This window comes from Leuresthes tenuis, unplaced genomic scaffold (genome assembly GCF_036924035.1).
Source record: "Leuresthes tenuis unplaced genomic scaffold, fLeuTen1.0.hap1 SCAF_5, whole genome shotgun sequence".
NCBI classification, from domain to species: domain Eukaryota; kingdom Metazoa; phylum Chordata; class Actinopteri; order Atheriniformes; family Atherinopsidae; genus Leuresthes; species Leuresthes tenuis.
Window position 1 is genome coordinate 28,123,496 of NW_027325359.1, and position 144,179 is coordinate 28,267,674.

At 41.1% G+C, this 144,179-nt stretch overlaps 4 protein-coding genes across 5 annotated transcripts in view; 2 read left to right on the forward strand and 2 right to left on the reverse strand.

Annotated features, from left to right (window-relative positions):
* bcar1 (BCAR1 scaffold protein, Cas family member) overlaps nt 1-12,631 on the forward strand; it is a 66,279-nt gene extending 53,648 nt beyond the window's left edge. For both annotated transcript variants that reach the window (XM_072386551.1, XM_072386550.1), the window contains exons 4-8: nt 3,555-3,650; nt 7,170-7,559; nt 8,308-9,180; nt 9,822-9,911; nt 11,069-12,631. In XM_072386551.1, coding sequence (XP_072242652.1) covers nt 3,555-3,650; nt 7,170-7,559; nt 8,308-9,180; nt 9,822-9,911; nt 11,069-11,614 — 1,995 coding nt within the window. In that variant the 3' untranslated portion in view covers nt 11,615-12,631. The remainder of the gene's footprint in view (nt 1-3,554; nt 3,651-7,169; nt 7,560-8,307; nt 9,181-9,821; nt 9,912-11,068) is intronic.
* Nucleotides 12,632-13,587: 956 nt separating this feature from the next.
* Nucleotides 13,588-31,318, reverse strand: LOC140307601 (C-signal-like). Its single transcript, XM_072386560.1, has 7 exons — nt 31,079-31,318; nt 26,526-26,580; nt 23,499-23,695; nt 19,291-19,348; nt 16,085-16,203; nt 15,481-15,591; nt 13,588-13,817 (listed from the first exon to the last, which is right to left on the reverse strand). Exons 1-7 carry the CDS (start codon nt 31,223-31,225, stop codon nt 13,704-13,706), a joined length of 801 nt encoding a protein of 266 aa, XP_072242661.1. The 5' UTR covers nt 31,226-31,318; the 3' UTR covers nt 13,588-13,703.
* An 8,236-nt stretch (nt 31,319-39,554) lies between these two features.
* Nucleotides 39,555-102,308, reverse strand: lrp5 (low density lipoprotein receptor-related protein 5). Its single transcript, XM_072386549.1, has 29 exons — nt 102,004-102,308; nt 92,695-92,895; nt 92,332-92,548; nt 91,129-91,197; nt 89,935-90,063; nt 88,112-88,308; nt 87,840-87,971; nt 83,157-83,245; nt 82,844-83,062; nt 82,549-82,637; nt 81,986-82,157; nt 64,508-64,724; nt 64,228-64,381; nt 62,029-62,164; nt 61,537-61,781; nt 58,397-58,581; nt 57,905-58,053; nt 57,529-57,706; nt 54,515-54,711; nt 54,197-54,402; nt 51,777-51,967; nt 50,366-50,575; nt 50,153-50,278; nt 49,588-49,824; nt 48,690-48,800; nt 48,342-48,581; nt 44,523-44,665; nt 44,341-44,438; nt 39,555-42,077 (listed from the first exon to the last, which is right to left on the reverse strand). The coding sequence occupies exons 1-29, from the start codon at nt 102,089-102,091 to the stop codon at nt 41,753-41,755; spliced, it is 4,950 nt and encodes a 1,649-aa protein (XP_072242650.1). The 5' UTR covers nt 102,092-102,308; the 3' UTR covers nt 39,555-41,752.
* Nucleotides 102,309-122,536: 20,228 nt separating this feature from the next.
* Nucleotides 122,537-134,202, forward strand: cunh11orf24 (chromosome unknown C11orf24 homolog). The gene is made up of 3 exons (XM_072386558.1): nt 122,537-122,730; nt 130,293-130,467; nt 131,968-134,202. Exons 2-3 carry the CDS (start codon nt 130,299-130,301, stop codon nt 132,915-132,917), a joined length of 1,119 nt encoding a protein of 372 aa, XP_072242659.1. The 5' UTR covers nt 122,537-122,730; nt 130,293-130,298; the 3' UTR covers nt 132,918-134,202.
* Nucleotides 134,203-144,179: the final 9,977 nt, after the last annotated feature.

Sequence of the window (144,179 nt, forward strand, 5' to 3'; positions counted from 1 at the left end):
CAGATTTACTTATAAAGCGCCAAATCCCAACAATGTCATCTCAAGGCACTTCAAATATGCAGTCCAATTGAAGCCAATACATTACTACCATTCTTAGTAGTAAAGTATTGTATAGAGCAGCGAAAGCTGCATTACCTGTAGATGCACGTGTTCTGTTGTGTGTACTAAAATACAGTCCAGAGACCATGAGATTAAACTCCAAAACTCCGTTTCTCCATTACTAAAAAGTTATTGTTGTTATGTACTATCATCATTGTTTTGTCTGTTGGGACATCAACCTTACTTCATGCAGACTTGGTTTTAAGGGTCAAACTGAGAAGAAAGTTGCGATTTATGTTTAGGCGGTCATTCATAAATATGTACTCCACATACATTATGCATTGCTTTTCTCTGCAGTCGCTCACGGGTGAACTTATCAGGAACAGTGTGGGATTCAGTGTCTTGTTCAAAGACACTTTGGCATGTGAACACACTGGGGATTAAACCACCAACCTTCCAGTTGGAAGACAACTACTCTACCAGCTGGGTCAAAGCCACCCCTCATCACATGTACAACACATCTGGGTATCATTCATTCAGTCTATTTTCAAAATTAAATAAAATATTTAAAAAAAACACTTGAAAGATCAGAATCCCCGCTATCAAAACATATTTTCATCATCATCAAAAGTTCGATGTTTCCATGGCAATGCAACGAACAGCATTCAGTTTGTGCTTCTGTAATAGCAAATACATGACTCGACAGGTTTTATATTAAAGCCTGTTAATAATTCAAATGGATGAAGCAGATTAAAAGAGAGACATCTTTGTGACACTGAGTTTATAGGCATCTCTAACACATTCATCTTGCTACGTGGCCTGCAACCCTCAGGTTCGTGCACGCTGAATCAATGAAATTCCAGACTTCACCTGGATTGTGCATGTTTTCATCATGCTGATCCAGCATAACTTCCGGGTCATGGTAATTGTCTCGGATGAGAAAACTAAAATAGAAACCGAGCTTTCGTTATCTGTTTTTTTTTTCCATTTTGGACAAGAATATGATTATTGAAAAAAAAAACTTAAATCAGGTTATCATTCGTTCTTTCCATTTTCAATTGCCAATCAAAAATCAATTAATGAAAAATTTACTGGTTATTTTGTTTTTCATTATAACACCAAATACGAAAAAAAAAGCCTGTTTTTTAATATTTCACTTTTAGGCTCAGATCAAAAATACGAAATGGAAAAACAGGCACCAGGACAGAATCTTATTTTAATATTTAATTGGTCGGGTTTACGTGACCCGGAAGTTTGGTCAGGCTGCTCAGCGTCGGAGGCTGCACAAGCGCCCAACAACAACCAATCAGATCGCGAGCTACAGCACAATCAATCTGCTCACGCAGCATTCATCGAGCACGATGACTATACAGTATTTTTGTAAATAAAGTGGTTAGTTGAGCTGCTTGAAATTTTTAATTGCAAGTTACTGCTAACGTTAGCTTAGCTAGTTTGTTGATACAAAAGGCATATTTTTTCAGTATTCCGTTAGCTACTTTCAAGAGTGACTGGAGAAATTAGTGCCTTGCAGGCTAATTATTGGGATAATGATGATTTCATATTGCATGTCATTATTCAATCAGCTACCTTCAAGGCTGACTGCAGAGATTAGTGCCTTGCAGGCTTATTATTATTATTCCGCATTTCTTTCTTTCTATAGAAGTCTATGGGAGTGTCGCCACTCTCTTTTTACACCACTCTGGACATATATACATAAACGCCGCACTGACTGCTGCTGCTCACTAGAGGGGCGTGCCTACAGGGCGGTCATCTTGGAACAGTGCCACTTGCTCCTACATTACATCTATAGCGGAATGATGTTTCTACACAATAAAAATGATCATAAATCACTCAGTTGTAAAGCTGTAAAACTTCCGCGTGGTTTGTTTGTTAAACGTCAGACAGACAGACAGACATAGATAAAACGAAAAGAACCCAGAAAAGATCAGGTGTATTCAGATCTTTATTTAAAGAACTTATATAAAATATTCAACTTAGTATTTCCATTTTACCCAAGTAGCATTCAAGCCTGTCTTTCAGCTCTTCATTTATGAGGTTTTTCCTCCCTCAGATCCTCGGGAAGAGCGTGCACATTTTCTTCGCCCTTCGCTCCCGGAGCATGCTTTTCCCCTTCTCCCACTCCAGACCCTCCACTCTAACAAGACCTTCTCTAAGACTGGCCTTTAGAACAGTGGGGGAAGTAGGCAAAGCATAATTGTGGTCCTAGTGGAAAGAGGCATGGAAATATGTAAGGGATAATGCCCAACGAGATGTCCATTATTAGACTTCCAGACTTCAACGTTATCAAATTCACCAAATAAGTTAAAATGAATGATATCACTCATGTTTTTGTCTGTCTTGCCTGTTGAGATAAATAAACTGTGAAATAACTTTGAGTCTCTGTTGCCATGGTTACCAACTAGCATTTGAGCCAGCGCAATAATTTAGATCTGTCATCAGGCAATTTGACTGAAATGTCTTTCCTTGGTATCCATTATCACTTTTTAACCTACACCCTCCAGCTCTCATGATGCTCTCATGTCTTTGAAAAATATTACATGCAAATACAAAAACATTAGAATGAGGTTCAGCTTCAGGGAAATGCTGAGACAAGTCCACTGGAAGAAATTTAAATGATGATAAAACTGAATGTATTGTGTTCGAGGATACTGTGACAGCTGACTTAAGCACCTTGTCTTCAAAGCTCAGTTCAACCGTCAGAAATCTGGGAGTGACCTTTGACAGTCATCTGAGGTTTGACAAACAAATTAACAATGTTGTCAGGACTAGTTTTTTCCAGTTGTGTCTCCTGGCTAAAGTTAAATGTTTTCAAGCCGTCACGATCCTGAGAAAGCCATCCATGCCCTGATAAGTTCAAGGTTAGACTACTGCAATGCACTTTATGTCGGCATCTCCCAGACTTCTCTCAGTCACCTTCAACTTGTGCAAAATGCTGCTGCCCGTCTTTTAACCAACACTAACAGACGTATGCATATCCCTCCTGTTCTTAACTCCCTTCATTGGCTTCCTGTCCTTTATAGAATTGATTTTAAACTTTTAATGATTGTTCTTAAAGCTCTTAACCCTCGCCCCATCGTATTTATCTGAGCTTTTAACTATCCGTAATCCTGGTAGAGCTCTGAGGTCAACAAATACAAAATACAAGCACTGAGGTGACCGAGCCTTTTGATGACACTTTTATCTTATCTTATTCAATTTTGTTGTATTTTATTGCTTTTACATTTCTTTTATTGTTTTTTTACTTATTGTTTTCTTTATTTATTATCTGCTGTAAAGCACTTTGGTACACCGAAATGGATTGTTGTAAAGGGCTGTATAAATAAAGTACATTTACATTTTATTTACATTTACTCTCTTCTGGTCTCTTATCTTTTTCTGTGGTTACCTTCCTTTGCTCCCTCTTATAGCTTATTTTGTCCTCTTCCCAGTTTTGTGTAGGTTGAGTCTGTTGTGAGTAAAAACACATTTTCATGTCTGTCTTCCTCTATGTTTAGGTGTACGACACTCCTCCCATGGTGGTGAAGGGCCCCTCAGGTGGTCAAGATATATATGACACCCCCACAAGCTCAGACAAGAACCCACAGCAGACTGTAAGGCTTTGGATTTGTTATAAAACATTGTTTTTGCAACTGCTTCATTGTTGAAAGTTATGTTTTATGTATATATTTAATAAATGCATTGCATATTATACGTCCTAGGTTATCCATAAGTAGAGCAGGGTAAGATGAGCATTCTTTTTTACTAATGTGGTCCTCAGCATAAGAGAAAAATAGGCAGAAGTGAAACAAAGCCTCTTATCAATTTGAATAATAATAATTCGAGTTTTTAAGATATGGCCAAGTTAGGGACAAGTTGACCTCGGTCAGTGGATAAGTTGCAGTGATTGGGGGTAAACTGACCATCGAACGGAGTCTTAGTCAAACCCATGAGAAAAATGCATGAGATAACTTGCCCCTTTGTAAAACAAAAACAGATTATTAAATCAGTTTCACAGATAGTTAAACAAAAGTAGACAGACGATAGTCATAAAACTGAAAGATTGTTGAATAAAACTGGATAAATACTAGGTTGAATGAAAAGACAATATAACTGAAACTAACACATGTTGTCAGGTAATGAGTCTAAGACTAAATCAAAAACTGATGCACAGATTAACATTGATCGTCATGATATAAAACTTTTATTCACCTTGACCGTAACAGCAACCACAGCTTTAATAACAGTGCAAGTGACAGTTCAACGTTCCATTCATCAAGGCTGCAGTGAAATGGGAATTATTACTTCTTTCTTGCAGTCTGTTCAAATGATTTCTTTCTTTGTCAGTTTTTAAAGAAATTATACATGTATACAGTCTGATAGAAATGATGGGTGCTTCCAAAATAAACAGTAAAACGTGCATGGTTGTCAATTTAGAGGGAATAGGTCAACTTATCCATTGGCTTATTTTACCCCACTTTCCCTAGAATGTGAATTGTTGCAAATATGCACTTACCAGAAAATACAGGAGCCTCCAAAAGTGGGTCATGAATGTCTGAATGGCATTTCATGACCACTTGTCATCACACAGTAAGATATCTTTCTCTGCACGACAAATGTCTGCTTGCTGGCGGCTGCATGTCTGCCACATATAAAAATGGAATTCAGTTGATCCAGTAGTTATTCAGATATTCACTCTTGATCAAAGTATTTTTGTTAGTTTGTCTGCTAACTTAAAATGAAATGTACAAAATATATATGCAAAGGTTGGACAGAATAATTGAAACATCATGTTCATTTATAATTTTATCATTTAATGGGTTGCCAGCAATACACATTTCAGTATTTCAAGGGGTAGAGTCAAAGAAGTTGTGGACAGTGGTTAGAAGAATTTAAATCCATTCTTCAAGCAGAATCTGATTAAACTCTTTCAGAAAATATGAAGAGGGGAAGCTATTCCTTATCTGCTGCTCCAAAACACACTGGAGATGATTTTAAGATCTAGTGACTGAGAGGCCAGTCCAAGTGTTTGACATCACTTCTCTGCTCTTCATGCCACTTCTGTGAATCTGTGCATTGGTGATTATTATCGTAGAATATAGCACCACCCCGGGGAAACAGTTGATCTCCCAAAATTGACAAATGCTTAAAAGTGACCCCATCATGCAATGTAAAGCACTGAGGGACTTCTATAATATAGCTACTGAAACCATCATAGAAGCACCTGACAGTTGGCTTCAGGCAACCGAGATTAAAGGCTGATTTTGGCATCCCACTTACTTCAAGCATTAACATGATTTGTCAGAGAAGATTACACTCTTCCACTGGTCCATTGTCCACCTCTCATGGTTTTTGCACCATTTTATGTGTTACACTGTTCAGTAATATTGAAAAGAAGAGGTATGGCATTTTTATAAGTTCTTGATATACTATTTTGGAGGAAAGTGGGTTGCAAGATGTTTGTTTAACTGTGCAGTCACTTTAGTAGCTGTCGCTCTGTGGTCACCATTCAGAGTTATACTTCCCAGAGCTATTTATTTCCTCTTGCAGACATACTAGTTTGTCAGTGTTTGTTACCAAGGGCCAGTCCATTCATACCCCAACACTCTGTTCTCTATAGAAGTCAGAAAGGTCACAAATCTTTATTTCTACTGATGCACAGAGTGGTAAAACCGGTTTTAGATACTGCATAAAGTAAAGTATAGGCTGTCTGCTGCACACACACACACACACACACACACACATATATATATATATATATATATATACACTATATTGCCAAAAGTATTTGCTCATGTTCTTTACACGCATATGAACTTCAGTGACATCCCATTCTTAATCCATAGGGTTTAATATGACGTCGGCCCACCCTTTGCAGCTATAACAGCTTCGACTCTTCTGGACAAGCTTTCCACAAGGTTTAGGAGTGTGTTTATGGGAATCTTTGATCATTCTTCCAGAAGCTCATTTGTGAGGTCAGACACTGATGTTGGACAGAAGGCCTGGCTCACAGTCTCTGCTCTAATTCATCCCAAAGGTGTTCTATCAGGTTGAGGTCAGGACTCTGTGCAGGCCAGTCAAGTTCTTCCTCACCAAACTGGCTCAACCGTGTCTTTATGGATCTTGTTTTGTGCACTGGTGCACAGTCATGTTGGAGCAAGAAGGGACCGTCCCCAAACTGTTTCCACAAAGTTGGGAGCATGAAATGGTCCAAAATCTCTTGGTATGCTAAAGCATTTGGAGTTCCTTTCACCGGAACTAAGGTGCCCTGCCCAGCTCCTGAAGAACAACCCCACACCATAATCCCCCCTCCACCAAACTTTACACTTGGCACAATGCAGTCAGACAAGTACCGTTCCCTTGGAAACCGCCAAACCCAGACTCCTCCATCAGATTGCCAGATGGAGAAGCGTGATTTCTCACTCCAGAGAACGCGTCTCCACTGCTCTAGAGTTCAGTGGCGGCGTGCTTTACACCTCTGCACCCGACGCTTTGCATCGCACTTGGTGATGTATGGCTTGGATGCAGCTGCTCGGCCATGGAAACCCATTCTATGAAGCTCTCTACGCACTGTTCTTGAGCTAATCTGAAGGCCACATGAAGTTTGGAGGTCTGTAGCGATTGACTCTGCAGAAAGTTGGTGACCTCTGCCCACTCTGCGCCTCAGCATCCACTGACCCCACTCTGTCATTTTACGTGGCCAACCACTTTGTGGCTGAGTTGCTGTCGTTCCCAATCGCTTCCACTTTGTTATAACACCACTGACAGCTGACTGTGGAATATTTAGTAGTGAGGAAATTTCACGGTACCACGCTGGAATTTACTGAGCTCCTGAGAGCGACCCATTCTTTCACAGATATGTGTAGAAGCAGTCTGCATGCTGAGGTTCTTGAATTTATACACCTGCGCCCATGAATGTGACTGGAAAACCTGCATTTAATTATTTGGATGGTTGAGTGAATACGTTTGGTAATATAGTGTATATATAAAATGTATGTACCACCGTATATAAATCTTTCCATGAGTTTATCATCTTGAGCCTAGCTAAAACGTGATTGAAAAGCCTACTGAAAATAAGCCACCATCCCACATTCACCATTTGTGAAAATATGTCTCTCCCTCTCTCTCTTAAGGTTTATGACTTCCCCCCATCTGTCAGCAAAGATGTTCCTGATGCTTACCCAGTCAGAGAGGAGACCTATGATGTACCACCTCACTTTGCCAAAATAAAACCCCAAGTCCCTGTCCCTTCTGGCCAGTACCTGCACAACAATGTCAGTGATGATGACGATGAGCCACCAATTCCAGAAGATGTATATGATGTCCCGCCCCCTATCCTGACTGACAAGCATCATCAAGGAGATGGAGGTGCAGTCAGCCAGGCCCTCCAGGAGATCTATGACATCCCAGCCAACCTGCGTCCAGGGGGTCACCCCACCCAGGATGTCTACGACTTCCCACGAGAAAGAGAGGAGAGAGGAGGAGAGAGGGGAGAACAGTACATCTACGATGTCCCACCACAGGTAAGACAGCCAGGGGGCTGCTGTCACGTTTTTAGTACCAAGTTCGTTAATCATATAACCAGCCAGGATGTGTGAGATCAGTTTCATCTCTGTGCCCCCATTATAGAGAAAAGTCTAGTTTTATTAAAGTAAGGCTAATGATCTTTGTGCATTTGTTTTATTCTGTTTCCTGACAAGTCTTAAACTGTAACAATCACCATCTTTATGGTGCACAGTCACCATGGTTACAAATATTGTTTCAGTAATAAGATTGAAATACTTTTACCTGCTTAAAAAAGAATCCAGTGGTTCAAAAACAATATGCACGACACTCTGCCCTGTGGTAACATGCCTCATCTCATCCATCTCCTTCAGCTGATCCAGCTGTCATTACCAAGTCCACCGTTTGAATCAGTAACTCCGTGTCATATAGAAATAGAATAGAATAGAAAAATACTTTATTTATATGTCATATAGCTCTCAGCATTACGGCATATGTGTCTGACATAATTTCTTGAATGATTGCTGTGTGGGTCGGTTTGTTCTCAGTGGGACCATAGACGAGTCTCAAGTTTATTCCTCCAGCATTAATCTGCAGTTTGCTGTGAAACAAGAAGGCTGCAGTAATGTTAATGTTCCACCTTCTGTCCTTTAGAGTTTTACTGCCTGTTTCTTCATCATGATCCTGATGAACACGTTATCTTCGGCCTGTTTGCTGTTTGCTCTGCCTGAGTCTCTGCATTATTTCATGCATTAATGTGTTTTGCAGGTTGTACGGGATGCTCAGTCTACCAGTGAGGAGCTCGCCATGTCTTTCAAGCGGCTGTCTGCTTCAAGCACAGGAAGCACACGGAGTAACCACTCTTCTTCATCACTAGACATGGTCCCTGTCCGTGACACTTGCTCGGTTTCTGGTCCTGGCTCCATTCCCGGGAAACCCCTCATCTTGGACCTTGATCAGGCCATGGAGCGCCTGTCTCGCCTCCAGCAAGCTGTGGAGTCCAGCGTTTCCCTTATGATGTCATTCATCACAGGCAACTGGAGAGGCCCTGCTCAGCTGGAGGGGAATCTGCCTGCCATTCATCAGGCTGCTGACCGGGTGCGTGCCACTGTTCGAGACTTTCTAGAATTCGCTCGGGGTGCTGTTGCGAATGCTGCGCAGGCCACGGACCGTTCACTGCAAACCAAACTGGGCCGTCAGGTGGGAAAGATGGAGGAAGTCTTTCAGAGTTTGATTCGACACAGTCAGGGATTAGACAGCATTTCTTGGTCACACACAGCACTCTCAACTCCACCACCAGGAGGGGATGACTTAGATCGACTAATTATGACTGCGAGAGGCATCCCTGATGATGCCAAGCAACTTGCCTCTTTTCTCCATGGTAACGCTTCGCTGCTTTTCAAAAGGACCAACCGGCAGCAACAACAGCTGCCTCTTCCTCCAATCCCAGGGGAGCTCAGCAGTCAAGTAACAGGATCAGGAAGTGGAAGCTACCAGGGTGGGGAAAAAGTGCATATTCAGTCCCGGCCCCTCCCCTCTCCCCCAAAGTTCACAGCTGCAGAGGAAGAGGAAGGTGTGGACAGGCCGTATGAGACCACAGAGGAAGGCTGGATGGAAGACTATGACTACGTACATTTACAGGTACACACACAATCACACAACATGTAAACGCTCACTGCAACACAAATGACTGTGTTACATGAAGCCAGTGAACAGTGAATGTGGACTGCAAAGACTGACTGTTCACTTTCTCTGTGATATGTCAAAGTCATTGACATGTGACCAGTGTTATTCCTTTGATCTCTTAAGTTTTGGGCTCATCAATGTCAACGAGACATGTACCTGGACCGATTTTGATTTACTCTTAAGTAGAACTTATTTATATAGGAGATCTTATTGAGTCATTTTATTAATTGGTATGATATTGTATGTCTGTGTGTACGTATTCAAGTCTGAAAAACAGCATGTATGGTGTATTACAAAAAACAAGATGAACTGCGGATGAGGATGGCCCTTAGACAGTCACTCTTTCTCACACACACACCTGTCCTAGTCATGCAAACTGAGTCGATCTGCTTTAAAATCTCTCAAGTCTGTATGTCTGTCAGCACAGCCAGGGAAGGTATGAAAGGAAACAGGAAGAGGTCCTATTTATCACCACTACTATGAGACCATAGCTGTGAATTACTCATGTTACCACAAATGATGCACAAACAGACTTGTTTTACATAAGTTATGAAGGTGTGTGCTGGAAGTGTAACTACTGTGTGTTGATCTGTCAGGGAAAGGAAGAGTTTGAGAAGAACCAAAGACAGCTGCTGGAGAAAGGCAACATTATCAGACACAACAAGACACAACTGGAACAGCAACAGGTATCTGTGTGTGTGTGTGTGTGTGTTCTCTAGGCTTCCCTGTTTTGTTCTGCTTGTTATTTGTTCTTCTCTCAGTTTGACTGAAAGAAAAATGACATGGTCACTTAAGCCTAGAGGAAGAATAATACATACACAAGAAAATATTCAGCAGAGATGATAAACACCAGTTATTGCTGGTGTTCTTTGTAAAGTGATTATACAGTGTTGTTATGTAATTATCCTCACTGTTCTTTTTTCTTAAATAGATTGTGCCGCATTGATAAACCCTATTGGAGCACATTATACACACCAGTCACTGTTCAGAGAATCTTGACAGCTATGCATGTTCACTTCCGTGTGTTTGCACGTATACTTTTCTCTTTGTACCAGTACATTAGCTTTTTCCCTGGTTGTCCTGTTGTCAAATGCTTCATTGGTTGGTGATAAGTAGGTCACTCACGTGTTAATTTAATTTCTGATGTTAATTATTAACAAGGACACAATTCACCTGAAAAAGACAAAAAAAAAAACATCATGACATTACTGTTAATGATGAGAAGAAAAATAGAAAGTCTTCTTTCTCTGTTGCCTTTTCTTTGGTTAATAGTCTGGACTTTGGAAGCTTAACTTCCAGAGGACACTTAAGTGATAGCAGAGGGTTAAACAAAGATTTTTAAACAGTGGGGTGGACACACGCTTCCATCTCCTCGAGAAATTACACTCTTGCCTTTATTCAGTACTTATTATCAAGAGCTGTTAGACATTACAAATTATATTGTAGTAACTGCCTGACCAAAACAACCAGGAGTGTTTTATTAATGTGTCTCAGAATTTAAGTTTGATTTGTGAACTATATGAATACCAACTCCATTGATTTTTCAGGAATTGCTTAATTATTTACTCAGTAAATCGTTAATAACAGTGGAAAATGTGCGTATCCCAGCCCACTGCTCCCTCTCCTGTTTAGTCTGCCCCAAAGTCTTTCAGTATAGGGTTGTAGAAAGTTGTAAATGTTAGCATCTAAAAAGATGGAACTGGAGAACATTTTGTTTGGTAAATAAAAACACATAATTGATTGTCTTAATTTGTACCTATTTTTTAAATGATGGACTAATTGGCTAATGATTTATATGTATTGGTTGATTTTGATTGTCCTCTGAATTCTCTTCCTTGTCAAGATTAAACAGTTTGAACGGCTCGAGCAGGAAGTCAGCCAGCCAATCAACAATGACATGACAGGCTGGGTCCCTTCTCCAAACCACCCTCTGGCCAACCAGCTGGCCAAGAACAGTGCTGGAGATCCTGCTTCCTCCAAGCTGTGCCATGGTGACCGACAACTCCTTCTTTTCTACCACGAGCAATGCGAGCAGAACATCACCACGGTAACCAATGCCATCGATGCCTTCTTTACTGCTGTAAACTCCAACCAGCCACCAAAGATATTTGTGGCACACAGCAAATTTGTCATCCTTAGCGCACACAAGCTGGTGTTCATAGGCGACACGCTGTCACGCCAGGCCAAGTGTCCTGACGTGAGGGCCCGGGTGGCCCAGAACAGCAACAACCTGTGTGAAAAACTCAAAGACATTGTAATCTGTACGAAGACAGCAGCACTTCAGTATCCTTCCCCTGGAGCAGCCAGAGAGATGACTGAGAGGGTGAGGGAGCTGGCTGGGTGCACACAGCAGTTCAGGATGGTGCTGGGACAGCTGCTAGTTATGTAGGGGTCAGGGGGAAAGGAGGGAAGCAAACCAAACAGAGACACACACTTCAATGTCCCAGAAACAGGGGACAGTATATCCTCCCAGTAACATGTGACGGACAGCACGCGAGTACGCCCCGGCAGCACAGGGCAGGGGAATCAGTGCACATTTCCCCGGCTCGAGGTTGGAGAACCTGCAGGCCTCAACAGAGTGAGGTTTTCCATCTCTTTACTCCTGACATATTGCATGAAACCCTCCTGAAACCTGGCAGTCTGAGCCCCTCTCTGGGACCAGGGGCATCTACATCCTACTCCCACCTCCTTTCACTGGGATCATTCCTCTTGCATCCCTCCCTCCTCTGATACTCCAAAACAACTAAAAGGAGCATTATATCTTTGATGGGCTGGGCCAATGGCTGTAAAGTAATCATTGTAAATATTTAAGTTACCTGTTTAATGAAATAAACAGAAAAACAGACTAAAGAAATTTCCCTATATGAATAAAACAGAATGGGTTTTTTTTAAGAGAGAAAAGTAAAAACATTAAATGTAGCTTTTAGACTATATCAATAAGTGTTATTAATATTGCTATTGCGTATAATTATGGCTCTGACTCTTGATCCTTGTATCATTATTATGGATGTCTAAACTCCAGATGATATGTAAGATATGTATGAATCTATATTGTAGTAAGTCTGAGCTCCATCCCCAATAAAGGCACACTTTCCAAAAAACACACTGGAGCACACAAACACCTTCAAAGATCACCTGACGTTTTTACAACGACTGTGTTCTTACAGTATATTCCTCAAGTTGCCCACAGTGATTTCATCCAAGCAGGCAACACTACTGCCAAAAATGTCCCCACATCTGTCCAGCTGCAGCACTGCAGGTGCAGTTTGACATGATAACAGTGCCATCTCAGATGCATTTTTGGAAAACTGTATCTATGTTGTTTTGAAAGAGGCATGTATTACAGAAAACTGTAAAAGGTTAAAGAAACAATTGCAATTAAAGCTGTGTTTCTGTTTGTCCCTGACATGATGACATTGTGCTGTCTTTTATAGATAAAGTTGTGTGTTGCAGGCAGTCTCCACGGGAGTCTGCTGCTGTGTTTCCGTTGTTTGAGGAGTCAGAAGGTGGAGCCGGGAATAAAGTCTGAATTGACCACATTTAGGTGCAATTCCAAAAACCAGTTTGATTGGCTGAGCAGGGCATTTTCCTTTTTTATGTGCATATAAATACCTTGTTTGCTGACAGAGGTCGGACAGTGCAATGTGGAGATAATGTACAAGAAAAACTGGTGCTCAAATGATCTGACAGGATGGTTACAAACCAACAGGTTAGTCACTTTTCTGTTGTAGAGAAAAAATAACTAAGAAATGTATTCCCAAAACTGTCATCATCTGACACAGTCTGCGAGGATGTCTTGAATGCAAGAGAAGAGGAGCTCATAGTCCTGCTGTGACAATAAAGCACGCAGAACACACAGCCCAGCTTCAGCAAGGATTAGTGAACAAATATAAAAACAATGACTTTCTTCCCTCAACAGTGAACTTGCACTGTGCTTACTGGCTGAAATCAGGTTTGGAAATGTTTTCACTTCACAGTATCAACCTTAAATGAACAGTGTCTTTTCTTTTCAGTCATAGCTGACATGTTAGTACTGAAATATTAGTATATATTTGGCTGGCATTTGTTTGCCTGATGCATAGTTGATTTTCTAACTGCAACATGTTGTAGCTGCTGATGGAAAATGAGGTTGAAGACAATCACATAATCAAACCAATGAGCTGAGGGACTCTGGTTGCATCTTTGTTGGGCCAACAATTACTTTCACACTCAGGAGCTGCCTCCAGTGGCTACTAATTACCACAGAAGTTTCATGACCTAAAATTCCAGAGCTAACCTTGGAACTTCTGAAAATGACTAATGATGACAGATTTTAGTTTAGCTAGATTTCTAACAGAATGATGCTGGACCACTGGCTGTGATATTGTTCGCTTTATTTCAGATGAACAAGAAAGATAAAACTGACTCAAAAACATCTAATTTCTGGTTTTATGTTGATATCATTTGTCCGTTGCCTGGTGTGGTTTTCATGGTGACTGCTACCAGGGAATCATGTTGCCCTGCAAGTCCAGAAGCATCCCACTGTCTTTGTTGCTAAGTGACGAGATCACATTGAGTATGCCCACCACACTGTCCTGGGTGCTCAGAGGAGCCTGTGAAGAAAACACACCAAAGAAAGAAGATGTTTTATTTACTTGGTTAAGAATTCTGTAAACCAGCTGAACAAACTGTCGTGGCCACCGACATGATGAAAGCCAAGAAACTTAAAATGAGATGGAAAATGTGCCACTGTATGTGTGAGCCAATTCAGTTTATTTACATTGTGCCAATCTACAACACAGGTAATCTCAGGCCACTGTAAACAGACAGAAAACATGTTCAGTTCCAGCCCAAATCAGTTCCGCCCTAATAAATTCTATTTAATTCAATCCAGGTCTATACACAGATTCAGTACAACCGTTTTTCTAGAATATCAGTTCATAAAAAGTAGCCAAGCTGAGGAAACCAACAGATTATATGGAATCTTCACTTTGATCCAACTCCCAGTCCTAAGCATGTGAGGAGGATAACTTTCTTTTGACAGAAGAAGGACTCCAGCTGAACCAGAAGACTGAATCTAGCTTAGAGGTTGGGGTTGAGATGACAGGACACTGTCATGGAGAAAGTGTGCATGTGATGAGCATTTAAGTAACAGGGGCTGCACAGTGGTGTGGTGGTTAGCACCGTTGCCTCACAGCAAAGGGCTCCAGGTTCAACTGCCGGCTGGGGCCTTTCTGTGTGGAGTTTGCATGTTCTCCCTGTGTATGCGTGGGTTCTCTCAGGGTACTCTGGCCTCTCCCACCATCCAAAAAGACTAAAAGTTAGATTAACAGGTGTCTCTAAAATTATCCTTAGGAGTGAGTGTGAGCGTGTGTGGTTGTTTGTCTCTGTGTGGCCCTACGATGGACAGGCTGTCCAGGTGTATCCCGCCTCTCGCCCGATGAGCCCTGGAATAGGCTCCAGCCCCCCCGCGACCCAACAGATGGATTAAATGGGTATAGAAAATGGATGGAAATTTAAGTAACACTTTTCAATCAAATCACTGAAACGATTGATAAAATACATTTTCATAAAAATACATTTAATACCATAACGTCTCATAACAGTACACTAACAGAGTATAGATATGTAGCAACTCCATTTGTGATGTTCCACAGAGTTCTCCTCCTCCGTAAAATAAAGATTTTATGTTTTTCAAAGTTATTTTTCATTTTGAATTCTGTTGTTTTATGATTAATTTGATTAAACTAGACTGATGAGCATGATAATCAAACACAAGAGTTGCAACAGCTGAAACAGGAACCTAAAGTGAACTTGAGACAAAGTTTTTATTGAAATGAAAGAGAAAACAAGAGCACAGAAAGCCAGAGATCAAGGCAAAAGTAAATTAGAAAAACAAAGTTAATGTAACAAATGTAAGAGAAACCAGTTAGTCTCCTGTGAGTGATACATGGTATATTGTTGGACTGTCATTTCTGTGCTGGAGCATTCAAATGTCACTGGAGCCAACCTCGCCTACTTTATAAAAAGGTAAGTGGAGTACTGAACACGAATACATCACATTTTATAAACTGATTATAACTCAATTCAAACAAAAAACTTGTACCTCTAAATGTGCATACCTCTAATTTCTGCATTTTAGTACTTGTGCTCGGTAGTTCTGAGCTGCTACTGCATGGAAACTTGCATTTGTTCAACTGAAAAAGCATATTAGGTCATCTCGAACTCTCAGTGAATGAACTCATTTAAAGCACTCTAAACTCCACATCTCCTCACCTGTTCTCCTCCCATCTCAGTGCGGACCCAGCCTGGGTGGATGGCTGTCACCAGTATGTTGTTGATCTTGAAGTCCTCAGATTGGCAACGAGTCAGCATGTTCAGTGCTGCCTGGTGACAATAGGAATGCCGCATTTAAAATATTAAACTGAATTTTTTGTGATGTAGCATGATTTTATGCTCTGAGATAATTTGCAAAAGCAGTATTTGAAGATTATACCTGCATACCAAACTCAAAGCTCACAAACCCTAAAAGCCTCATAGCTGCCCAACTACGGTTAGGATGTTTTGAGTTCAGTTTGAATCAGATAAAATGACACATACCAACAGACCTAAAGTTAAACTTTTCATATGAAGTGAAAACGTTTAGAGCTGGATAATTTGTCTGTCATATCATGGTAATTCAGTAACGTCAGAGACTTCCATCGTGAACTATATTTTTATTTGGAGAACATGTTATTTAACAATCATCTTTCAGACTTTAAAGGATTAGCCTCAGTGGTAATTTACACTGTAAACCATGCCATAAACAGACAACTTGAAGTAAAGTGCAAGTCCTCCCTAAACACTATACTCAAGCAGATCTTGGTTAAGTCAGCAGTACCTTACTGGTCCGATAAGGGTACATCTGTGCAACTGAAAAGGTTTCAGGACACTTCTCCATGGATGAAAAGACAGTGGAGATGTTGATGATGGCTGACCTCCTGCAGGACATTTCATCACCTGATACACACACAAAAAGAGAGACTTGCATCAAGAAGTAGATATTACAAAAACTATCATATGACTATAGCACTATTCAACTACATGTTGGGATTTGCAACATTTAGCACTGTATAAGGATGTGTAAAGTTAAACAACTAAACTTGTGAATTCAAATTGCTGAGCTTAATGAAGTCGCAAGTCCACCAGGTGGACAGGTGACGTAATGAGTTACACACTATCTACCAGACCTCTGCTCTCAGTTTTCTCATATGAGCATGAAGTTTAGGCAAGGCCAAGTTTATTTGTAGAGCACAATTCTTGTACAAGGCTATTCAAAGTTCTTTAGAGCCACATAAAATCACAAGAAGGCAAATAAAATCATTCCAAAAACATAAAAAATAATAATTAATTAATTAAATTAAAAGCGAAGAGTGCAGATAAAAGACTTTCAGTTGTCATATGCACAGCTAAATAGAACTGTTTTCAGCCTGGATTTAAACATTGTCAGCATTGAGGTCTGTCTCACATCTTCTGGGAGACTGTTCCAGATTTTAGGAGCATAAACTTGAAACGCAGCCTCACCTTGTTTAGTCCTGACTCTGGGCACCAGCAGGAGAACCCTCCCTGAGGTTCTCAGAGTCTGAGTTGGTTCATATGGCTCTAATATGTCAGACATGTACTTTGGCGCTAGACCATTAGGAGACTTGTACACAAGCAGAGCTGTTTTAAAGTCTATTCTCTGGGCGAAAGGAAGCCAGTGCAGAGACCTGAGCACTGGACAAATATGGTCGTATTTTCTGGTTCTAGTCAGGACTCGAGCTGCAGCGTTCTGGATGTACTGCAGCTGTCTTACAGCCCATTTAGAGTCCAGTGAGCAGGCCGTTACAGTAGTCTAACCTGCTGGAGAGAAATGCATGAATTAGTCTTTCTAAGTCTGGTTTAGACACTATTCTTTTGATTCTGGCAATGTTTTTTAGATGGTAAAAAGCTGCTGATGTTATTGATTTAATGTGGCTGTTAAAGTTCAGGTCTGAGTCCAATATGATCCCTAGATTTCTAACCTGATTATTAGGTTTTAGAGAGAGAGTCTCAAGGTGACTGATAACACTTTCTCTTTGTTTCTGTGAGCCATAGACGATGATTTCAGATTTGTCTGAGTTTAGCTGGAGAAAATTGTTTTGCATCCACACACTGATCTGTTCGATGCAGTGACATAATGTATTTACTGGCCCGTGTTCTCCTGCTGTCAGTGACACATCTGAGTGTCATCTGCATAGTTGTGGTGGGACACATTATAGCTAATGGAAGCATGTACAGAATGAACAATAGGGGTCCCAAGATAGATCCATGGGGAACGCCACAGGTCATAGCTATTTGGTGAGTTCTAAAGGCAGTGAAGCTGTTTTTTTTACTTTTTTACTTTTTGTCCAGGGCACTTTACCAACTAAATCAATTATGTTGCACCTCAGAGCTGTGACAGTGGACAAGCATTATGTGAAGTGGGCTTTTACAGCACATGATTACATGTATGCTCTCTGTGTAGCAAGTGTTGAAGAGGAACAAGCTTTTACCCCCACGGTGACTTTAAAATAGGAATCATGTCACATGTTCTGAGTTCTTGATATCTAGTTTGCAGTATGTATGTGATAAATCACAGAGCGTTGTCTAACATATCTTTAAAGTCTGGACTCATTTTTTGCAAGCTGGAAAAACGTGTTTTTGCTACTTCCACAAAACATTTTAACGGGATTGCCACCCTTCACCAGACAAATTGATGAAAGAGTGTCAGGATACAACAGTTTATACCCACTGAGACCAGTTCAGGGTTGCAAGGGCCTGGAGCCTATCCCAGCTGTCACAGGTCGCCAGTCCATCACAGGGCCACACAGAGACAAACGAGACACACAACCATGCACACTCATATTCAAACCTAGAGAAAATTCAGAATCAATCAATTGACCTGACATGCATGTTTTTGGATGATGGGAGGGAGCTGGAGAAGCCCTAAAAAACCCACACATGCACAGAGTGAACATGAAAACTTTACACAGATAGAGCCAAGTCAAGATTAGAACCAGGAACCTTCTTACTGTGAGTCATGTTAATAATTATAAAAAAAGAAATTTGCTTTGAGCCTAAATTATGAGTTAGCATAAATACAGAGCACTTCCCCATTAATTCACAGAATCTTGTCTCTTACGTTGGAGTGAATGGAATACAGTGAGTTGACGCAGTAAGTCGGTAACACAAGTTTTCGTATAATGGAAATTAGATTGTTGCAGCACTTGTCAGAACAGATAGTTATCATATTATATGAACTGTTTGTGTTTAAAATGAGGTGATAATCCCACACCATACCACAAAGTGGACAACCAGTTCCTTGTACTCAGCCTCTTGTCCATCACCCAACAACTGCAGAGTCATCTGAGTATTTCTGAAGATGACAGGACTCTGAGTTGTACTGGACCTGCACCTCTGGTGCTCCTGTGCAGCTGACCACCTTCTTAGACTCGCAACTCTTCAGTCTCACACAAACTGTGTTCTGTTTGTCAGGTAGTCAATAATCCTGGTGATTGTGGAGGCATCCACTTAAATTTTCTGGAGCTTTTGGCTGCTTCATTCAAAGATTAAGCAGAAAGTTGATGGCACCTTCAACTCCAACCTCGGTACTAATTATGTAACCACTACATGCTGGACTTCTATCTCAGCAGAATCACATTCAAACTGAGTGAACTTTTCTCTAGATATACTGGTATATAATCTTTAGGTGAGTCATTATGTCCCTGAGAACACACTCTGTTTCCGTCTTTTGGAGATTTCACTAAATTGTGATTTTTCTCCTGACATGCTGTTCTTCTGTGTTAGCAGTTACATTAATAATACACTAAGATTTTAGCACATTGGCCTCCCTGTGATTCTTTTATCACTGGTCCATAACAAAAATACCAATAAAAAAAACAATAAAAAAATGTCGACCAAATGTCCTATGTAGAATAGTAGATCAGAATTAGGTACAAGGCTCTGACTTTCTATTCCTTCCATTTCCTCCCTTATGACTATCTGATATACAAATTCTGGTATAACACAAATATAAAAGGTATTTACCATTTTCCTTGTCAGTAGAATACCTTTCTGCTGCTCTCTGCAGGAGTGGAAGAAACATCTGAAAAGTTGGACAAGACCGTTTATTAGTAATGCTTTATATAACTGTGTGAGTGTGTTATTACATAGTTGATACTGTTTATGAAGTGCTGTGTGTATGCATGTTGTCTTGATTTACCAACTGCACCAAAATGACATACCACATATCCAGGATGTTAATGTACCCTATATATGTAGAGTAATGGATTTATTTGTTATTACCATATACTACAATGTTAAATTAGAAGAAGATATCATGAAATTATACAAACGAAATAATGTGGGGGCTGCACGGTGGTATGGTGGTTAGCACCATCGCCTCACAGAAAGAGGGTTCCAAGTTCAACTCCCGCCTGTGGCCTTTCTGTGTGGAGTCTGCATGTTCTCCCCGTATATGCGTGGGTTCTCTCAGGGTACTCCAGCCTCTTCCACCGTCCAAAAACATGTTAGCTTAATTGGTGTCTCTAAAATTGTCCTTAGGGGTGTGTGTGGTTGTTTGTCTCTGTGTGGCCCTGTGATGGATTGGCGACCTGTCCAGGGTGTACCCCGCCTCTCGCCCAATGACCGCTGGGATAAGCTCCAGCCCCCCTGCGACCCGACCGATGGATTAAGCGGGTATAGAAAATGGATGGATGGATGGATGGAATAATGTGGTGTACAAATAGGTGTAGACTGAGAAAAATATGTTGCTTATTTTAAGATTATACAATGAGCCCTCTATTTGTAAGCTATTCACAGTATTGGCTGGATGTTAACAAGTTTCATAAGATCAAAGAAACGTGAACATGTTAAGCTTTGTCAGCAGTTACCTGCTAGAATTTCTTACCTCCTTAATTGCAAGTTGGAAGCGATTCAGATGGATACAACTGACTTTTTCAAAGGATATTTTGTGTGTTTTAAAGTGGGATTGTTTGAAGTAATAATGAGGAGTCAGTGTCTTAACTTGACAATGCTCGACGAGGTCTCAAGTGGGAGAATCGGAATGAATACTGACAGGCCAAGCTAACCGCAGCAAGTATGGAAAAAGGATGCTGTGGTTGACAGCGTCAAATGCAGCGCACTTCTACTCTGCCAACATCGAGTCCATCCTCACCTCTTCCATCACCGTCCTCCCATGGCCAGGGACAAGGCCAGACTGCAGCGTATTATTCACTCTGCTGAGAAGGTGCTTGGCTGCAACTTCCCAAGTCTCCAAGATCTGAACTCCTCCAGGACCCTGACGTGTGTAGGCAAGATTGCAACTGATCCCTTCCATCCCCGACACAAACTCTTTGACCCACTCCCCTTTGGCAGGAGGCTGTGGTCCATCAAGACCAAAACCTCCCACCACAAGATCAGTTTCTTCCCCTCTGCAGCGGGTCTCATAAACAAGGCCAGAATGTGTGCTATCTCCTATAGTGGAGAGTGCAATCTGCTTTACAGCATCTGTTGGGGTTGATCAACATAATGGACAACATCACGCAACTTGTTGATTAAACTGTAGGTTGTCCTCAGTCAGAGACTTCTTCAGTTCAATTTCAAAAAGTACCGATAAGTTTTATGGATTTATTGAGACTTTATTAAAGTTTTAGAAAGCATCAGTAGCACCGATACTCTCAAGAAGATTTAAAAGATATTGCTACAGTCCACATATCTGTAAACATAAGTGATGGATACCCTGTTAGTGCACAGGATGTTGAGGACTTCACATTAATATCTGAGAAACATGCTTTGTCTCCATTAGGGCAGGGGGTGTCAGTGGGTAAATGAGAAATTGAAAGAGCACGATGATGTTGCCAAATTTAGAACAGGTGATCAGTGGTTCAAATACCAATTCAGACAAGCCAGGAGCTACCTCAGTTCTTACATGTGTGAAAGACATGAGCTAAAGCCAGATGCAGTATATGCACAGGATGTGGAAACTTTGAAATCTAAAGTCTAAACAAACAAAGAAACAATATTTAACTCAGTGTTCTACTGTATTAACAACAATTTCAGATTGCTGAGCTATGACAAGAGGGAACCATGTTGACAGGTCTGGCGACATACATCATCATTCCCACCATCCAAGAATGGAAAGCAAGCCCTAATAACCTGAAGTGTAGAAACCATCAGCCACCTCCTCTACATGAACGGCATCGGGCTGTATGCCAGGACTGAGTGAGACTTTGACTCACCAATCCACTTCACCAGTATATACAACAAGGACAACAGAATGTCATTTGGACAGGGTCACTGTGGTTGAATGGTATCAAGGAATGCACGAATGCATCATAAGCCGAGCCTTTTCAAAAGAAGTGAATAGTCTGATACTGTAAACATAGGTTTACTGTACTTATTTCATAATAATGAAGCATACTATTGTGCTGTAGTCAATTCTTTTTCAAAGTGTCTCTGAACATGCACGGTCTGACCTTGGGGTGAACTTGCTGGGACGTCCACTCCTGGGAAGATTGACAGCTGACCTGAATGTTTTCCACTTGTGAATAATCTTTCTCTCTGTAGAATGATGGACTCCAAATAGTTTGGAAATGGCCTTATAACCCTTCCCAGATTGATGGGCAGCAACAATTGCTTCTCTAAGATCATTGCTGATGTCCTTGGCATTGGGTTAACACACACCTGAATGCTGCAGAGCAGCAAACTGACAGAACTTAATTTCTTCGCTTTTATAGATGTGCTCACACTCCTGTGGTGGAAGCAGTAAATGTTCACTTGTTTTTTCATATACTGTTTTTTTATTTTGTCTTACTTTTTGTTGTCTAAATAATGACATAGATACTTAATCTCTCAATCGAAATGCCTCTTTATTTCTGAATGGTGGGAATTTTCAGATCATTGATGTCATAATGTCATTAATGTCATGTTTTCGTGTTTTAGTTTATGTGTTTAGCCATTAGTTTTTACCATGTTTCCCCTCAGTCACTCTTGGTCATCAACTTCACTCACTTCACCTGTGCTTTCCCCCTCAGTTGCACTCCATCACCAATCACCTCCCTTCAGTATTTAGTTTCCAGATTCCCCATACACTCAGATCCTCACCGTCATTCCTGTGTTAAGGTTGGTCATCTCAAGTTTGCTCCCATATCTTAGTCATAGTTCATGTCAGGTTTTGTTTTTGACAGATGTTTTGAAATTCTGGCTCAGCTGTGACTTTTGTTTCTGTTTAAATATAAATCAAGTTTTTCTGAGATATCTGCATCTGGGTCCTACCTCCACGCCAAGCCACACCACAGCTAACAAACTGTTGACAATTAAACTTCTTTAACTCACCTCTTAAGCTGTCCAATCTGTACAGAATGTGGACATGACTGCCCTCAAAAAAGTGTCACTTCTCCTTGAAATGTAAATAAATGGAATATAAATATATAATATATATTATGTGGCACTTTTCTAATCTAGTACCATTTAAACATGTGGTCCAGGGAAGCCAGGGATTGGTCTTCCTCCTAAGCTACAGCAGCACTCTGTCTTGATCTGAGGAGCTGGATCTTCAGTACTTGGGGGCTATTTTACACAAATTTCAATATATGTGCCTTGGCATTTTAACTTGCCCTGTGATGTACTCTGGGAACAAAGTTTAATAGCAATTGTTTTAGATCATATCTAAGCAATATCATGATTTTCATTTAAGGACATCTTGGACTATTATTTACCAAGAAGCACAGTGGAACTAAAGCAAAGCAAGCTGAGACAGCTTGGGATGAGTTGGACTGCAGAGTGAAAGAAAAACAACCAGCAAAAAACTACTGTAAAAGGAAACTCCTTCCAAAATTCTAGATACACTTAGACTTTTTGTACTTATTTTCATTATATAAACCTAAATCTGTTATTTATGTCTATAAGAAAGATGCAAAAAAATATATTTTTAATTTTGTACATTTAGTTGGTTTAGTCTTCCATTCCTTTAGAAAGTTTATGCTTTGCTATCATTCATTTCCGTTATTATCTCATTAAAAGTACCTCATCTGTCATATAAACCCCTGATCGTTACATACAACAGCTGTAGCTGTAGGTTCTTTTCAGCAGTAGAAAGGTTATGCCTTTGAGAAAAATAGAAAGAAATGGACAATGGTAAGAATATGTTGGGTTTCTTAATGTAGAGTCCCCTGAGATGCCTTTTTGCAGTGAATTGCCTCCATGTCAATCAAAAAACTTGGACCAAACTGGACCAAAAAAAAAGACAAACGCACCTTTGAAAGAATAAATGGTCCAACGACATTAGTTTCGTACACATCCATCATGTCCTTTTTTCCGGTGGCCAATAATGGTGCTGGCGGAGCTGGTTTGTTGATGGCAGCGTTGTTGATTAGAAGGTTCAAACCACCAGCACCAATGTGCTGCCTCACAGCCTGCACTGCAGCTGAGATACTGTCCTCATCTGCCATGTCTGCAGGGGAACATGCAGATATTTAGCTGTACGCACACATTATCACACAGTAAAGTACAACAATAAGTTAAGACACAAATAAATTAGATAAATTGTAATGATAGAGTTCTTGGATATTCATGTTTGTATTTTCAGGCATATGGCATATTTTGTCCTTATCCAACTTTGATATTATGTCTAAAAAAATCCTAGGATTGCTTAAACACCACTTTGCATATTCAATAAGTCAGATTAACATAGATCACATTAACAATCACATGCAACAAATCGCTGACACACATTTTGAGGAAAACTGCAGCAAAGATTTAAACATCTGAGACTGCATTAACAGAGGGATTAAATCCAACTGTGTCAGTGGTGGTTGAGATCTAAAATATAGCAACAATTGAAATGGAATAGATGAAAGATATACATACAAAGAGCAGAGACTGCCTGCTGAGAATGTTTTCAAATTTTGTTGTGAGACATTTCATGTACGCCTATATATAACCTGACAAGGATGTGGGCTCATTCATTTTACGCCATGCACCCACTCTGCATGTGAACTGACGCTAAATGTAACACTGCAGGGTTACATTGGCCTTGTTTGTTTGGACAAAAAAATTGCAAAATAAGTTTTCAGCGCTCTGGGTTCTTTGTCTTAATATCTATGAGCATTTACTTCTCTTAATAAAGAAATAGTTCTGTATTTGTCCACAACATGTACTCTGTACTGATGTTTTTGTTACAGTGCTTAACTAATAATAATGTCTGATAGAGTCCAGTAACAACATGTCAGCTGAATTTTCGGCATTTCCCCAATGCAACTCTTGTTCCTAAACTGGTATGTTGATGTTGGCAAAGGTGAACCTGTCTATCATGTTCAAACTACATCTGGATGGCTGGCAGTATTGTTGAAACTAATGAGCTTACACATTAGTATCTGCACTTTTTGGAATTTATGATTGTGAACAACAGTTTTTTTATTGTTTTTAATGGTTCCATTTATTCTTGCTCATTTTGTTTAATTATTTCATGAAAATTATACGAAGCTGATGATTGATGCCAAATAGAATTTCTTTGTGTAGAAATATGCAATAAAGTATCTTATCTTAAGATATGAATTCAGATAACAACAGACCAAGTCTAGATAGAAAAGCAGAGAGAAAAGAAGAAACAATTTATCATAAATAAAGTTCATGGATAAACAATTTGTGTTAAAACTGTCACTGTTCATCTTGTCAGAATTTGATTTGTCTATGTTATTCTGTCACTCATTCCAAACAGACACCTGCTTTGTCACAAGGACACAAATCACAACTCTACATATCCAGTTGATTATGTCCAGACCAATCTCTACCTTGCCTTTTGCCTTTTTTTTAATAAAAGATTTAGGAGAAAGTGGCCTTCCAGCAATTTATGTGTGTGTGAATGGGTGGATGTGGCTTGTAGTGGTCAGCTTGACTAGAATAACACAATATAAATACAATCCATTTACCGTTTGATGTTTTATACTGTTTTTGTTTTCTAGAGAGTGTCTTCATCCACAAAAATTAAAACTTGCCCATGTAGCTTATGTGCAGGCAGGCAGATAGGGACTATAAATATGTTCAAAGAATATGCTACATCTAGTGGTTGATAAAGCAATTGCATGTGAAGGGTAAAACTGGCATCTAATCTATTTCACTATGTAAAAAATTATGGCTTTTGGTCATAACCATGTTCCATTTCTAATCCTAACCAAGTGATGTTAATGCCCTAAGGTAATCAGGAAATGACATAGTTTCATCATAACATGTTGCATTGACATCCAGATGCCAAAACCTGTAAAATGGCAACCATGGCAGTTTTTTTAAAAAGAGTATATTGTAACTCAAACCATGATTTTTTTTTAAATTGTACCGAAGTAATGTTATTGCTTAAACCCAAACCGGGAAGTGAGAAAAGTGTTGTGCCACTGACAGAGCATGTCTTGGTTACATCGCACTTATGCCCATAACAGAAAGCACAGCAGTTAACTGCTCAAAATTTGACACTACTGATCTTGACATGTGCAGTCTTACTGGGTCAAACTGAATTTGCTTTCAAGGGCCCTTGGGTGCTCAGCTTTCTCTGAGTGCTCAGGCCCTGGTGTATCCATCTAATCAGGGCCTTTGCCTGGCTGTGGCAACCTCATTTAAAAGCAGAACTTCCCTGGGTTTACTTGAGTTCAGATCTAGATTATCATTATATAATTATATTATTATTATACCCATAAAACATAAAACTTTAAGTAAATTGATGAAATGGTAGCATTAATGATAGTAGCCTACACAAGTTTGCTGATATTGTAAAGCACAAATCATCCATGTTTCAACCCACTAAGACATGTTTTGATGTGTCAGACTCTCAAGACTTGCCCAAGAAATGGACTGAGACATCCTCATGTGGACAAGACATATTTAGCAAGAATGTATTGATATGTTAAACCAGTAGACCACAGCCAAGAACACTAACCCTTGCCCTGAGTAAAGTTGTCAATGTATTCTCTTGCATTTGCTTTAGAACTCCAGTGATGGGTTCTGGCTTTAAAGGGATTTTGGCCATGTACTTAACACACCATATGCAGCTGAGAAGCTATTCTAAAATACTTTGTTAGTCAAATTGTTTGATTAAGATTAATTCGATTGAATTGGACTGTACTGAACCTGATACTTTCCTCTTAAAGTGCCTATAAAGGATTTATCTGGTGAATTGATGTGATAAAATGTGCTTAAAATTGAATTTTTGGTTAATTAATTCAAATGGTGTAAGTGTGTATTCAAGTATCCACAGGGTTACTGTGTACTGTATGAAGGTGTTCTGTGTTTACCTAGTTTGATTACGATGATCTTTCCAGGATATTGAGAGGTGAGGTCCTTCAGTGCCTGAGGGGAACACAGACGAAGGAGACATGAGTTGAAAAGACAGATAGATGATATGGAGAAGAGACAGAGAAGGTCATGCACTTCTAAATGTTGCAGCATTCAGGGCTCTGTACGGAAGCCCAAGGAGGCAAGTTAAAAAAACAAAAAAAAATTGCATTAATTTTCTAAGTCTGACCTTAGAACCTTAACTTAATCTTCTCACTTTAAGAGCCCTGAGAGGCAAGCAGTGAAAAAAAAAATTCTGATCTGTTTTTTAGGTTCAATTTGATTTATAAATGGACTGTACTTGTATGGTGCTTTTCTAGTCTAGCTGACCACTCAAAGTGCTTCTAACACTACATGCCACATTCTGCCATTCACACAGAATGTCTTAAGTCTATACATAACTACGTGCTTTCTAACCATTCATACACTGATGGATGCATCGGTAGGAAACGTGGGGTTCAGTGTCTTGCCTAAGGATATTTTGACATGTAGCCCGGGGATACTGGAGTCAAACCACCAACCTTCCAATTGGTGGGCAAATGCTTTTCCTTCCGGGAATCTAATAAAGCGCCAAATCACAACAAATGTCATCTCAAGGGCCTTCAATGATGCGGTCTAATTCATTAATTAATTACATTCAAAATTAGTCCAATTCATACATACAGAGCCAATTCAAAAACAATCTCCTAGCTAAGGAAACCAACAGATTGCACCAAAACTTATCTTCAATCCAATCTCTCGTCCTGAGGGAATGATTCAACTTGCCCAATGCTACGGCTGCATTGTATTCATCTCCAGGGGGCCTGGAGCCTGGTTCTTTTACAAAGTACCATGGGAATCAAACCGGAGTTTTTGCCCAAGGAAAGGTGCTTAAGTAAGAGTGAGTTTTCCAGGACAGGGGCTCTGGAGCCTGGCTCTTTTACAAAGTACCAGGGGTCTCAAACGGGAGTTTTTGCCCAAGGAAAGGTGCTTAAGTAAGGGTGAGTTTTCCTGGACAGGGGGCCTGGAGCCTGGTTCTTTTACAAAATACCAGGGGAATCAAATGGGAATTTTTTCCCAAGGAAAGGTGCTTAAGTAAGGGTGAGTTTTCCAGGACAGGGGGCCTGGAGCCTGGTTCCTTTACAAAGTACCAGAGGTCTAAGTCTATAGCAGCTTAACTATGGGATGTTTCAGGATTACCTGAGCCATCCCTAACTATAAGCTTTATCAAAAAGGAAAGTTTTAAGCCTAATCTTAAAAGTGGAAAGGGTGTCTGCTTCCCGGACATTTACTGGCAGCTTATTCCACAATAGAGGGGCCTGATAACTGAAGGCTCTACCTCCCATTCTACTTTTTGAAACTCTGGGAACAACAAGTGAACCTGCAATTTGGGAGCAAAGTGCTCTTTTAGGAAAATATCTTACAATGAGATCTTTAAGATATGATGGAGCTCGGTCATTAAGAGCTTTATATGTGAGGAGAAGAATCTTACATTCTATTCTGAATTTAACAGGGAGCCAATGAAGAGAAGCTAAAACTGGAGAAACATGATCTCTCCTGTTAGTTCTCATCAGAACTCTGGCTGCAGCATTTTGGATCAGCTGGAGGCTTTTCAGAGAATATGTGGGACAGCCCAATAATAAAGAATTACAGTAGTACAATCTTGAAGTAACAAATGCAACTAGTTTCTCTGCATCACCCTGAGACAGGATGTTCCTGATTTTAGCAATATTACAAAGGTGAAAGTCCTAGAAAGTTTTATATGTTTATATGATAAATTCTGGTCAAAAATAGCTCCAAGGTTCCTCACTGTAGAACTAGAAGCCAAGGAAATACCATCTAGAGTAACTATATAACTAGACAATTTCTCCCTGAAGTGTTCAGGTCCAAAGAGAACAACGTCAGTTTTATCTGAATTTAAAAGCAGACAGTTCTGGGTCATCCAGGTCTTTATGTCTTTAAGACAGGCTTGTAGTCTGACCAACCTATTGGTTTCATCTGGTTTCATAGATAAGTACAGCTGAGTATCATCAGCATAACAATGGAAATTTATGCCATGCTGTCTAATAATGTTAACTAATGGAAGCATGTACAAAGTAAAAAGAATTGGTCCAAGCACAGAACCCTGAGGAACTCCATGACTTACTCCAATGTGTGAGGAAGATTCTTCATTTACAAGAACAAACTGGAATCTATCAGATAAATATGACTTAAACCAGCCTAATGCAGTTCCTTTAATCCCAATAAAATGTTCAAGTCTCTGTAACAGAATGCTGTGATCGATCGTATCAAATGCAGCACTGAGATCCAACAGGCCAAGCACAGAAACAAGTCCGCTATCAGAGGCTAAGAGGAGATCATTGGTAACTTTCACCAGTGCTGTTTCTCTGCTATGATGCACTCTGAATCCTGACTGAAACTCTTCAAACAGATTATTTCTATGTAAATGATCACAAAGTTGAACTGCAACTATTTTTTCAAGAACTTTAGACAAAAAAGGGAGATTGGATATAGGTCGATAATTAGCCAACACAACACAGTTTTATTTTGAAATCACTAACTTCCCTCTCGTTTCAGGTACCTTGTCCTTCCTCTTGTGTCAAGTGTCTGATTGTCTTCCCTGATTCCCAAAGTGTTTCCACCTGTTCCCCTTAACTCCTCTTGTGCTCTCAAATAGTCCCTTGTCTTGTGGCAGTGTGTTGTGTTTCTTCCATGAGCCGCACCCTCACGTCTCCACAGCCATATTCCTTGAGCCTGCAGTCGAGCGATTCTCCTGCAGAGCGTATCCTTTGTTGTAATTCATTCTTTATCCATAGCTTTAGTTTTATCACGGTAAGTTTCATAGCCTGGTTTTTTTCCTCCGTTTTCTTTGGAGTGATCTTGTAATCTTTTATGGTCATCTCCGTTAGCGGAGCTTTTGGGTTTTAATGTTATTTTATAGTTTCTCCTCCAGTGGCACGATTACTGTTTTATTCGTAATAGGTGTGCTTATTGGTAATTGTTTATCAATTTGGTTTATCAAACTCTGTTTTTGTTCAAGTCCGCCTCAGTAGGAGAGCGTGAGTTTATTTTGTTATCTTTAATAGGCTTTTGTTTTCCTCCTAGAGTGGAGAGGTTTTGCTTGTTAATTTTCATAGCCGCACTCTCCTCAAGCGTAGTTATTGAGGAGAGCGCGTCAGGAGTTTCACAGCCCTTTCATTTGCTCTGTGTGGAGATCCTCAACCTGCTGTTAATATTAAACACTCTGAACTCGACCCTGCATCTGTGTCCTGAGTCCCTGACAGAAAATGCATGTTATTTGTCATGGCACCTAACTTCCGATTTGTTTTTGTTTTTTTAAGTTTTACTTAGTACTGTCAATGAGTTTCTCCAAAACCCACCAACCTTTCTGTCACAGGGACAGTGAAGATGGAATGAATAGATGGCTGTTAAGGTAGAACAAATTTTTCTTCAGAACTTAATGTAATTTGATCTGGTATTTCTCTCTTACATAAAACTAGTTTATGTAACACACCTCAACTGTGGAGCTGTTTTGAACTTGTCTGGTAAGCTGATAACAGATGTTTCTCATCCACACAGCTTTTTGTTATATACACCATTTATTTACAGCATTGGCACTTTTTTCTTCTACAATCACAAATGAACATATTAAGGACAATGCGTGGTCCAGTGTCTTACCCAAGGACGCTTTGACATGTGGACATACTTAGGAACAAACCATTAACCTTCTGGAAGTAGACCAAGTCTAACAGCTGAACCATGGCCACCCTTCAGTGGTAGTTTATCACCCCCACTACCTCAACTGATATTGATACTGTACACATCATGAGCAAAAGCTACACACATGTAATCCTGACCCCTCCATAATAACAAATTAAAATTTAACCCATGTGTAGTGTACAACTAACCTCCAATAGCAAATATATCCTACCAAAAAGTTGTAAAAGTCCAAAAGGGTAATTCTGGTCTGCCACCATGCTATGTTTCATGAATAACAACAGGATCATTTCAGCAAGAATTTAACTAGAACTATGGTCTTCATTACACATTAGCAGGTTAGTTGATGACAAACAAAATTTTTAAATGTATACAATCATATGTTGATGATGAAAGTTGAAGTCATGAGACATTGTTTTGAAATGTACTTAAACAAGATCAACATTTTATTCAGAGTTGTAGAGTACTTCAGAACATCAGAGTAGATCAAATCCCATAATACAGCTTTTCATAAAATGCAGGATTTACTGTTTGTAGAGATAGGATTTAGGACTTTCTGATAAATTTAAAGAATATTTGGGCTAAAGCATACGAAAAGATCTCTGAGCTTGAATCACTGTTGCAGCATGATAGTCCCCTTCAGCCCTGCGTGAATAACTTATGTCAGTGAGTGTGTGTGTGTAAATAACCAGGGTAAAGATTATATTCCACAGTGAGAAACCATAAACAGCCCCCAGGCTCCTGCTTGAACAGCAGTAATGGTATACGTTAGCTGTGGATTTGAAAACTATGACAAGAATTTCTGGAACTTCCTTACCTCAGCTCTGGCTCCTTCAGGCTCTCTGCAGCAGGCGTAGACGTGAACCTCTTTTGCTGTCTTCTCAGCAAGCTGTTTGACCAGCTCCAAACCAATACCTCTGTTGGCCCCAGTCACTAAAATGTTGCCTTCCAGTTTCACTGACATGTTCACAGTTCAAGCTCAGGCTGGTGTCTGACAGTAAGTGAACACATGAGAGCACACAAAGTCCAGTGTGTGTCATGCTCCTGACATAAATGTATGTTGTAAAGGAGGCCCGAGCCAGCCTTTTGACACTTTGTGTCGACATGCATATTGTCTCAAGTTTCAGGCTGCTTTTCTCACACCTTCATTTCTCCTTTATTTACTTTGACACTGCACAGTTAGACTATTATTGATTTGTGGTGAGTCAGGGTGCACAACACCTTATTCGTCAACAAAGAATGCAGTTTTATTATTAGTAAGTCTCTCATGAAGTCAAAGTCCAGAACATGTGGAAAGTGTGTGGTTAACCACAGCTCCAGAAAGGGGAAGTTTCCACGTTATCATTAACTGAAGAAAAGCTCATCTTGTGTTCAGGGTTGGTATTTTGAATGTGGACATGCAACCAGAATTTAAAGAAGTGCTGTAGTACTTAACACAGATTTCAAAAGAAATTATTCCCTCATAAGTCATGATTTTGTCATTTATTTTGTTTTCTTTTTCTAGAATGAGCTACTCGTGCTATTCATTTCCCATAAAGCGCCTCCGCACCCATCCACCTGCTGGCACTGCCACTTCCTGTGCATATGTAAGTTATACATTTGTAGAGGCATGGAGCCATTACAGGTCATAAAGTTTGTTCATTTGAAACATTTATTTGAAATTGAAAAAATATGTTTTGAAACTAAAAGCCTGGTTTTGGACTTGAAATTTGAAAATAAAAAAATGTATATTCAAAATAGAAACCAGTGCAGCAAAAGTTCAGTTTTCACTTTCATATGATTTTTCAATTGTAGGTTTTTTTTTTTTCTTTGGTCTCAAGTTTAGACTCAGATATTTTGTTTTTTTCTGATACTTTTTCAGTATCAGATTTTTTTTATATATTTTTTTTTTTTATATTAGTGTATAAGTGAACAGAGCCACAATCCACCCGCCCCTCCCCCCCAGCAATCAGAAGCAGGCAGAGAGAGCCACAAGACCCAGGCCACCAGCAGCCCCCACGGAGCACAGAACCCAGGAAGCCCACCGCAGGGACAACCACGCATCCACCCAGACGACTGCAGAGGAAGCCCCCGGACAGAGCCCCCATAAGCATAGGGCAGAGGCCCCCCGGGAACCAGGGGCAACAGCCCACCGGCCCCACCAGGCCCCCGCCACCCAGACATGGGCCGTGTGCCAGACCCAGGCCCCAAGAGCCCGAGCGCCCCCCAAACCCCCCGGGAGTGGCCCCACCCAATACCCGAGAGGGCCAAGCGCCCCAGGCAGCCAAACACAGTGGGCCAGCGCATGCCCCAGTGCCCCTGGCCAAGTGCCCCGGGAGTCAAGACGTGCCCACAGGTGGGTCAAAAAATTCTTGCTGACACTGCCAGATCAGCAGTTTGAGAGTTCCAAAACAAAGTAGATGTAGAAAGTTTTCCAAAAGGAGTGTGAACCCACCTCCGCTCATAATCGTTATCAGGCCCAGTGAGACGTGTGACCTGCAGTGCAGATCAGCAGGCTGCATGAAATCAGAAGAGGGTGAAACCCTCCAGCCTCTTCTACAAGCTGCTGCGAGAAAGGGCAAGTTTCCACTCATAAGCATACGTAAGAGCTGATGAGGCAAGTCAAACTGCACTGCTGAAAGAACAGGGTCAGGCAGTGATGGGACCTTAACACCCTCTGGTGTGGAAGTGACAATGCCTAACTTGCACACTACGTCATGACCCATAAGATTTATGGGACACAGTTCTGACGGCAAAAATGAATGTTTGAAGGAGAACCCATCAGGTGTGACGCACGCAGTGGGTGTGGTAATGTTCTCCTTCACCTCTTGGCCTGATGCAGACATGGAGTAGACATGATTTTCACTTAATTTGGAAAGAGTCCAAAATTCTTCTGCTTTTACAACAGATGATGTGGCCCCTGAATCTACCATAAAAGTAACTTGTTTTCCCAGAACAGGTAACTGAAAGTTAGGAAATGCTTTATCAGCCTCTGATGTCAAATGAGCATAAGTGCCTGTTACCTCAGGTGGGAACTTCCCCCCCTCGGTTTTTCACATTGAGTCCAAAGTACACAGTAGGCAGTAGGTATATCCATTTCTATATGTATCACAGGAAGTGTTTGTTTAAGGAATAAAAAGCGCTACTCACTGCATTAGTTAAAGTTCAATAACTTGTTGCCTGCTGAACCATATTATTCACTGGAATACTTGCCTAATGGGTGGCTGTGAATGATAGACGCTGATTAGGATCAACTTTAAATCTCAGCACAGAGTATATTATCAGAAGATGACAGTAAACATCTGCAATACATAGATTGTTGAAAAGCAGGACAGTTCAACATCTGGCTCTTTTTTTTAGCATTTGCCACAAACATTTTTTACATCTATGTGCACTTGCTAGCTTTTACAGGAAGTTATTCCTGTAATACTTAGCAAAGGGAATCTATTGAAATAAGTTCAGTAGTGAGCTTAGTATGGTGCTTCCATCATACCAATGGGAGGAACCACCTCAGTCAAACTTTCATTGTCTGTGAGTTTTTTGTATTCTCCTTTCTGTTTATTTTTGATTTGCTTCCCTGTGGGCGTGACACTGGTGATGATCCCGGTCCCGATTGATTCTACTCACCTGCAGCTCGTTCCTTGTGTGGATCAATAATTCAGAAGACTAGATCCGCTATAGGAGAAAGGGGTATATGCAGTCTGTGTTAAGTTGAAGAGTAAAGAACTCACACAACCAACAGGTATGTATTTACCCATGTTAAGTTGTATCGTAAGAGGTATAAAAAATAAAATGTCACTAAGCACATGCCATATCCACAACAATTTACAAAACTTACAGTTCGGTTTTGGGTGGCTCGCCACAACCACTGAGGTTCCCCTCTACCTCACAAACAGGGAGAACCCCAACAGAAATGTGGGTCAAGCCACATTTGAACTGTGTGTGTGTATGAGAGACCGGCGGTACTCTTTTCTTGGATTCTTTTGTTTGTCAGTTTGTTATATTCCTTATTTTTGATTCTGTAGAGTTCTGGTTTAGCCATTTATCAGTGTTTTATTATTATAGTTTTTGCTTAAATTTAATTATTTGATTTCTTTATTAGTTTTGGTTTAGTTTTCTATTTTTAACCTGCTGCCCTCATCTCTCCTCGTTCAGGTGCTGAGTCTACGGTGGTGGATTGGTGTCCTGGGTGGCAGTGTCCCTCTTCTTTTGTGTTTTGCACGTCGTTTGAGTTTGCTTCACTTTTAGTTGTTTCACGTATGGTGCTCCTTGGGTCCCCTTTTCTTTGGACGGTCCATCATCGTAAGTCTCAGCCCTGAGGTTTTTGCCCTTTTTAAGGTAAATTGTAACCAATAAAATTATATTTTGTATTCTAAACTGCGTCTCTGCCTCATTTGCAACAAAGCTGAGTGCCTCCCTTTCTTTCTTTTTTTTTTGGTGGAGAAGATTTCAAATATTTCCCTGGGTGAAACTCCCAGGGTGGTGTTGTCTGGCTACATTAGAATCTTTAAACTGTCCGCACCCATACATCATGCCTCATGTCCCGAGTCACGTTCAGTTCACTCACGTCACCTGTCTCATTGTTCACAGCTGCACCTCATTCACTGATCACTCCCTCCACAGTATTTAACTTCCTGGTTTACTTTCAGTCACCGCAGAATCCTCACTATCCCTCCATGCTTTGCACACAGATAAGTCTGGTTTCATGCCTCATAGTATTCATAGCCATAGTGTTGTTTTGTCATAGTCCTGTTTATTCATAGTCTTGTTTTCGTAGTTAATCATAGTCTTGTCTTATTTCTTTCATAGCCTTGGTTTTTGCTAACATTAAGTATTTTTGAATCCGGCTCGGCCGCGCTTTTTGTTCGTGCCTTTTGCTCCCTATTTTGGAATAAACCTTGTTTGTGAATCGAAAGAGCTGCATCTGGGTCCTACCTCACCATCGTTCCTGACATATGGACTGTTGGTTGTGGTGGTTTAATCCCACCAGGCAGGGAGTGTTCTGTTATTGTATTTTAGTTAGTATGTTTTTGCACGTTCAATTTGTTGTTTTATTTGTTAGCAATGGCCCTTTAAGAGAAATAGGAAGTGGAGGCACATAATAGTAAAACCACAGTTGCCTACATCTCATGCCATATGAAGCATCATCTTTAAGTAATCTTATCATATGTTCTTCCGTTGACTTATTTGTTTTAAGAGTTGTTTGTGGATTTAAGGACAATGTTATTTCTGTGAATGTTTGTACGTAAAATGGCTACTTAGCTAATTCAGAGATTCATTTACAGTTTATATTATGTTTATAAGACTAAAAAAAATAGTATGAGTAAGAACACATTTAATTGTATCAAACACACTTAAGTGTGATTGTGTGAATTCTTGCAGCACCGCTGACTGCTGTTAGAATAATGTTTATATGTGGCTGAATACTCAGGGACCTGTGCTTGAGCTCCCCACCTTTTTCCCAGTATCAGCTGAATAGGCTCCAGAGGCCCTTTGCCCTCTAAAGCTAAAGTGGATACAGCTAACTGACTATCAAAATAACTGAGTAAACAATAGCTTTTTGTTAACCCTTCAACTTTGAGCAGAGGGTAAACAGTAAGTTTACCCTCTGCTCAACTCCTCCTGAGCTAAACATGTTACATCCATTCACAGTCAGGCTAATGTAATGCCTTATGATTATGCGCTAATATGACTCTTTCTATTGCAATTGTTTGTAATATGCTTGTTTCTCAGCAAGAAACAATTGAAAATGATCGTTGTAATATAGTTTTTTAAAAACTAATTTCAAAGTATTATGTGCAAACGCAGAACTGCAGGTGGTTAGCCTAACTGATCACACAGTAAAGATATCACATTCAAATCAAGATGTAGTCTTTGTAGGCCAATAGATGTGATCATTTGGCAGGTGGATCACTTTTTGTGAGGAAACATAAGAAGATTCTCAGAGGAGTGGGAGTTAAAACAGGTGAAAGTGGAGCTAGAAAGGTGGAGACAACCCACAAATAGCTGGCGTAATTACAGTGCTGAGCACACAGAGTAAAGTTGTACCCCCCTCACCTTCTCTGTTCAGCCCTCAGCACCTGTGTGCCAGCTGGAACTGGAGAGAATACCACTTCATTTAACAAGTTTGCCTCCTCTCACCTTCTTCGAAAATGTCTTAGTTTGCAGCTTTGTCCTCAGTATTCTATCCAAACAGTCCATGTGCTTATATTTGATGTGCATGTTTAGATAAATAGACAGAGTAGACTGCATATCACTAAAGATAAATTGTTGTATTGCAGAAAGATCTGCATCTGAAGACTCTTCTTTGACCAGTTTTTTTTATTCCTACAGTGTTCTTGTTGAGTATTCTTCTTTTAACAGTCTGCTCCGGATCAGTCCCCAGTACAGAGCCAGCCTTCCTTATCAGTTTGTTCATTTTATGCGTCTCTGGCTCTGATGCTGCCGCCCCCAAGATATCGTACACTCCACCACAGACTTATGAAACATCTTGGTGCAGACATGCCTTGATTTGATCCATCATGAATTTCAAATCTTCATTAAAAAATCAGTCCTTTTAATCTGAACCCAGTTTTGAATGAACGATTCCAATGTAGATTTTTTTTGCAGCAGGCCTCCCAACTGAATTGCAGCAACCATTATTTTTTTACATTTTCTGTACTTTACAACCTGCTCTCTTTATGATGTGAAACAGCCCTCAGTCTGAATGAACAGAGATCAGACTCACCATCATAGTGCTTTTTATCTCTGAGAGGAGTCTCAGCGCACACAAAGAAAGTCTGGCAGTGTTGAGCTTGCTTCAGCCTACATCCCTCAGATCAACAAATGAAAAAGCACCACCTCCAGACCAATCAGTCCACATAGAAAATAAAAAAACAGACATAAGTGCTTTGACGAGAGTCTCTAACTATCTTAGGTTCGAAGGCTGTGTAAGTCTCCTAAGAAGAACTCTCACCTTCATCCTCTTCAAATAACGGTCTGTTGCTTAAAATCTCTGAACTCTTGCAGATTTCTTGTTTTCTCAGACAGTGTTAGTGTCGGTGTATCAAACTCACCAAACTGCATCGAATGATGTCTGTACGTTTAATGTTCATCATCTTAGAAAATGTTTTGATGAAACGTGAACAACTAAAACCCTTTTCTGGAATATTTTAGAGGCTGGATGACAGAAGATGAACTCAGACATTTCCAATCAGCCCGCTCACTGGTGTGAATGCTTTTTCTGTTTGTTCTGTATTTGCTCCAAAGAGCATTTAAAACAGTTATTTCTGCATCTGGCAGAATAACACTGAACTTTCAACACTGAAACTGTCTCACAATAATCACTCGCAGCACATTCATTTGAGTCGTATGTCATCAGATCTGCTTCTGCTGTCATGAAGCCACTCTGATACTGATTTTTTTTCCCCTTTTGTCAGCTTTTCCTCTTGTTTTTTCTGCAGTAGCTGTGTTGCAGCTCTATCTGTTTTACATGAACGTGCACATTTCCATCTGGAACACAGAGATGCTTTGCAAAACACAATGACATTTAAAGCAGACGTATTTCTTGTAAAACCCTAAATCTGATGCTACTATATTATTATTATTATGTTGTGGTTGCATACATAATTCCTGTTCATGAATCATAGAATCAATCACATCCATCAGTTGTCACAGTTACTGTATTCCACCAATAGGTGTCACCCTCTCACAATAAAGACCTGCAAACGGATACTTGTGTGACTTGGAAAATGTCCTTGCACCAGATGAAGTTTCTGGAAGAGTGGGTGGCCCAACAAGGAAACAAAGAGTCTAAAATCTCCTTTCAGATGGACAAAGCAGCACAATATGCTGTCCCTTTGAAATAAAATCTGTTCAATCATTTGATTCCATCTCAGAGACCTGAGGCGGTGTCTCGTCAACATGCGCACTAACCGGGAGTCAAACCGAAAAGTGTTTAATGTTTTCAGTTCTGTTACCCTCTGCTCAACTCCTCCTGAGCTAAACATGTTAAATCCATTCACAATCAGGCTAATGTAATGCCTTATGATTATGCGCTAATATGACTCTTTCTATTGCAATTGTTTGTAATATGCTTGTTTCTCAGCAAGAAACAATTGAAAATGATCGTTGTAATATAGTTTTTTTAAAAACTAATTTCAAAGTATTATGTGCAAACGCAGAACTGCAGGTGGTTAGCCTAACTGATCACACAGTAAAGATATCACATTCAAATCAAGATGTAGTCTTTGTAGGCCAATAGATGTGATCATTTGGCAGGTGGATCACTTTTTGTGAGGAAACATAAGAAGATTCTCAGAGGAGAGGGAGTTAAAACAGGTGAAAGTGGAGCTAGAAAGGTGGAGACAACCCACAAACAGCTGGCGTAATTACAGTGCTGAGCACACAGAGTAAAGTTGTACCCCCCTCACCTTCTCTGTTCAGCCCTCAGCACCTGTGTGCCAGCTGGAACTGGAGAGAATACCACTTCATTTAACAAGTTTTCCTCCTCTCACCTTCTTCGAAAATGTCTTAGTTTGCAGCTTTGTCCTCAGTATTCTATCCAAACAGTCCATGTGCTTATAATTGGTGTGCATGTTTAAATAAATAGACAGAGTAGACTGCATATCACTAAAGATAAATTGTTGTGTTGCAGAAAGATCTGCATCTGAAGACTCTTCTTTGACCAGTTTTTTATTCCTACACTGTTTGCATTTATGTGTTTCAGCTGTGCTTATGTGCATACAGTATTTCATCCATGGTTTACTATCCTTTAGCAGGTCTTTTTGACATGTAGCACTCACTGACCTGACCATAGTTACAGACCACACATACTAAACCCCAACCCTCCCAATCAGCCTTTGAGTCGATTTGAACGTTTTACTGACTATATTTTTCATTTCAGTTTCACTGCCCCACCGGTCAGAGCCTCCACCCACAGTGGAGGTCCCTGCCCCACAGGTCGGAGTCCTCCACCCACAGTGGAGGTCCTGCCCCACAGGTCGGAGTCCTCCACCCACAGTGGAGGTCCCTGCCCCACCGGTCGGAGTCCTCCTACCACAGTGGAGGTCCTGCCCCACCGGTCAGAACCTCCACCCACAGTGGAGGTCCCTGCCTCACCTGTCAAAGCCTCCACCCACAGTGGAGGTCCTGCCCCACAGGTCGGAGCTGTTAATGACTGATACTGTGCAGTACTGTGACTACAGCCGTGACCACTGAATGTCTCTGTGAGCTCAACTCATTGATGTCCTGCTTTGTACATCAATGGACCTCAGCATTCCCTGGTTTCAGCAATAACTTAGTGATGAAAAAATATAGGCCAACAGATGACAATATTCCTTAAAATAAAACCTTTATTATATAAAAATGCTTTTGATACAAAAAGTGTAAATTACACAAAGCATTCTTAGCTGAGATAGCAATTACAAGGTTTAGTGGTTTGACACGGGGCTTAAAGCCCTTCATATAAATGTTGCTCAGAGTACCCACCGACACACTGTGCACGTGCTACTTTAGCTACCTAACCTGGAAGTCGATCTGGGGCCAGTTTCCAGGCATGAGCTCTGTCTCCCAATGGGACATGAAGGGATCAGCTGACAGCAACAAGCTTACTTTAAGTTCATAAGTTCCTCTCCTTTAAAAAGTGCTGGAAAAAACATCGATGAGGAAACAACATGTTCTGGCCTATCCAACCTCTTACAATAAGGAGTCAGTCTCTTCTGAAGGAGATCAGCTTTAGCACTGTGGTGCTTCACCAGAAGATGTCAGAGAAGACATCCTGCATGTTCTCAAGCATTCCCAGCACTGCGTTATTAAAATGCTGGTTCTGGTCCCGGTATGAACTTTGTATGGTTATTGAGCTTAATATTCTTCCAAAAAAATGAAATAAATCAGTGTGTCCTCAGGTTGGACAGTGGGTGTGTACGGTGTTGGTCTTTAAAATAGCGAGAGGCCTTCTTATTATACAAAGTCACATAACAAAAGAGCAAAAGTCGGGGGGGGGGGGCAACGTTGTCCTGATGACTGAATAAATGTGGCAAAGTCAATATAAAAGTTACTAATAATGTGAGGCAAACTTCTGGCTTTGGTTTTACAGTGTCTGCAGGAGGGTTGGGGGGGGTCAAAGTCCTCAGCAGGGTTCACTGTATCGGAGGCAAACAACTCAAGGCCTCAAAATGGAACAAACCATGTGCTTGTTGGAAAAACTAACAGCCCTTTTCATGCCCCCTGTACTCAGGATGACAGTTATTGCATCAAGACTACAGAAACGTACAAAAGACACAAAATTGTTAGTGTGAGTCCAATTCATGAGAAAAAATATATACGGAGACCTGATTCTGGAAAAGTTCAGAATCAAACGTCTCAGCTGGAACTCCAACACGACTTCTTCAAATCAAACATGGCTGACAGAAACATACACAATGGTGTACACACAAAGAACACAAGATGCTATAAGAATACATTGTTAGGAACTGTATAATAGCTTCATAACTGTCAGAATGAAAGTGGTCATTTTGGCCTTTCTGTGTAATTAATGTCATAGTATCTGATAGATTATGTACACAATAGCAGCAAACATACTTTTGGTAAACAGGACTATGAGAGTAAAGAAAGGGTGATGGAAGAGGTTCAGATTCACAATGTAATTTACTTCTTACAACTCAGTCATGATCATTATGTACAATAGCTTTACATATAGATGTGGGTTTGGTATGTGGTCGGCTGAGGGAAGCTCTCTCTCTTCAAAAGGCCCCAATCAGCTGTAGAAAAATCACGATTTGAGATGTGGCGAGACACAACTTCAAAACAATGTCCATCACCCCTCACAATTTGTTCATGGACCTTTTCCATCTATCTACTCAGTCAGTCATTCAGTCATTAACTCTGTCCTGCTTGTACATCCCGCAGTCCTTCACAGCTGTCTATCATTCATCCATCAGTTAGTTCCTCATTCACACTCATCCAACTGTTCTTTGTTTGCAGCCAGTACAAATATTCTAATACTATATACAGTCCTGCTGCCGTGTCCTCGAAAACACTGTAAGATTGGAGGAGACAAGTGGTGTGAAACAGGGGGTCGGTGAGGGTCGGCTTGGCTTCGTCTCAGTCGTAGATCTGAGGTTTTCTCGCTACATCTACTGGAAACTTTACATGGATGACTTCAGTCCTCACACTGAACAGTTAAGGATTTAGGAGCTTGTTCAGACAGACGGAAATCTTGAAATTTTGTAATGAAGTAAAAGGTGTCCCAGCAATCTGACGGAATGGAAGTTAAAGAAGGAGCTGCTACAGTTATTCATCATCCCCTCTCTGAACTTTGAGGTGGCCTCACAACAACCTGCCAGGAGTTAGAAAATGTTCCAGCAGGACACATCTCACCAGATAGTGGTCACCCTGAGATCTCAGAGATGACAGGAACGATGAAATGACCGAAGGCTGAAAGTCGGTACGTGTTCTTTCCCTGGTGCTGTGGGTGTGAGCAGGTTGGACTTCATCCCTTTCTTCCTCATTGGGCTCCCGGGTTGCTGGAGGGTCACGAGGAGTCAGTACAGGGAGAGGGAGGAGGGGGGCACAGGTGGAAGTAAGATCGTTCAGTGGAAGGGGAAGGGGGGCAGCTTTCCTCAGCTGACATGTACTGAGAGCGGGGGGTGGGGGGTGGAGGGTACGGGTCAGAGTCTGAGTTAAGGTCCATGTAATACTTGTTGTGTTTGCCGTGGCTGTTGTGGCCCGTCGCCTTCCAGCGGCTCGCTGATGACTGGAGCCCAGCGGGTGGATGGTGGGGGGTGTAGTCGCTGTCGCAGACGTCAGTGCTGCAGGGTGTAGTGGGTGGAGCAGCACCACGGATAGGGTGGTACGGCCTGATGGGACACAAGAGACAGAGTTCATTTATGTCATTATTCACGTTGTCTTACATTTAACCCTGCTTTGAGTGTGTCCCACAGCTGGGAGATGCCTTTCATTCCCGGGGAAACGGAACCATCGCGCAGGCAGAACATGTCAGCTCCAGATGAGCTTTCAGGGAATACACAAGCACGCTTCCACAATAGAAACAGCACAGCACGTGTAACTGCATGCACACACTGACATACTTTATTTCATCAAGCAAAGCCTATAGAAGCAAAATAAATAAATATAATAAATAAATATAAAACGCATCCCTCATCTGAAGATCTTTCTCATCTTCAGACAGTAAAACCACACAGAGGACGGGTCTGCTGAAGATAGATTCTCATCTGTGGACCCTGTGGTCCAAAAGCTCACACTGCGCCTCACTGCATGTCTGCAAAGAATCTGGACATAAATGTTCAGCTTATCAAAACACTTTGTTTCATCTCAATATGTTATCAGACTCACTGTATTCTCTGTACTCACACTGTATAATCTGCACTAACGTCGACCAGCTCTTAACTGTAACTTTATGTTTTTTCCAGCACTAGTCCCCTCAACTGTAACATTTTCTTTATTTGCAATTCTTCATATTTCTAGCCTGCTGTGTTTGAAAGATCTACCACCGCTTCCAGAATTTAAAATGAAGATATGAGAAGAATGAGAAGTTTGATTTATCAGCACAAGTTATGACCGCTGACAAAATATCTAGAATCTCCAAACTTTGGATGCTCATTCAGCTTTTTTTATAAAATCACAGATAAAACAAAACTATCTTAATTCATGTGTGAATGTTTGAGTGAAACATATCTAAACAAGCAATGCATTTGTTGTATTTTGTACTGTGGCTTGTACTTTGCATTTCAAAAACCAAAAAGAGTCTGCAGTGAAAAGTGAAAACAAGCCGCTGCTGATTAAGAGGAAACATGGCCTTCAAGAACATGACCTTCCAGTGATGGGACTGGATAGTATAGTGGTAATGAAAGGTACTACTTGCAGTAGGGGCAAGACCCCCTTACCCTAACTGCCTACCACTGTAAGTCGCTTTGGATAAAAGCGTCTGCTGAATGCATAAACATTAACAAGAAGGTCATTTAACTCAGAATGTGGATGTTCCCAGTCAGCTGTGTCTGAACAAAATGGGAAGGTTGTAAAAGGGAAACATACAGGTCGACCAAGGAAGACGTCAAAGGGCCAGGAGAGAAAACACAAAGCAAGATGTCTGAAAATAAAAAATGTCCAACAAAAGAAATGTAAAACAAATGGACAGAAACACGAGTCGATGTTTGGGAGAGAACTGTAAGAAAGCAGCCGAATGAAATGGGATTTCCATCCGGAGAAGCCAAAGTAAAGCATCAGTGACACCTAAAGAGAATAAAAGCAGCTCACAGTGGCTGAAGAGAAGCAGCCATGGACTATGGTTGGATGGATGGAAGTGAGACTCAGAGATGAATCACCAAGGAGACGATGCTGGAACTTTAGTTTGGTCCAGTGAAACATAGAAAGATGACACAGCACGTTTCCACCATCACTGATGATATGGGCTGATGTCAGCTAAAGGACCAGAGGAGATGGCAGCCATTACCTCTGCAGCAGATGTTCAGGTGGACACATTCATTCGTTTTCAGGATGATGATGCATCTCTCCACAGAGCAAAGAGGGTTCAAACTTTTCTTCAGGAAAGACACATCAGCTCAATGACCAGCAAATAGTCCAGAGCTGAACTTTATGGTGCAAAGTGAAAAAAAGGCTCAATCCTGACAGAGCTGATCTGTCAGCTGATGTACAACAAAGATGGAACCTGGCAGATGAAGAAGGTTGTTTTTCATGAAAGCCTCAAAGAATTCAAGCTGGCAGAAACGGCAAAGGAGCTGCAGCCGAGGACTGACTGAGATTGTGTGTGTGTGTGTGTGTGTGTTACTACATCTGAAAAAAAAGCAACAAATAAACCCCAGTAAAATCTTACACATTTTAAGTTATGTTTTAAAAATCCAGAATATCCAGATATTTAAATAAAGCAAAAAAATAAGTCATATTTGTGTTTTTTTATAAAAAGCTGAATGAAAATCCTCCAGTTGTGGGGATTCCATCCCTTTTCCAGGGCTTGTAGAAACTGAACCAAACTGAGTGTGAAACAAGTTAATCAAAAGTTCATAAAGGCAGCAGTCCTCCCAAAGGTGAACTGTTGTCCAGGCAACGCAGTGGAAGACAACAAGGAGATTGTGAGAGTGGGACCTGTATGATCTGGTGGTGGAGGGACTGTTGGAGGAGTAGAAGATCTCTGTATTGTAGAGAGAGCGATCAGTGGCTGGAGAAGGAGGAGGGTTCAGGATCTACAAACAAAAAATATCTGTGTTATTTAACAGAATACAAGTATCAACCTGTGTGTGTGTGTGCGTGTGTGTGTGTGTGTGCACCTGAGGGTAGAAGACTCCTTTGGTGGATGATGAGCTGCTGGATGAAGCTCCAGTCACATGGTTCCTGTCATAGAGAGGAGCTCCACTGCTGCTGCTGCCCATCAAGCTGACTGAACTCATGATGGACTTCCCACAGGAAATACCTGCACACATTTATATTTTATTAGTAAGGCAAGGCAAGGCAAGTTTATTTGTATAGCACAATTCAACAACAAGGTGATTCAAAGTGCTTCACAGAGACATTAAAACAGAAGAAATAAAAAGCATGATTTAAAATTTAAACAAAAGAAGGAAATAAGAACTATAGATAAAATCAGAAAAAATTATATATATGAAAGATAAAATCAATAGTTAAAACATGATTCCGTTTTGAAACTCAAGCTTATTCAAATGCAGCTGAAAATAGGTGTGTCTTCAACCTGGACTTAAATACACTGAGTGTTTCAGCTGATCTGAGGCTTTCTGGGAGTTTGTTCCAGACATGTGGAGCATAGAAGCTGAATGCAGCTTCTCCATGTCTGGTTTTGACTCTGGGAACTGATAAAAAACCGGATCCAGATGACCTGAGGGGTCTGGAAGGTTCATAGTGGGTCAGGAGGTCACTGATGTATTTTGGTCCTTGACCATTCAGAGCTTTATAGACCAGCATCAGAACTTTAAAGTCTATCCTCTGATGGACAGGCAGCCAGTGTAAAGACTTCAGAGCTGGACTGATGTGCTCCACTTTTTTGGTCTTAGTGAGGACTCGAGCAGCTGAGTTCTGGATGAGCTGCAGTTGTCTAACTGACTTTTTAGGCAGACCTGTAAAGATGCTATTACAATAATCAAGCCTACTAAAGATGAATGCATGGACTAGTTTTTCCAGGTCCTGCTGAGACATCAGATCTTTAAGCCTTGATATATTCTTAAGGTGATAGTAGGCTGACTTTGTTATTGCCTTAATGTGTTTGTCCAAATTTAGGTCTGAGTCCATCACTACACCCAGATTTCTGGCCTGGTTGGTCGTTTTTAGATTTATAGATTGAAGCTCTGTGGTGACTTTCAATCATTTATCTTTGGCTCCAAAGACAATTACCTCAGTTTTGTTTTTGTTTAGCTGGAGGAAGTTGTGGCACATCCAGTCATTAATCTCCTCAATGCATTTTCCAAGGGCCTGTGCAGGCCCTCTGTCTCCTGGTGACATTGTTATATACATCTGTGTGTCATCTGCATAGCTATGGTAGTTTATTTGGTTGTTTTTTATAATCTGTGCCAGTGGGAGCATGTAGATGTTAAACAGAAGAGGTCCCAGGATGGAACCTTGGGGAACTCCACATTCTTGTCTGTGTGTGTGATTCTTGTCTGCTCAGATGTAAAGTTACCTATTGACACAAAGTACTTCCTGTTCTCTAAGTATGTTTTGTACCAGTTTAGTACAGTTCCGGAAAGACCAGCCCAGTTCTCCAGTTGTTTGAGTAATATATTGTGGTCAACTGTATCAAAGGCAGCACTGAGATCCAGTAAAACTAAGACTGACATTTTTCCACTGTCTGTATTCAGACATATGTCATTAAACACTTTGGTCAGAGCAGTCTCAGTGCTGTGGTGCTGTCTAAAGCCTGACTGGAAGGTATCATAGCAGTTATTTTGTGTTAAAAAGTAATTAAGCTGTTGAAAAACCGCTTTTTCAATGATCTTACTTATAAATGGAAGATTTGAGATGGGCCTGTAGTTGTTCATTTGCGTCTTGTCAAGATTGTCCTTTTTCAGCAGAGGTTTAATTACAGCTGTTTTTAGTGGCTCTGGAAACACACCTGACGTTAAGGACAAGTTCACAATCAGTAACAGGTCTGACTCCAAAGTCTTTGAGACCCCTTTGAAAAAACCTGTTGGTAGGATGTCTAAACAGCAAGAGGAGGACTTCAGGTGACGTAAGATGTCCTCCAGGTCTTTACTGTTAATGGGTTGAAATAGTGTCATGGTGTTTAAACCGGTTTTCGGTGGACACAGTACATATGCTGAACCTGCTGCTGATGTACCAACTGCTTGTCTGATATTTTGGACTTTGTCTATGAAGAATTTGGCAAAGTCATTGCAGGCCATGGTGGAATGGAGTTCATTTGCCACTGACACAGGAGGGTTTGTTAGCCTGTCAACTGTAGCAAATAAAGCCCGAGCATTATGACTGTTTTTGGTGATGATGTCAGAGAAGTAGGATTTCCTTGCATTCCTCAGTTGTAAATTATAAGAGTGAAGTTTCTCTTTATAGATGTCATAATGAACCTGGAGATTTGTTTTTCTCCATCTGCGCTCAGCTTTCCGACACTCTCTTTTCCCATTTTTCACCAGTGTGGAATTTCGCCATGGAGACTTCTTCCTTCCAGAGATAACCTTCACCTTAATGGGAGCAATAGTATCCATAACATTTAACATTTTAGTATTAAAGCTACTGACGAGCTCACTGACTGAACCCCCGGACAGGGCAGGTGTTAAAGAGAAAACCTGGTTAAAGATCTTACTACTGTTTTCAGTTATACACCGTTTTGAGATCACTGCTGTTGAGACATTTGTGTGCACTGAAATCGTACTCTCAAAGAAAACACAGGACTGGTCAGACAGGCCCACATCAGACACAGTAATCTTTGAAATGCTTAGACCCTTGGAGATCACTAAGTCTAGAGTGTGCCCCCTATTGTGCGTGGGCTCTGTTATATGCTGAGTCAGCCCAAAGTTGTCCAGAGTGTTACTCAGGTCTTTAGTCCCTCTGTCCTGAGGATTGTCCATATGGATGTTAAAATCACCAACAATAATTATACAGTCAAAATCAACACAGATCATAGACAGCAGTTCACTGAGGTCTTCAGAAAAATCTGCACAGTATTTAGGGGGCCTGTAAATATTCAGAAACAGGACTCTGGGTGAGGCCTTCAGCTGTATAGCCATATATTCAAAGTACTGAAAACTTCCAGGAGATAACTGCTTACATTGAAATGATTCATTGAATAAGACTGCGACCCCTCCTCCTCTCCTGCTCACTCTGGCCTCGCTGATAAAACTGTAACCAGGAGGGGTTGACTCAATAAGAACAGCAGCACTGTTATTTTGGTCTAACCAAGTTTCAGTTAAAAACATAAAATCCAGTGTGTGCTCAGTGATAAAATCATTAATTAAGAATGTTTTCCCAGCTAAAGACCTAATATTTAATAAAGCCAACTTAAGTGTTTTAGAGGTATTATTTGCCCCCTTGTGTTTGGGTGCAGTCTGTGGCACACAAGGTATGTTTACTTTATTTAAAGATCTTTTTGAGTGCAACTCTCTGTGTTTTGACTGGGTCACATTTCTCCTTCTGTCACCTAAAAGTACAGAAATTTTAAAATCTTCTAATAAACAGGGTCCCAGCTTGTCCTGAGAAAAGTCACGACTGTCAGAATCCACACAGCCTGGACCCCTCACACATCACACATCAGACTGCGGAGACAGTACATGGTGGCAGCGTGAAGGGACAGAAGGGGGTGGGGCTGGGCTCCGTCGCTTCGGCTGCTCTAGTAGGGGCGGGGCTCGGCGGGGAACCTTTGGCCGCTTTGGTGGGGGGTTTATGGGGGATAAAAAGGGATTGGGCTGGGAGTAGATCTAAGCCCAGCATTGACCCGTTCCATCATCTCCTCAGTGAATTTCAGGTGAGGGGAGGAGGAGGGAGAAAGGGAGGGTGAGGAGCACAATGACCTGTCAGGGGTTTGGGGGGCTGGGGAAGGTCCTGGTCCTGGTCCCTGGTCCTGGTCATACCACAGCATATGAGCACTGCCGTACTGTATACTGCTGCTGCTGTGTGCCTCAACTAACCTTGGAAGGTACCATGCTGAGAGCTGCTAGGGGCGATGAAGTTGAGGGGCACGTGGGGCGTCCCACTGATGTATTCATGAGGAAAAGCCCCATTAGGGCCCTTGTAACGCCGACACACCACACGCTGACAGACAAAATAAGCTCCCCCGATCACAAACACCAGCAGGATGATGGCAATGACTGGGCCGATGGGGTTGGGATCAGGGTTCGGGATGAAGCTTGAAGGAGGAGAAACATATTCTAGAAAAGGACAAGGCGAAAAAAAGCAGAAATTTAGGAAATGTAAAAGGACTTTATGAGGAAAAACAAATAAATGCTTCTGTCGTATGAATATTCTGTTGCTATTACCACAAGCAAGTTCATCTGATCCGTCGGAGCAGTCTGAGTAATTGTCACAGCGCTGTTTCTTAGTGATGCACTGGTTGTCACCACAGCGGAACTGACTGGAAGAGCAGATGGCTGGAAGAGAGACGGAAAGATGGACACCCCTATCAGTATTAAGATTTTGCATGGCATGTGTTCTCTGAGGAAACCTAAATTAAAAAAGAAAAACGCCTTACAGCAAGTGCGTTATCATCAGCAAACTGCACTGACAAAGTAAAGCAATCTTTAAGCTCGAGGCTTGGACACAGAACCTTGCGTAGATTTGTCTTTATTTTTCTGTACTGTAAAACTATACTGACGGCATCCAAACTGTGAATAACAATACCAACAGGGATGCTTCTTAGCTAACAGGTTAATGTATGTTTTCCTCTTCCCAAAGTGTTTTGGGAATTTGGCTCCTTTATGTCTGAGTGAAAAAGTCAAAATTCTCTGTCCAAATCAGAAAAGGGCATTAATCGAGCATTTTCTTCTGTCCTGCACATGTGTCAGCATGTTCTCAGCTGGAGGCTTGTGTGCACGAGTGCCGGCACTGCATTGCTGCGGTGACGTTATTCAACTGAGCTATTTTGATTAAGCATTGTTCTTAAATTCTCTGAAAATGAGAAAGTCTTCAGCCATGACTAAATTCTCCACACCAGCCCACCTGACAGGAGCATATAAATTCTTAATATGACATCATGAATCTGTTATAGGCAGGGTAAAACTATGTTGACTCATCACAGATACAGACAGATAGTCTTGTGCCTTATCAAACACAAATTTTGAACTTTATTTTACACATAAGACACAGAAATGCGATGGGGAGATGGAAGCTACCAACAGCTGCACGCCAACTGAGCCCAAATTGAATTAGTAAACCTACTTTCACAGTCCTGCTCATCAGACTTATCGGCACAGTCAGGTTCACCATTACAGCGGCTCTGAGCATCAATGCAGCTTCCTTCATCACACTGGAACTGGAAGGAAGAACAGATGGGGCAGTTGTCTTCATCACTGCTGTCTTCGCATTCAGAGAAGCCGTCACAACGCCAGGCCATAGGAATACAGTCGATTTCTCCCGTGGAGCAGGTGAACTGCTCTGTGGAGCAGGTAGGAGGCTCTGAGAGAGACACGGGAGGCAACATAACATAGTTTAAGAGAAAAAGCACAAAGAGGCAGAGAGACATGTTACAATAAATGTTAAATGGAGTGAATACTGGACTTCAAGAGACCTTCAACATACAGTAAGAGCTGTCAGAGTGTGGAGGACAGAGGACAGCATCAGACAGATGGCAGCACAAAACAAAGACATTAAAACACATTTTGCTACACAGTAGCTACTCAGTATTATATTACACTTCAAATTCACTTTGAATGTAAAAGCTTCTCCTAAATTCCTTCAGACTGTCTCCACATACAAATTAGGACTACATTTGCTGTGGGTTCACCTCCACAGTGCAGCAGGTCCTGCAGTAACACCTGGTGCATCGGACAGGAGCAGCGAGGTGTTCCGTCACCCTTTGCAATGCAGATGTGAGAACAGCCTCCGTTGTCACGGGAACAAGGGTGGGATGCTGGATAGAAGAATCAGTCATGAATTTAGAGGTATAATTAAAGGCCCTAAACAATACAGTGTGTTGACAGTGTGACAAAGTCTGTACCAAAGTCCTGTGGGTCCATCTCTTCCACAGCATGGATGGATGTCAAGTAAGAGATCCGTCCCTGAATGCGCGTGCGACCATCGCCAGTCAGTTTGTCAACCCTTTCAATCATCTGCTGCTGCCTGTCAATCCAGTACAGATGATCCCCAAGAACCGTCAATCCCATTGGCTGAAGAATGTTGGAATCTTGGAGGACAATACGATTGGCCCCTGGTAGGGAAAGAATTTCTACTTTGATTGCTGTGGATGGAGGGCTGCATTTCAAATATGGAAAGAGGAACTCACTCTGACCCCATCGACATTACAGTTGTTAGAAATACACACAGGTTAATCACGAGAAAACAATGACTGACGGTGTACCACAGTCATGTTATAGGATGATGTCTGTGAGTGGTGCCGTATACACTTAGAACTCAGGAGGACTGATGACCTGTTTCCTTCTTGTTTCTAATCCTTGCAATGTTTACTGCATTATCGTGTTGCACCGGGGCGGCAGCAGCTCAGAAGGAGGAGCACTCAATCGAAACCTGCCAATAGAAAGGTCGGCGCTTCGATTCCTTGCTTCCTCTGCCCACATGCTGAAGCATTCTTGGGCAAGACGCTAAACTCCATGTTGCCTACCGACCAATGCATCTATCAGCGTATGAATGTGTATGTCCCCGCAGACTAAGAGCTGCTGTCTGAGTGTATGGGTGGATGGTTTGGAGTGTAAAAGCGCTTTGAGTGGTCGGTTAAGCTCATATAAGTACAGTCCATTTACCAGTCACTTCCAGCAACTTACTAGAATTTCCATTTCTTGCATTTCATTGAGAAAAAATTGCTGGAAACCAAACCAAAAGATCTGTGTTAATGTAACTTATTACATTCTACAGTTCTACATTTCTGTTTTAAACAAGGAGGGCCTCAGTGCTGGAGACCTTCCTTCAATTGCCATTTCATACTGACTTTGCTTGTGTTTATTCGCTGATGCTTTTCCTATTACTTTGGATTTTTGCTTTACCCTTTTCCCAATTGCTTTTTCCCTTCTTTGTTTAGCTTTTTCCCTACAAATGTCGTTGGTGGGTCATAGTCTTGAGCATGAAAGCTCAGGCCTAACAACTAAGAGTTGATACCACACGATCATTTGCGCAAGGATGTGTATTAAAACCCTGTCCATATGAATCTTTCCCTCCTCTGACATGTATGTGGTGGTACGAACAGCAGGACGCAGCACAGTGCTATACAGTACATGCAGTGTGGGACAATGATTTGCTTTTCCTATGAGCTTTTAGCATCACACATGTAGTCACTTTAGATGTTTATTGTATATCATACATCTGCTGGTGCTTCTATTTGTATATTTATTCAATCCAAATGTGCATTATTATTTCATGAAAAAGCCTGACTTGAGTTTGAGTTTATGATAACTCACCCGTCAAGTCACTGCTCTCAATTCGTTTGAGGTCGGCATCGACCCAGAACAGTTTTCCCAGCTTGTTGTCCAGAGCCAGAGCTACTGGTCTAATCAGACCAGTGGTGAACAAAGACTCCCTTTCTGTTCCATCCAGGCTAGCTCCTTCAATCTTAGCTGAACGCTCCTGCACTGTGGTAAAATACATGTACCTGCAGAGACAAACATACCCTAACATTAACACAATCCATGACAACTGCATCTGGATGTTACAGATTTGAAATCTCAATCAGTATGTTTAAAAATGTTTGAAAATATTAGAAAACTGTGTTAGCCTGACTAAAATCCGAATTTAAAATAAACGTGAACATGTCAGACTGACTGAAGTAGCACAAAATTGAATTTCCAACAGTCGCACTAACACACTGATTATGCGGTTGGTGGGGCACCAGTTAGCTCAGCTGGTTGAGCTGGACCCCCACCTACAGAGCCTGAAGCGCCTCAGTATAGCTGGAGTCTCACCGCTGCCCCTTTGCTGCATGTCATCCCCGTCTGTCAAGCAACTTTTGAATAAAGGGCACTACTGCCAAAAAAAACGTATTAACAATATTAATGCTGATAATAATATCGGTAATGATAATAATAGTACTAACAGATAATAACAAGAATATCACCACAGCAGTAAAGAGTAAAGAGTGCTGCATACAGAGCTGTAAAGATCCAATTCACTGTTCGACGTGGTACCGATTCACTGTTCGACGTGGTACCGATTCACTGTTCGACGTGGTACCGATTCACTGTTCGACGTGGTACTGATTCACTGTTCGACGTGGTACCGATTCACTGCGAGCTAAACAGTTGAATTAGTTTTGGGCTGTGATGTAAAAAGCCCAACACTAAGGGGATTAGCCCCCCCTCATAACAAAGTTGGCAGGCTGTTCTCTTCCACAGTTCGTATGAAAACGTACAAAAAGTTATGCGCAGACTTTCGTGCATAATCCTACGAATATCCATATAAATATAATACATTGTTGAAAGCGAAAACTTTTATTTAAATTTTTACAATCTTCCATCAGGGAATGTACAAGCTTTAGTGTGTTAGTTATTAACTTGTAAAGTTTATTTTTGTTTCAAACGTTGCTATGGTGGTTACTAAGGATGCTACTATCGCTGTAGCTTCTGTAACCGTCCCGTTAATCACAATAGGCTTCTTTTTAATTTGCTTTTGTTCCGGCTTCGCTGCTGAAACACGCTATAAAGGAAATACACGCAGGCAACGGAGAAATAAGTTTGTTTTGGATGAACAACAGCGCACCCTGAAAGATCACTGCCCACTGACATCTTCTGCATCGAATCAGAGCACCGAGGCTAATGGAGAGAGCCGGAATAGTTATATTTACAGGAGGATGTACTCACGGACAGCTAATATATAAACAAAGAAAATAAAGAGGTTTTATTTGTCATTCTTATGCATCACATAAAAACAAAATTGTGTTTCACACATCCACCGTTTGGAGATCAGTGCAGTTTAGCACTGACAATAAATAAATAAACATATATACATTCGACAATAAATAAGGAGACATGGATGAATTAATCAAAACAGATTAAAATGGTCAGGGATAAAAGAGAATAATAATTATCATTAAATAGGTGCTCTAACAGATAAACAGCTACAGACACCACACACTAGTAGCAGTTCTGTTCTGAGCTAAACTAACACAGTTTGGACAGGGTGGAGCGAATAAAATGAGACCTAGGCTGGCTGAATTTACTGCAAGATCGAAATGTAAGAAACGCTGTAAGTGTACGGAAATCCCTTCATCATCTTCACATCATCGCTAATAAACAACATTTGTAAAGCTATGTATGCAAAAGTTTAAGCAGTATATTCAGATACATATTGGCACTACAATATACTGAAGTCTTGGTCATCGAGGACCATCCTGTCAGCCTGGGGAAAGGGATACAATAGGTATAATTGGCCATATTAGGTCATTAGAAATATAATATAAAACTCACTTTAAATTATGGGGAAAACCAGGTCTAAACTGATTCAAATTTAAAAGTCTGACAGTGTATTAAGCGGACGTCAATATTTTGAACACGTGATTTAAAAAAAAAAAATATATATATATATACCTTTCAAAATTTCACCAAAAACAAGATTTTCCTGCCTTTCACTTCCTTGTTTGAGGGGAAATGGAAACGCCTACTATTTAAAAAAGCAGTATCATCTAATGTATTTTTTTGGCATAACATACCTCAGTAGCGAGAGCTCAATCAGGTTGAATTGATTTCAACACTCACCTCAATTAGATATAGTGACTCAACATGTGCTCTACGAAATGGTTGAGCGGGCAGTTAAAGGGTTTTATTGACCTAGCATAATGTAACTTACAGACTGAGAACTGCAGCCACTGAAAAACAAATGAACTCACCCTTTTTCAGCGTTGACCACGATGGCCCTTGGCTTGTCGATGTTGTCCTTGACAACCACACCTACATTGTAACCGTCCATCCTCTGGACGTTGATAGTGTTGTTGGTCTCACATGTCCAGTAGATGTGGCGACTATAAGGGTCCAAGCTCAGGTCATGAATCTGGTTATCCACTGGTTGAGCAGTGCTGCTCACTATCATTGAAGACTGGAGGCAACCACAACAAATTACTACTTTTGACTCATTTGATATTTTATCACAATCAACTTTTGGTATATGCCTAATGAGCTGTCAGTGCCTGGATCAGAGTGAGGTTTACCATGACTCCATCGTCTCTGGCCCTTCGTATGTACTGTCGTCCATCCAGCCAGTACACAAGCCGGTCGAGGGGGTCATAGCTGACAGCTCGGACGTTCTTCATGACATGAATGGGCAGGATCATATCAGGGCTCTGCTCTCCTAAAACCATCCTACTGATGCTGGCCTTCTGACTGAAGAGCAGGAAACTCGAAGGAGCTGCAGACACAGAGATGGAGGGTGAGAAGGTGTGGGAGCATGAGGGAATGGAGCAGAGTTTGATTAGGGGCCACTGTGTTCTCCCTGGCTAAAAGAGAGCTAATCTTTGCTAAACGCAAATTGTGCAATAGAAAAACAAACAACAGAACAACAAGTCTAAACAAACACACACGCATCATCCCATCAGATCAGATAAAACCTGAAACAGTGCTGATCAATAATCCCATGCTGATAACTGCTGTGCAGCAGTTATCAGAGCTCAGCATTTACCTTTAACCTGCTCATTTGTATCCTGTTCCTGTTCCTTAGTGAAAGCTGTGACAAGCTGTGGCAGTAGAAGGGGCCAAGAGCATTACACATCAAGTATCCAAACACTCTCCTGTGCACATACTTAAAAGGTCTTTCACATGATGGTTGTGCCTTGTCCCGTTAAAAAAAAAAAGCCACGGTAGTCCCTTTTCAGTAACTCACACAGCTTCTGGTTCAGCTGGTTCAGCCTTCCTGTGGCAACATAAGCTGAATGACAACTGTCATTGGTCAGAACACAATGTCAGTCTTCCTTTACACGCATTTGATGTGACTTCTGTTAATACCTCCTCTTTCGGCTCAGATACTCATCAACTCCGACTTCCCAGTTCCAATGTTACAAAACAAGTCACGATCCCATGTGTCCAAACTCCAAGCTTTGGAGTTCAGCCGATGTGTCTAAAGTTCTGTTTATCATATTTATCCATAATTACTTTACAGTTGCTTTCATCCTACTATCAATGAAAGCCAACACTCCCTGCACAGATATTTAACATCAAAAGCCCTGTACCACCTACAATGTAGGAATTTGAAGTTGAACTTATATAGTAAATGATGTTTTGAGTTGCACTGATGTAGCCTGACTGCAAACTGACAACAAAAAGGATGATACAAATGGAAATAATGAATGAATGTGAACAGTATATATGTAAAATATAAAGTAAGAGCAGCAGAACAGTTAATTGGTTTGAAGCTTTAATAGACGTGAGTCCAAATAAATAATTTTCAGCCTCCTCACTGACCAGCTTCATTTAATTTGGAATATAGATATAAATCCAGAGTCTGATGCAGCAACACTCAGTAAAAGTTGTTCTGGAGTCAAAGAAAGTTTATAGACTCTACAGTACCAGCATTCTGGAAGATTCTCCAATCAGCAAATTACCTGCTGACAGGTGAGGGTGTAAATGGTAATTGGACTGTACTTGTATAGTGCTTTTCTAGTCTAACTGACCACTCAAAGCGCTTCTAACACTACATGCCACATTCACCCATTCACACACACTCATAAAGCACTACGTACTTTCTAACCATTCATACACACATTCATACACTTTCGTAGGCAACGTGGGAAGGACGTTGCCTACGAGATGTAGCCCGGGGAAGCCGGAGTCGAACCACCGACCTTCCGATTGATGGGTGACTGCTCTTCCTCCTGAGATACAGCTGGTGTCAGGATTGGGTATAAAAGGAGCATCCACCAAAGGTGGTGGAACAAGGATTGGTCGTGGCTCACCACTTCGTGCCAAACTCCATCAGAGAATCATCAATAAGTTCAGGAAATACTTCTCAGAGTAAGATTATAAAGAACTTTGCACTTTCAGCATCTACAGAGCAGAATATTGTGAAAAAAGATTTCTCTGGACACCAGCTCATCTCATATGGACAGTGGACACGTGTTCTGTGGTCAGATGAGTCCACGTTTCAGCTGCTTCTGGGAAAAACTGACGTCGGCTTCTATAAAGACGAGAAAGAGCATCCAGGCTGTTATTAGAGAAAGGTTTAAAGCCAGCGTCTGTGATGGTATGGGGCTGCATCAGTGTCCATGGCATGGATGGCTTCATCTGTGTGAAGGTACCACTGATGGATGTTGGAGTTCTGGAGAGACAGACGCTACCATCAAGGTGACGTCTTTTCCCGTGTCATTAAAAGGAAGCTGATGGAGCACAATGGGAAACATGACTGTGTGGTGACAGGTGTCCTGAAGCAGGGCTGAACATCTGAAACCTGCAGGACAGCTGCCCTCGAGGACCAGAGATTGAGATACCTGCTCTGGAACAACTTTTACTGAGTGTGTTGCTGCATCAGATTCAACTTTTGATTTTATTTTCTAAATACAATCCCGTTGGTCAGTGGAGACACTGAAATCATTTCTTTGGACTCGGGTCTGTTTATCAGAAAAAGACAAAGTATCACCCCCTCACATCACGGGCTCCCGAGTAAACACAGAAAATTCTCTTGTATGTCTTTAAAGCTTTACGTACACCTGAATATACTGTACATCTCACTCCTCTGCCCTTCCTCAAACTCCAGGCTTCTTAGATCCTCTGAAAACTGCTTTTAGCTGTTCTTTGATCAACATTTGCTCATAAGGAAGATTGAGTGTTTGCAGTGGCAGCTCCAAAGCTGTGGTACAGCCTTCTACAGTAATTAAATGCATCCTCTACAGCTGAAGACATTTTTGTTCTCCTTGGCCTTTAAGTGCTTTTAACACTCTTAAGCATTGTTTCATTTCTTACTTTTTAAGGGAGTCATTAGGTTTAACTAGGTTTTAAATGCTCTTAAATGCTTTTAATCTGCCTCTGCTTATATATATGCTCATTGGGGTTGTTTTAAATGTGCTTTATAAATAAATAAGATTTGATTTGAAATAAAGGTTCAAATGATTAAAAAATTTAAATGTTTGTTGCATTTTGGAAAATGCTCAAACTTTTCAGGAAATGGGGTCAGTTTATTTTTTGTTCCCCATGCATGTGCGTGCTTCTATCTTAGTCCCAGCAGCTCTCTACTCACAGCTGCAGTTTCTTCCATCTGGGTTTAGGGTGTAGTGGGAGGCACAGCGGCACTGGGCGCCGGCTGGGGTAGCCAAGCAGAGGTGGGCACAGTTTCCGTTGTTATGTGAGCAGTCGTTGGTGCCATCCTGACGCGAGGAGTGGAACACCAGGATGTCCAGCATCAGCTCCAGCTGACCCTGTGAACAGAGTGATACCATAATTACAATATGCTGTGACTGGTGACATCTCGTCTGGAGACAGTGATTGATATAGCGCAGAATCATGTAACCTGCCTGCCTTTAACCATGGTTAACAAAAGAAAGCACAATAACAGTAAGAATGCATTTTGATTATATTATTAGACACTTGGCCCACAACTTTAACTGATTCCATACCTGAAGTACCACAGTGCGGTTGAGGCCGCTGCGTTTGTCTGCCCGTTCAATACTCCGCAGGTTAAAATCTGTCCAATAGATAAAGTCCCTGTACTGAGTGAGGCCGAAGGGGTGGGGGAGGTCATCCACTATGATCTCCCTCTGAAGACCTGCCAGAGATATCATTCTTTATACAGCTGCTCATCTTATCATTAACCATGTGATCATCAAACATAAAACAAAGCTGCAACTATCAGCAAAGTGTACATTTGATATGTAGTGTAATATCATCATCATAACTACAGCAGTGTCCTTTCAAAAACTGCTGACTGCAGCACACATTACAGCTTCAAAAAGAGAAGAGCTGGGGGGGGGGGGGGGGGGGGTCGCAGACTAGCTGCGTACTGCAGACAGTAGAAATGGGGACAATTTCTTCATTCTTTATTAAAAGATTTGCTTCATGACTTGTGTTAATATGGTAATGGCCATGCATGTGGCGATGTGAGAACAAACCTTGCATGTTGGTGCTTTCAATCATACATGTGTCCAGATCAGTCCAGTAGAGTCGATGGTCCACATAGTCAATGGTCAGTCCGTTGGCGCGCCCCACTTTGTCCACCAAAGTAGTGATGGTGCTGCCATCCATGTAGGCTCTGGCTATACGTGGTCGACCTCCCCATTCTGTCCAGTACATGTAGCTGCAGAGACAAAATGCACATGAGCAACTTATCTCAGAAGTTATGCTTATGGTTGTTTCATTCTGATGCAGCATTTGTTTCACTAAGATGAATGAAAGAACACAAGAACTTAGTTGTCCTTGTTGATGTCTTAGCATGGTTATATTATTGTGAAATGACACCATACACCTCCAGAAAACCTGCTTACAGATGTGGGTGACGACATCCTGAAAACAGGATGAGAGACTTTTACAGGTCTCTGACACAAACCAACATTTTTACTATGCACATTTTCTGGCAACGAACCACTCTTTAGGATTTGGGTGGGCAGGTAGCAATGTTTCAGTAAAACACTGAGGTACACTATACAGAGAGCTCACTCAGTGGCGCAGTATTTGGTAGGCCTTTAACTAAAAACACTTTGCTTTCAGGAAATATTGAAAACCACTAATAAGCTGTCCATCTTTTTGGAACCTGCTGTGCTTGTTGGACCCAGCTTGAAAGAAAAAGTAAGTACAGTTAAAAGACTTACAAGCGCTGAGGGGAATAATAATGGCACCAGTGGGTTGTAGAACATTTGAGTTGGTGATTCTAGCAGTTATTATTATCATTAAGGTGGCTCTAAAAGGAAAGAACTCTGAACCGGGACCGCCGTGTCTCTGAGCATTGTGAAAGAGCAGAGTTTGGCAAAGCTGCTTGTCTTGTGTTCTCAAAGCTTGAGTGCCGTGAAAAGAAGGTGCAAAAGGCAGCTGCGCCATTCCCTGTGCGTAGTATTTGTACGAGAGAAGTTGACTTCATCGCTCCGAAGGGGAACTGAGATAGAATCCCTGAAGTCGTGAACGACTACTGGTGGGCAGTGCTAAAATTCGCCACCAGTGACGTCAACTCCTCACCTCCTTCTCTCGGCCCCGCCCCTACTTGTTACACCAAGACAAGTTCTGGCGTCATCTGTTGGCTGCTTTGGTTAATCACATTGAAAATAAAAATAAAACCCAAAGAAAGAAAAGCTAGGAACTTTGCTTGGTATCAGTGAATACCAGCTATCTTTAAATACTGGTCAACTACATGAAGCATTCCTGAATACATTTTAAGTCATTGTTTGAAATAAAACAAAAATAACAATATCATCTTTGTTATTTGGAAACATTACTTGAATTTAATTAATCCTTAAAAAACCTTAAAAAAAACTGATTGTGAAGGCTTGAAGACAACAACAGGCCGAGAGCTTGTACGTTCCCTTTGTGTTAGCATTAATGTTTTCCCCCTTTTTACCATAACTGGTAATGATCATCAAATACATCCTTCCACTTTAGTAAAATAACACAGTTATGTTTATTTCTAATATAATTCACTATTTGTTTCTAAGTAAACAGAAAAATAAGGAAAACAATCTGGTTTTTCAAACTGATTAACCAAACCATCCACACAACTACCCTCACACTAACCCAACCGTTTTACCTTGTTCCAAGCTCAAACCTATACTCAGAAATACCCTTTTTGAGTCAGTGGGAAGCCATGATCATGGACTTAACAGGAGAAGTGATCCTGGGCTATGCTGCTAGGAAAAGAGCCGCTAAATGTCCTGAAACTGAGCCAATCAGGTTAAAGCCATGCAGTACTGGGGCTCCGCAGGGTACCGTTTTGGCTCCTTTTCTTTTCACCCTGTACACATTGGACTTCAGGTACAACTCAGAGTCCTGCCACATACAGAAGTATTCTGATAATACGGCTGTTGTGACGTGTGTGCGGTGGACAGGAGAAGTACAGGGACCTTGTGGAGTCCTTCTATGGCTGGACCAAAAGGAACTCCTGAACACTACCAAGACCAAAGAGCTGGTGGTGGACTTCAGGAGATCTAAAACTCCATACCAGTCAGTCTGTATTGATGGAGGGGAGATAGAGACTGTTCAGACCTGCAAATACCTGGGGGTGGTCCTGGATAATAAACTGGAGTGGTCTGCCAACATAGAAGCAGAGTACAGGAGGGGCCAGAGACGTCTCTTCTTCCTGAGACGTCTCAGGTCCTTCACTGTCTGCAGTGATATGATGTGCATGTTTTATCACACTATCATTGAGAGTGCCCTGTTCTATGCTGTTGTCAGCTGGGGAGCTGCACTACAGACAAAAACTGTAGGCGCCTGGAAAAACTGGTGAAAAAGGCCAGTTCTGGTGTAGGCAGAAGGCTGGACCCTCTCAGTGCTGTGGTGGAGCAACTGATGAGGAGGAAATTATATTCTGTTTTGGAGAACAATAACCATCATCTCCACAGCATCCTGGAAGGTCAGAGGAGAAGCTGCAGAACTGAGAGATTCAGGAGGTCCTTTGTCCCCACAGCCACAAGGCTTTTCAATAGTGACTGTTTATCAAATGTATCTATTTATGTATTTAGTTATTTATTATTATTGTTGTTATTGTCCTAATGTACAATCAATTATCTAAAAAAGAACATTTTTGAGCTACTTGATTAATTTTGAATTTCCCCCACTGGGTATGAATAAAGTATTTTTCTATTCTATTCTATTCTATTGCCCCTTTCACAAACCATAAAGTGCTCCATATAACACCATAGATAGTCAACACATTTCTCCTGTTTGGACTTTAAAGTTCATGTTTTGGTTACATCTTTCAATAAATAGTTCATATATATTTAACAAGTCGTTGTTGAATGCTTCTTTAAGTAATTTCAGTCAATTCAAGCGAGAACCGTGAAGTAGCACTTTGAGACTGATTAAGATTAATTTTAATATTAATGATTTATTTTTCCTTTACCAAAGGAATGGTGCCCCATAAAGAGCTGCATTTCATTTAATAGTAAGAACACTTTAAAACTTGCTACACTTGTTATCCCATATGTCGGTCTTTTGATACTTGTTTATGTCAGACGTGCAATATTAGATGAATGAAAGGCTACTAATGATCATGCTGACTACATTTAAGAGTAGTCAAGAATTTAGTTTCTACTGGTTGTGATCTTACCCATTGGCTGGGTCTAGTGCTAGAGAACGTGGGTTATCCAATGAGCGTGGGTTATCGAGGTCCTTGCAGACCAGAACCTGTCGGTACTGGCCATCCAACCGGGCCACCTCAATGCGGTTAGTTCCTGTATCTGCCCAGTAGATGTTGCGGCCCATCCAATCAACTGCCATGCCCTCTGGGTAGTCCAGTCCAAACTCGATAACATATTCTACAGAACTGCCATTCATGTAAGCTCTGCTGATTGTCTGAGGGGGAGGGAGAGGAGTACAAGGGAGAGAGTGAGGGGACAACAAATATTAAAATACTTCTGTTCAATTTGAGGCTGAAATTCAAAATAAAGATCTGAGAATAAATAAAGAAGAGAGCCTTCCCCACCAATTAAAAAAATGAATAAAATCACCGATTTAATTAGATTTAATAATTGTGTTTGTTTTTTCTTCTTTTGACAGAACCTGAATTCAAATCCAAATGTATCTTTGGAGCCCGGCCTACCTTGGCCTGTATGTCCGTCCAGTATATTCTCCTTTCAGAGACATCAAAATCAAGGGCAGAGGCCTCTTTCACTCCTGTCAGAGGAATGGCCACGTCATTGCTGTTAGTACCCAAAGAAATGCTTCTAATGCTGTCCCTGAGAAGAAAGAGAAATGAGAAAATCAAAGATTTTCAGTTTTTAATAATAAGTGTAAGTTAGAACATAACACCATAACTGAGCATCTGAGCTCGAGCTATTTTGAGATCAAATCAAAGTCCAGTCAAAACGTTATTACTGACACAACTAATGAAATAAAGACAAATCTAGAGCCATGCAGTACTCTTTAGTCTCTCCATCATCTACAACAAGCATTGGTGCGCAATAATGTGCTTAAATGTTGCTTTATTTACAAATGTTGTGACTATCAATTTTAGAAAAAAATCGTATTATCAGATTAGAAATTATTCTAATTTTATACAAACAAAACAAGTCATGGTTTAAGTCATATTTATCTGATAGATTCCAGTTTGTTCTTGTAAATGAAGAATCTTCCTCACACACCAGAGTAAGTCACGGAGTTCCTCAGGTTTCTGTGCTTGGACCAATTCTTTTTACTTTATACATGCTTCCATTAGGTAACATTATCAGACAGCATGGCATAAATTTCCATTGTTATGCTGATGATACTCAGCTGTACTTATCTATGAAACCAGATGAAACCAATAGGTTGGTCAGACTACAAGTATGTCTTAAAGACATAAAGACCTGGATGACTCAGAACTGTCTGCTTTTAAATTCAGACAAAACTGAAGTTGTTCTCTTTGGGCCTGAGCACTTCAGGGAGAAACTGTCTAGTTATATAGTTACTCTAGATAGTGTTTGGACCAGAATTATTTTTGACCAGAATTTATCATTTGATGCACATGTAAAACAGGTTTCTAGGACTGCCTTCTTTCACCTTCATAATATTGCCAAAATCAGGAACATCCTGTCTCAGGGTGATGCAGAGAAACTAGTCCATGCATTTGTTACTTCAGGATTGTACTACTGTAATTCCTTATTATTGGGCTGTCCCACAGATTCTCTGAAAAGCCTCCAGCTGATCCAAAATGCTGCAGCCAGAGTTCTGATGAGAACTAACAGGAGAGATCATGTTTCTCCAGTTTTAGCTTCTCTTCATTGGCTCCCTGTTAAATTCAGAATAGAATTTAAGATTCTTCTCCTCACATATAAAGCTCTTAATGAGCGAGCTCCATCATATCTTAAAGATCTCATTGTAAGATATTTTCCTAACAGAGCACTTTGCTCCCAAACTGCAGGTTTACTTGTTGTTCCCAGAGTTTCTAAAAGTAGAATGGGAGGTAGAGCCTTCAGTTATCAGGCCCCTCTCTTGTGGAATAAGCTGCCAGTAAATGTCCAGGAAGCAGACACCCTTTCCACTTTTAAGATTAGGCTTAAAACTTTTCTTTTTGATAAAGCTTATAGTTAGGGATGGCTCAGGTGATCCTGAAACATCCCATAGTTAAGCTGCTATAGGCTTAGACTGCTGGGGGGCCTCATCTGTCACATCTTTCCTCACTTTGCTCTCTTTTCCCCCCTGTTTAATTTCTCAAATGATATTATGTACATGTGACATTATTGTGGTTATTAACTTGTGTTTCCCTGGCACGCTCAGGACGGGAGATTGGACTGAAGACATATTTCGGTGCAATCTGTTGGTTTCCTTAGGATATTGTTTTTGAATTGACTCTATATGAATGAATTGGATTATTTGTAAATTAATCAATTGGATTTGAATTGGATTTGAATTGGACTGTATTATTTAAGTGCCTTGAGATGACATTTGTTGTAATTTGGCGCTATATAAATAAAACTGAATTGAATTGAATTATTAGTAGATAGCAAGAAGATGAAACAGCTGGCAGGTCATCATATAATCACAGTTATTGGTGATCATGGTTACATAATCATCATAATTGTCTTCTTATTTTGGCTTGAAACTGACAAAACTGTCATAGAACCCAAAAGGCAAAAATATTTTATTCACGTTATTGTATTGATTTCTAATGTCTTTTATGCTTTTTTAGGTTTATGTGGAATATTAAGTCAATATAAGGCTACCAGTGTGTTAGTTGAATAGAAATTAAAAGAGACAAACTGGTGATGATTTGTATGATAAAAACTTCATAATTCAGACAGCCCTATTCAGAGGTGCGTACCTGTTGGTGAAGAGCAAGAAGGCCTCAGGCACCACACAGGTCTGGAGGTCTGAAAGGAGCTCCATCCCCATGGGACAGGCACAGCTGACAGCCTGTTGACGCCAGAAACACAGATGGCTGCATCCACCATTATGCACAGCACAGCCGTTTGTACCTGGGCAAGGAACAAATATTTTTTGGAATATTTCACTTTGTATTTCACATAATTCCACATTTCTAGGTTTGCTTTGCATATCATACAGCTGTTGAGAAATCCCAAGAAAAAACAAACGAGGCTTACCGTATATCTCTGTCACTTTAGTAGCTTTCAAGCCCATTAAATCTGGCAGCTGATCGATGATGATCTCTCGTACAGCCGTGACTTTGTGAACCCTCTCAATGCTGCGTCTCTGCCAGTCAGTCCAGTAGATGTAATCACCCAGCAGAGTAAAACCAAAGATATGAGGCAGCTTGTCCTCTAGCAGAGTCTGTCTGTCACTGCCATCAACATTGATCACCTGAGACAGGAGCACAACAAGAAAACATTTACACTCGTCCACTGCCAAAGTGAGCAACAACATTCCTTCTACTATTATTCTTACAATATATTGATTGTGGACACCAGCAACTGTCTTCCACCAGAGATAGGAGGAGAGTTTGGTGTTTAGAGGTGCGTGATGGACAGCCAGCGCAGGGCCAGCTTTCTTTTTCTTCTCTTCTTTTTTTAACAATCAGATTTTCCTGGCTTGTGCAGGGTTGCATACGTACAGCCCGAAGAGAAATTCAGTTAAATTTGCTCATCCTTTTTTTTTTTTTTTATTGCTAAAATAAGGCTTTTGTTGTTGTGTTGTGATGTTTCAAAGAAGGTTTTTTGCCCTGCTATGTTCCCACTGTATTAACCTCACACAGCGAGAGGCAACTCCTCCTTTGAGTCGATGTCATTTCATAATTCAAATAAATGCAAAAAAAAAACCAGACTGATCTGTTTTCTCTTAAACTCCCTTAGACACTGACAGTAGGAGAATGTCTTAACTGACATTTGGGATGTGGTATTTGTTCTAAAAGAAAAGTGTGGCGCTGGCAAGGCATTGAAAAGGTCCTCCAAATTATTAGGAATAAATCAAATTCTGGTCACATTTAGTGTTTTTTGTATAATGACCTACATGGGAGGCATACCTAAATCGAGTTTTTGCTCAGCTGTGAGAATCTAAGAGCCTTCGAACCTTCGGGATTAATGTGTTCTAACTGAAATACTGAAGACTGATGTTTGGCCTCTGTAACATCAAACGTGTGTTGTGAATACCAAAGTAAAATCCACCACAAACTGCCTTAAAAAGGAAGAAACTGAGATATGAAATGGCCCTTCAATGAATGTTTAATGCCACATGTCAGAAAAGTAGTGAAAACTTGACTGTTACAACTAAACAAAATGTTTTACAAAGATATTTCTGACAAAAGAGGGAACATTATCCCTAACACTATGCTACTGTTTCCAAAGAGAAATAGGTTATCCATTGACATTTTTTGTAGAAAAAGGCTTGGTGGTAAAAACTTGTCAGCCACCGACTGTTATCGGCTGAGTCGTCTTTGTGAAAGCTGATCAGCTTATTCCCACAGGAGAGGGGCTCTGTCCTTCCTTTTTGACAGCTTCATATCACTGTATTTGATGCTATCAATGCTTTACACCCAGGTCAATTTCTGCACTACACATACATGATACACATACTCCCCTCCAAAAGTATTGGAACAGTGAGGCCAATTCCTTTATTTCTGCTGTAGACTGAAAACATTTGGGTTTGACATCAAAAGATGGATATAAGAAGGGAGCTCAACATTTCAGCTTTTATTTCCAGGTTGTCCCATCTGGATCTGAAACACAATTTAGAAGATAGCACCTTTTGTTTGAACCCACCCATTTCTCATGTAAGCAAAAGTATTGGAACATGTGACTGACCAAGCCATGTCCTATTACATTGATTATTCCTACATACAACAGATAGCGCTGAATGTCTAAGCTCAGTTTGAGAGTTGGGCTTTACCTGTGCAGACTGCATTTACAGTTAGAGAATTGTGTAGAATTATCGCTTTGGGCAGGAATGATCTTTAATGTTTGTTGCATCACTATGTTATGTAGGATGCCCAGTGTTGTTCAAGATGTTTAGTCATATTGCAGCATTGTTCTTTTTACAATCAGCTCCAGGGCAGCACAGAGCCAGCCTTCTTTATCAGTTTGTTCAGTTTCTTTGAGCCTCTGGCTCTGATGCTGCTGCCCCAACAGATGCTGCAAAGCAGACTGAACTGAACCACAGACTGATAGAAGAAACATCTTGGAGCAGACACTGAAGGACCTGAGCTTCCTTAAGATATGCAGTATGTTCTGTCCTTTCTTTAAAACAGCCTCTGGTATAGTATATGATTTTTTTTAGTTTTCTGGTTTACTTTTTGCTCTTTAATGTCTTTGCTTTCTGTTTTATTTTGTAGAGTTTACCCCCTTGTGTATTCAGTTATGTTTACTTCCTATGTCACTCCTGGCTTCTATCACCTGCTGTTCATTTGTCAATTTCTTCCACAGTATACATCTTCCCTGTTTTCCATTGTGCATTGTCAGATTATTGCATGCTGTTACTAATCTCTCTTGTGATTCTTCATCTCTTGATGTCTTTTGCCGCCTTCAGTCTTGGTCTCAGTCAGTTTGTTAGTCTGTTCTTTCATTCAGTTTCTTCAGTTTCATTCTTGTAATTTTGTTTCTATCGCATTCTTATCCTGGCTCTGTAGCACATTTGTTTTATCTTTATTAAAATACTAGATTCTGTCTTGCTCCTGCCTGCATTTGGGTCCACCTCTCTTCATGAAAGGTAACAGAATGATCTGGCCAAACATGAACCCAGCAGATCAGCTTTCAGGGAAGATGTTCAAGCTGTGCATGTAGCAGTAAAAGTGTTCTGTAACTGTGGACAAACCCTCCAGACCTGAGGCTGAGGGTGGCAAGTGAGCTTATGGATGTGCTGCATGTGAGATTATGTCTCCTCTCTTCTCAGGGTGTGGCAGCGGTGGAGCAGGAAGCTAAGGCGGCGGACCCCAGCTGCCTGATTCTCCTGTCTCCTCTCTGCCAGGGTGTCCTGCCTCCGTGTGTGGTATGGTGTGGCAGTTTCCATGGAGGTCCAGTAAGACGCCCCTGTTTCTGCTTCCGAGGGGGTCAACTGTAACACTTCAGTCAAGCTACCATCCAAGAAAAGACACTCCAGATGGAGGCAAGGTTCCTGCCTCAAAGGGTGTTCAGCTGGGCACTCCACCTTCTGCATCAGTTCCAGTGCCGGCCTGTTCTGCCCCAGGTCCAGCGACTTCACAGAGCGAGCTCCCAAGCCATCACCACAGCCACTGCCTCAGCCAGCTCCCCAGCCTTCGTCACAGCCTGAACCTTCACCTGCGTGAGAATTCCGGCCTTCAGAGCACCAGTTTCCAGAGCCTCTGCCTTCAGCACTTTACTCATCTGCGCCCATGTCCCAGTCTTGGTTCGTGTCACCTGCATTATAGGCCTTGTTTATGTTGCCTGCTTTGACACCCACGGCCAGACCAATCAATGTTCCTGAGGAGGTCCCAGAGAGGGACGGTCCTCCTCTGTCTGCTCCTGTTCCTACATCTGAGTGGGCCCTAGTAGGCTTGCCTCCATCAGTCCTGATCCCGCTGTCCTCGGAGGTCCTGCTCCACCTGACGTACAGGTCACCCACCTGAGAGGCTCCTGCTCCTCCATCGCTGGACATCCAGTCATCTGACAGAGAGATTCCTGTTCCTTTATAATCTGAGTTCTGGTTGTTTCCCAGGTCGTCTGCCAAAGAGGTTCTCATTACTTCGTCTCTGGAGGTCTGGTCACCACTCTAGCTCCTCCCGAGAGATCCCCCGCTCTTTTGTCTCAAGATGCCCTGTCATCCATGGGTGGAACCTTCACCTCGCAGGTCCAACCTGTCCTTCTGCTGGCCTCCGCTTCGGCCACTAGATGGGCCTCTGCCTTTGGTCTGTCCAGATTTCTATCAGTTTGAGTCTGCTTCTCCTTAAAGCCTGTGGGTTTTTTTTTTTTTTCCATCATGATGCAGTGAGTGAGGTAGTCAGATTTTATTTATGTAAGACAGTCAGAGGAGCTGTCGGCATAAATGCAACATTATATTCTTCTCTAATGGAGCAGTAGGCAAACCGTTATAAAGTTGGAAGTGTAGCAGAGAGGAAGACACGGTTCAAATCTCCATAGATCACCATCAAAGCATTGGGGTGTTATTGTTGAGCTCACAGACAGTGTTGGTAGAAACTCAGAGTTAACAGTTCAATGTCCTAGACTACAATCTTCTCCTGCACAGTGACATGTCCGGGATTGTTGCTAACAAGCACTGCAATACCTCAGCCTTTGCTTTTCCCACTCCTTCTGAGTCTCTGTCTGCCCAAAACTGGGTAGAGGCATTGGAACCTGGTTTTAGTATGTCTTTCAGAAACACATAAAACTGTATTTTTTATATTGTGTCCTTGTAAATTCTCTAATCTCGTTCATTTTATTTTGAAGCAATCTCACATTCACCAAGAGGATCAAGGGAAGAGGTGGTTTCTCCACATATTCCTGCATCTTGCTCCTGTCTGCATCCACAGCATAAACACAAATGGTACACACACAGATGAACACATCACGGTTAGCATGGGGTTCAGTGTCTTGACCAAGGACAGTCGGACAGGTCGACAGGGAGACTGGGTGTCTAACATTCAATATTCTAATTGATGTCCAGCTGCTTTAATTCCTGATCCCAAAGCTAAATGAAATGGTCTCACATGGCATTGAAAGTTTAGGTTATATAAAAGGACCATCATCCTTTATCCATCTAATGCCAGTGCTGATGACAAACACTGGCACTATCTATGCCAGACTGCACCACTGCCAAAGAGCTTTTGAAAAATTAACAAACGAAACATGTCACCTATAAAATTAGGCATTTTGAAAAGTCAGGTGAACTTTTAATTTATAATTATACAAATGGGCAAAAACTTGATGCTGTTCCTAAAAGGAGGCTGCATTGCAGGACTTGTAATACAGATATAATGTATGTAACATTTGTGATCAACCTGAAAGTTCAGCAGTTTGACCTTTTCCTGGTTATGGCTTCCATAAATCTTGTCTACATGCAGCTTTCAGGTTAGAAAGATAAAGGAAACACCCGTTGCTGCTCAGAGTTTCCACAGTATACCGCCAGCTCTCTCCTCTCTGTTTAAGCCATCCCATTCCCCTCTGTCTGCAGTGTATCCTCCTCCCTCATACCACAGACAGTAGCTGCATATCCTAATTCCTCTGAGAGCTCAGCCTGGCTTACATCTGTGTGTGGGTGTGCATTGTAGCTTCTCTTACAGTATTTATCCTATTAGAATGGTAATGTTGTGGCCTGATGTAAGTACTGTTGTGGTGAGCAAGCAAAAGCTCAGCTATCTCTTGTTTTTTGCCTCATGTAGTGTTGATAAGACACACAACAGATAGACACCTTATTTACTCAAATGGAATTCAAATTGGATTGCTTTTAAAACAGTGAACCCATTAGGAATGTGGGTGTATGTTTACATGTAATTATTTACCTGATTTTACTATACTCTCACTTTTTTCAGTATTCAGAAATAATACTACAACAATATCGTTTGTGGAATAAAAAAAAACAAGTGTAGAACTGTCATGCACAATGGTCAAAGTGAGTTAATGACATCATTCGACTGCAATTTTGGATCTTAATGAGTATACAAAGTGCATCCTCAGGATGCACTATAAGCACCATGCCATCCCAGCCTTAGCTGGACACTACAGTTTTAGTTGTCTGCTTTCAAGTACTTCATGCTCATAAAACATTCTCCCATAATTATCACAGTATCACTAATGTCAGCTGTTTGTTTTGGACACAGATTTTTAGATCTCTACAGATATGTTTCTTATTTCTTATGACATCTTGTGTCATATTCCATTCCTGTGTTTGATCATTTCCTACTCTATCAAGATATTCAAATAGTGATTTTCATCCATGATTATTGTTTAAACTGAAACTGCTAATGGCTAATACAGTGTACCATTAGTTTATGCCACAATATCATGTGAGAAGGCCTGGGCCGATAATCAATAAATCAATTAATCGCACGATAAATTTAAATGAACTCAATCATTTTGAGTTAATTTGAATTAACTCAAAATTATTGCCATGTTCATATATTAGCATATGCATGCGTGTTTGTTTTCCTCGTCTCTTGCCTCCAAGCAGGCTGGATGACACGAGGGTTCACTCTGTGCTGGGTCTCAGCACCTGGGCGCGTTTGTTCCATAGCGGAATGAACAGAGTGAACCCTCCTGTCAGTCATCCAGTCTCTTTGTCTGTGAGGGGAGCCTGGGCAGCTAGCACTGGCTACACACAGAGTGCAGGAAGTGAGCCTCGTGCAGAGCAGCGCGAGGAAATAAGATGATTGCAAAGCCAAATGCCACAGCCCTAGTGTGGGAATATTTCGGCTTCAAACTGAATGAGCAAGGTGAGCACATCAACACGGACGAGCCAGTATGCTGAATTTGTTTAAAAGTGGTGGTAACAAAGAAAGGCAAGCCAGCCGACCCAGTTTTCCCAGCTGGGGGAAAAAAATACACCTCGAGATGCAGAGCCTTCCTCCCGACAGTCAAAACTCACCGAGGCGTTTGGGCGTCGAAGTAAATATAAACGGAACAGCGCTAAATGATGTGCGCTAACAGAATGTCTATTCAAGTGCAATTTCACTCACAGAGCTGAGAGTCCATTATATTTTTTTATTTTATTCATTTAGGATATTTAAACATTGTTATGGTGTACACAATGGTGTAAAACACTTGAGAAATAAAAGTGTATTGTATTTGAAAAGGTGTCCATTATTATGATATACAGTATGTGTTAACAATAATATCGTTTATCGGCAATAATTTCAGGGACAATATATCGTTCTATCGTGGCCACTGTCGATTTCTGATAGACGATCCCACAGGCCGAGAGGGCGCAGTTATTTCAGCTATTAAAAAAAAAAACGCGCCTGGCGCAAGAAAGATAATATTGCAGAGAAAAGTGTTTGGTAAGCAAGCAAGAAGATGAAGAACAGAGGAGACAAAGAGCTGCGCATCTCCGAAAAAAAGCGAGAAGGAAAAACAGATGCAACAGGGTGTAATTAAGAGCTTAATTTTCACTCCTCAGTTGCACAGATCAAAGGGCTCTGCAGACATGTTGCTCCATCAGAAACATTTTTAGGTACACAGTAGGTTCTATAGATTTTTTCTTTAACATCTTATGGCATTAAATTAATTCAAGATCTCAATTTGAAAAAAAGATCACGATCCTCCCTTCGATCAACGTAGGCCTGACGATCCGATCGAAAAACACTCCATCCCTAGTCCCAGGCACCTGGTGTTTATCTCATGGCAGCCATGGTTTTAAAATCCCAAGATCTATTCATGCAATATAAAATTATCTTAGGCAGTGACTGTCATATATCGTAACCTTTTGGTAAAAATGGGAAAAAGTCTTTTTAGGATGAGTACATGTGACAGTGAGCAGTGCCAGATGTTAGTGGATCATAGAAATGAGTAAACCTTCCAAATCCAGAAATGATATATTTCCATTTGTGTGCTTTAAAATAAACTTAGCAGTTTGTGAGTTGAAGCAGATGCGAGTTTTGCATGTGGACAAATAGTTGACTGTATGATGCTTGGTTTTAGGGTCCTGGATAAGGCTCTGTAGGATCTTTCTGGTTTCCTCAGGACTCCTTTCACCCTGTATGTTTCATTATGTTTAGCAGAGAATATCCATGTGTGAGCGTATGTGAACTGTCCTCTGACGGTCTGTCTCTCTGCGTGTCTGATGAGACCTTTGTTTCCTTTCTGTTTGCTTTTCTTTCTTTGTCTTTTTGTCCTTTTCCCCCCATATCCATCATTTAATGAAACATTCTCACACACAAAATGGAAACACACAGAAGGGAGGGGAGGGGCCGCAGGGGATCACACTCCCGGTGCTTAATTCTTCCTGAAAAAGCCAACACACTCAAAGTGTGAGTACAAGAGGGGAAGGAGGCAGAGAAGGGGAGTCTCTCTGCCATCTTTTCTCTGGGATGGGCATGTCTAATTTTTGTCACATTGATTAATGAATAGGTTTTTTGTAGAAGAGTCAGGAACCTCTTTGGTTTGGGGGCCCGTCCAAGTGAATGTTTTTTTCTTCCAACATCTGAATGGATATTTAAATGACTATTCACAACATATAGCTGGATACATGGCTGCTGATCATAACAGCACATGCAGCCCGTGTGTTTTTTCATTTAAATGTTATCTTTACAAAATAGGAACTGTGTAAGACTGCGAGTGTTCGAGTTCACATTTGCTGACTAAATTATAAAAAAATCTGTTTGCATTTAAGCAAATGTTTTGTGAATTCAGCAGGAAATCTGTTGTCACTAAAGCATTTTGTAAGCTTAGTTTTTATTAGGTGAACATCAGGATGTATATAAAGATGTGCCAACTCATAATGAATTCTGCAGTTTCTTTCTCAAGGTAGACACTTGTGGAGTTTTAACCAGATTACAAAATCCTGTGTATGTGTAAGGGAGTGTGGAGATAATCATGTTACTGTGACTGTGTCACTTTTCTTGTTTCTATTTTTCTATATTTACTGTATTTCCTATATTTCTCATTTCCTGCCATTTCCAAATGTCATTCCCATCTGTCATACAATTCGATCTTTTTATTCCAGATGGCGTAGAATGCATAGTGGCAGTGAGCTGCAGCAGCATATCTTTGAGAGATTTTTCTGAGCTGGGCAGGAAGCTCAATTCAATTCAATTCAGTTTTATTTATAAAGCGCCAAATCACAACAAATTTCATCTCAAGGCACTTCAATGATACAATCCAATTCAAGCCAATTAGAGTCCAATTCATTGTAATCATAATCCAATCAAATCAGAATAATTCAATTCAAAATTAGTCCAATTTATAAATACAGAGCCAATTCAAAAACAATTTCCTAGCTAAGGAAAGGGATTTCCCCTACTTTTTAATGGAAGAATTATTTACAAATGGTTAAAGCAAATTGAGCGTTCACGAACTTAACTTAAGATGCCAAATTCCAGAAAAGTTGAAGGGGAAACTACATGGATGATAGATAGGAGCAAGATGCAGAAATAGTGGGGAGGACTCACCGGGAATAAAGAGAGACAGCTTGGATGTCATTGGTGTGACTGGAGGAATAACTTCATTAGGTTTGTGGTTCTTGAATTAAAATGCCCACCAGAGGTACAGGTTTGCATAACAGGTAACATACCAAAACATGTCATGTGCAGTCAGTTGTTGTCAGCCAATGTACGAACATACAGAAAGTAATCATTCACCAACGTTTTGTTGAAGCCTTGATGGTCGGATTTCGGGATGTTCTTCTTGTTCAGGGTCTGACTCTGGTTCCAACTAATATGGTTGCATGCTTCTGTCAGGGTCTGACTCTGGTTCTAACTAATATGGTTGCATGCTTCTGTCAGGGTCTGACTCTGGTTCTAACTAATATGGTTGCATGCTTCTGTCAGAGACAGCCATGTTCTGTTCAGCAAACTTTCTGCCTCCCAGCCTTCCCTCCAAAATTGCAACGCGAGAGAGCAACAACAACAGAAAAAACTTCAAAACAAAACTTCCTCAAGTCGTTAGTCTGGAGAGAGGGGCAGAAAAACAAGTAAGAGGTTTCAAAGTGTTGAGAAGACAGCTGTTCTCATTGACCCAAGTGATATTCTGTGCACAGAATTTCATTGTGATTTCAGTCTTTGCTTGGCACACATGAGTTGTGTGTCATGGTGTTGTTGCTCTTCATGTTTCGTATTTAAATTTTGAGGACTGTTCTATAAATGCTCAGCCAAAGCTACAGCAGTACATGAGATAATATATTTATCTTATAAACTACCTGACCATTTCATGTCAGAAGACATTGATCTTTGCTTTCTTATCCTCACTGTTTGGAACTGTCATGTCACAAGTGTAAAAGCTTGTTTATTTTGAAAAGATCCTCATATTTCAAGGGTCGGGTGTGTGGAAAGGAAAGCAGCAGCAGCATACAGCTGTTTACTTATCTGACAAACGGACGATAACATGCCAGGCATCCCACCAAGCACTGTTAAAATGATCACGAGACAGGCTCTACAGTCTCTTAATCACAAAACACGCACACAGGTGCATTCATTTTCTCACTCCCTGCTGATGTCTCACACAAGGTGATGATGAATAAAAATAAATAGACACACAATTCTGGGTATATTTCCACATCACACTGGTGCACCACACCATCTGCAAAAGTGCCCGCAAAATGCAACTAAAGCCATTCATACACTGGTTAAAAAAAAACAAAAAACAACAGTACCAAGTTTTTGAATGCAGTGTGAAAATGTTTAAATCCACATTCGGTCTCCTGTCAAATAAGCTCGGCTCAGCATCAATGGGAACACAGGTGCCATTTTCAAATGCAGACAAGACAACAATTCACTCTCAGTCTTGCAAGTGGAGTAGAAAGCCCTCAGAGCACTGAAGATAAATGTGCTGCGACACGCAAGCTTATTTTAGCAGGTGTGAAAAACAATGGAAAGATACTACTTTTGATGTGAATACAACATAAGTGGTCACAGTATACCAATAAAGACAATGTTGTGTTTTATGCTGTTTTATGCTGGCAACAGCAGCTAGATCAGTGTTGGACTTAAGTCAATGATCACATGTTCACCTGCAGGTGAGAGGATGGGCCACATGCCCATCTGTCTTGTTTGTCAACTAAACGGGGTAAAAATGGCGCGATTGGTTTGTGTTAATGTTGCAAATGAATATCTAATTAGATACAGTATTTGAGTATAGGTTAGTATCTGAGTATCAATTTACAACCTTACTGTACAAGGGGCATCAGCTAAACAAGTTAAACTGCCCAGGGAGCTTTTCCTGCACCTGCAGGGGAACAGTCGCTGACTGAAACAATTCTTCTCTGGGTGGGGTGCTTAAAGATGGAAGTCATGAAGAGAAAGCCTGTCTGATACTGAACTTTACATAATTTGTTATTAATATTTTCCCAACAGAGCACTTTGCTCCCAAACAGCAGGTTTACTTGTTGTTCCCAGAGTTTCTAAAAGTAGAATGGGAGGCAGAGCCTTCAGTTATCAGGCCCCTCTCTGTGGAACCAGCTGCCAGTTTGGCTTCAGGAAGCAGACACCTTCGCTACCTTTAAGATTAGGTTTAAAACTTTCCTTTCTGATAAAGCTTATAGTTAGGGATGGCTCAGGTGACCCTGAAACATCCCATAGTTAAGCTGCTATAGGCCTAGCCTGCTGGGGGAGCTCCCATGATGCACCTCTCCTCCCTTTGCTCTCTTTACTCTCCATGTACATATGACATCATTGTTGTCATTAAACTTGTGTCTCTCTCTCTCTCAGCAGGTATTCCTGGCCTGGTGTTATGGTGTTTTCCCCCCTCTTTTCTGTCCTCTCAGCCCCCAGCTGGTCGAGGCGGGTGGCCACCCTTCTTGGTTCTGGTTCTGCCAGAGGTTTCTTCCTGTTAAAGGGAGTCGTTCCTTTCCACAGTCGCCTCAGGCACGCTCAGGACGGGAGATTGGACTGAAGACAAGTTTCGGGGCAATCTGTTGGTTTCCTGAGCTAGTAAATAGTTTTACTTGGCTCTGTATGAATTGGACTAATTTGTAATTGAATTAATTGGATTATGAATTGGATTCTAATTGGGCTGTATATCTGAAGTGTCTTGATATGACTTTTGCTGCAATTTGGCACTTTATAAATGAACTGAATTGAACTAAATAAACAATTTCTCCATCTGTCTGCCTGTCATCAATTAAATTTCCACTTCAAATCATCAAATCCGATTTCAGGCCTTCTTTGGGCTTTAGCATTAACAACATTAAAAACTGCACAGTTTTTCAGAAAAAAAAGTCTAAAAAAAAGTACAAAATAGAATATAATCAGGGCTGCTGACAGCTATGATGCACTTTGACGAAGAAAGCCTCAATGAAAACAATATCTCATCTTCCTATTTAGAGACTGAGTGAGAAACTGCTGCTGCTGCTACCATTAGCTGCTGACAGCTCCGTTCATATCTGCTGCACCGGGAGGGAAAGTGACAAGTAATGAAAGAGTGACTGAGTGTCACTGTTCTGCTACAAAATTAGTGGTGAAAGGCGAGTATCTCTCCTCAGCAGCAAAAGATCCACATTTCTGGTAGGTCAGGTTACATATAATTGAATTGTCTGGTATAATAATATGATTTTCAACGAGATCGTTTTCTGAGTTGGGGGTTAAGTTAATATATTCTTCTCCTCAGTTAAGTGTTTTAGTAACATTATATGTGTCGAGTTAACAAATACACTAAACCCAAAGTTTATTCTGTTTTAAGGATTTAAGGAAGTATGGAATGGTGTTGATGCTGAAAACCTGTGTTTTATATTTTTGAGTCAATCAGGGAAGAGCCAGCATTGATAATTGTACATTGTGAATGTGCTTTTGAATGACAATAAAGTCTGTCCAAAATTTAATTGCATTGCTATCAATCAAATCTTAACATTTTGCATTCCTGTATGAATGTGAGACTTTTTGTAGTCTCGGGCCCAGATTTACTTTGGCTGTGTGCCTGTCACACACTGCTTTCATGTTCATTTTTTACAATCAGTGTAATCTATCTAGGTGCAGTAGTAAGAAAGTGTCCACACTGCTATATCTATCTGGCCCTCTTGGATTGAGTGTGTGAAGAATGCATCTGTAATGCCATGATAAGATGTTATCAGAGCAAATGATTGCTAGGCCACATCATTGTTAACTGATTAGAGGAATTCAATGACAACCTCCAATCTCTAACTCTTTTTTTTCTTAAGGTATAAAAACTGGGTACACAGTCTAAAATTAAGACTGATAAGGCTCACGGAGGAGTTAATTTATCGATTAACTCCTCCAAACAAAAAGGTCTTGTTTTTTATCTGAGCCAAAAAGCATATCTTAAATATATTACCTGCACAGGTAACAAGGATCATTCTGATATGCCTTGAAAAAGGTAAAAGGAAAAGGAAACGAGCTGCGTCTGAGGTAATTCCTGCAATGGAGGGCGGACTGCTTAGCTCAGTAATGAAATAAGCTGGTTGGACTGTTTGTACATCAGCCTCATTTAGGATGTCATCTGCACAACTGGACACTCCCATAGGTGTTATTTCTGATTCATGACCACACACTAATTAGCCCAGCTTAGTAAATCTGGGCCTGGATGTGTCCGTGTATGAGAGTAACCTCAGCTGTGAAGCAACATTCATAAACATCGCTACTTTATACTATGTATATATCTTTTAACTCGTTTAACCTCCCCAACAAATAAGTATATTAAAGGCCCAGACTGGAATAGTTCTAAGCTCTTTTACAATTACAATTTGATTTCACCTTTAAGATAAGGCCTCTCAGGTTTGGATGAAGTTGTTTCTGTTGCTTCAGAAGCACAGATCTTTTTTCTCTTTACGTATAATGTGGAGGTGTCACTGTGGGCCAGTCTAACTGTGTGTCTGTCAGGGCACTTTGCATTGTGGGATGATGAACATCCAGATATTCTGACACGCTTTATTGTTCTTTTTTTGCGTATCCCATAGTGCATGCTACAATTTGACCAAATCAGTGTGTGTGCTGATTATAGCAGGCAGTTCCAGATACAGCTTCAGACATTTTAGTTGCAGAATCAAGACACAAGCAAGGAAACTGTCTACTGAGACAAGGTGTACGCCCTTAAGCAGGGGAAATCCAACCGTTTCCAACTCAATGCTTTCCACCTCTCCCTTACACACACACAAAAGCATTTACCATATGGCTCGACTGAGTGGATGAATGGCACTACGCATAGTCAATCTGCATAATGACAACAGAGCAGGATCTTTGTGTGTGTGTGTGCGCATTCAGAGAAAGCATCTCTCCCTTTAAGGCCTGAGTGGTAACTTCAGATGGCTTTTTTTCCACAGTGGAGGAGGAGGAGTCAGATTTCTTTAAAAAAAGAAAGACCCAGAGCAGCAGTGAGAGAGGGAATGAGAGAAGCAGACAGGGTTGGAACATTCCTCCAGTCTGTTATTATTCTCTCTGTCAGAGAGTAAAATGTTGAGTGCTGCTCAGTTGTTTGACAGGCTGCACACACACACACACACACACACACACACACACACACACACACACACAGTCATGTTTCTATCACTTTAGAGAACCTTCATTAGGGACATTAATTTCCTGAAAGCTTCCTCTTGCAAAAAAAACAACAAAAAAAAAACCCACCACAACCGGTATAAACCAACCAACCTAAAGCTTGGGTTTAGACCTTATACCAGGTCTTAAAGTCCCTGCAGTATCAGTGTAGAAACAAAGTTATGTTTGCATTGCTTCTCCCACATGAGGAAGAGCTCAGTGTCACTCAGTGGGTTTACATGATGAGATTAACTCGATTATGGCTATAGTTGGGTTATGCTCCTTATCTGAGGGTAATTATCCTTGGATATATGGCGGTGAATGAATCGAATCACTGGCACAAATCATGTCATACCCCGGTACGATAGATAGCGAACGAAGAGCAAGATGAAGCTACATCCCTCTACATTTGTGATGAGCTGGTTATGGCACAAACACGAAGCAAACGGCACATTCTCCATCGTGTTGATTGTTTCTTTCCGACGGCGGCGACAACAACAGTAATATCGTCTCCTTCGACTTCCGGGTGAAAAACATCGTGGGAAAAAATCTCGAGCATGCACAGAACGCTCGATCCGATCCACTGTCGTCTACATGCATGTTCAGTGGGCATTTGGATCGAGTTATCTCGGGGTCGTAATTCAATCACAAGTAACCCGATCAGATTCCATTTCTTGTCAGATTAATGTGTCTACATGAACTGAATAACTCAGTCTTATTGTAATTTAGCCATTAATCCGATCCGATGGCACTCATGTAACAGCATTGACTGTCTCAATTGGAGATGATTACCCATGCCTATATTTGTTATTTACTTATTTAGATCAGCGTGACAGGCTCTTTACTCGTCTTATCAACAACTCTCTGGATTGTACAAAACGCTGCAGCTTTGGCTCTTAACTGGAACCAACCCAAGGGAAACAGGTTTTATCATCTCGCCACTCATTATCAGCTCATTTTACAATTAAACATCAAATGCTCATGTAATCTGATTGCTGTTTTTGCGTTGTACTGACTTTCTTTATTAGCTGTTTTTTATTATTTACACACACAGTGGTGAACAATCCCAAATATTGATTTCATCTGACCAGATTTGAAAGAATTTGATTAAGAGCAAAGAAAATAGAAGGTTCTTATAAAAACTGCAAAAATGAGTTTCAGTTAGAATAAAGAAATGTAACTAAAATGTCACAGATTTGATAACCTTGAGCCATCTAACGTTTGACAACTTAATTTAGATTTCTGCTACATTTGTGTTGTCTTTTGTCACCTGAAGAATGACTTTTTCAACACTACAAATATTATCTACAGCATTTCAGGTGCTTTTTGGTGTTTTCTCTCTTTTTACTGTTATTCCAGTCAGCTCTTTTTAACATACAGTGCACCTGCTGATTCTAAGAGTCCAAATACCACACACACACACAAAAACTACAAAAACAAGAGCCAGGTTTGACTAAACCATAATAATCCTTCAGATTTCAACGAATCAACTGGTCTGTCACTTTGGCACGAAGATGTTATAGTGGAGATTCAGATTCAGGGTTCATGGATATAAGCATTAACAAACACTGAACACCCAGAGTGATGGACTTTGTGCAGTAAAAACGTCTTCACCCCTAGCAGCAACTTCTTTTCAGCTTGATAAAAACAAGGCTAACATGTGAGAAAAGCCCTTTGAGATGGTTCCTTTCACCCTGACAGAGGGTGGGAGGAAGGGTTGGGGGGAGGACAGAGCAACCACTGCTTTTCTATTGGCTCACAGTCAGACAGGCTGCTCAGGCACTCGTTTTGTTGCACTCTTCTCCCTGCCTGACTACGCTGATATGAAAATATGCTAACACAAGCAAACATTAAGATGGTCACACAGCTCCAGAGATCCCACAAGAACAATTTAAATCCAGTGATGACAACCCCAATCAGGGAAAATGTTGGAGGGAAACATCAAAAGGAAGGAAAAAACAAGCTTCAAGTGGAAAACACCAAGCAGTGTGACAAAAGGAGAAAGAGTCTAAAAGAAAAGACACTGTATGTGACACTGACGGGTCGGAGGGGAATGGAGACTTGCTCAAAGGGACCTACACATATGTTGGTAAGAGGGGGAGGGGCAGTGCAACAAACACCCTGAGCACCAGCTCATTTTGTCATTCTTGTCTCTCAAGTACATCAATGAGTCAAATGGGTCACATTTTTAGTTGGGAATAAATTCCTAAGTGGGTCAAATATTTGGGAGAGCAAATGCTGAATAGACAACACAGATTCACTGTTACAGTAAAATTGCAGCATTCCACCTCTGCATGTGTCCATGTTAGTTTGTCCTTCCTTCAGGTGGAATGCACCCTTACTAATAAACTGTGCTTGTCCTATTTCAAATCAAAATGTCTTTACTATAGTGGTATTGCTAATGTAGATACTGCTATTATGATAAATCAGCGTATATATTGTGAGGCCTTAGTTATCAAGCATGCCTACAAACATTAATTGAGACATTGACTCAATCCTTTTAAATGTTTTTTCATTCTGAATTTAACCTCATCCAAAACTGCTGCAGAGTAAGTTATAAGTTCAGTGTAGGTAACCATGGTGATCTAGTCAGGGTAAAAGAAAGCCACCTTCCTGACACTGAAAGCTTTGACTTTCATCTCAGCACAGCTCACTAAGCCGTTAGTCTCACTTCCCACCCCTGTGCTCATTATGGATAGAAAGGGTCTCAGATCAGATATGAGACCAGTTGGAAACAAGAAACATACTAAATTCAATCTGTTGTTACTGCAACAGTGGATTTTTTTCCACATTCATTTTTACAAAGATATTTAAATAAATGAGTATGAAAAAATCCTAATTGACAGAAAGTTAGGAAATTAATTCTCGGTGTCTAAATTGCATTACATTTAGTAAAAAAGCACATTATGACTTTAAGACTTGGACTTTACTTCACATTTGGAACTTGACTCTGGACTCTTAGTAAGAAATAATTTACTTGAGACTTGCAATATGGTCCCAGCTCTGGTCATATTGTCTTCCTTGTTTAGTCATTTATAAGTTTAAGTTCAGACTTTGAAGAAATACTGAACCCAATGTAGGTTAAACTCACATCAACATCAGAAGCCTTGGAAACACTTGGGAATAAATCACAAAAGATTTGTTCAGATTTACCAAACTCAAACAGGACTTAAAAAGACAACATTAACATGTGAGGAATGAGGGTCCTACTGGTGGATGATTGCTATCAGTTAAGAAACTTGCAGCAGTGATTACTTTTCCACTGAAACAGCCTGAAGAAAAGATTTCATATAAAAAATCCAACAGAGAGGTGAAGCCTATCAGTGATTTAGAAAGTGCGGCTGTTTGAAAACAGTTAATCACTCCAATTCATTCACTGAGGTCCTTTGCTGCTTTGACTCATCGGGTATGAGGGGATGATATTTCACTTCAACATTCATCAGAACAATTTTTGTTTCACTTTTACAACCAAGCTTTCAGATAAGATGAAAAACAGCTTAAACAAACCATACGCTGATGCTGTACAAAATGTTGTTAAATGTACCTCTATCTTGTCAGTTTTAGCATCTCCCCAGTACAGCTTTCCTGCAGCATAGTCTATAGCTAGTCCATTGGGCCAGCCGAGAGAGCTGTTGAGCAGGACCGCCCGCTCTGTTCCATCAAGGTTGGCTCGCTCGATCTTGGGATGCTCACCCCAGTCGGTCCAGTACATTAAGCTAAGAGAGACAGACACAACGAGAGAAGGTGGAGTCTCGCTAAAGTTACAGGGAAATATGCATTTTAGATAAAGCCTATTGTTAAAAGTTTCCATGATGTACAGCAGACAATCATTCCCATTTATCATCATCACTGCTATCATTGTATCTTAAATCATTTTCTGAAGAGTGCTCGGAGATAGAATCACTTAAACTTCTTTTCTGAAAGTGATAAAATCCAAATACTGTAACAAAGTCTGGTCCACAGTAGTGTTTTCAGTTCGTTCTTTTCAACAAGTCAGTACTCCATTTTGTTTGTGTTACATATCTAAAGTCCTTCTTGTTTCTTAAACTCTCTCAAATTCTCTGACACATCCCAATAAGGATAGCTGTGGGCTGCTGAGGGACCTACCCATTAACTGGATCCAGAACAATGGCTCGGGGTTCATCCAGGTTCTCCGAAATCAAAATTTTCCGACAAGTTCCATTTAGCCTGGTAACCTGTTACATCACACGACACCACAATGATAAAATGCAATATAACACAACAATATTGATGATATTGTTCACATGTATCGTTTTCTTTTCAAACAACTATCACCTAAAGTTGGCAGTTATCTCTGAAAAATAACCAACACTCACACAGTGCAGACAGCTTGAATACAACAACAACAAATCAAACAGTTTCTGTAAAGTCTTGGATGCACCTCAATCCGATCAGTGCCAGTGTCTGTCCAGTAAAGGTTTCTGGCCACCCAGTCAACAGCGATGCCATCTGGGTGGTCGATCTCTGTCGTCACCAGCATCATGGCGTTACTGCCATCAATGTAGGATCGTCGTATGGCTCGGACCTCATCATCTGTCCAATAGACATAACCCTCAACTGGGTCATAGTCTATAGCTATGGCATGGCGAATGTCATCAACCTACAGGTGTGGGGGGGGGGGCAAAGATGAAATTTGAGATTTCAACCATAACAAGATAGGTCTGATAATTCTGTGTGTGTGTGAGTGTGTCTACCTGCAGCACTATGTCTGTGAAGTCTGGTAGGTCAAGTGAGATTCTCCTCAGGTCCGTTCGACGAGCCAGTAACAACACCTGCTCTGCCCCTGAAAAGGCCAAAAAAGATTTATTAATCATTATTATATTATAATTATTAATGTAGATTGTTAGGAGTGCTTATATGCAGTCCAAGAGTCAATTTAGTGCACACTAATATGAGTCCATGGACATTTTTTTCTGTTTTTCTGTATGCTGAAGTTTTAAAGTTTAGATTTAGCCAAACAAAATGTGTCAAAATTACGAGCCGTGCATTATCGTATGAAATACCACTTGAATCAAAAATACCTTACAGTTAGAAGGGTCAACTTAGGATACCCAAAAAGGTAGTTCACTTCATACACTACACCTTTTTTTTAAAATCATGCTATCCAGTACCCCCCAATCTACAGATGAATCCACATCTCTGAGGGTTATGGGGACTGGAGAGCTCCCAAAGCTGAATTTACACCACAGATGCAGTAAGAATGCTGAAGTGACATAACAGCCAATAGTTGGTACAGTAGACCAGTTGAAAGCCTGTTTTAATTTCTCCATCGCACATACACTATAGTGCCAAGAGTATTCACTCACCAATCCAACTAATTAAATTCAGGTGTTCCAGTTACTTTCATGGCCACAGGTGTATAAATTCAAGCACGTCAGCATGCAGACTGCTTCTACAAACATCTGTGAAAGAATGGGTCGCTCTCAGGAGCTCAGTGAGTTCCAGCGTGGTACCGTGAAATTTCGTCACTACTAAATATTCCACAGTCAGCTGTCAGTGTTACTATAACAAAGTGGAAGCAATTGGGAACGACAGCAGCTCAGCCACAAAGTGGTCGGCCACGTAAAATGACAGAGTGGGGTCAGGGGATGCTGAGGCGCAGAGTGCGCAGAGGTCACCAACTTTCTGCAGAGTCAGTCGCTACAGACCTCCAAACTTCATGTGGCCTTCAGATTAGCTCAAGAACAGTGCGTAGAGAGCTTCATGGAATGGGTTTCCATGGTAACTGCATCCAAGCCATACATCACCAAGTGCAATGCAAAGTGTCGGGTGCAGAGGTGTAAAGCACACCGCCACTGGACTCTAGAGCAGTGGAGACGCGTTCTCTGGAGTGAGGAATCACGCTTCTCCATCTGGCAATCTGATGGAGGAGTCTGGGTTTGGCGGTTTCCAAGGGAACGGTACTTGTCTGACTGCATTGTGCCAAGTGTAAAGTTTGGTGGAGGGGGGATTATGGTGTGGGGTTGTTCTTCAGGAGCTGGGCCTGGCCCCTTAGTTCCAGTGAAAGGAACTCTGAATACTTCAGCATACCAAGAGATTTTGGACCATTTCATGCTCCCAACTTTGTGGAAACAGTTTGGGGATGACCTCTTCCTGCTCCAACATGACTGTGCACAGAGCAAGATCCATAAAGACATGGATGAGCCAGTTTGGTGTGGAAGAACCTGACTGGCCTGCACAGAGTCCTGACCTCAACCCGATAGAACACCTTTGGGATGAATTAGAGCAGAGACTGTGAGCCAGGCCTTCTGTCCAACATCAGTGTCTAATCTGTGTCAGTGTCTGTGCTTCTGGAAGAATGGTGAAAGATTCCCACAAACACACTCCTAAACCTTGTAGAAATCTTGCCCAGAGGAGTTGAAGCTGTTATAGCTGCAAAGGGTGGGTCAACATCATATTAAACCCTATGGATTAAGAATGGGATGTCACTGAAGTTCATATGCGTGTAAAGGCACATGAGCGAATACTTTTGGCAATATAGTGTATGTTGCTGATGCTATCTCTGTGAAACACATTCCACTGCATTCCCAATATTCCTGCTACATCCTTGTCAGCGCTCCAAACTTTGTACTAACCATGATGATTCATGGTTTAAACTTCCTCTTTTTTCTCCATCCTGCTCTTGGCCAGCAACTACGGTATCTCTTCTTCAACGTTATGAGGATTTGTAGTTTATTGTTAGCTTTATATAGCTTGTTAAATCTTCATTTGTAAGTCGCTTTGGATAAAAGCGTCTGCTAAATACATAAACATAAACATTTGAAGTCTTACTCCATGTCTTACTTTTTTTTTAAAAAGTTGAATCAGCTGCACCCCCGTGTATGCTGCATGCTCAGTCATCATAACAAAAATCTCAGAAAATTACCAAGGTATCTACTTACCGAAAGTAACTAGTGTCGCAAAATATATGGAAGTCTGAACCAACTGAAAACGTAGTCACTGAAAACTATAAACAGTACAATGCTAGATGTTATCTAACAGAACCAAAGCACAGTAGAAAGAAATTTCAAGAATCCAACATCATCTATCTGTGATAAAAATTTGAAGCCTTAGCCAAGTTCCACTGAACACTTTTCCTGTCTCCTCCTCTGTAAACAAAGGCCTGTGCTGCCCTTAGGGTCTTCCACTGTGTTTGCCTGATGGTCGATCTCAGAAGAGCCAAACTCATCTCAAGAGAGACAATTAACTGTTTTTCTTTGTCTCTTACACCTCTGACTCTGAAGAGCTCCCATTTAAAGCAGTAGTAGCATCTCTTTCTATTCCCCAATGACCCTCATCGTCCTTCTCATCTGTGTCTCATGTTAAATATGCATTCACTTAACTGTCCATGACAGAGTAGCAGAAATAACATTTTCATTTTATCTAACTGCCAAAAAACTAAAAATACTGTTTCTTGTTCCAGCGGCCCTTACACAACCACTTAAAGTATGGAATCTCTCAGCTTTAGTATAAATCAGATTTGATAAAGAGGTGGTTCGTCGTTCCATAAATGACTGGACTGGATATATCATGGCAGAGGATGAATAGAGAGGAGGGAAAGCATCTGTGAATCTACTCTTCTCCTCGCTTGACTTAATTTTTAGATATTTTAAGACCAAAAAACAGTGAAACACACACATGCACACACACACAGAGCCACACACACGCTCAACTGCCCACACAATAACAAACGCCTTCAATTTAACCAGCCAAGCAAAACAAATTAGAAGCACAGACACAAAGACACACACAACAGCACAAATTGCAGCCCGACACAATAGAGCATTGTTGTTTTTATTGTCAACAGTGGCTCAGCGATTGGTTGGCATGCTTGATTCCTATTTAATATATTAACATAACAGAACCTTAACACTGTGTTCTGTCTCTGCAAAATAAGGCTCTATTGTTTTGGCATCGTGGGAATCAACATGGCGGCTGGTCAGTTAGTGTTCCACTGTGTTAACAGAGATCTTTATTACTTGCCTTACAGCTGATACAACGTATGCTGCACCACTACATCACACAAAAGGTTGTGCCAAGTGACACCAGCAGCAGGGCACACTAGTTATATATTGATCTATCTACATCTGTACACAACGGCAATTCCAGAAAAACAATACAACAAACAAAACATATCACATTTTTAAAGTGAGACGTTTTACTATTTCGTGAAAAATATGAGCTCATCTTAAATCTGATGGCAGCAACACATCTCAAAGAAGTTGGGACAGGGGCAACAAAGGCTGGAAAAGAAGGGAAGAAGGAAAAAGGAAAGAGCTGGAGGAACAACTAATTAGGTTAATAAGCAACAGGTCAGTAATATGATTGGGTATGAAAAGAGCACCTTAGAGAGGCTGAGTCTCTCAGAAGTAAAGATGGACAGAGATTCAGCACTCAGCAAAAACACTGAGTTCTACACACTGTGGAGCAGATTCAGAATAATGTTCTTCAACGTGGAAATTCTGAAGACTTTGATTATCCCATCATATACAGTATATAATATCATCAAACGTTTCAGAGAATCTGGAGACATCTCTGTGAAAAAGGGACACAGCTGATGAAATAATACTGGATGTCTGTGACCTTCAGGCCCTCAGGCAGCTCTGCATTAAAAACAGACCTGATTCTGTCTGGAAATCACTGCCTGGGCTCAGGAACACTTCCAGGAATCATGGTCTGTGAACACAGCTCACCGTAGCATCCACAGATGCAGGTTAAAGCTCCATCAGGCAGTGACGCATCCACATGTGAACATGATCCAGAAACACTGCCGTCTTCTCTGGATCAAAGCTCATTTAAAATGGACTGAGGCAGAGTGGGAAACTGTTCTGTGGTCAGATGGAAATCTTGGCCACTGCTTCCTCTCAACTGAATAGGAGAGTGACCATCAGGTTTGTTATCACCACTGTGTTTGAAAGCTGGCACCGTGACAGATTTTGACAGATTTTGGAATCCGGTGCACACATAAGGCGAACTGGATTACATGGCGCGCGGCTGTTTTTTGAGAAACTTTAAAGCTTTTAGGTGCGCCTTATGGTGCGGAAAATATGGTAATCTTAATCTTCCACAAAAATATATATGAGAGAGAGAGAGAGATAAAACTGAAACATTTTTTGGTCAAACTACTGTTTCCAAGTACATCCAATTCTGCTTTATTATTGTTCATAGTCATTGTCATCAAGCCACGGTTTCTACTAGCATGAGAGCGTAAAAACATATTTTCCACTATGAGCGCTGACTCCCTTCATTGTGATAGCTGTGGCAACCAAGACCCATCATACACAAAAAATTCACCCAATATCATGTAAAAAAAAAAAACTAAAAAAAAAACTTTTTACACAGTGGTTTTTACCAGTGGCTGTTTAGTTTTTGTATATTAATGCAAATAGGATCCATACCTGGCTTGCATGTCTTTCCATCTGGTTGAAGCTGGACTCCCGTGGGACATGCACAGCTATAGAAAGGCTGGACTGGAGAAAGTAGGCAGAGATGACTGCAGCCTCCATTACTCTCACTGCAGGGTGTCTGGACTGCCAAGATACCAACAAAAAGACCGCATAAGAAGAAGGAACATGGGACATAACCCACGCAGCATTAGGACATGAATCAGGGTGAGAAATGTCATTTTTAGAACGTGAACATATACCTATAGGTTTAACAATTCACTTACTATAGGGCTGTCGATAGGGCTCCAGAACTTGAATGTCCATGGGAGAGTAAATCCCACTGAGAATCTCCCTGGTTTTGTCTCCACTGTGTTTGTTACAGGCATGGATGGAGCGGGTCTGCCAGTCGGTCCAGTATAAAATCTCCTTTGACAGAGTCAGTGCAAAAGGATGCGTCAGGGTGCCCTCCACCACTGGTTCACTGTAGGTAGACATAAATGGGTTTTTAGAATGAAAAGAAGCCAGGAAGAAAGTTTAGTGTTGGAACCTTTCAAGAGAATTGAAACATAAACGTTTATTAAAATGTTGGTTAAAAAAAGCCATTCAAACATAGGAAAACCCCAGCGTCAAATACACAGCTGAACAATACAAGTGCATTCATGCAAACCTTCATGTATTCTTTGTGAGAGTCTCATAAACAGATCATATTTGCCATCTCTCACTAAATAATATTTGCTAAATTCTCTACAGACATCTATATATGTATATATACATGTGAATATACACATGCGTGTGTTACTTTAGCAAGCAAAGAGATTCTAAAATATTCAAACATTAGAATTCTTCTTAAAACAGATGATGAACACTGATTTTATGTACGTATGCACACCATGAGAGGACTTAGAGAAACAAGGCTGATAGTTGAAGGGAAAAACTAAATACTGAGCTGTACAAAGAATAAGTGAGTGGAGCTGTGTGGGTTTTGACACCGGCCTCCTCTCCATAGTTCTGATTGTGATGGAATACTCTCTTATTTTCTTTCATTCTGCTCATACAGCTTTTTTTTCCCCCCTTTTGCAGTTAGAAGCTGAACACAGAGATATATTAAATATGTATCCTCTGGAATGAAAGGTTTTAACATTGGATCCTGAGATAGTATTTTGTACAGTGCATTTCATTTTGTGAATCCAAAACAAAAACTACATCTTTGCCCAGTACAGATTGGTTCTCAGAGCCTCTGGAGACAGGACAACACTGAACTGAACAGAACCATGTCAAGCTCACAAATGTATCTTTGTCTGAATGATGATGTTTTCGTGCTTTCCAAAAATAATCCCTGACAGCCGGTGCAAAACGAGCAGCTTCTCGAACCATTTTCAGACATTAGATATGATTCATCAATCAGCTGAAGTGACAGCAGTCATTCAGAGGTGGTAAATTTCACATGAATGTCCCTGAAAGCTTTCTCAAATGACAGCACACTACAGTATAGAGGACCATGGAATGTGGAAGACCGAACAGTACATCAGGTGAGGTATAATGCAGGAGGTCAGAGTTCCTCACTATTAGCACGACATCAGTTCAGTTTTTATTGCTTCATTTGGTGGGATCAGTAGTGATCTGTGCATATGAGAGCGAGTGAGAGGCTTTTTGGTGTATTTGTTGTTGTTCTGTAAAGCACTTTGAGCTGCAAAGTTATATGAAAAGTGCTATATAAATAAAGATTGAAAGATTTTTCTTTTTTAGTCATGAGCCTGTGGTGTCATAAAACATCCTGGCAGCGGACAGGAGCAGCTGAAATATGGTTTGTCTACATGTTTAAGCTTGTTTAACAGGTGATATGATAAAGTACTCTGAATATCCAGTTAAGACATGCACTGCCTTCCTCTAACCGGATGGAAACCAGAACATCTTGTGACAGCATCATTCTGGGTCGGACCTTGAAACATCGATGTGTCACTCTCAACACAGAACAGGTCTGAACTCCTGTACATTAATGTACAGACACACATAGTTTTGCATGCGATTAGAAGGTGCTTTCCCCCCCATTATCTGTTATCTGTTTTTGACCAAAATCAGTGCTTCACAAACATACACAAGTCCATACCGTGATGATCCGTCCAGGTTAGCTCTGTGAATGAAGCTGAGCTTTGCATCAGCCCAGTACAACTTCTGTTCCACGAGGTCTATGGTGAGGCCGTTGGGCCAGTATATGTCCTCCTTCACGATCACTTTCCTGTTAAAGAGACACAGGTGCACAAGATGAATAAACCAATTTAGGATCCCATTTCCTCATAAGCAGTCTGAAATCACTTTTGTTACGTTTTTACGAATGTTCTCATTTACATTTTCATCGACTCATTTATGAAACGCTATTATCCAAAGTGACTTAGTCCTTCAAAATGTAAGAAAACCATGATGTAACCTTCAAGTATTAAACCTGTACTTTAGAAAGAACATGTTGAAAATGTAAAGAAGTGCAAAGTTAGTGTGAGTTAGACACGTTCAGCCAAATCCAGTCTCCACATTAGCTCATGCACAAGGCATGTGTTACGGAAACTTTGTCACTGTCAACAGTTTGTGAGGTTCCACTGGTGTGGGGGTAAGTCCCTATCTTTAATCAAGAGCATATGTTTCAGACTGGACACAAGGATTCCTTGTTTTCATGCTTGGATTTAGCTCTTCTCATTTTTAAAACTCTGTCCTCACGCTCTAAACTCTCTTCAAAATCTTCATCAAAATGAATAGAAATTCATAGAAGAAAAGAAGAAAAAGGAAACATGGAGATAATGTGTTAGTAGAAATTAATTGGAATAAAAAACACAAAGCAGAATTCAGAGAGAAATAAATCATTAAAAAAAGATGACAAAAAGTACATTTTAAAGTAAGATCTAAATGAAATACAGGAATGATTTGGATTCAAGGGATAAATACAGAAAACATAAAGAAAAATTATACAGAAATAGATACAAGGATGAAAATAAACAAGAATAGAAACTAAAAAGAAAGAATTCCTTTTATTTTAGTTGAATTTAATGACATGTGCATTTATTGAGCCATTGTAGCATTGGGATCATCTGGTAGCATTTTAGTAGCTGGTTCCACCATCATGGAACCACAAAAAGGAACAGTTTGGACTGACACTACCCTGTGCATAAAGGTGGCAGCACCAGATAATGTTCCTGAGAGAAACCCAGAGGAAGGAGGAACAGAAGCCTGTGTGACCATGTTCAGTTTGCAGCCTGCAGATTCAGATGTACCAATGCATCTTACAGGCTGAGGGGATGTTGAGTGACTGTACCTGTTGCAGCCGTCCATGCCAGCACGCTCTATCCTGGGCTCCTCTCCCCAGTCTGTCCAGTACATGTATCTGCAGGGAAAAAAGAGCAGAAAAATATGAATAATACAAACCCAGTTCAACACTGGTTGTCACAGATGAGACAGTGACTGTTGGCACGTTCTGGTTAATACTGAATTTTCTGCTTCTATCGTGTAGATACCATGATCTGCACTCTACTGTATATCAGGTCATTTCTTTACTTTATCGGACATGTTGTTGTATTTATTCATTTTCTATAAAATTCTTCCATTTCTAGAATCATTTTTATCAGTATAAATTAGTACAAATTTGAATTATGCAATTACTACAGCAAGATACTTCTGAACATATAAGATATCACGTACAGCTACACCCATTAGATCAAGCCAAAAGAATGTATGAAAAAACAATGTTTCAAGTTCTCAGTCAGTCATTTATTCAAACAGGCCAGCTGGTGATGAGCTCCAAACATCCACCAGCTCATTTCTAATAACATCACAATATGTACAGAGGTGAGAGTGAATCTCTAAGAATTGTGACTTTACTGTGGCTGTATATTGATAGCAGCTGATTCATATGTGCAGCCATCTTACTACTACACTACACTTCTTCGCCTCATTTTCAGGACTTCTTTAAAAACTGGATAAGCACTCATTGAGCTGGTCCCCGTAATGTGCAAATGTAAAACTTGAACTCAGCTGGTAAGAATTTTTCATTGGCCATTTCTATGTATTTGACAAAATACAACAATTCAATAACAATAAAGAGACAGAAATGAGCTTAACTCAAATCTTTATGCACAGAATTTATTAACTTACTGTCTGTTTGTTTCAGTAGAGTATTTGTGCACTGCCTACACTCCCAGTTAATAAAATCTGAATAAGCTTCCATGCCTGGTTGTAATCTCAGTCGCTTCTTTCTGTGTGCCGTTTGCATGTTCTCTCCATGCATGCGTGGGTTCTCTCTGGGTGCTCCAGCTTCCAACATGTATGTTAGGTTAACTGCTGATTCTAAATTACCCCTGACAACCCTTACTTTTCATGGCCCTTACTATGATGATAAATATTTGGATCAGCTATAAATGAATGGATAAATATACACAAGGAGTTGATAAGTTTGTTCCGCAGCAACCACTTGGGTGATCTGTACTAGGAGTGTTTGCATGTTCCAGGTGCATTTTGTTACCGCTGGGCAGGGTTAAGGGCGATTGCCCGAGGCTGGTCCAAGTCCATCCAAAACAACACCTTCCTGGAGGTGCCATCAAGCTTGGCCACTTCAATCCGATTGGTCTCCGAGTCTGTCCAATAGAGCTTTTTACCCAACCAGTCACAGGCCAGCCCATCGGGGCTGTCCAGCCCTGATACCACCACAGTTTGGCCCGTTCCCAGTGCTTCTTTAAGGGCTGCAAACACAAAACATACTCAAATACAATGAAGAAAAGTTTTCTGCAATAAATCACCTGTGATGTGAACCTTACAAAGCCACAGTGTTCCTGTGAATCACTGTATTTTCCTTAGTAAACTCTGAGAAAATGACAGGCAGTCTTACAGTTGGATGACTGATTCCAGTGTGTTTGTTTGATGGCTTCCTCACTGACGTCGGTCCAGAATATCAGGCCCTCTGCATACAAAAAGTCCACTGCTGCTGCATCTTCCAGATCACTAACAACAATGGCCGATTCACCCCGCACACTGTCTGCATCTAGTAATCGCACATCACGCCGGTTGGCAAAAAGGAGGAGGGGTGAACCTGGAAAGAAAAATACTCAAATCAAATATTTGAAACATTACATTCAAATGTTTCCCAAACCAAGAACATAAAATTATGCTAATGGCATTCCATTGGTCAGCTAATGAAATAACCAACTTGTTGCTCCAGGAATAATAATCACATAAGGCTTCGAACGTCCCTTTCGAGGTCAGAATGAAACACTAACCTTTCAGAAATTCTGTGTTACTGAACAAGTTCAGCTGATCGCTCTGCTGACTGTTTAAAGGCCCAGTGAATCCCCACAGATTATTACTTTTTCACCGGCACACATGCCACTGTAAAGTTTACAGCAACACACCAAAGGAACATCCATCCATCCATTTTCTATACCATTTTCTTAATCCATCGGTCGGGTCCCAGGGGCCTGGAGCCTATCCCAGCGGTCATCGGGCGAGAGGCGGGGTACACCCTGGACAGGTCACCAGTCCATCACAGGGCCACACAACCACACTCACTCCTAAGGACAGTTTTAGAGATACCAGTTAACCTAACATGCATGTTTTTGGGCGGTGGGAGGAAGCCGGAGCACCCGGAGAGAACCCACGCATACACAGGGAGAACATGCAGGCTCCACACAGAAAGCCCCCAGCCAGGAGTTGAACCTGGAACCCTCTGCTGTGAGGCGACAGTGCTAACCACCACACCACCGTGCAGCCCCCGAAAGGAACATCAATAAATAAAGAAAAAGAAAATAATCAAGCAACAAGACTGCAACCTTTTGCCAAAAAGACATTTCAAGTATTGTGTAAGTTTGTTTGGGTTCAGATTGCACAATTCTGTCTGGGTTCGTACTGCTCACAGATGTTGGCTCCCCTCTGTTGGAGGCACTCGCTGCCACTTCAGCTGCTGCAGTGCCTCTTTGAAGGCTTGTGGTTATAGCATGGCAGGGTGGCAGAGTAGCTACACTTAAGCAAAACCATGCTTCCTGCTATCTTACAGCAGTAACAGCAGGGATACGAAGATGTTTGAAGAAAAAGATCGGCCAACCTGAGGTAACAGATAACATAGCACCACGTGAAGAATGGTTGTGTATCTGTGTATCTATCTAAATCTGAAATTCTCTTTATAATATCAAGTTGTAATATCAAATTATCCTTGCACAGAATTCACATGTTTGCATACAGTATCTCCCCCCACTTTACTGATTTAAAATCCAGGTAAAATGAACATCCAATATGCCCAAATCAACAACATTAAAGACATACTCTTTTAATAAGAGCTGCCGATAATGTAGTTGCAAAATATGTGTATAATGTATCTTTACAGCATTAATTCTTTTGTCATATTGTTTCATCTTGGATTGACAAATGAAGCATTCGAAACACTGTTAAACAAGCTGAAAGTTTACTGCCTTTAAAGGAGAAACCCTTAAAGAAGAAAAGGAATGCATTGGGTTTACAGTAAGAGGAGTCTAATCTTTTCTGAGCTGGTCTTGGCTTTCTAATACAACCAGTGTTTGAACAAAAGGTTAAAATGTAAATACACACAGATGGCAATAACCGATGGCAGCAACAAATCTAAAAAATATAGTTGGGATGGGGCAGCACCAGGCTGAAAAACTGAGTGGTACTAAAGAGAAACAGCTGGATGAACATGTTGCAAGTTTTCACACTAATCAGCAACAGGTCAGTAGCATGAGTCGGTATATATACATATAAATATTTTAAAAAGAGCCCCTTAGAGAGGCAGAGTCTCTCAGAAGTAAAGATGGACAGAGATTCAGCACTCAGCAAAAACACTAGGTTCTACACATTGTGGAGCAGATTCAGAATAATGTTCTTCAACATAGAAATTCTGAAGACTTTGATTACTCCATCATCTACTGTATATAATATCATCAAACGTTTCAGAGAATCTGGAGAAATCTCTGTGAAAAAGGGACGCAGCTGATGAAATAATACTGGGTGTCTGTGACCTTCAGGCCCTGAGGCATTAGCACCACCTATAGAACTGTAAACCTGAACATCTGGAAAGGCTCCATCAATGCTGAAAGGTATAAACAGGTTTTACAGCAACATCTGCTCCCAACCAGACGACGTCTTCTTCAGGGAAGGCCTTGCATATTTCAGCAGGACAAAGCTAAACCACATCCTGCATCTGCTCCAACAGCATGGCTTCGTAGTAGAAGAGCAGAGTACAGAAGTACAGTCCATTTACCATTTAAAGTAGCCACCTTACTGACAGACACCACGCAGACTGCCTCAGAGCATGAGGAGCTATGAGCCCACTGCAAAGCACTCAAAACGTTATTCCTGGAGAATCCAGGGCTACCTTACATTCACGTTATCTGGGACCATCAAAACAGAAGCCTGTATGTGTGTGGTAGTTTTTACATAATGATGGGGACAACATTCCAAAGTCATTTTTGAGGGTTAAGACTTGGTATTCATTTGTAAGCTAAAAGTCTCAATTGAGTCAAAGGAACGTTTTCTGTAAATGGAAGCGTTAGGTTTAGGATTTTGAGGCGTGCTGAGGGCTGAGAGGAAGGAAGAGATTTTTTTCACACCTCCCATTGGGGATGAGAGAATGTGAGGCCCCTGAGAGAATGTGTGTGATTAGCGTAGGGATTGTGTGTGTGTGTGTTGACCCAAGAGGAATCAAGGTGGACTGCCACTGACTTCCTCTCTTTGCTATTTTTTCCTATTCCTCCCTCCCTCTCTCCCTCTCTTTTTCCTCTATCCCTCCATTAACTTGGCCTCGTCCCTACCTCTTCTCCCACCCCAGCTCTCGTTCCTCTTCCCCTCTTTTCTTGCTCTCTGTCTCTCTGTCTCCCTCTGCCCTTCATCCATCAGGTTTGTATGAAATCCAAACAATCCTACATCTCCTCAACTTTCACATCTGAGCAACAGGAAAAGACTTCAATCTCTTCTTTACGTTCCTCCTCAGCACTGTTACCATATCTTATTTCTTAACTTTCAACACTTTACTCTTTTTCTTTTCTAATTCATATTCTTCATTCACTGACTGCATGGTTTTAAAAAAACATCAGAAATCACTTTCAATGTTCTATCAAATGTCTAATTTAAGACTGTATTTTGAGAAAAGCATTTATTTTCTTAGACTGTAATATTCTGTATCAATTCTGTAGAATAAATGAAACATTAAAAATGGGGGAAAGTATTTGGAGCTGCTTCTTGATCAACCACCACTTTAATTCTGTTTGTCTGAGATTTTTGTATGAAAAACATGAACTTCTAACAATCTTTCTTTCATCGCTTAGAAACTGTGCAGCTCAAGTTTCTCCTTACACTTCAGAAACGGTTTAATATCTGTTAGTTGCCACCCCAGTGAATGAGTTATATACAAACATGATCAGCTGACTTAGTCTTCCAAAAACCAACTAATGCCTGGAAAATGACCCTACATTTCAGAGGATGCTGGGCAGGGTAAGACGCGGGGGAAGTTTAAACCATCTGTTCTCTTGATCCTCATTGGAAATGTCAGATCGCTAGCAAATAAAATGGAGAGACTTGGAACGCTCATGATGAGACAGCAGGAATATAAAGGATGCAATATCATTTGTTCCACCAAAACATGGCTGCATGAGCATATACTGGACTCCAAAGCCTCTCTACACGAATTTCAGATGATCCAAGTCGACAGAGACATTAGGAGCAGTGGGAAAAATCAAAGGTGGGGCTGCACGATTAAGGCCAAAATAATAAGAACAATTATTTTGACTAATATTGAGATCATGAATATGTATATCACGATTATTAATTGAGTTTCGTGAAAAAATGCTGTCATTAAATAGAACTCTGCTTTCATCCATATTGTGCTGCTAATGCACACATTCTCATCAAATACAACTGGAGATCCTCTTTCAGCTAAATTCAGAGAGTCATGCAAAACAAAAATAGAACTAAAAAATAGCAGCAAAAAAGACGTTAACCATTGCACTGTTTTTCTTGGCCTTCATGCTGCAGTCATACTGCAGTTTGTGGTGTGTTATTAGATGCTTCAATAACTCTACAGCACACTCTGGATATTATTTGTTCTTGGTTAACATCACTCATAAATCTGAAGTATTTCCAAACAGATATTGATCCGCTTCCAAGGACAAGCTCTTCTCCCTCCGCCGTGCCAGGCATTTGGTTTTTGTTTCCATGCTCTGCTATCTATTCTTGCATATCTGTCCTAATGTCACTATCCATCCAAACTTCACCCAGGAAACTCCTAGCTGCTCCTTTCCAGGAAAAGCTGTGCGTGGCACATGCAGGCACATGGTTAACAGGACTGACTTGATTTACTTTTGTTTTACGTTGCATCGGCAGCCTTTTAAATAGCCGCCAATCATGTCTGTTTAATCATAGGAAGTCAAACTCAAGATAGAGGTTAACATTTGATTGACTGTGCAGCCCGAGATGGAGGTGTCACAGTGCCTGTTATCAACAGATAGAGTAATCCTGGACATTTCACGATGAAGAGGTAGATGTGTACCTCGGACACTCAACTGCTCGCTGTGAGTTTACATCCATTGTTACCTACCAAAAGAGTTCACCTGTTATTCTGGTGGCGGTGTATATCTCACTGCAAGTGATGCTGTCTGTTACGTCATTAGCTCAGCTAGATCTCTTATGATTTAAACTACATCTCCCTCTCTGTTCCACAAGTTCCAACCTTTCAACAGTTTGTTAACTCCTCCACCAGAGAAATTTAAAAAGTGGATTCTATGCAAATGTAAGAGCTCCTCATTAGGCAAATCCAATCACATTCTAGCTCTCCTCACTTTTACCTATACATCCTGTATTCAGCAGCAACTGGTGATAAAAAGAACTATGCGGAGGTGGTGTCAGGCAGCTGAACAAACTCTGATAGTGTGCTTTGAGGACACAGCCTGGGATGTATTGAGAGCCATGTGGAGATGGCATCAAAGCCATGCCATTGGCTGCGTTTCCCAGATTCGCTAAAAAGCTCTTAGCGCTAAGAGCTAACTTAGACTGCTCCTAAAAAGCTCTTAGCGCTAAGTGCTAACTTAGACTGCTCCTAAAAAGCTCTTAGCGCTAAGTGCTAACTTGGACTGCTCCTAAAAAGCTCTTAGTGCTAAGAGCTAACTTAGACTGCTCCTAAGAAGCTCTTAGCGCTTCCTACACAGTAACCGTCGCTGTGACAATCCGACAGCACAGGAATAACTTCAGAAGGACTCATACAGGGCTGAGAATACTGCTGCCGTTTCAGCTCACGTTCACCTCTCCGTTCTCAGTGTAAAGTTCACATGCTTGCATATGTAGGACGCTTGTTACCGGAGGATTCCACAAAGGGGCACACCTGATCAATTAGACGGATTTACAGGATGTAAACAGAAGCACAGAAGAAAATGGTAAACATGGGATGAATAGAAGAGGTTAGCATTTTGTTATGTTTGAGATCACGACTGAAAAAGTGTCAGTGGCGGTATCGTAGATGGTACATGAGGTCCCTATAACAAGCACGGCGCAATAAATTAACGATACAAAGCATCGAAACATCAAAAGTCAGCTTACCCACCCCCTAGCGGTCACCTACAACCTTCCCACTTTTCGGTTTCACTTTTAAATCATTTTCTAAGATTTTGTAATATTTACAATAGTTGTACCATTTTGACGGGTCGTTCAGATGCTTGTAGAGGGACTTACTCGCACTCCTGCTTTTTTAAATGAGCTCATTGCGCAGCAAACGCCAGATTACAAAAAATCAAGGAGGTAACGACCCTAAAGCACACAGAGCATCGGCTTTTGTGAAGTGAATTTTCCGATGTGGTGTGCGAGGGCGACAAGCGTAAACAAAGGATAATGTTTATGTTTATGCATTTAGCAGACGCTTTTATCCAAAGCGACTTACAGGTAGGCAGATAGGGTAATGGGGTCTTGCCTAAGGACCCCTACTGGAGGTAGTAAGTCGATCTTACCACTACACTATCCAGTCCCTATAATAATACAGCTTCACCAACATCTCCCCCCACATCAGGACACACTCAGACGTCCTTCCCCTCCCCTCCGATCTGTCCGTCTCTAGCAGTCAGGTGAAGATGCAGCTGGAGAGACTTAACTGGAAAGGCTGTGGGTCCAGATGGTGTCAGCCCTGGGGGTCCCAAAGACCTGCCCAGAACATCTATGTGGGTCATCAAAAATGTCAACGATCACTTATCCAATCATTTTGCACTAAAAGACAGTCTACAGTCTATATACCAATTCATCATCTTCTCGGCCTCCAATGAGAGTAAAACCAACTTGCAACTTGTGGCATTTTTGGAAACAGTGTGATGGTATTTCTCAGAGGTACATCTGGGCGACTTGAGTTTTTTTCTTTTAAATTGTCATCGTACTTATGAAATATGAGGAGGAAGTGTGAACATGTGTGTGTGTGTCAGGTTCTGCAAACCTGCCAGCTTTCTATGGTATCAAACTCATTATCTTTGCCTTTTGGACTTTCGGAGCAATTGAGAAATGCGTCAGACTTGTAATAGCCTTACCTTCTAACCTTGGCTGTGTTGTCATTCACACAGTGTTTCTTATTTCATACACTCACACAGCAAAGAGCACAAAAACCATAATGTGGGCTTCAGTGACATTTCATAGCCTGAACATTCATTCGGGTACTGAAAAGGTAAATTATAAAATCTATAGCAGAAGAATTTTTCCAGTAATAATTCTCTGGCGAAGGTTTTCTTTGGGATCGAGGTTTGACACACGTTTAAAATAGTTTGAAACGCTAAACATAAATTCAAACATTTCCTGATCTCTGAGAAATTCCCATCTGTTCGTGGACTGCAATGTATAATATCACCGTGAAGAAAACTGGGCACACCTATATAATGCCACTTACTAAGTCATTGGCTATGTCAAGTTAATAATTCATTCATTGAGAGATTTAGCAGTGCAAGACGCTGAACCCCGCGTTACCCAATGATGCGTCCATCTGTGGATTTTTTTGTGACTGCTGAGAGCAAAGCACTGCGGAGTGTGCTGTATGAGTGTGTGTGTGTGAATGGCTGAATGTGACATGTAGAGTGTGAAAGCGCTTTGAGTGGAAAAGCGCTATACAAGCACAGTCCAGTTACCATTTACTTCTCATGCTTCTTCTTTCAGTTGTACTTTATTTAAGAGGGAACAATTCTAGTCCACCCTTCTCTCCACATTTATCTGGAAACTGACTGCTACTTAACAGCAGATTGGACTTTAAACCCATATAAAACGGAATATACTTTGCTTTTTACGGGTGAAAACAGATAGCTCGTGATTTAATCCGTGTTGCTGAGTAGAAGCCAGACCCTGACACTTCAGTATTTTTATTTAATAAAACAAATGGCACAGACAATGTGACAAATATGAAATATAAAAAGCGAAAGGGGTTTTGAAAAGAAGGGTTTTCACTAACTGCACAATACAACGAGTTGGAGGAAGCAGCACACTATCTACAGCTTACCAGCAATGTCACGTACAAAGTTACCAGCTGAATGCAAACAGTTACTGTGTCCAGCTTAAACAACAGCAGTTAAGCCAATATGCAGTCATTTCCTATCATTTTTTACTGGTAGAATTGTGTCAAATACAGAAAAATTCAGAACCATTTGTTGATCTAAATCGTTGCAGCCAGAGACTGGTCCCGCCTCCTATGTTAGCCTCACTATACTGGCCTGAAATGTTCAGTCTATAAGCCACTGTGCTCCTTCTCACATATAAAGCCTATAATGCCCTCCATCCATCTTATTTGCAAGAGCTCATTATTCCGTTTCACCCCATAACTCTTTGTTCTCAGAATGCTCACCTCCCTGTAGTTCCCAGGATTTTAGGGCTGGAGTGGGAGTCTGCAGGCTCCTCTCTCTGAAATCAGCTCCCAGTCTGAGTATGGGATGCAGAAAGTGTCTCTGCCCTTAGGCGTTCGTAAAGCAAAGAGTCCTCACTTCATCCAATTACCTTTCTGATCGTTTTTAGTGAATTTTTTTGTGTCATATTTCTTTGCTTGTGTTTTCTTAAGTTTGTCCTGAGCTTTCTTAAAAACTTTGAGTTGCACTTACGCTTTGTTTTAATCTAACTTTCAACTGCGAACAATAAACACCTTTTAGATTTTCTCCAAAACTACAGCAGCCTGCAGCATCTTCTCTTTCTTAAACTAAAACCTACAACAAAACTACTCCAGGGTACAGACTAAGTATTCCCTGCTTTTTACACCAGATTATAGGTCCTTAACCTTTTCCTCTCTTCTACATGTGTCAGAATATAATATAATATCATATAACATGTGGTGCGCCAGAGTCAGTCCCATCACTGGATCAGGGTGAGCCAGTAAACATTCTTCTCCTGACAGCAGGCTGGTGCACACCATCCTGATCATTACTGCAGAGTGTTAGGAGAAAAAGATTTGTATGGGCAAAGCAGCAGGTCTCAATCTTTAGTTTTAATGTAATGACCTGACTTGTTAAAGGGAATTAAATATTAAATTCTAGAAGATAAAATGCGTTGCTTTAGTTTTCCAATGCAACCAGACAATTAAGAGCTGGTAATAAAATGTCCTGCATCCATCCGAGGGACAGCCAAGCTCCGCCTCCTGCCAGGCAGCTTCAGGGCGATTAAATGTAAGACCCAAAGCGGGCAGAGCAGGGAGAAAGGCTCAAAAACGCTCTGAGCTGAGGGGATATCTTTGCTGTGTCCAAAAGCGTTTTCTTTCACAAATATAAAGTCTGACTTCTTTTAACCAATAAAGCAGAGAGGCTGAGTGACACCCGACACCGAGCAGGAATGGCTGGTCTGTGGAGGCCCGACAAAATAGCCAGACTGGCTTCAAACTTCACTTCTGCTCCGACTCACAGACCCGGAGCTCCAGGGCAGCACAAAGCATGAGTGACAGTCTGGGTCCACTGGTCTGAGCCTCTACCGAACCGTAAAGCTGGACCCTGTCACTAAAACTACTGTACTGTGTTGCTATACCCTTGGGAAATAAAAAGCTCAACTTTCCCTTTTCAACATATCGCTGCTAACATTTAAAAGGTGTCGCTGAGAGGAAAACTAGCGGAGTCCTGGCGGCTCTGTTACTACACGGTTCTTAGCGTTTTTCCTCCACAACCCTTGCTCCCAAAGGATCCATGTTGTGAACAAAAACTCAACGTACCATCAACCGCCGACAGCAGGCAACTCCACAGCAGCAGCAGCTCCGCCAGCAGACCACCCATTTCAAGTCCTGTGCGCTTTAAATCCATAACTCCCACTCCATTTTACTCCGTCAGTTGGAAAGAGCTCCACTTCTCCGTGTGTTCATGTACACTTGTTGGCCTGGAGTTCTGCAGGGTCAGGGGGAGGCTGTTGTTGCTTCTGTAGGACTCCGTCTCTATGCGAGGTACTTTTTTTTTTTTGCCTGATATGACGCTCGAGCTTACTTTACACTTTGGACCGTCGAGCTCGCGCATGGAGAGAAAGGGCAGGCTGTTGTAGGCGGACTTACGACGTCACCCGACACGAGGCGGCAACATCTTTGCTCACTTGGATGAACATTTCCACAGCAGGAGGGTCTCAGACTCGCTGAGTGGTGTTGTGAAGGAGTAGAAACTGTACGTTAATAAACCTGGGGTTTAAACAGCAGTCCTACACCTGTCCTATTATTCTATTTTCATTCATCTTTCTGCAGGGCGTCTCTCTAAATTATCTAATAACTTCATTAATGCCAAGTTGGACCCGAAAAATGGCGCTCACATCAAAATCGACACATTTCGGTGACCTTGTGGTGAATTAACAAACACTTTAGCAATGTAAAATCAACTGGAGTTTCTAAATCGACCTTGGGAGTGATGAGAATATTGCAACATACTGTACAAACATGCAAAACAACACAGTTCCACAGCAGCCTCACAACAGGGCTGCCTGTAAAGTCAGGGGAAAAGTAGTACCGTTTAAATATCTTGTTTTCCAAGATTGAACAAGATCATCAGTCCTTCATTTTGTTTAAAACTTATTGTTGAAAACTACCTGTTTTTTCCATGTCTAACATCAATTTCATATCTGTGTTGAAGCAGCTCTGTGGCTGACTCCCTATTTCCTGTCAGCTGCTAACAAATAACGACACAAGATATCCAGGATTTGTCTCTGTGTGTTGAGCATAGAGCTTCATACCAGAAGTTAATGAAATAATATGACATTTCTTATTAGAACGCTACAAAAAGCTCCAGTATACCATACCATATTATTTTAGACTAGGGCTGCACAGACACTGTATATCAGCCTAACATCAGTATCACAATCAGCCCCTGAGCAAACAGGTTAAAAATCAACCAGAGGCAGAGATCAATATCTATCTGCTGTGTCCTGGTTGTGTCACACTCATTTATTTATTCACATTCAATTTTGTTGGGCACAAAAAACGTGTTCGGTCATGTATGTAAAAGATTAAACTAATGGGGATTTGATAAATTTTTTAAAATAATTGCAGTAATTCAAAGATTTGGTGTTGGAGGGCTGAAGCACTTGAACGTTATTTTCTATAAAGCATACTGTTTACTTGGCAATAAAAAGAAAAGAAATGACAAAAGAAATCAGGATTTGCTATCAGCCATCAGCCAAATGATTATTTCTAACGCTTTTATCGGTCTAGAATTTTCCAATCAGAAATCCCTAATGTAGACAACAGTGTTCCTCAAACTTTGATACCCCTTTTTGACGATAGGAACACACTAATAACTATTGAGGAACTGTTCCCACGTCCCGGTACACTTGGCTATGTAATGAATATTTAAAGCTTGCGTGTTTCTGTTTTCTGAAATTTATCACTGCTGGAGAAGGAAGAAAAATGAACTGGGCTCTCTCTGAATTGACTAACCTTCCAAACATTGGGCCACTGCTTGACAGCACATCTGTACCACATACCAATAGATTTTCCATAGTATCTTCCAGTAACACACAGCACAACATCTAGAACCACAAGGATATTACTATTATGGTTAATACTGTTTTTGCTGAGCTTAACATCAATAAAAGAGAGGTTGAGAGAAAGGTAGCAAGAGGAATGTGATGTCTTGTAAATGAAAGATGGGCACACGCTGTTGCATGCAAACAACAGTGATCTGAGAACAAAGATAAAACGCCCAAATCTGTGTCTTCACACACCTCGAGCTAAGCCAACCCTGTCAGCCCCTCTTTACTTTTCTGACTGCATTGTTTCTCTGCTCCAACTGGCCTCCACATTAAAGGCCCTGTAAACTCAAACCACATGTTTTCCTGCTCTGCATCTCCCTGTAGGAGAGGCAGCTATTCCACACCACACGCAACACAGAGCAGGTACTAGTAACAGAACTAGTAATATGTGGAGTTTAGGGTAATATTCATTCTTTTGTTGTTATCATGTGCAATATATTGTGCGAAATGTATATGTCACCCAATCATTTTACGCAGCATACTGTAATAAAGTGATTCCGTATTTGACATCTGTTTCTTCTGCATGTGCCCAATTTTAGACTGAAATTTGACATTGGTTATCAGCATGCTGAAGAGATATATTGCTGCTTCTTTCCCTTTTTAAAATGGAATTCCACTGAATAACACCGCATTAATCTCAAAATGTTTATCATTGTTATGTTTCTGTTGGGAAACTTCAAAAGGGTGTCCTGTTTGAGTTCTGTTGGTTATAATATGGTAACAAAGGGCCAGAAGTGTAACGAAATCTGTTGAGCGGGAGGAAATAACAAGTCAACTCAGCATTAACACCCCCAAATCTATAAAGAAGTAGATACTGCAGCTAATGGTTTATAGTTAGCCTGAAGAAGCCAAACTGTATCCCCTCCATTTGTTTGATTTCTATACTCCCAGCTTGTTTCTGGAATGCAGCAATGAAACACGTTTTTTTTTTCACCAGTCAACATAGCTGCTGGCTTTGCTTTGATCCATGCACTGTTCTGTATAAATATCAAACAGTCTCTGCGTTGGTCTGCGTTCTTCTGTTTGTCCGAGTCCAAGGCTTAGAAGTAACATAGCTGACTGTAAGAAATACCTTTCTCTTTCTCCATGGATAACGAGGACCAGGTGAGGCTTTCAACTGTCTGAGTGCTCAATAAGAAGACTCTTCTTAAAAGAAGTCATGAGTCAACAACCTCAACCCCCTCTAACAAGGTTCTCAGCAAAAGTACTCGATAAAGATATGTAAATACATAATAATAATAATGATAATAACAGCAATAATAATGTATTAAAATAAATAAACAAAAGAAAACCAAGAAAAGAAAAGAAAAGAAAAGAGAAATATCGGCAGAAGTACAATTATCCCATTTCCTGCACAAGAACAGCAGAGTCTCATTGTTGTAGTCTTAGTGCAGTGTGAAAGAGACAAAATAATAAAAAATAAAAATAAAGAGAGGAGACATTGAAATAAACAGCAATCAACTGTCATCTGATTCATGAGAATCATTGTGCAGATTGTCCCTAAAACGCAAAAAGGTGTCCACATGTCATTAAATTCCTCAACTTTACCTCTTAGAATGTATGTTAGCTTTTCCAAAGCTGTGGAGACATTTCTTTTAACCACTGGGTGGGATTAGGACTCTGAATATCTCTCCACTTTAAGGCTATTACTCTCTTGACTTGTAACAAACAAAAATCTATGAGCTTTCTTTTCTGTGCATTTGACACAAAGTCCTTAGGATTTATATGCAATAGACACAGTCTCAGTTCAACAATTGTACATTCCATTAATCTTGGATTCAAGAAAAGTGTATCTTTCCAGAATTCCTGGAGCTTCCTACATCCCCATATACGATGCAACAAAGTGCCCCTTTCTATGTTACACCTAAGACAATTGTCTGGAATATTGGGATTAAAATAATTTAGCTTGACAGGAGCAATGTAAGTTAAAGAGCCATTTGTATTGCAGTACTCTGCCTCCCGTGTTAATACTCTGGGTTTGGGTCAGAACACATTTCTTCTCCCATTCCTCTGTGGATATATCTAGTTGTAGATCATTCGGACAAATAAGAATGGGAGCTTTCCCTCGAACCATCTAAATGTATGTTGTATAACTTTGATAATTGGCCCCTGTCCTGTAAATGGTCAACTGTAAATTGTTCGATTAAAGATCGTGGCGGTTCCACATAAGTCTTACTTTGGGAATGTATGAAGCTTCTAATTTGTAAATACTTAAAGAAATGTTTCCTGGGAAGATTATACTCATCCACCAGCTGTTGAAATGACATTAATGTATGATCAGTAAATAGATCTTTCATTTTACTTCACATTTTACAAATCTCTCCACTGTTTGAAACCCGCATCTTGCCTCCCAGGTTTAAAACTATACTTTCCTCAGATTGGAGTGAATCATGATAGTCCAAAAAGATGTGGGCCTCATGCCAAATTGATATGGTGTTCCTTAAAAAGGGGTTACGTGTTTGCTTCAGGAGTGTTTTCCTTTGTGCTGAATAAATATAAGAACACAGTGGAAGTTTTGTTGAACTATTCTCCATCTCCACCCAGATTGGAACATCGCTGTTCAGGAAATAGAACATGGCAGCCCAGAGCTGAGCAGCCCAGCCGTAAAGTTTCATGTCAGGCAGTCTGAGCCCTCCCGGTTGAATGGTAGGTAAAGGAGCGAAAGACGTAATCTAGGGCGCTTATTGTTCCAAATAAAATTGGTGATAATTCTCCTCAGTCTTTTAAAGAAAGGGGCTGACAGAGGAAGAGGGACTGAATGAAAGAGATACAGGAATTTGGGTAATATTGACATCTTTATGATATTAATTCGTCCAATCATGGAAATCGGAAGTGAACTCCATCTTTCAAGCATATCCTCTATCCCTTTAACCAGTGGGTCATAATTGGCAGATACAATGTTATCAATCTCTGGAGTTATTTTAATTCCCAAATAGATAAATCCCTCCGTAGCTTTGTCAAACTGAATGAACCAGTGAGTGTTCCCTCTCCTCTTTAGTATTTAGTATTAATAAAGCACTTTTAGAGTTATAATAATGAAGACATGGGACAGCCTCAGGAGCCTGCGAGTGTTGTGAAAGGCTTGTCTATTCAGGACAAAACCGTTTTGGTTTCCATTCTTTTTGCCAGAGCTTTTGGTGTCACACGACATTAGGGATATGGGACGATAAGATGGTTTTATGTAGAAGCCTTTAATCAGACTTGTACTCAGTAAAAATCAGTGTCACTCGCTGAATGGGAGTACTTTTTCAAACACAGGATATGTAACATCATTGACTTCATGTATCTGTGAAAGTTTGGCAGTCATTCAGACAAACATGATAAGACAAGTCCTTTTTCTGACAATATCAAACCATTGCAGTTCTTATTACCCAGGCGAATTGTAACTGTGTAGAACGTACAGGATGAAGTGAAAATATCACTTTGCATGATTTCAGCTTGTTGAACAGGTCATGTAATTAAAAATAACGTTTTGGTTCTTTTATGGCAAATGTTTTATTCCACCTATATGAGCACAATTGTTGTAATCTCTCCAAAGACACCATGTTGGACTTGACCCAGATTTCCTGTCTCCATTCCTGTTGTCCATAGCGTACGTGCACCTCATCTGTCAGACTAAGAGCAAGCTGGCCTTGGGAAGAGGGCTACCTGTTAGTGGAATACAGGACCAGATTTCACCTGGAAACTAGAGTAGACATGGCAGGCAGATAATGACTCTAGATTGTGACATGACAGCAGGGAACTAAAGGACAGATTAACCATAGAACAGGAGAAGAGGATGAGGAATTTGGCAGCTCGGAAAAATGACGTTACCGCGAGCCTTGCTTCCTCCTGGAGGATTGATCAGAGCGTGGCTCCAGGAGGACATAATGAGGAGCAGGATTCTAAAAGAAATGAAAAGTTTTCTTCGCTTAGGACAGTTTCTAACTTAGTGAAAGGACCCAGAAGTGGCAGCCATGATAAGAGTTTAATGGAGAGTCTCAGTGCTTCCTTTATAATCTTCTTTAGCACAGAGCAAGGAAAGGAAATAACCTATTTGTGTTCCCCAATTCCTTATAGCCTCAAATCTATAGCAACAAGTAAACAGACAGAAGGACATTAGATGAGTGTGAGCAGCAAATGAGGGCAGCCTGTGACGTCTTTCATTTTCAAGCTTTTACTTTACAATTTTGAATTAATAACACTGATAAATGAAGTAATATTTCATAATATATCTTCTTATGCAGGTAACTGATGCAGATGAGCATAATAAGGCAAAATCCGTAGAGGGAAATCAAACCAAGCTGACAATATGCATACTGACTGCTAAAATAACAAAAAAGTATTGACATGTGGAACAGAGATGATTCAGTTAAATTCAATTCAATAATACTTTATTAATCCCCCAAATCCAAATTTTAAAAATGTCTAATGAGTATAAGGTGAACAGAGAACTCTGCAAATCCATCTTAATTCAGCCAGTATTTCACCCGCATCATTTGTAGCTAAGGAGAATGAGCAGTCAGAAGATTGGTAGTTCAACTCTCTCCTGGTCTGCAATCCAAAGTTTTCTTGGGTAAGACAAACTCAGCAATAAAACAAACTAAGCCCATTAAAAACATTTTAAAAGACAAACAAGAGCATATTAAAACAAGAAGGGCACAAAAAGTTCAGTGAGTTGATTATAAAGTCTCTCAACAAGGGGTGTTTTGAGCTTATAGCCTTAAAAACAAAAAGCCTGCCAGCGTTTGTTTGTGACTGATTTTACTAGAGACGAGCTTACATCATCAACACATCTGCAAATACCATGACCCCAGAAATGACAGTAATCCCCATGTTAAGATATTTTGCAACTGGGAAAATGCAGCTATGCAGTAGCAATGATTTGTCCTGTCTCACCTTCTACAAGCAGCACATTCACACAAACATGCCACTCTTTTAGAACACCAATGTTTACTACTATCAAATACATCAACTGCTAAAAACAAACATAAATGGAATAGAACAAATATATATGCGCGAGTGATTAGGGTAAAGTTGGAAGCAATAAGACTGTCATTTTAAAATCAAGGTATAAAATACAGATGTCAAACCCAGGCCTGCGGGCCACTTCTGGCCTGCAGTGTAATCATATTTGGCCCGCGAGATAATACGAAGAGTCTACTAGAGCTGGCCCGCTGGTACACAGCGCATGCACCCCTACTACAAATCCCAGAATGCTCTGCTCTCAATCAGGACCCACAAGTACCCCCTCCTCTGTTAGCGACCTCATGCAACCAGTCCCATCGGGCCACCCCTCCTGAAAATGGCCAAACGAAAGGTGAGAAGCAGAATATCTGTTCCAAAAAATATCATTATGATTAATGTTAGCCTGTGAAAAAAGGTTACCACTGAAATTTAACTCAGAGGGCCACGAATAGAGGAACAGGCATAAGATTTTTTAGATTTTATTTAAGGAATAAATGCCACAGACGTGTCTTTTATTTGACATTTGATTCCACATGTTTATAGTATCAATTTTCAATAAATATCAAGGCTGGCCCACGACTTTTTTTCATTTTGGCCCACTGTGTATTTGAGTTTGACATCCCTGGCCTACAATATATATATATATATACTGCCTATATGTTTTGGTGTTTTTTTTGTTTTCCCCTTTGGACAAAACATCAGTCTTCAAAATATGATGTCATATCTAACAATGGGGTCAGCCCTGCCTACTCACTAAGATAAGAGCTTATGTCTTTCCCATGCTCAGAGTTGCTCTGAGTTTGGTCTCCTGAGACTCCTGGATAGAAGTTTTTAAGCTAAGTAAGGAGCTCACTGGGAGGACTTTTTATGAATACAGCTCCTGATTGCTGCCTCCACATGCTGTCAGATCATAAAACTGCTCAAATCACTTAGTTTTTGCCTTGTCAAGTTATTTAGTGTACTTGTAATTCAGTGCTGTTATTTATCATTGCCTCTCACAGACACAGATACCTGCTCATGCCACTTGCTGCTTTTAATCATTCTTGAAAGTAACAGGATCTTGTCAAGTTCAGCATCACAGTCTTGCGATACTAGAGAGCTGGACTTTACCTGAACAATCTAAAACTTCTTGTAGATAAAAGGTCTCAAATCAGCTTTCTCTGTTCGTGTCAGCTGTTAAACCTCGAACAATATCTGTGACACCAGGGGCCTCGTGAAAAAAAGTGGCGTACGCTCTTTTTTTGATGTCATGTGCTACTAGTCGACCCCATCATACATTATGGCATAGGTCGGCATTAGGCTGTAATTGTTTTGGTTGTGGCCCGCCATGTAATAGCTTGGAAAATGTGTGTGTGTGTGTCTGTAAAAAAACGCTCATTTTACCAAAATGGGTAACAAGAAGAACAATAACAACAGTAAACATCAGTAACACCAGCAGTGAGACAGACACACACATTATGAAATAGTAAATGGTAAAAAAAACTTGTGTTTTTACAGAGATTGTCAAAGCATAGTGAGATGACTCACTCCTCATCACGGCCGCATGACAGGTTCATCATATTTACAATGTCTTTCTTTCTAAGATTATTTTCACAGGTTTGCTTAAATATTTGTGTTATTTGCGCCACCTTGTGGCAAGAGAATGTGTATACTTTAACAATAGTTTTTTCCACAAAGAAAGTTAAGTTATTTTGTTTTAAAATCTACTCCTTTTTCATGAAAAAAAATCCAGAATCCATAAATATGCAAATATGTTTTATTTCATAAGTTTAACTGTTGAACGCAAGATGTCTCCCAGTTCTATTTCATTGTAAAGTCGTAAAGTCTGTTTTCAGTGCATGTGCACTAGATGAATGGTTGTTTCCACATAACACAAGTTGAATATTGACCAGTTGGCTCCAAACTTGTTGTAATGTAATAAATCACACTCATAAGCTCTCCCCTAAAAAGCTAAGTTTCAATGAGCACAGTGCTCAAACATACAACTGTAGGACCCAAGAGAAAACATTTTGAGTGGAGGGTGTTGTCAGGCATAGTTTAGCACAGGGGTCTTCAACTGGGGGTCCACAACCCCAAGTGGGTCTGCAGAGGTACTGCAGGGGGTCTGCCAATTCTTGTCATAGAAATGAAAAAGATAAAATTATTTTGAACGATTTCAAACATTAATATGCAACAATAAGAAACCTTTCCAAAAAAAAAAAAAAACATTCACAAATTAAATGATTCCAATGATGTAGTCTGACATGACGTGACCAGTCGCTATTGGAGGGAAAAGAAAAAGAAGGTACCATTGACAAACACGTCCTCGCCTATTGATGGCGCAATTATTTTGACCGTCAATAGCGCCGACCACACCGGGCGTGCCTGAAATTGCCATGAAGTTGGCTTTGATCCTGTGTAGTTGCTGACTGTCCAAAGGAAACCGGATAAACTGTATGATATGTGGTCTAGAGAACACAGTGATGGTTTGGTTTATCCCACGGCTGACTGATGATTGCGATATTCCTAAACCGTCAGCATTGCAAAGTTGCATTTTTCCTGTTGCTAGATATCGTGGTATTGCCAAACAGGTTGTCTCCAGGCTGATTGGGTTATTTCTGTTAGTGGGGGACGTTATTATGTCTTGCAGCAGCCATTTTCTGATTCTTTGTGAATAGCACTTACTGAGTTAGGAGTCCTCTTGAGAACTTTTAAGCTCTCCTAGAGTTAGGTGCTACTTTTAGGCCTAAAATCCTTTATGAATACAGCCACTGAAGTACAGTCTGCTTTGTGCCTTCTTGTAGACATCTTTCCAGGCCAACTCCCAGGTTTCTGTAGTCCTCCACCTCTTCTCTTAGGTTGGAGTTTGGAGTAAGACAGGCAGGTATAGTTGGTAACAGTCTTCTGGCCGCTGGCCTTTAACAGTCTTTAGTGAGGATTGGAGTGTTGTACTCACTCAGTGAAGGAATAATCAGAATAATCTGCAGTCACAGAACTGCAGGAAGCCAGAGAGGAGACAGGAGTAACACTCACTCTGTAGAGCAGAATCAGGTAATCACCAGATAGCCAAGGGAGCAGATAGACAGAATCCAGAAAGGGACAGACGAGGATCGTGGTCGGGGACGGAAGGCTAAGGTTATTTCCAGGAGAGCCGTGAGGCAGGGTAGTCGGATGCAAGCAAGGTTGAAACCAGGAGATCAGGCAGAGAAATGCTGGAGAGTCTGGTGCAAGCATCAAGAACAGTCTGGCAATGAGTGAGTGTGGAGCAGGGGCTGAAATACAGCCAGAGCAGAGCAGAGAGCACCGGTGAGTGGAGTTGGCTTGATGAGAGGGGTGTGTCTGATTGGCTGATAGACGCAGGTGGGTGCAGAGTGGTGAGGCAGAGATGAACTGTGACAGAAAAGAGCACCTTAGAGAGACTGAGTCTCTCAGAAGTAAAGATGGACAGAGATTCAGCACTCTGCAAAAACACTGGGTTCTACACATTGTGGAGCAGATTCACAATAATGTTCTTCAACATGCAAATTCTGAAGACATGAATTCTGATTATTCCATCATCTACAGTATATAATATCATGAAAGGTTTCAGAGAATCTGGAGACATCTCTGTGAAAAAGGGACACAGCTGATGAAATAATACTGGATGTCTGTGACCTTCAGGCCCTCTGGCAGCTCTGCATTAAAAACAGACCTGATTCTGTCTGGAAATCACTGCCTGGGCTCAGGAACACTTCCAGGAATCATGGTCTGTGAACACAGCTCACTGTAGCATCCACAGATGCAGGTTAAAGCACCATCAGGCAGATAAGAAGCCACATGTGAACATGATCCAGAAACACTGCCGTCTTCTCTGGATCAATGGCAGAGTGGGAAACTGTTTTGTGGTCAGATTGATCACAATTTGAAATTCCTTATGGAAATCTTGGCCAATGCTTCCTCTCAACTGAATAGGAGAGTGACCATCAGGTTTGTTATCAGCACTGTGTTCGAAAGCTGGCACCTCCTGGCAAATCCTGCATCTATTCCAACAGCATGGCTTCGTAGTAGAAGAGTCCGTTTGCCTGACTGACCTGCCAGCAGTCCAGACCTTTCACCACCTGAAAACATTTGGAATGTCATCCATTTATCTATCCATTACTCTGTACCCACTTTATTCAATCACGGTGGGTGCCAGAGTCTTTCCCAGTAGTCATTGGGTGAGAGGCAGTGTATACCCTGGGTGGGTCACCAGTCCATCACAGGACCACAAATAACCATCATACTTACTCCTAGGGTTAGTTTAGAATCACCAGTTAAACTAATATGCATGTTTTTGGATGGTGGGAGGAAGCTGGAGTAACAGAGAGAACCCAGCTAAGATTAGAAGCAGGACTGTTCTGTAATGAATATTGACCTGAGATGCTCAGTGTTTGATATCAAAGTTAGGGATGTGTAAAGTTTTGGTGTAATAGTATTGTAGATAATCATAATTTGCTTATAATCAAATGATTTATTAATATAGTATATCCCAGTTAAATCAATTATAAATACTCATCCTCTATTAAAGTCCTAGATTGGGAATAAATAGGAAAGTACTTATGAATTAAGTATGAACTATTAGGCAGTTGCTCATCCCTTTGCCCGTATGCATGTAACATTATTTGTACCTTCTTTTTGTAAAAATAGATAATTCACTTTTTCAGTTTTTAATTTCTCTGTTTTGCACTTGGATTGTACTATTTGTCCCTAAATAGAGGAGTCCATCCTACTGTGGAACTGGTCATTGCTATCAACTCTGACCTTGTATCAGTTTACTGAATGAGCAATCTGCTTGTTAGAAATAAATATTCATCATCATATACTATATTAACGTTGTCTTTTTTTTAATCAATGAGATTTTTACTGTAATTCTACTAACTAACCGTTATGGTCTGTAGATGATAACAGACGTGTTTGAGGTGAGTTGTGACTCGCAAACAGCAGCTGTTTGAGTATTAGTGCCTCTAACCTGCCCAGCTGTGTTCTACTGGGTTATAAGGAATGGTCATTACTTGTTTGTCAGATTATCATCATAACAGCTGACCTGTGCCAAGCAGCAGTCACCATGGCAACAAAGAAAAAGCTGAATTAGAAATTATACACATCCTGACCCATGTGCTGTGAACTTAATGTTCTTCAGAGTAAACTTTGGAAACAATTTGAACTTTAAGATAAAACTGTGTATGTTTAAACCACTGATGACAGTTTAAGACAAAGATCTGTGTATCTGTGATTAAAATGAATAACATGACAGTGCACTGTTCTCCATCAGTAGCTCACCAGATTTTCCTCTTAGGCTAAGCCTGTTCATGTTGTTTCAGAAAGTGTACGTGAGAAATGTCTTATTGAATACAACTTAACGTCTCAGTAACACATTCATGAAATGAAACATTGTTAAGAGCTTATTTGGTTAACATAATTAGATTTTTCATTCGAAGTTAAATTTGAAATATTCATAGCTTTTCAGGGAGTCACTTCAAAAACAGATTGAACTTCACTTTGAAGTGTTTCTAAAGTCAGGATCCACTTCCAGCTGGTCAGTGACAAAATTGCATCCATCCTGTTGTGATGATGTCCACAATCTTTTCTGTGATAAGAATCCCTTGAAAAATACAGTAAAATAGATAAATAGTGTAGGTGCCATTTGTTATATTCCATTTTATGACCAGTTCTTGAGCTAAAAGTCAATAACGCCAGACTTCTTTGAAAGTTTTAACTATTTACTAAATCAAAATAATGTTTCAAAATGAAAGTTTCCTTTCATCCATTCAACAGGAGACCAATGTAGTCACAGACAAAGGCTGTTGCGCTCTGACACTCCATATCTCAGAATGATGTTATGCAGCTGTTCTTTTATGTAAGAAATATTAAACTAAAGATTAATATTACAAAAAATTTAGTTATTATTCATTTATTTGCATTATGGCTATATTGTGTGGCCACTAGTTGCTTGGTCTCAGCAGGAATTCAGGTCCTTCAGTCCAATTTTCACATTTCACCGTCAAACCTCTTGAGGTGAGATTTGCAGGATTCTCTGCTGAATTCACAAACCTCCACTATGACGGTTTACAGGCCTCTCTTATTAATGACACTCAGTTGGCTACATCTTATATCAACTGGCATCATTTTCAATATATTTAAAAACGGTCATGTTGTCTATCCAAAACAATGACTGCTCCAGTCGCAGCTCTAAGTTCCATTCTCAGTATGGTTATTTGTTTGAGTGGTGCCACTCTGGCCATTATCAATGAACAGGACCTCTGATCATGCTCATTGATCAACATAAGGTAGGTCACAGTTCTATAACCGTCCTCGCTGGCATCCATAAAAACGTATGCATCTGCGCTGTCTTGACATGTCCAAAACTTGCAGGCTTAACCCTCTGGGGTCTGAGCCCATTTTGGTCGTTTCTGAATACTTTTGATTTTGCCTTTATATACCACAAAAAAAAAGTTTGCCATACCCATGCTTGGTATTTTTTTTTCTAGTTTGTAATATCAAAATGAATTGTAGTTTGTTTTATACGGTGCCGTAATGACGTCATGTGATCTGGTCACGCCAGCGTGCTCATAGACCTCAGAGGGTTAAAACATCTCTTCATCCTAAAGCTGGAAAGCTTCTGCAGATCAACTGTTTATCTTGTCCATAATTTCAGATGCTTCTCTGCATCCCAGCCTGTCCTAGCTTTACAATGGTCTCTCATCAGCAGTTTTGCTGAAAAAAAACAACTCGATTGGTATACAGAGCAAACGACTCTCTGCTTTCTCTTCTTATAGGGAGTTTGTTCTGCACATCTGGGTAGCATGAAATTTTGAGCCCTTTGTATAAACCATCTTGGTAGGCTGCCATGCTGACTTGATCACTAGTTCTCACACATATTTTTCCCATGTTATAAGACAAAAATAATAAATACGATCTCAGTTTAGCCTCTATATCGACAATAGCATACAAAATACACATAATATAATGATATAATAATCAGACTCCGCCTTATTCATCATTCATTATGGCCTTAACGTTGGAACATTCTTCTCCTCTGTTTCATTTGATGCATTTTAAAGTGATGATAGATAATATGTTATTAACTTAACAGTTCTGGTGAATTCAGTTTCTCAGACTGTGTAATTACAGCCCTGAAATGACAAGGAATCCATTGATACTAAATATGTCATAGTTGATCACTGGGAAAGGGCTAAAATATTGATATAAAGTTGAATAGTTTTTAAAGTTGTTAAAGCACACCCTCGAGGGTAATATTGCTGAAATGAACCCCAAGTAAACTTATTGGTCCGAACAACTCAACAACAAAACAGCTAATGATAAAAAAAAACATTTGCATAAAAGCCTGAATAAAAATGCTAATGCAATTCCGCATCAGTTAGTTACAGGTGAGCTATTTATTAACACATATTAATTCCCACATAATAGATTTGAAACACTCCAATCTATAAAAGCTAGTCTCGTTAACTATAACCTGAAACTCAAACTATGTAAACACAATATTGTCCAAATGTCATTTCTAAAAACCAACCATGTCGAGGTTTTCACACCAATTCAATTCAATTTTATTTATATTGTGCCAAATCACAACAAATGTCATCTCATGGCACTATAATAACACAGTCCAATTCAAGCCAATTAGAGTCCAATTCATTGTAATCATAATCCAATCAAATCAAATTAATCAAATTCAAAATTAGTCCAATTCATACACACAGAGCGGACAGAAAAGAGGGGGAAAAACACCATAACACCATTCAAAGAATACCTGTTGGAATAGAGAAACACAAGTTAATGACCACAATAATATCATGTACATAATACAATTTGAGAAATTAAATGGGGGAGAAAAAAATAGAGCAAAGTGAGGAAAGGTGTGACAGATGAGGCCCCCCAGTCTAAGCCTATAGCAGCATAACCATGGGATGTTTCAGGATCACCTGAGCCATGCCTAACTATAAGTTTTATCAAAAGGGAAAGTTTTAAGCCTAATCTTAAAGGTAGAGAGGGTGTCTGCTTCCTGAAGCCAAACTGGCAGCTGGTTCCACAAGAGAGGGGCCTGATAATTGAAGGCTCTGCCTCCCATTCTACTTTTAGAAACTCTGGGAACCACAAGTAAAGCTGCAGTCTGAGAGCAAAGTGCTCTGTTGGGAAAATATCCAACTATAAGATCTTTAAGATATGATGGAGCTCGGTCATTAAGAGCTTTATATGTGAGGAGAAGAATCTTCTGAATTCTGTCCATTATTCTGAATTTAATAGGGAGCCAATGAAGAGAAAAAATGGATAAATATGATCTTTCCTACCAGAGATCTGGTAGCCATGCTAAGCTAGAGAACCAGACACACCGCTAAAAAGTGAAAATAAACACCAAATATCTGTAGGAGTGTTAGAATAGAACAAGTAAGTAATAGAGTTAACTATGCAAAAATGTGTAACTTATAAGGTGAAATTGAGTGATTTTAATAGTCTTTCTTTAATATACACTTTCGGTTGCTACACGCCGGCCTTATCGGCAGCAAGTATGCGTAGCTCTCAATTTTGTCACTTTTAGTTTTTATCTAAACTTTTTTGGTGATTTTCAGTAATCTGCTTTTTATTTACATTTCGTTTTATTTATTTTTTGACAATGTGCACTGCTACCAGTACTTGAGCAGTGTACACAAGAGAAGAACTGTTGGCACTGTCAAGGATTGGACGAGGAATTAAACATCCAATTCCGACCGAGCTAAAAAAAAGCTGTACCGTGGATGCAGAGCTGGTGTAAAACTAAATGCAAAGAGGGATAACAAGAGGTGGAGGTACAAGCCTTTTCTGCCCTCAGTGATTATGGGAAATGCTAACTCGCTACCAAACAAGTGTGGTGAGCTTGAGGCGCTTGTGCGGAACCAACAGCTGTATAAGGAGAGCAGTTTGATTTGTCTGTCTGAGTCCTGGCTGAATGACAACACACCAGACTCATGTGTGGACATACCTGGCTTCACAGCCGTACGAGCGGATCGTTACCGGAGTACGAGTAGTAAGCGGAAAGGCGGAGGTATTATCCTGTTTTTAAGACATCAGACATGGGTTAACCCCCGCAATGTGACCGTTAAGGAGAGGAGATGTTGTCCGGACATACAGTCGTCATCGTTGTTCACATTCCACCGAGAGCAGCACTGACAACGGCGTGTGATGTCATCCATGACGCAGTTGCTAGAATACAGACCCAGCATCCTGTGACATTCATTGCAATCACAGGGGATTTCTATCACATCTCTCTATCCTCCTGTCTAACTGCCTTTGTACAGTATGTGGACTGTCCACACATGGAGAAAGGACATTAGATCTGTTTTATGCTAATGTGAAGGAGACTATCCACAACCCACATACAGACCTTGTGTACAAAGACTTCCTGTAACTACCAGATCTTTCAGGAGGTGTTCACCAGAGGCGCGTGATGCATTGAGAGACTGCTTTGACATCACAGACTGGGCTGTACTGCTGGAGGAAGAAGAAATGGACATTGACATGGACAGGAGGTTCAGCACCATCACTGACTCCATTAACTTCTGTAGGGACACTGTGACTCCAGTGAGGACTGTTGGGTACTATCCTAATAATAAACCATGGATCACCAGTGACATCAAAGACCTCCTGAACCAGAAAAAGATGGCATTCCAGAAGGGGGATGGAGAAAGGCGGAGGAATGTACAAAGGGAGCTTAAAAAGACACTACGTCAAGCTAAGGTGGAGTACAAGAAAAAGGTAGAGAGACAGCTGGAGAACAATAATACCAAGGTGGTGTGGTTGTTCATGAGGACCATCACTGGATACAGACTGAAAAACTCTGTCTGTGGAAAGTGATGATGAGAGAGCCAATATTTTTAACCAATATTTCAACAGGTTTGATAGTGCGGCTTTTTCAACCTCTGCTGCTGCTCCCTCTACCTCCACCACTACAGCTGCTTCCTCTATACTGCTTCCACTGCCCAGCTGTACTTCCACCTCAATGGCAACTCGCATCGCCAAACCTTATCCTCCGCCTGACTGCACCTCCACCTCTGCAGCAACTCTCACCACCAGGCTTCTTCTATCCAGCTGTACCTCCACCTCTTCGGCAGATTCCACCACCAGGCATCCTGAACTCAGCCACACGTCCACCTCTGTGGCAGCTTCCACCACCAGGCATCCTGACCCCAGCTGCATACCCACCTCTGTGGCAGCTTCCACCACCAGGCATCCTGAGCACAGCTGCACCTCCACATCTGTGGCAGCTACCACATTCAAGCCTCCTCAGTTCAGCTGCACCTCCACCTCTGCAGCAACTTCCACCAATAGCCCTCCTCTGTCCAGCTGCACCCCTACCCCCATCTCTATAATTGATAGCAAGATCTCTCCTGTCGTCATCCCTCCGCTACAACCTCTGTGTATAAGTATAACTATAGAGGAAGTTGGAGCTGAGCTCAGGAGACTTCAGTCAGGGAGGGATGTAGGCCCAGATGGAGTCTGTCCAAGGCTTCTGAGGGACTGTGCTGGTCATCTAGGAGTCCCTCTTCAGAGGCTCTTCAATATGAGCCTTCAGATGGAAAAAGTCCCGGTGCTGTGGAAAATTTCTTGCCTCATACTGGTGCCCAAATTAGGGCTGTAGAGCTGAATGACTACAGACCAGTGGCTTTGACATCTAATATTATGAAGACTTTGGAGAGACTCCTTGTTCGTCGCATGAGATTGCAGGTTGCTGAGGATCTTGACCCCCTCCAGTTTGCCTACCAGAAACACATAGGAGCGGAAGACGCAATTCTGTACATGCTGCATTGGGCATATGCTTATCTGGATGTGCCTGGTTCATATGTGAGAATCATGTTCTTTGATTCCTCCAGTGCCTTCAACACCATACGACCTCCCATACTGAAAGATAAGCTTCAAGGTATGGGTGTGGCCCCCTCCCTGACATCATGGATTATAGACTATTTGACTGCCAGACCACAGTATGTAAGGATGGGGAGATGTGTTTCTGGAACACTGGAATGCAGTACTGGGGCTCCTCAGGGTACTGTTTTGGCTCCTTTTCTTTTCACCCTGTACACATTGGACTTCAGGTACAACTCAGAGTCCTGCCACATACAGAAGTATTCTGATGGTACGGCTGTTGTGGCATGTGTGTGCGGTGGACAGAAGAAGGAGTACAGGGACTTTGTGGAGTCCTTCTATGGCTGGACCAAAAATAACTGTTTGCTCCTAAACACTACTAAGACCAAAGAGCTGGTGGTGGACTTGAGGAGATCTAAAACTCCATGCCAGTTAGTCTGCATTGATGGGGAGGGGAGACAGAGTCTGTTCAGACCTGCAAATAGCTGAGGGTGGTACTGGATAATAAACTGGAGGGGTCTGCCAACATAGAAGCAGTGTACAGGAGGGGCCAGAGCCGTTTCTTCTTCCTGAGACGGCTCAGGTCCTTCAATGTCTGCAGTGATATGATATGCATGTTTTATCACACTATCATTGAGAGTGCACTGTTCTATTCGGTTGTCTGCTGGGGGAGTTGCACTACAGACAAAAACTGTAGGCGCCTGGACAAACTGGAGAAAAAGGTCAGTTCTATTGTAGGTTGAAGACTGGCAGGAAAGCGGAGCAGCTGCAGTGAGAGGCTGCAGGACTGAGAGGTTCAGGAGGTCTTTTGTCCCCACAGCCATAAGGCTTTTCAACAGTGACTACTGACATGTTCTTCCCAAATTATTTATTCATTTAGTCATTGACTATTATTATTTTTGTGGTTGTTGTTGTCTAATATACCTTCATTGTATATATTTTTAATTTTTTGAGTTACTTGACTCGGCTGTTCAATTAAATAAGAAATATTAAAGTAAAGATTCAACGTTACAAATTGGATAAAAGTAATTCCTTTCAAATATTCAAAAGAAAGATGAAACATAACTGAAATTATAATAAAAACTGGATTTTCATTTTCCCAAAAATATGTAAAATCACTACAATAATCAGACAAGAATGACAAATGGGTCGATAGAAAGAGGTTAACTAAGTATAACCCTATTCAAAAGAAAGTAGCTGAGGGTGTAACCAAGCAATCACTACAACAAGCATACCCCGTACAATGACTCTGTGGTGTGACTGGGCGGAACTCACCTGTGCCACTTTTTCCACACCAGAGACTGATGATGGGCAGGTGTGTGTAATTAGAGGGGGAACAGGGAAGGGATGAGACTGGAAGTAGAGGCGGGCAGAGACAGAGCTTTTTCTATTCAGTGCAGTGTGGCACCTTTTGGGAGGGGAGGGTGTCATTCGTAGTCGGTTAGGACTGGTGGCGATGAAGATAGGTGGTTAGTTGTTCCTGTGTGAGGAGGGGAGATCAGTTGTCTCCTTATTTAAGGGCTCTGACTTTGAGACAAGGATCCTTGTAGATAGCGAAACACAAACATTTCTTACAATGCATAAGGGAAAAGCATATGCTGGCTTGGCCAAACCAAATTACAGAAAAGGGGAAAAGACCATTAATGCTAATAAACGTAGACAAAAAACAAACTACACCTAAATCCTACACATTCTGGCCAAATCTGTCCTCACATGCATTAAGATTTCATCTTTATTATTTATTTTCATTTTATTTTTATTCTATTTTATTTTATTATAAGACAACGAGCCTTTTTACAGAGACGGGGCAGCTTTCTGGTGGTTTGAACAGGACGTTACAGTCTCAACCGTCACATCCGCCTAAAGCCTGCAGGAGGTGTCCTGATTGGTCAGCTGTCGCTGGCTGCACTCTGATTGGTTGAAAACAAAGACGACAGTTGCAGAGCTATGGCACTAACTCAGTCCGCCTTCCCCATCAGAACCTTAATCCCAGACCGGGAACTTGCGGGGTCTGTTCCTACTTTTACAAGTTAAATTAAAAAAAAAAAAAACACAAGCTGACGGTAGAAACAATGCGTTGATTTTGTTTTCTTTTCTTACAGAAGCTGCACTTTCCTCAGTTCCACGTCTGCTTTTCTTTAAAGTGACAAAGTGAAAACAATTTTTTCTAATGTTGAATAACATTAAAATATGATGGTGTTTTTACTCTTTGGTCAGGTGTGAGTGTGTGCCCTGTTTTATTAAAAAATAAGGAGACATCACAGTCTGAAATGTACAACATATGTGTGGCAGAGTACCATATTATGTACTGACAATGTTTCTGAAAGTCTCAGAAAATGATATTTGATGTTCATCCGGTAGGAGAAGGTTGAGTAGGAAACATCTGGACTCCACGTCTCCACAGTCAGTAAACACACAGCTCTGTGACAACTTTACATTTTTTTTAGTTGTCTGTGTTTTTTAATGTGAACAACAGAGGGCAGAAAAACACAAATAAAAAGAGAATACTGCCAGAAAAAAAAGATGAAGAAGAGGTCAGGTGTAACGGTAAATTCTGTGACCCTTTAGATTGTGTGACGTGATCCTGATTTTCTACTGTTTCACCGGGTCACCAGACAGTCCATCCCAGGACTACACAGAGACAAACAACCCTCCACACTCACACTCACTCCTGGGGACAGTTTAGAGTTAACCTGACATGCATGTTTTTGGACGGTGGGAGGAAGCCGGAGCACCAGCTGAGATCAGAACCAGAGCATTTTAGCTGCGAGGAGACAGAACTAACCCTCAGCTGTTTCCATACATCTGTACACAGGGGTACAACATTTTAAATCCTGTGAAATGTAGAATAAAGAATCTCTTATAACATGTGCGGTAGTTTTATCAAATATGTTCAGCGAAGCTGGTGATGCTCTACACGGCAGCCAATTTTTTTAACACCTATGTACGATAACAAGTATGATACAACAATTGCGCTGGGGTGATCACTTAAAATTCCGACAATGTTTGGGTCACAGAACGTAACGGTAACTGAAGTTGTTGGTACACCAGCTAACTCCTGCTCACAGCAGCTGCTTCGTTCAGCCTCTGTACTTATCGGTGCAGTTGTCCTTTATACAGCACCCACTGCACACCGCCGGTAAGGGCCACACTCACTGTGCTTACGTATATGTTCTTTTGCTAAAGGTTTTATGTGAGGCAAGCCGCCCACCTTTCGGAAAGTGGCTGGTTAGCATTAGCTAAGTTACAGTGAGGATGTTAACGGGAGAGATGTTTTTATCATTCAGATGAACGTTAACTCATTTACACCCTGTTCCTGGCCACGTTCTCACTGCTACAGCTCACATCTCCGACACTCGAGTATGTGCTTGTTCTGTCTACGTGTTAGCAGCTAAAGTTTGGACTGACGTTAACCTGGGTGACTGGGATCTGGTTGGACTTGATGAGCTGCAGCTCTGTGCTGTGTGGAGCACTCCAACCGTCCCGACACACATTCTGCTGCTCAGCCTCTTCTGTAAGTTTCAGGAGAAACCTTTGGGGCAGCCTTTGTAAATGCTCTTCCAAACTCTTGTGTTTTGGGGTCTTAGTGGGTGAATGAACAGGCGGTGCTGGGTTTTCAAGTAACATTAAAAAAGATCTGTTGAAAATCTGTGCTCCAGGAATCATCCGGAGTTTGGTTTTTTCCTCCACGTAGGCGTCAGTAACGACCTTTGACAGTCCTCAGTTTACCTTCAGGGCAGGTCTGTCTGCTTCCAGTCACACCACAGAGGGTGAATCATTTGGAGCTGGCACAGACTTCCTGTTGTCTCTGCTCCTGTGCCATGTTGTGGAGAAAATCCCCTCAGATACATGTTGAGAACTGCTCCATGCTTTTCCCTGTGATGAGGCTGCTGTCGGTTCTGCAGCAGCTGAATGTGCTCACAGATCAGGTAAAATGACCAAAACTTTGTGTTTTGAGCTGATAAGATCCGCACTCATCACTGTAAGTTACACCATAATCAGTAAGCAACCAAATAGCTGTTCATAAGACAGACTATTCAATAATCTTAAACATTTAGGAAAACAATATATTTCCTGAATTCGTCTGGTTACATGACATGCTGTGAGAAACATGCTGGTGTTAAAACTGTCTGGATGTCGTGTTTTCAGTGTGTGTGAGTTAAATATCAAGCACTCAGTTCTGTCTCTGTCAGCATTATGTCTGAACGAGACCTTTTTGCCATAAATGCGACTGCCGTTTCTTTAACAAACAGCTGGAGTTTATTGTTTTGTGTCTGAAATATTTGTTCACATTTTCTTTCTTATCTGGTTGATGTGTGCCACCAAACTGGCTCAGGAACGTTAGAAATGCTCAAACAGTAGCAGTATAAACTGTATAAACTGTTTACTGCTCCTTTCCCTGCCACCGGCACACTTTGGTGGAGTAACGGAGTAAATTCAGGGTCAAACTACTTTAAAGAATCTGAAATAATCTAAATCTAAAAGGGTTTGTGTTTAGCCCGCTTCTGTTTCATTCCCACTGTAGGAACCTTTTGCAGTTCCTATAACCTTTTTAGGAACTAGGCCGTTTTTTCGCGCATTCGCACATACAGGAACTAGGGACCACGGCCCTCAGTTCCTGTAACCATTTTAGTTCCTTCTTCGAGGCAGGGTCTATTCTGGGTTCCATAGGAACACATGACATAGGTGTTTGGTAGTTGGTAGCTACGCCCCTTGCCTGAAATATTTACTCATACAAGACAGACACAACCGGCGCATGTTTAATAAGTTAAACTTAGACGTCGTCTCCTTTGTCTGCGGCGCTCTGCTCACCTTCTTTCCTTCATGAAACGAAGAAGTATCGCCCACTGCTTGATTCTTCCTGACTCTCGCTGTGTGCTCTTCCAGCCTCGATCTTAGACGCCTGATGTGATCGTCCATGATTAATATTACCGTCATGCAGACCATGAACACGGTGGCCTCCTCGCTCTCCATGTTAGCTTCTTGGTGGTGTTGTTTTGTTGTCTTCTCTCCTTACTTTTCGCGGGTTTTGTTGTTGAGTGTGGCGCTACAGTAACACGTCACTGTCACAGACGGTTTTGTCACATCAGTCCCGACCAAGGTCCCTGACTTATGTGTGAATGCAAAATGAAACATTTCCCCTGGGGAAGGGCAGTTCTTAGAACTAAATTTGAGGTGGACAGTTCTTAGAACTGCATTCTTAGAACTCTCTGTCTGAATGTGCCTCATGACTCATAGCTGGTGTATTTTGGAAATGGCCACAATGAATAAATAAAGCTCCACGTAGATGGACGTTTCACTGCTACTGTAGGAGACATCTCAGCTGTAGTAAATGTCTACTACAGCTGAGTTCTAACTAAGACTTGTATTGTTCAGACACTAGATGGTAGGCTGTCCTCACATGTGGCCTGTAATGGACATGCTGCTTTCTGTCTCTTATAACGAGCCTTAAGAAAGATATTTATCCTCAAGGATTTAACACTGGACATCTTAGAGTAAGGAGCTGAATGTAGTTTGTCATTGCTGTTATCATGCATGTGATAAAGTCTTTCATGCCAACTATATCAGCTTTCAGACAAGGTAACAGAGAGTTTTGCCCATCTCCTAGATACTCATAGATGCCTGTCTGGATTCATAGTCACCACTGAGCTGCCTTAAAAGGAAGAAAAATCATCCCTCGACAGTAGGGCTGCACGATTCTGGAAAAAATGTGAATCACATTTTTTTTGCTTAGAATTGAGATCACGATTCTCTGGCAAGATTTTTTTATTTATTTATTTATTTTCACAGGGAAAAAAATACTCAACTATTATTATACTTTTCAAAAGTATTATTGTTGTTGTGATATATTTATTTTTTTATTTTTTATTATAAAGGAGCTCACCTATTGCCAGATGGAGTCTATGGCCAAAACATTGCAGCCTGGTCCAGTCATTGAGGGAGATGGCCTTTATGTTTTGACGGTTGCAGGTCAGTTTATCCTCTTTCTGACTCCCAGATGAGATGGCATCCTTTAATCCCTGTGCTAGGTTCTCTCCTGTATAGTCTTCAGGGGAAAAGGCGTCTGTAAGCACCGGCTTTTGATTGTGAAATCGGGCGCTATAGAATTAACCGTCATGCTTAAATGTGGCTCCATGGTGCGACTGGACCACAAATCAGACGTAGCGGAAAAATGTTTGATTTCCCGCAATGCTGCCTCGACCCCTGCCCTCTGCTTATTGTGCATGTCGGGGAGCAACGTTTGAAAAGTAGCTGCGGCAGGGCATCGAGAGTGTTCATCATCCTCTGAATTCCCTCATGTTGTGCAGTGTTTATGGGGCCATATCTTTAGCCAGGTGGTATCTAACAGCTGCTGTGATCTCCCTATGTTTCCTGGAGTTTGGTGGGTAAGACGTTGCATTGTACAAGGTTCCGGTTATTGACGTCTGTCTTTGTTTCTTGCTTTGTATGGTTTAATCGTGCTGTACTTTGTGGTGACGTTTAAAGTGATGGAAGAGATTTGTGGTGCTGCAACCAGGGAAAAAAACACTTTGCAATGTACCTCACACTGTTCGTCATCCTCTGGCTTCAATCCAAAATACTTCCACACCACCGAATGCGAGCCTTTTTTGGGCACGACTTTGGTTCACTTGGGTGGGTGACTCTCGCACTACCACTTGGGTTGTCGTTGCCATCCATTTAACCCTCCTCACCGCAGACTTTCCTCCGCTCTAACTTGTAAAGACGCTTTACCATAGGTTGAGGGAGGAGGCAGCGGCAGTGCTGCGTTTGGGGGCGCTTGAAAAAATCCGAAGGGCATTTGTTTGTGATGCAGCTCGTGGTATAACATGCTTCAGAATCGCTGTGTGTAGAAATGAGTTGATGTGTGAATCGAGATCGCGATTTTATAACGATTAATCATGCAGCTCTACCCGGCAAGGTCCAGCATCATATACTCGCATAAATGAAAAATATGCAACTTGTATTATCTCTGAAAATGGTTTTATATATATATTTATTTATGCATTTAGCAGACGCTTTTATCCAAAGTGATTTACACGGGTAGGGTAAGGGGGTCTTGCCTAAGGACCCCTACTGTACCTTTGATGCAGGGGATTTGAACCCAGGTCACCCACATGGGGGGGGGGTAAAGAGATGAGACAAGGGCTGTATGAAGTTATTAACATTAGTTTTTAGTTTTAAAGAAGTGGTATGGGGAAGGCGGACTTAGGGTTAGGGGAAGGTATAGGAAAATAAATGTAAGGTGGTCTAATTCAGGGTAAAAAAAGTTTTGGGGGAAAATTATTAAAATGAAAAATTCATTTTTACAGTGGTGACCTGGGGGGCTTAGGGTTAGGGCTCTGGTCATGTGACCTTAGGTTTAGGGTAAGTGGAAGGGGGAGGTATAAAAAAGAAAGGAAGGTGTTTTGGGATGAAATAATGTGTTCAAAAACAATTTCTCTGAAAATAATTTTTTTTTAAAACAATTATTTCATTGAGGCATATCCAGTTGTTAAATTAGAGCCTTGTTGGGCGGTGAGTCGGCGTAAAGGTCTGTATAGCTTCTTAATAATCTCTGGTGTAATGACTCAGTTGATCAACGAGTGTAAATAGTAATAATAACCTTGAAAAAGTTAATTATCTGAACTAAAATTACACTGAATGGTAATCAGGGAATGAATCAGAGATACTAAAAAAGGTACACGGATTGTTCAGAGAGCTTGGTACTACAGCAGTGGCCCAAAATTACCTTCTTTAAACAGGAATGTAAGTGAAAATTCATGAGAAATGATGAAAACCTGTGAAAAGTGGTGCTCATACCGCCTTTAGTTAGACAGAGCATAACTCCAATTTTCTTTTTTTTCTTTTTTTTGTTGGGATTATAAATATGAAAAAGGAAAAAATATGAAATTTCTTTTTTGTGAAAATGGAAAAGTAATATCAAAGTAGGGCTAAATGTTATAAAAGGGTATGTGTCTGCTAATAGTTCTGTTCTTAAAATGGTCGCTAAGTGTTAAAGTTTAAACATTTTTCTGGTATCGAAGTCTAATTTGTGCAGGGCTGTGTCAGTTAACGATCAGTCCAGTCTATTAGTTCTTAGCCAGTACCTCTGAAGTTCTAAAACATTATGAAACGTGGGAAAGTGATATCCCAGTAATATCTGAATGTTGTGAAAGTGTATGAGTTTCATAAGTATATGAAAAAAAAGTGGCTAGATTCAATTAAATTCGATTCAATTTTATTTATATAGCGCCAAATTACAACAATTGTCATCTCAAGGCACTTAAATAATATAGTTCAATTCAAGCCAATTGGAATTCAATTCATTGTAATCATAATCCAATTCATTCATATACAGCCAATTTAAAAAAAAAACAACAAAAAAACCCCAAAAAAAACAATCTCCTAGCTAAGGAAACCAACAGATTGCAACAAAACTTGTCTTCAGTCCAATCTCCCGTCCTGAGCGTGCCTGTGGCGACTGTGGAAAGGAACGACTCCCTTTTAACAGGAAGAAACCTCTGGCAGAACCAGACTCAGGAAGGGTGGCCATCCGCCTCGACCAGCTGGGGTTTGAGAAGACAGAAAAGAGGGGGGAAAAACACCATAACACCATTCAAAGGATAGTAAGTTAATAACCACAATAATGTCACATGTACATAATATCATATGAGAAATTATACAGGGGGAAAAAGAGAGCAAAGTGAGGAAAGGTGTGACAGATGAGACCCCCCAGCAGTCTGGGCCTATAGCAGCTTAACTATGGGATTTTTCAGGATTACCTGAGCCATCCCTAACTATAAGCTTTTCAAAAAGGAAAGTTTTAAGCCTAATCTTAAAAGTGGAAAGGGTGTCTGCTTCCCGGACATTTACTGGCAGCTTATTCCACAATAGAGGGGCCTGATAACTGAAGGCTCAGCCTCCCATTCTACTTTTAGAAACTCTGGGAACCACAAGGAAACCTGTTGTTTGGGAGCAAAGTGCTCTGTTGGGAAAATACCTTACAATGAGATCTTTAAGATGTGATGGAGCTCGGTCATTAAGAGCTTTATATGTGAGGAGAAGAATCTTAAATTCTATTCTGAATTTAACAGGGAGCCAATGAAGAGAAGCTAAAACTGGAGAAACATGATCTCTCCTGTTAGTTCTCATCAGAACTCTGGCTGCAGCATTTTGGATCAGCTGGAGGCTTTTCAGAGAATATGTGGGACAGCCCAATAATAAGGAATTACAGTCGTCCAATCTTGAAGTAACAAATGCATGAACTAGTTTCTCTGCATCACCCTGAGAAAGGATGTTCCTGATTTTAGCAATATTACGAAGGTGAAAGAAGGCAGTCCTAGAAACCAGTTTTATATGTGAGTCAAATGATGTTAAATAAGGAAATGGAAAAAAGTACTATTCCAGTCTACAGACTATATACTGAGGGTACAGAGTAGTTGTCTTGGGGTAAGTAAGGTAATGCAAAGGCTCCCCGGTGTTCCCACTGGTGCAATGACTCAGTTGATCCACGAGTGTAAAAAGTCCTCACCAGAGATGTTCACTTTCAGTCAGTCAGAATTCTTTCTCTACTCGTCTCCTGTGTGATATGCAGTGATATGTGCACAGTGGGTGCACAGTTGCTTTTGTCACAGGCAGGAATAAGACTTAACTGCTGTTCTGCTTGAAAAAAATTAGACCTGGTTTAAACATGCATACATTCTCTTAGGGGCCAGAGAATGTTGTGTGTCAGTGATGAATCACCACACGCTAAACTTTAGCATTCTAAACAAATCAGTTCATGGAAGATAGACAGCGTCCAGACAAAGGAAAAGACATGCAACGAGATAACATCATGAAAGATGGTGCAGACTATAGCTGTTGGACAGTCAGCTCTATTAATGCCCAAATAGTGGAAATGTGACAGATTTGTCAGATGATTGTGATGATCGTGCAGTTTTCTCACATAACTGCAGTTACACAATTTAATTGTTAACTGTTACAAGCCTATGAGAAGAGGTGGAGGTAAGTGAGTTTATCTGGATAACAGACTGAAGTGGAGATACGACACTGAAGCTGTCTACAGAACAGACTGTTCTTCTTAAGGAAGCTCAGGTCCTTCAGTGTGTGCTCCAAGATGTTTCATATCTTCTATCAGTCTGTGGTTCAGTTCAGTCTGCTTTGCAGCATCTGTTTGGGCAGCAGCATCAGAGCCAGAGGCTCAAAGAAACTGAACAAACTGATAAAGAAGGTTGGCGCTGTGCTCCCCTGGAGCTGATTGTTCAAAGAAGAGCTTCTTCAGCTCTGTTAAGAACCGATACAGGAAGTTATTCCTGCCCAATAACCTTTAACAATTTATCTCTATGCCAGGAGAGGCTCCACCATTAGGCTGAAGTACATTTATCTAATTTTCATTTTGGTAAATAGTAATTTTTTTCCTGTTCTAATATACAGTCATTGTAAATACTTAAATTTGATTTACATGACTCTTTGAACAAAGTATTTTCTTTAATAATAACAGTGTACACTACTTTGATTTAGTCGTCTGTAGTAACAGTTGTGTTGACGTGTTGCTTTTGATGCCTCGTGTTGGTCCAGGAGGTGCTGAACCTCGCTGAGCTCACACTTTGTGTAGGTTGACAGAGCGTAAGCTCAGCAGTTACCGCTGAGTGTTTTGTGCATTCCTGTCTCTTGTGAGTGTGTAAATTATGTGAATGTGTGTGCCTGTGTTATTCTGCCCAGCCCACCATGTCCCAGTGTTCCTCAACGCTCCAGCTGAGCCCAGCAGCATCTTTTCTCCTCCTCTGCCTGCTGTTTCCACCTGACTGCTCCCTCACAGCAACAACAGTGGAACCAGCAGTTCTGACCAGTCCCCCAGCTCAGCTCGGCACAGCACAAACAAACTGTGTGACTGGATGTAAGTATGCTTCAGGATATGCTCAGAGGCATGGGTACATGAACACAGCTGATAACATCTACATGAGTGGAGACGCACACCTGTTAGCCGCAGTAATAAAACCAACCACTGGCAGGTCATAGATGTTGCTGTGACAGTCACCAACATGAGCATGTCTTGTAGAGACCAATCACACACTCCACAGAGCCGTGGACCCCACAGAATCCGCTTAAGAAGGGTTCAAAGGACGCAACAAAGAGTCTGAGACGTTCGTCCGACCTCTAAACTCCTCAGATACCAAGCTGAAGGGATCTGATGACATCTGTAGGAACAAAACCCAACTAACAAAAGACTCACCCCACAGCCCACAGGACCGGACGGATCTGTTGTTGGTGTCCAGGGAGCAGACAGCCCAGGACACCCTCACATGTTATCTGTCGCACCCAGACTGGTCACAGCAGCGTGAGGATGACATAGTCAATATTAGTCATTATAAAAGGTCATATTCTTCTGTCTAAATGATGCAAATTTCAGCTGATTTCTTTTAATTTAATAATAAATTCCTCCTAATTCAGCAGCAGCTTCCTCATCAGAATCCTAACCCCCGGTATCCTACTGTGGCTATTTCTTCCTGTCGTTTATTCTAGCTCTGGTTTTATGGCCTTAGCTTTTAATTCAGAACTGGATAGAGATGTACAGCACCAGGAAGACGTTGGACACACCTTACCCTGCAGAATGAATGGGTGATAACTGTATGGTAATCCTTGTACTATCATATGTTTGAATGAGTCAGCAGTACCCTGTCAGAGCTCCAGTGGGTCGGTCTCCTGTGCTATTTTCAAACCAGATGGCTCTGATCTGACACCCTCTGTGGATTGGCTGTGGAACTGGAACAATTTGATTGAGACAAAGTTGGGTTTTGTTCCTACAGATGTCATCAGATCCCTTCAGCATGGTATCTGAGGAGTTCAGAGGTCGGGCGAACACCTCTTTGTTGTGTCCTTTGAATCCTTCCGAATACTTAATTTACTAATGAATTTATCATTTGATGTTGAAGTTGACAGCGTTTCATTGTTAAATTTCTTTAAAAGAGACAAACTGTTGCTCTTAGCTCAGAAATGTTTGCCCTGACATTTGAGAGTGAAGAACTGCTTTTATCTCTTCACTATATTATCTTGTCAGGTCATGTTATTTACATTTACCAGACACTCTGAGCCAAGTTAACTTGCAAATAAAGAACAACACTGTGGTCTCAGAGTTGGTAGAAACACTGGCATAAGCATTAGGTGCTGTCTATATTTTTAAAGGACAAGTTAGAGGTGTCCTGAGATGAGCCCTCACGTTCTTCTTAAAGCTTGTGAGGGACACTCTGATAGCATTTGGTAGCTCATTCCACCATTGTGGAAGCACAAATAAGAACTTTTGAGGATCTAATATCAGATTATTAGAATAGTTATAATGAACTATAATGTAATGAACTGATGAAACTAATCATTTCAACATGACCTTGTTGTTTCTTAGGTAATAATGACACCTTCAGCAAAGATGCAAACACTTCAAGCGTCATGGCTGAAAAAGAAAAACCCGGCGAGAGTTTGTCTTCAGGACCAGATTTTAACGTTAGTCGTGTCGTTAACCAGTCTTCAGTTCAAGCCATGTTGACCAACACCACACAAGTTCAAACGAAATCCAACGGCACAGAGTGGGTTCAGTCCTCGTCTTCATCCATTAACCACACCACTGTTAATATTAGTTTCTCTGTAACGAGCACACCCAAACCATCTGCAGGAGGACCCCATACATCAGCAGCCTCACCATCCACTCAGCAGGCGGCGTCATCGGACATTCGGCTTCCATCGTCAGCTGTTACCACCACAGACTCGGCCGCTCAGTCCCAACATACTGAATCTACCGTCAGCCCCATTCCATCAGCCACTGCAGGGCCTTTGAGGAACATTCCCACAGTCAGCACACTCAACATAAAACCATCGTCCCCAATAACAACGGAATCAACACTACCATCTACAACAACAACAACAACAGCCCTCCCACACCCTCCAGCAACTGCAGAAGCAACAGCAGAAGCAACAGCTAACACCCCCACAACTCTTACTCTGACCACAGGCACAGAAATGCTGTCTTCATCACTAGATGCCATGTCCCAGCTGAGTGCTGGGGTGCCAACAGTTCAGAGCACTTCTGCTTCCACAGAAGCTGCCACCACAACTGTTGCTAGGAACGATATCTCAGCCCCGATAACAAAGGTTGCTGTGGTAGAAGTAGCAGGCTCTGCTCTGACCAGGCAGCTGGTGGATACAGCAGCTTTACTGGCCGTCCTGCTCTTTGGTCTGCTCTTCTTCTTGGTTACAGTGGCAGTGTTCATCGCACAGGCGTATGAGAGCTACAGAAGGAAGGACTACACGCAGGTTGACTATCTGATCAATGGCATGTACACGGATTCTGGGGTGTGAGAGGGGAAGATGTTCAGCACAGCTCATGGAGCTTGTTCTTGCACTTGGAGTCGGAGGCTTCAGTGGAAGGTGACTGGATGGAAACACATTGGTGCTGTGAATTCACAGGATGATTCAGCAGCTGCTGTTAGATTGAGAAGGAGCATGAATGGACAACTCTGACCAACAACTCACCGAAGTAACTGTAGAACAGTTGGAGGATCTGTGTTGATCAGGATGCTCCACTTAATGCTTATTTGTCTTTGTCTTCTTTCTTTTGTGGCTGTGAAGAGTTTTACTCGTAACCCATTGACCCTAAACATTAAGCAAAGTAACAGGAGGTTTCTATAAGTACGTGTGCAGCCCAGGTTTCAGTATTGGCCCAGAACAAGAATCTCCTCCACATTGCTGTTCAGTTTAGTGGTTGGTTAGCTTCCACAGCACAACACATGACCTCGATACTAATTTTGTTTGGAATTGTGCTGAAAAAATTAATCAAAATTGATTGAATGTTATTTTTACAGAAGAAGTGACAGCTCTGTTGGGGACCCAAGCATACTTTTATTACCATAAAACCCAAATTGCCCTTTATCTGACTGATTGTGGAAGAGCACAACATTTAATTACTTTTCATTGGAAATGTGGACGAGGAAACGTCTGTTTGACAGGACAATAATTCAGAACCGCTGCTCAGCTCTCAGTGGTGTCATAAGTGATCTGCTGTTTTAATTTTGTCCAAATATCCTCTATTTGAATATATTGATCAGTTTAGTCATTCTCTATACAACTTTTCAATACATTTGTCATAACTCTTAGCAGTTAATTTTCACATATGAACTTCTGTCCCGTGAGTCAGGTCAGCTGTGATCATGATCAAACCTTTTTCAGGCCAACTTCAAAGCTACAAAGAAGGTGCGTGAAGGAGAGAACACAAGATTGAGAAAGCAGTGCATTTTGACTTTGGTCTTCACTGGATGCAGGGGATGGTGTTGCTGCCGATACGTCAGGTGGGCTCACTTTGAGCTTGTCTTCACATTAAATGGTTCAGATAATCATGTTGAACTTGATAAAAAGATGGCCAAAATAAGATGGATTGCAGTGATACTGCTGGTTATTCCTTTGAAGGAGCTGACTTTTGAAATCGGTAATAGTGGGAGCAGAGTATCGTAGAACAGATCTGACCACATCTGTGCAGGCTAACAGGTGGAAGACCTGCAGAAGTGGCTGCCCAATGAAAATATCACATTTTGCATACCAAAAAGCATAAAATGAAAAAAATCCTCCATGCCTTTTTCAACCCTTGAAATTTACAATTTACAAAAAATTGAAAATCTGACTTGACTGCTGATAGTTCCTTGGCTTTGAAATCTCTGATTCATCCACCATGAAAAAACGATGGATCGGGGCCAAGGTACTATTAATCAACAGGCCAGAGTGACTTTATGAAAGTCATCAAGCCGATGACTATATCTGCACGTGTTAACGTCGGCTCAATCAGTCTCAGATTCAGGGCAGCAGAGGCTTTGTTCAGTCTGCCCTCACAGTCCTACAACAACGGATCTTCACCACAAATGAGTAAAACCTATTCCAACCACGTTAACTAGTCCTGTCAGGAGTTTAAACCTGGTATATTTTTTTTTTCAAGCAGAACAGCAGTTGAGTCTTATTCCTGCCTGTGACAAAAGCAACTGCACCCACTGTGCACATATCACTGCTCAGACAGGAGACGAGTGGAGACTGACTGAAAGGGAACATCTCTGGGTTTTATTACTTGGGGTGAATTGAGATGGGTTTGTCTTGTTGTAAATCTCAGCTACACTACATGAGAAAGTTCCTTCAACTTCGTGTTTTCCTGGATGGTTGGAGCTTGGCAGCTAAATTGGAGAAACGTCTTATCAAGCCTGTGGCTTAAAACTAGTTCAGCTTGTGGAAGTTGGGGGTCTAAATGTCAGACTTGGTGACCTACAGTGGGGTTCCTACAGGAACCGGGCTACAGTAGGAATGCTTTGTAATGTGGATCAGAGGTTTAAATTGCTGAGCATGACCACAGTGTCTGTTCGATAGGAGTTTGTCTTATTGCATTTCACAGAGCAGGACTAGCTTCTCTCTTTGAACAGTCTAACTAGTCTTAAAAATCCCTAGACTGTTACTTTAAATCTCTGTGTAATATAAGAGAAACAACCAAGCAAACATCCTCATCTCTCTGTGGTTACATTTCACAGTTTCTCTAAAAGTCTTTCATTTAAGTTGGAAAAATTCCGTCAGTTTTCATTGGTGCAGATGACATTTCGGCACCGTTTCAATGTCTTTGTCTTCCTTGGGATCAAAGCCATACCCCTCTTTTTTAACTGTAGTTTATACTTTCGATCATGACAAGTTCATTTCTTACAAACTTTTTTGTAAATATGCAGTCAGTAGTATGTCTTCTGTAATATTCTGCCTGTTGATGACCTACCTCCGTGTCAGTTTAGTTCACAGCTCCTGAACAGATGTCTCTGGCTCATATTTTTCTGCACCTTTCCTTTTATATTCAGACGAACGTGAATATTTAGCGATTCGTTCACTTGTTTTCCACTTCACCAGCAAAGCTTTTTCTGAGTGTCCCCAGAACAAGTCTTCACTACTCAAGAATGATGCAGGTAATAGCTGTTCAGGTCAGGTGAATGCACAGGTATCCAGCAGACATCCCATAAACTGTTCATTTGATAATAATGGGTATTTTACGAAAGTATGAATCACATTTCTTAAAGTGAGGAACACATACTTGAACACTGTTCGGTCTGGTACATTTCCGAACATTAGAAGGATTGTCGACCTCAATCTTCCACTTGCCTTGTCAGAGTTTGGTATCCCAGAGGTGAGAGTCCATGATTCAGACTGAATTACTTCAGAATTTCCTTTTTCTTGATGATATTACAGTATTTTTTTTCTTCTAGCAGTTTCATGGTTTGTGGGAATTTGCCAAATATTTGCTTAAGCACATTATTAACTGATAAAGCCAAGGGAAATGTAAAGCCATTATGAGTTTGAGACCACTGGAGTGGATGAGGCAAGCTGTGCTTGGCAGCAGAGGACGGTTTCAAAGTAAAAAGGAATGTTTTCCGTTATTATGTGTGTAAAACCTGAATGTTAATGATCATGTAGGCACTCTTTCTCATTATAAAAAAAGTCATAATGATCTTATGGTGTTTTTTAAGTCGGTATGGCATGATAAAGTGATGCTAGTTTTTCTTTCTGTGTTGAATATGGATTAATGTTTGAAAAGATGCCATCTGTCGTGCCAACTAAATACTGTACTAATGCACTTTGAAAAGTTATTTTTATTTTGCAAAAGATTATTAATAAAGAATCAAACTGATCTTGAGGTCAACTAAAATCACAAATTTTATGAATTTCTATGAATTCTTTTGCAGTTTTCAATTGAAAAATAATACTCTTGTCCCTGAAGTGAAATTATATTGCTGCATGGATCCGTCATTGCTACAAATAGGTAATAAAAATAAAATAACAATCATTTAACAAACCTTTAGATAATAGAAGTGTAGCAGAGAAACCTTCAGAGGTCTCCATCAGTGGGTTGGGGTGTTGTTTCTGTAGCTTAGCAACAGCTTAGCGGATGATGTCACACACAGCGTCAGCAGGTAACTCAAGTGAACTCTCTCAGTAGACAACATGGACAGAAACTCACAGCCAGCAGTTCAACATCTGGGGTGCAGAGACGCTCCTTCTCAGTGACATGTCCAGGATTACACCATCTGTTGTTAACCAGCTCTGTAATCCTCCTCCTTTACTGTTACTGCTCTGTCTGCAGTCTCTGTCTGCCCGGATAGTCTTAAAGCTGAGAAGAGGGATGCTGCGTCTCCTTGGTTCATCCATTTTAAATGCCAGTAATCTCACAATTTCCATGATGATCAAAGGAAGAAATTGTTTAAACTCTCTCTTTCTTTTCTTTTAATTTTTGTCCTGCTCTGCATCCACAACATCTCCTCCTCAGCTTCTCTCTTTTTAATATCAGTGTCAGCTTTATTTATGTAGCACATTTAAATGCCAATGGCCAGCCAAAGTGCTTTTCAGGATAAAATAATGAGCAGCAATAAACAATACAAGCAAAAGTAGCACAACAAACAAGCAAAAACAGTGAAAGGCAAACCGATAAAAGATCCAATACAGGTGAATTAACTCAGCCAAAGGCCAGGGTAAATAAATGGGTCTTGAGGCGTGTTTTAAAAGTAGAGAGGCTAGCCAACTGCACAGAAAATGGAAACGCATTGCACAGTGTGGGAGCCGCAACTGCGAAGGCTCGATCGCCTGTAGTTTTAAGGAATGACCTAGGAACGTCCAGAACCAACTGGTCAGCTGACCTCAGGGCTCTGGAGGGTCGATGCACATTAATAAAGTTGGAAAAATATTCTGGGGCCTGTCCATACAGAGACTTAAAAACAAATAAAATCAATTCTGTACCTAACCGGAAGCCAGTGAAGAGAGGAACGCACCAGCGCTCTTTGTCCCAGTTAGGAGACGGGCTGCTGCATTCTGCACAAGCTGTAGACAGTTTAGTTCTGATTGACTGATGCCGACGTATTGGGAGTTGCAATAACCTAAAGGCAAAGAGATAAAAGCATGCCTTAACCTTTTCAAGATCAGCCCTTATAGGGTAGGGTAGGACTTTGGCTAGAAGCCGAAGCTGAAAGACACTAACCTTAACCACAGAGCTGACCTGCTTGTCCAATTAAGTCTTATTCCAGACATTATTTGGGCTTTGGAAAGCTCAATCAGCTGATTGAGCTGATCCCACATGCAAATATTTTTTCTTGTTGAAATGGTTGTGCATAATAACAGATATAGAAATGTGACAGTTACAAGCAGAAATTCCAGCAGCACAGAAAATAAAAAAATCAGTTTTCACTGAAAAAGCTCACGAGGATGCAAAGAAAGACGAATCTCAGCTATATCAAAGTATGACATAATGATAAAGCTGCAGTGCTAGCAGTTTTAGAAAGCTGTTTATTTGTACTGATAGCTAAAAGTGCTCCTAACTAACCATAAGATTTTTTTTAAATCACTTTAACTAAAAACACTGTGTTATTCACAGTGAATTTCTCGTTTTTATTTCATTATTGTCATAAGGCAGGTTTTATTCCCACATCCGGGAAATTCACATGCAACATAATTCACATAAGGTACACTATACACAGTCCATATACAAGTTATATGCAATAATTGCTTCATCATTAAGAAGTTTTGGTTTTTTTAGGCAGAATCACAGTTTAAATATTCAAACATACTCACATGGTATGTAAGTTAATAAATATCCAAAACCTATAAACCAATTTTTGTACATATAATTACACGTTACACTGTATTGATGATACAGAAAATGTGCATGAAAAACTGTTTTACCTTTATGTAAATAACTTAGATGATTGATTTTACAATGGGGCTGCACGGTGGTGTGATGGTTAGCACTGTTTGCTCACAAAAAGTTGGTCCCTGGTTCAAATCCCAACAGGGTTTTTTCCATGTGGAGCTTTGCATGTTCTATGTGGCCCTGTGATGGACTGGTGGCCTGTCCAGATGTACCCACATCTCTCCCAATGGCAGCTGGGTAGTCTCTAGCCCCCCACAACCCTGAATAGGATGAAGGAAGTATAGGAAATACACCGTATGATGGCCATGGTAATATCCACACCTCACCACCAGTGTATTTCCACTTTAATCAATTAATTAACTTTTCGGTCACTATTACAAACATTTAGACACACTACTTAACATATTATTTCTTTACCAAATTAGTTTATTTTCTCACCTTGTAGTGGTGTTAAGGAGCACACACTTGCCAACACTGCAAGGCCAAGTTTATGTTGTATTAATACTCTTTCTTTTGAGTTACCTGTGATTAGGCCTCTCCTGGTGCAGCAAAGCAGCAAGGGTGTGATCAAAGGCGTGATCAGGGGTGTGACCAAGGGCGTGGCGAAGGGCTGAGGACTCTAAAATGCTGCAGCCAGCCTTATTGGGCAGAACCATTTGCTGCATGGTCATAGGGGTGTTTGGGGTTTATTTTGTGTTACTTCTGTTTGTTTAGAATGTAGCAGCCATTTTGTTTCACCTTTGCGTTCTACATGGATTAGCTGAACCGCTATTTAAGTTCCCCTTATGGGTCTGTGTAGGTAAGTCAGTTTATTATATTTATTAATTTGTTTGAGTTTCTTTAGTTCTGCGTCTGTTTGAGTATAGTTCTATTAGGATGATCTCTTTTACACACCTGTTTAGTTGGAATTTTGATTTGCCAACACTTAACATTTTTTTAAAAAAACCCAGTTTTGAACAAAAACTTCTTGTCTCATACCGGTGCCCAAATTAGGGCAACCGGTGGAGCTGAATGACTACAGACCGGTGGCTTTGACATCTCATATCATCACCTTGGAGAGACTCCTTGTTGGTCGCATGAGATTGCAGGTTGCTGAGGATCTTGACCCCCTCCAGTTTGCCTACCAGAAACACATAGGAGTGGAAGACGCGATTCTGTACATGCTACATCGGGCATATGCTTATCTGGATGTGCCTAGTTCATATGTGAGAATCATGTTCTTTGACTTCTCCAGTGCCTTCAACACCATACGGCCTCCCATACTGAAAGACAAGCTTCTAGGTATGGGTGTGGCCCCCTCCCTGACATTGTGGATTATGGACTATTTGACTGCCAGACCACAGTATGTCAGGATGGGGAGATGTGTTTCTGGAACACTGGAATGGGGCTCCACAGGGTACTGTTTTGGCTCCTTTTCTTTTCACCCTGTACATGTTGGACTTCAGGTACAACTCAGAGTCCTGCCACATACAGAAGTACTCTGATGATACGGCCATTGTGGCATGTGTGCGCGGTGGACAGGAGAAGGAGTACAGGGACCTTGTGGAGTCCTTCAACGGCTGGACCAAAAATAACTTTTTGCTGCCGAACACCACCAAAACCAAAGAGCTGGTGGTGGACTTCAGGAGATCTAAAACTCCATACCAGTCAGTTTGCATTGATGGAGGGGAGATAGAGACTGTTCAGACCTGCAAATACCTGGGGGTGGTGCTGGATAATAAACTGGAGGGGTCTGCCAACATAGAAGCAGGAGTCTCAGGAAGAGGAGACATCTCTGGCCACCTCCTCTTGCTTCTGCTTCTCCTGCCTCCTCCCTTCAATGTCTGCAGTGACATGATATGCATGTTTTATCACACTATCATTGAGAGTGCACCGTTCTATGCTGTTGTTTGCTGGGGGAGTTGCACTGTGGGCGCCTGTCACTCAGGAGGAAGAGCAGTTGCCCATCAATTGGAAGGTCAGGCTACATGTCGAAGCGTCCTTGGAAGACACTGAAACCCACGTATGAATGGTTAGAAAACACATAGTTATGTATAGATGTATAGACTTAAAATGTGCTGTATGAGTATGGGTGAATGTGGCATGTAGTGTCAGAAGTGCTTTGAATGGTCAGCTAGACTAGAAAAGCGCTATACAAGTACAGTCCATTTACAGACAAAAACCTGGTAAAAAAGGCTGGTTATGAAGTGGGCAGAAGACTAGATCCTCTCAGTGCTGTGGTGGAGCACCGGATGAGGAGGAAATTATATTCTGTTTTGGAGAACAAGAAACATCCTCTCCACAGCATCCTGGACAGAGGAGCAGCTGTAGTGAGAGGCTGCAGGACTGAGAGGTTCAGGAGGTCCTTTGTCCCCACAGCCACAAGGCTTTTTAACTGCTGACATGTTTTTCAAATGTATCTATCATTATTATTTTTATTCTAATTTACAATCATTGTAAATATTTACTTTTTTTAAAGCTACTTGACTAATTTGAATTTCCCTCAATGGGGGATGAATAAAGTATTTTTGTATCGCTGTCCACTCTGCAAAAAACGAAAATTTCTAAGCAATCTTATCATAGACCTCTCCATTTGGGAAGAACATGATGCTATGCTAAGATGTATTACATCACTTCCTGTGTTCTGTGGAATTTCCTGCTCCTCTTGGATTTTTAAGAAACAACAGAAAAACCCTGCAATGTCTTCTTATAAAGTTACACATTTTTGCATACTTGTTCTATTCAAACACTCCTTGTATCCAACACAAGTTACTCTGTGAATAAAAAAATCCTACTCATACAATGAGTAAATAAAATGGCTAAAAAGAACTCTCAGATCCACAAAGGTGATAGCCACTTATGAGCCTGCCAAACAATTTCATCAAGGTAAGGGAATCAAAATGAATTTAAGCTGCAAGCATCGTTGATCGGGCCCGAGCACATGCGCAGTCGGGGTAGGCGTTGGACGCCAGCCGACTCGCATTGCACAGCACAGCTGTGCGTGTGGAGCAGGCTGTGAGAATCCCATGTATATGAAGACGTCACCATTAGGGTTTTTGAACATTGGTAGGGAGCGCCTGTGTCAAGTTTCATGACCTAGCGATGATGATATAGCTTTCAACCCACAAACGCCGTGACACGATCTTCACCGCCTGGCCACGGCCACACCCTTCAGACTTTGGAAAAGACTCCCTAACTTTGACTCCGCCATGGCTGAAGAGTGACCTGACCAAGTTTGAAACCGTAACCATGAAATCTGTAGGAGTTCGATCATATGCGAGGTGTGGAAACAGGCAAAACGGCAGCAATTTGTATCTTCCACTCAAAATACCGTCCATACGCAAACCTACGCCCATGCATTGAGAGGGTCTCACATGCACAGACGCTCCAAGAGCATTGCCGATTGTTGTTCCACAATGACACACTTTCAGGGAAAGTATTTGCAAAGGGTATTTGCGAAACGGCTTATATGTGTGCAGCAGGATCAGTTTGATATAAACACCCGCACGTGCGTTACAGCGGGGTGGGGCTTCTGGGCTCTGATTGGCTGAGTAGCCTGCCTAGTTAAAATGCTCCAGAGAACAGAACAAGTGAAAAGTTTGTGGCTCCCACGTTATGCTAACATTTAGTTGGTTAAACGCTCTCTAACGCTCACATGACGCTCACATACAGGGGAGAACTATAAGTATATAACAGGGTAGTTCAACTTCAATTTCACACCGAGGCGAGACGGTTGGAAAAGCCCAGCGAGCTGTCTGAAAACGTTAAGTGATCATGAAGTCTAAATCCATAATTCACTGCACAGCACACACAGTGTAACCTTGTGCATAACCGGTATGTTTTCTACTTTGTAACGTAGATATGCAGAAAATGCCACCAAAAAGGTCAAGTGGAGTGGACACACAATGTTTTTTAATTGACTCTATATGAATGAATTGGATTATTTTTAAATTAATTAATTGGATTTCATTGGATTATGATTACAATGAATTGAACTCTAATTGGCTTGAGTTGGACTATATTATTTAAGTGCCTTGAGATGACATTTGTTGTAATTTGGCGCTATATAAATAAAACTGAATTGAATGGAATGGAATGTTTTTTTCACTGGCCAGAGAGTAAGTGAATAGGTAGCTAGTGAACTAACGAGCCTACAGCCACTTAGATTTGAAATGAAAAGGTTGCCTACAAGCCACCTCGGGTAACATAAGTGTGGGGAAAGTCCACTCCATCAACACGCAGGTTGTTTTTTATGCAAATTAGAACATTCTTGATATTGTTGCAAAGTGGCCTGGATCGACCCATGATTCGCGTATTTTAATGGAGAGCGGTCTGAGGCAGCTTTTTGAGAGGCGCCATGTACAAGTTGGATGTCACTTGCTGGGAGACGGTGGCTTTCCCTGCAAGACGTGGCTCTGATACCCTCTCAATCCACAGCCGGGAGCGCAGTTAAAGTATAACGTGATTACGCAGATTACGTTTAGTCCTATGCGTAAAAACATCTATTGGCTCGTTGTCGCCTTTTATTTTATTTGTTTTTGTTTACTGTTTACCCAGAGCCAAATTTCCCCTTAATAATTCCTCTCCTCTCCAGCACAAACTGGGCCAGCAGCAACAATTGGCCAGTGGGACCAGTTGGGCTTTCGCTTGCGTCTGACAGTGTCTTCACCTGTTTCACCCAGCATGAAGGAGGTCTTGAACAGCTGATATTTGAAGGTTTTAAACGCTCATTGGATAATTGATCATTTGCAGGGTGCAAACGTTGATTTAATGCAATTGTATTTGTATTGTTTGCTTTCTCTCTCTCTCTCTCTCTCTCTCTCTCTCTCTCTCTTTGACGTGCATAACGTCATCATCGTGTTCTGCTAACTGCTCTGTCCACAACTGGTTGATAGGAGTTAATTGTAGCCTCGGCTATTTCCTAGTGATGTGTCGTTCGCGAACGATTCGTTCAATATTAACTAATCGTTTATATGACTCGGGAGTAACGAGTAGTCTCAGTGAGTGATTCGTTCGTTTTCACGCAGTACCCTTCCTCCCCATATGACAGGCGGCTGCTGCATAAACTCAGTCAGCACGACAGGAAACAGAAATAATTAATTAATTTCCATGCAGTACCCTCTCTCGCCACATGGCAGGCGGCAGCTGCATAAGCTCAGTCAGCAGGACAGGAAACAGTTTTGATTCGTTCACGAGTCAACTTCTCGGGTTACGGCTCCTCGCACAGGAAACAGTTTTGATTCGTTCACGAGTCAACTCCTCGGGTTACGGCTCCTCGCACAGGAAACAGTTTTGATTCGTTCACGAGTCAACTCCTCGGGTTACGGCTCCTCGCACAGGAAACAGTTTTGATTCGTTCACGAGTCAACTCCTCGGGTTACGGCTCCTCGCACAGGAAACAGTTTTGATTCGTTCACGAGTCAACTCCTCGGGTTACGGCTCCTCGCACAGGAAACAGTTTTGATTCGTTCACGAGTCAACTCCTCGGGTTACGGCTCCTCGCACAGGAAACAGTTTTGATTCGTTCACGAGTCAACTCCTCGGGTTACGGCTCCTCGCACAGGAAACAGTTTTGATTCGTTCACGAGTCACCTCCTCGGGTTACGGCTCCTTGCACAGGAAACAGTTTTGATTTGTTCACGAGTCAACTCCTCGGGTTACGGCTCCTCGCACAGGAAACAGTTTTGATTCGTTCACGAGTCAACTTCTCGGGTTACGGCTCCTCGCACAGGAAACAGTTTTGATTCGTACACGAGTCAACTCCTCGGGTTACGGCTCCTCGCACAGGAAACAGTTTTGATTCGTTCACGAGTCAACTCCTCGGGTTACGGCTCCTCGCACAGGAAACAGTTTTGATTCGTTCACGAGTCAACTCCTCGGGTTACGGCTCCTCGCACAGGAAACAGTTTTGATTCGTTCACGAGTCAACTCCTCGG

Coding starts and splice junctions, on each gene's coding strand:
- cunh11orf24 (XM_072386558.1), top strand. CDS start 130,299: ATGTCCCAGTGTTCCTCAACGCTCCAGCTGAGCCCAGCAGCATCTTTT. Junction 130,468..131,967: donor AACAAACTGTGTGACTGGAT/GTAAGTATGCTT, acceptor GTTGTTTCTTAG/GTAATAATGACACCTTCAGC.
- lrp5 (XM_072386549.1), bottom strand. CDS start 102,091: ATGGATTTAAAGCGCACAGGACTTGAAATGGGTGGTCTGCTGGCGGAG. Junction 61,782..62,028: donor GGACGGACATACAGGCCAAG/GTAGGCCGGGCT, acceptor CCTCCCCCTCAG/ACAATCAGCAGAGCTTACAT. Junction 48,582..48,689: donor ATCAGATGAACTTGCTTGTG/GTAATAGCAACA, acceptor GTCCTTTTCTAG/AATATGTTTCTCCTCCTTCA.
- LOC140307601 (XM_072386560.1), bottom strand. CDS start 31,225: ATGTCAGTGAAACTGGAAGGCAACATTTTAGTGACTGGGGCCAACAGA. Junction 16,204..19,290: donor TTCTACTGACAAGGAAAATG/GTAAATACCTTT, acceptor TGTGTGTATCAG/GTGATGAAATGTCCTGCAGG. Junction 15,592..16,084: donor ACCCTTATCGGACCAGTAAG/GTACTGCTGACT, acceptor TATTGTCACCAG/GCAGCACTGAACATGCTGAC.